This window comes from Mytilus californianus, unplaced genomic scaffold, assembly GCF_021869535.1.
Source record: "Mytilus californianus isolate M0D057914Y unplaced genomic scaffold, xbMytCali1.0.p SCAF_12, whole genome shotgun sequence".
Lineage (NCBI taxonomy): Eukaryota > Metazoa > Mollusca > Bivalvia > Mytilida > Mytilidae > Mytilus > Mytilus californianus.
The window spans coordinates 48,795,524-48,939,702 of NW_026262604.1; the positions used below are offsets into that span (position 1 = coordinate 48,795,524).

Consider the following 144,179-nt stretch of genomic DNA (forward strand, 5'->3'; position numbering starts at 1 on the left):
TTTTATCTAGCTATATTGCAGTGAATTTTCAAAGTCATAGGGTCAGCTTTTATCTAGATTTACTGATTTTATATTTCAAGGTCATAGGGTCAGCTTTTATCTAGTTTAATTTATCTGTATTTCAAGGTCATAGGGTCAGCTTTTATCTGGTTTTACTGATTTGATATTTCAAGGTCATAGGGTCCGATCCTATTTAGTTCCACTGAAATGACATTATAAGTTCATAAGGGTGGCATATATATTTAGTTTTGATGATCCGATATTTCAAGGTCAAAGGGTCAACTTATTTAGTTTTATGATGTGATATTACCATGTCAAAGGTCAGGTTATGTTACTTTTAAGTGACCAAATGCTTTATTTCATGATTAAGAGAATCTTAAACAGGCAATGCATATACAATGCAGATTACAGAGGATAATATAAATCAGCTGTGAAAAAGGTCAAGTTAAGTTTTAAAATCTATTTGTTAGTTGAACCCTTAATGGTATTATTCAGTCTTACCAATATATAGATTGATGGCAGTTTACTGCCATGCTAGCACACATGTGCTACTGTTATATTGCAGAGGGTGAGAAAACTTTTGATCAAAATGTTGTATTATGGATGTTCGCTTCTCTTGTTTTAGAATTTTTGCCAGATATTCGAAATCCTCTGGTTTTATCCATGTAGTGTCATTAAAAAATTTTGCCCGCTAACTCCTTCTTTTCTTTTCATAATATCATTACATAGAGTTTAAAAAGCCAATTATTTTAAATTTTATAAAATGTTGGTTATTTTTTCATAGTTTTGAAAGTAAAAAGGTGTCAATAAATGTATGAAAAATCTAGAGAGAATCATTTCCCGCCATTTTTTCCATGGCTTATATCTCGATAACACCCTTAATTTTTTAGTTCCTTTATTTATATATTATCAATTTATAAGTCTTTTAAAAAGCTTGTTATTTTGAAACAGAGTAGCGAACATCCTTAAGAAGGAGAAAATGTATTAAAAAACTTATTTATCCATAAAATGACTATTTTTATGAAACCAGGGCTAAAAAATGTACAATGATAGTAAAATGAAAAATGCAAATTGAATTCAACAAACATTTACAGCTGTTGTAAACATGAAATAAATTATACCTAATGAAATCAATGACAAAAAATCTGTGCAACCAAATCAAGTTGATTTTTGTTAAAACAAGGCCAAATATTTTATTTGAGATATCGGAAACATGTACTTGGTGATTAATACTTTAATTTGAGGTTTTCAGCCACACCAAATAAGTTCCATGTTAAATTTACAACCTGTCCATTTAAAAATAATCAATTTACAAAAACTAAAAACTAAGTTGATAAAAATTTCATAAACAATACAAAAAAAGAACAAAAATAAACAAGTCTACTAAAACTAACAAAAAATCCCCCCATAAATATGCAAGTGTGAGAAAAAGATTAAAAAAATTGAATGGCCTCATCATCAGAAGATATACTTTATATCTATCATAAAATACATACATAGCTGAAATACTTTAATATCTTCCTGAAATACATATTAAGTTTGATTTACATTAAATTTCTGATAAAAAGTATGAAATGGGGAGACTGTAAGCTGAATCAATGTATTATCAAGTTTTATGTGTTTGCCTGAAATTTGGTTTTTGTTAAGCTGCCATCTCATATCTACCTCATACAAATGTGGAATATCAACACAATGTATTCAATGAAGGAAGTAAAGGGTTTTTTTTAGTGCTAAATGGGCTATTCCATTTATTTAAAATGAATGTTGGAGGTGAGGAAGGGATATTTTTTTTAGACATGGGTTGTAGGTCATTTTTAGCAAAATTGCTCCAAGAATGTATATTGATTGTAGGGGAATTTTTCAATTCCCTCCTACACTCCCTCGTCCATTTTAATGGAATAGCCCACACATGTTTTTGTGCTATAAGACATTTATTAACCATGTTTTGTGCGAAAATAGAAATGTCAAGTCAAAAATGAATTTTCAGTTAATAGCAGCATCTCAATTCTTATCTTAATTTCTTTTCTGCACATACCTCCCCTTTACGACCCTCTTCAATATACAACATAGGTTAGGCTGATTGTTTCCAAACTCACATCATAAAGGGAGATAACTCACATTAAAAAGGGAGATAACAGAGATATATTTCTAACTATTTAAGATTTCATTGGGTTGAAATATGAAGCATATTTCTGGACAAAAGTAAATACTTGTGATCTCATAAAAGAATGAAAACTTTTATCATCAAAATTATAACCAAATAGATATACACCTGAAATAAGTTGTCTGCTTCTAGTGGTAAGAAGTTGTTTAAAATCAGAGAACAAATGACCCGACCATAAATCTAATTTAAAATGTGGTTTTATGTAAAAATATAATAGAAAATTGCAAATGACTACATCTGAGGGATATTTATTCCAATCTAAATACCTGAGAGAAAATATTTTTGACAAGTGTGATTATGGGCCCGTGATTATAGCAGAATAAAAATAAAATATTTAGGGTGCCAGATTCAAGTTGTCATTGAACAAGGAATTAAATTCTAAATGAAATACAATATTTCTTTTAAGTTTGTCATATGAAGATTGAACTGAAATTTGACCCTTAGAACCAAATAATCATAATAAATAATTATCTTTCTTAAAATATATCAACAACATTTAATTATGATGTTCTAGGAACCAACCAACCTTAACCTTACACTCAGCAAATAGAAAAAGGCAAAATTTACATAGCTCACAAAAATCAACAAAAACACAAAACATATATATTATCTAGTCTAGTCAAAATAAAGACATAAATATTAACAATTCTTCCCTGTGTAATAACAGTAGTTGCTTAGCAACTATTTATAACAGATCTATGTCTTTATGCAATCAAAAACAGTTGTCAGGCATCCACTGATAACAGATCTGATAGTTCCATGGTTACACTTGACCCTGACCTTTGAGGTAGCGTAGAACATACGTCAGAGCAGTCTGTAACTGAGGTTGTAGCTTGTAACATTTTAGAGATTAAATCTCCACTGTCTTCAATGTCATGGTTACCATGACTACCCGCGATTTGTCCATGAGGAGCACCATTAGCCTGAGAATTCTCACATGATGGTAGCACTTTAGAGGTAGCGTTATCAATATCATTTGAATTTCCTGATGATTTTCGGTCCTCGTACTTATAGCCTCTTTCAGAGTTTTTATGAGGTAACGTTGGGACATTCCCGTCCGACTGGCTATGAGTAATGTAAGAATCTTGATGAGAATTATCAGACACCTGCTGTGAACTTTTTGATGCTATCAGTGCTGTGTGTTCGCCTACCTTCAAAATACAAAAATTTATGGACCTTGTGATTTACCTATTGTAAAGACACCTGACTATTGTTAAGATTGTGAGTTGGTTTGCCTATAGCTGTAAATTATTTTTCTTTTGTGTTGTTAGGTTGCTGTTAAATTAATGTATACCCCATGTCTCCTTTCATTCATATACATGTATTAAATCGTTTAGGTGACCTATAGTAATAATATATGCTTCTAAATCTAATGTAAAAGTAATTGGTTTCAAATTTTAACTTTAATGATTTTTCTTTTATCTAACATTTTATAGGTCAAGAACTCTTTGATTAATTTGCATAGTGTACAGTTACAGATAAATGGGTATTTGCCAAGAAAAAAATCTGCTATAGATATTTTTAAATATTTTTTATATATATCCTGTGGCAGTGCAATTCAGTGGTTGTCTTTGGTTGCTGTTTGACATATTGTTTCCTCAATTGAATTGTTTCATATTTGTCATGTCAGGAACTTTCATAGCTGACAATACAGTACAGGTTTTGCTCATGGTTGAAGGCTGTACCTTGAAGCACAAACTTTAACATGTCAGCGATCAAAATTACTGGTTGGGTAGGACGGGAAACCCCTAAACACATACCTTTTGATGTAGATATGTGTTTATATATCTACCACTCACCTGTCCATTAATAGGACTAGCAACATAAGCTCTGATTTTACCATTAGGCTGTTTCCCATTACAAAGGTAGATCACTCGACCATTACCTGGGAATCTCACTGTATCATCAGGACCCTAAAAATACATTTATTCACTCATTTACAAACCTATATTAGGGCCTTCTATATGTTTACTCATTTACAAACCTATATCAGGGCCTTATATATGTTTACTCATTTACAAACCTATATTAGGGCCTTATATATATTTACTCATTTACAAACCTATATCAGGGCCTTATATATGTTTACTCATTTACAAACCTATATTAGGGCCTTCTATATGTTTACTCATTTACAAACCTATATTAGGTCCTTTGTTTACTCATTTACAAACCTATATCAGGGCCTTCTATATGTTTACTCATTTACAAACCTATATCAGGGCCTTCTATATGTTTACTCATTTACAAACCTATATTAGGGCCTTCTATATGTTTACTCATTTACAAATCTATATTAGGTCCTTTGTTTACTCATTTACAAACCTATATCAGGGCCTTCTATATGTTTACTCATTTACAAACCTATATCAGGGCCTTATATATATTTACTCATTTACAAACCTATATCATGGCCTTATATATATTTACTCATTTACAAACCTATATCAGGGCCTTATATATATTTACTCATTTACAAACCTATATTAGGGCCTTATATATATATATGTTTACTCAAATACAAACCTATATCAGGGCCTTATATATGTTTACTCATTTACAAACCTATATCAGGGCCTTCTATATGTTTACTCATTTACAAACCTATATCAGGGCCTTCTATATGTTTACTCATTTACAAACCTATATCAGGGCCTTCTATACTCATTTACAAACCTATATCAGGGCCTTCTATATGTTTACTCATTTACGATCCTATACTAGGACCTTCTATATGTTTACTCATTTACAAACCTATATCAGGGCCTTCTATATGTTTACTCATTTACAAACCTATACTAGGGCCTTCTATATGTTTACTCATTTACAAACCTATATTAGGGCCTTCTATATGTTTACTCATTTACAAACCTATATCTACAAACCTATATCAGGGCCTTCTATATGTTTACTCATTTACAAACCTATATCAGGGCCTTCTATATGTTTACTCATTTACAAACCTATATTAGGGCCTTCTATATGTTTACTCATTTACAAACCTATATTAGGGCCTTCTATATGTTTACTCATTTACAAACCTATATCAGGGCCTTCTATATGTTTACTCATTTACAAACCTATATTAGGGCCTTCTATATATTTACTCATTTACAAACCTATATCAGGGCCTTCTATATGTTTACTCATTTACAAACCTATACTAGGGCCTTCTATATGTTTACTCATTTACAAACCTATACTAGGGCCTTCTATATATTTACTCATTTACAAACCTATATCAGGGCCTTCTTTATATTTACTCATTTACAAACCTATATTAGGGCCTTATACATGTTTACTCATTTACAAAGATGTATTGACCCTAACTAGAGGCTCTTGAGTCTCTCACCCAGATCCACTGTCAATTCATTTATTTTTGTGGGTACAAATTTTTGTGGATTGAGGGAACTTTGTATTTTCTGGGATTTTTAATTTCATGGTTTTGCCGAAGTCTGCATACAAGCCTATAAAACATGTATACTTCGTTGAACATTTAAATTCATGGTTCACATTTACTCATAAAATTAGTGTCCCATGAATAATAATAAATCCAGAGTATGTTAATTTTCAACATTAAAGACTAAAATATAATTCATGACTAAGATATCTTTTTTGTTGATCTTGTATTGCTGAGAACTTTTTCTGTTTTCACTTTCTCTCTATCTGTTATAATGTTATTCTTTAAAGAGCCTTTTGATCATATGACTCTTCAAGTGTTTTTGGTAGTAACTGTAAATTCAGAAATTATTAAGTACATTTATTATTGTGATTTTTGAGTAATGGACAAAAATACAAAATTTATTATTGCCATTTCAGAAAAACTTGCATAAAGATATATGTATCAGTTATCAAAATGTGACTTCTTATTATTTGGATCCTAACCCGGTCGCATTTTTTGCATTGATAAAATCCTCAGGATATAGTTACGATACTGTTGTCAAGTCATTAAAGATTGCATATTTTGGCGTTAATATTGATTCACTTATAGGGTCTTTGCATCGGCACTAAACACATTTATTTAAAAACCAGTTGTTGGCATGACACGGGTTATGTTCTTCTCATGTATGTTATGATGGTATGATACTAAACCCCTAACGGGAAGGATTGTGCCTGATATTCATATGATGAAGACATAATCTTTCAATCAGTTTAATTGAAGTCTGGAGCTGGCATGTCAGTTAACTGCTAGTAATCTGTTGCTATTTATGTATTATTGTCATTTTGTTTATTTTCTTTGGTTATATCTTCTGACATCAGACTCGGACTTCTCTTGAACTGAATTTTAATGTGCGTATTGTTATGCGTTTACTTTTCTACATTGGCTAGAGGTATAGGGGGAGGGTTGAGATCTCATAAACATGTTTAACCCCGCCGCATTTTTGCGCCTGTCCCAAGTCAGGAGCCTCTAGCCTTTGTCAGTCTTTTATTATTTTTAATTTTAGTTTCTTGTGTACAATTTGGAGTTTAGTATGGCGTTCATTATCACTGAACTAGTATATATATTTGTTTAGGGGCCAGCTGAAGGACGCCTCCGGGTGCGGGAATTTCTCGCTGCATTGAAGACCTGTTGGTGACCTTCTGCTGTTGTCTGTTCTATGGTCGGGTTGTTGTCTCTTTGACACATTCCCCATTTCCATTCTCAATTTTATCACAATAATTTCTGAATTTACAGTATACACCCTAATTAGCTTTCATTTTGTGGGGTATGAGCATTCCTGATGTAGATAAATCTTGAATAGCGCTTCTCATAACAAATTATACTGTTTGCTATGGATTTTGCTCATTGTTAACCTCGTCATTTGGTCTCTGGTGGAAAGTTGTCTCATTGGCAATCATACCACATCTTCTTATTTTAATATCATTTTCATTTTTTTAAGAGTTTTCCATATAATAACCAATAAAATGCTTCGCTGGGCGCAGCTTGATACGACCGCAGAGGTCGAACCCTGAACAGTTGGGGCAAGTATGGACACAACATTCAAGCTTGATACAGCTCAGAATTTGGATTGTGATTAAATATTTGACACAGCATAGGTTTCTGACACAGAAAGAATGTGGTCTAAGAACTTCAATTTTTTTAATTTACCTATTATGGTCCAATGTCCAAAATCAAAATACATGGTTAGATTCAGCATATCAAAGAACCCCATATATTCAATTTTTGTTGAAATCAAACAAAGTTTAATTTTGGACCCCAACTTGGACCAACTTGAAAACTGGGCCCATAATCAAAAATCTAAACACATGTTTAGATTCAGCATATCAAAGAACCCCAAGAATTCAATTTTTGTTAAAATCAAACTAAGTTTAATTTTGGACCCTTTGGACCTCAATGTAGACCAATTTAAAAAACGGGACCCAAAATTAAAAATCTAAATACACGGTTAGATTTGGCATATCAAAGAACCCCAATAATTCAATTTTTGATGAAATCAAACAAAGTTTAATTTTGGACCCTTTTGACCTCAATATGAACCAATTTGATAGCGGGCCCACAAATCAAAAATCTAAATACATGGTAAGATTCAGCATATCAAAGAACCCCATATATTCAATTTTTGTTGAAATCAAACAAAGTTTAATTTTGGACCCCAATTTGGACCAACTTGAAAACTGGGCCAAAAATCTAAAATCTAAATACATGTTTAGATTTAGCATATCAAAGAACCCCATATATTCAATTTTTGTTAAAATCAAACAAAGTTTAATTTTGGACCCTTTGGACCTTAATGTAGACCAATTTGAAAACTGGACCCAAAATTAAAAATCTAAATACACGGTTAGATTCGTCATAACAAATAAATAAATGTGGTCAAAGATTTTACAAATCTAATGCGCCATACTGGTCTTCCTTTATAAATATGCATTTCTTTAATCATAATTTAAAAGCAGTGTAAGGGAAGTAACCAAAACGTTGTATTTGGATTACCTCCCTTACACTGTTTTAAATTATCTTAATTGTTCATTAACCATTTCTTTATACATAATTTAAAAGCAGTGTAAGGGAGATAATTTCAATGATGTATTTGATTTATCTCCCTTACACTGCTTTAAATTATGTTTTGTACTAAAGTATTTGTCCATTAATGAGGACAACCTTGTTTTTCCCCCTTTTTTGCCCCTAATTCTTAAACGGTTTGAGCAATAACCCCCCAAAGCAAATCCTAACCATCCCTTTGTGGTATGGAAACTTGTTGTATAATTTCAGAGAGATCCATACACCGTTCCACAGTTATTGTCTGGAAACTAGAAAATGCTTATTTTTGGCCCCTTTTTGGCCCCTAATTCCTTAACTGTTGGTACCATAACCCCCAAAATCAATCCCCACCTTCCTTTTGTGGTATTGAACCTTATGGTAAAATTTCATAGAGATCCATTCACTTAAACTAAAGTTAGAGTGCGAAAACTAATGCGTCTTCGGACGACCATGCCGGACGACGACTACGACGACGACGCCAACTTCATACCAATATACGACCACAAAAATTTTTTTGCGGTCGTATAAAAAGTTCCCTAGCTTCCTTCATAGTGAATGTAATAATAGGCACTTACCTTAGTATCTGACAGTGCATTTTCTTGTATCATTGGCAGTCGTGAATCTTCATCAACCATTTGATAAGAGGATCTCCCATTATGGTTGCTGAGGTAATGCCCAACATTTCTATCACCAAGGTTACCATTGACTCCTTGTTGGGCCATATACATTCTAGCATAATGCCTGTAATAAAAGCATGCAATGGGTCAGAAAGAAAAATATGATAATACCTTAGACACATTAAAAAGCAATAAGTTGAGAGGAACAACAACATTGTGCTTCCCCTCCCAAAAAAACAAAAAAGACAAGAAAACCAATAATAGTAAATAAAAGCATTTTACACAAAAAATGAGATAAAATGACCCAAAAGAAAACCATGAGTGAAGTCAGAATTTCTGACAGGTAAAATGGACCTGAAGGCAGATAATTGGTATTAACCGTCTTGGCTGAATTCATTCACCTACTTGATCTAGAGTTTCAAAGATGTACAGTTTTTTGGTTAGAAATAAATTGAAAATACAACAGTATAGTCTTCACCCTCACTTTAAAAAAGACATTCATTCATTAATCAAAATTTGAGACTGAAATTGTTTCCCTCCGTATAATATAATGTTGCCTTCACCAATATCAACTCATCTGATGATGTGAGTTTTATGATTATGGAGTACTAATATTTAGAAAAATTCAAGGTTTCAGTATAAAACAAGCATTCTGAGAGTATTGCATGGCAATACATAGTCCTCTACCAGTTAAGAATTCATTGTACTGGAACAAAATGCTAACTTGATCGATAACTTGTCATGGTGTAAACTATATAACAAATATCAAGTCAATATCTTCAAGCATGATGAAAAAAAGTGTGGAAGACTGAGTATTTGAGTGAATTTTCTAAGTCCAAGGACCATAACTCTGCACAAAATCATCAGACCGGAACAAAATTCGTACTTGATCTGTGACTTGTCATGATAAAACTATATACCAAATTTCAAATCAATATCTTCAAGCACTAAGAAAACTAGAGGCTATCAAGAGCCTGTGTCGCTCACCTGTATTTACTGATGCTTTGGAAATCATGTAAAATAAGGTTAAAATCATAATTAATAGTATTAGATATTATCTTAAATATCATTATAATATCTAATAACAAAAAACTGCAAAATTTCTGTAAAATTACTAACTCAGGGCAGCAAACTAACAACGGGTTGTCGGATTCGTCTGAAAATTTCAAGGCAGATAAATCTCAAATTGATGCACATTTTTGTCACCTGTAAGATTTGCTCTAAATGCTTTAGTTTCAGAGATATAAACCAAAAACTGCATTTTACCCCTATGTTCTATTTTTAACCAAGTCAGCCATGATGGTTGGAAGGCGGGGTCGTCGGACAAATTTTTTAAACTAGATACCCTAATGATGATTATGGCCAAGTATGGTTAAATTTGTCTCAGTAGTTTCAGAGAAGAAGATTTTTGTAGAAGATAACAAAAATTTACGAAAAATTGTTAAAAATTGACTATAAAGGGCAATAACTCCTAAAGGGGTCGACTGATAATTTTGGTGATGACAACTTATTTGTAGATCTTACTTTGCTGAACGTTATTGCTGTTTACAGTTTATCTCTATCTATAATAATATTCAAGATAATAACCAAAAACTGCAAAATTTCCTTAAAATTACCGATTCAGGGGCAGCAACCCAACAACAGGTTGTCAGATTTGTCTGAAAATTTCAAGGGCAGATAAATCTTGACCTGATAATCAGTTTTACCCTATGTCAGATTTACTCTAAATGCTTTGGTTTCAGAGATATAAGCCAAAATCTACATTTTACCCCTATGTTCTATTTTTAGCCATTGCGGCCATCTTGGTAGGTTGGCGGGGTCATCGGACACATTTTTAAAACTAGATACCCTAATGATGATTGTGGCCAAGTTTGGTTAAATTTGGCCCAGTGGTTTCAGAGGAGAAGATTTTTGTAAAAAGCTAACGACGACGACTACGACGGACGACGGACGCCAAGTGATGAGAAAAGCTCACTTGGCCCTTTGGGCCAGGTGAGCTAAAAAGTGTTGAAAACTGATTTGCTGGACTGATGGATGGACAGACAGACAGACAGAGTGCAAACCTAAAGTCCCCTTCGACTTCGTCAGTAGGGGACTAATTACAATTATAATCCTCAAAAAATTCCATGAAAAATTACAATCATCATGTATTCAAGCACAAAATCATAAACATTAGAGAGCATTTAAAGCATAGATTGTATACAATTCACGCAGTTGGCCTACCCCAAGCTATTTTGAGTGTCTTAAATTCTCCTAAGGTATGGACACTTGTCTGTCATATTATAAGACCGTTGACCTTTAAGGGGTTTCTTCATTTTAATTCGTTCTCAAGTTGCTGTCATATTGTTATTTACATAAAAGTTCATTCGCCACATTTCATATATACTGCACAATAATCAAAGCACCCATGATTTTTACAGTGTCAATATTTTTGCAGAAAAGTAGACACATAGTTACCCATCTTTGTCTAACATAAATACAGTTACCTAAATTGTCTAACAATTACAACACAGAGTTACCTACCTTTGTCTAACAATTACAACACAGAGTTACCTACCTTTGTCTAACAATTACAACACAGAGTTACCTACCTTTGTCTAACAATTACAACACAGAGTTACCTACCTTTGTCTTACAATTACAACAACAATACAGATGACGATACTACTGAGTCCTATGGAACAGCCTATAATTATACCAAGTCTCTGGTCCTTCAAAATACCACCATCATCTGTAAATTATAAATAATAACATCTCTGAAATTATTCCATCATTTTTCCTGCCCACTGTGGACGCAGCCCTGAATCCAATTTAATTTTGGAATTTGTCAAAATGTTGAAAACAGAAACTTAACTTGTTTATTACAAGGTATTTAACGAATGTTCAAATCTTATGATGAAAGAAAAGTAAGGAATGTCCAGTCCATCAGGTGGGCAAAAGTGACCACTCTGTAGTCTCTCCTTACATGGACATGGGGAAATGACAAAATTAACCAGATCTGCTCTGTGAATATCAAGGTCAAATATCATGGTTCAATACCAAGGTTAAATATCAAGGTTAATACCAAGGTTTAATACCAAGGTTTAATACCAAGGTTAAATATCAAGGTTAAATATCAAGGTTAATACCAAGGTTTAATACCAAGATAATAATATCAAGGTTAAATACCAAGGTTAATTATCAAGGTTTAATATCAAGGTAAAATATCAAGGCTTAATACCCAGGTTAAATATTTCTGTGTACACACTGTGTTAATAGTAAAGAGCAGTACAAACTTTCAGTATCCTAATCCAGACTGTCAAGACCCCATATGTTAATACTGTATTACAAATTAAAGAGTTTTGTGGTAACCAAAATAAAATAAATGTGGATAGTGTCCACATGTGGACACAGATGATGCCCCCGCTTGCATATCATATAGTTATTAAGGGACATAACTGAAGAACGGTTAAAGTGACGCTACCCAAATTTGAACTTGATCTGAGTTTTGTGGTAATAAGCATTGTATGTAAGTCTCATAACATTTGGTTTAGGCTAACTTAAGTAGAGAACAGAAACTAAAAATTCAGCAATTTTTCTATTTGTAAACACGCAAATCTCTACAACGGTTGTGTATAAGTTTTATAACATTTGGTTGAAACAAACTAAAAAACTCAGCAATTTTTGTTTATAAAGGGACATAACTCAAGAATGGTAAAAGTGTCGCCACCTTATTTCGTACTTAATCTGTATTATGTAGTAATAAGCATTGTGTATAAGTTTCATAACATTTGGTTGAGGCAAACTAAAGTTAGAAAACGGAAACAAAAAATTTGTACTTGATCTTAGTTTTGTGGTAATGAATATTGTGTATAGGTTTCATAATGTTTGGTTGGGGCAAACTTAAGTTACAGAATGGAAACTAAAAATTTTGCAATCTTTCGAATTATAAAGGGGCATAACTCAATAATGGTTAAAGTGACACTATCCAAATTCAACTTGATCTGTGTTTTATCAGTGGAAGTCAAAATTAAACATTGCATTGTATAAAGCATTGATTGTAGTTGATTCAACTATAATCATGGACAAAGGAAGATAACTCCAATTTTAATATAAATTACTTGATATTTACAAGAAAATAAAAATTTTGCAATTTTTCCATTTATAAAGGGGCATAACACAAGAACGGTTAAAGTGACGCCACCAAAATTCAAACTTGATCTGTGTTTTGTAGTAATAAGCATTGTGTATAAGTTTCATAACATTTGGTTGAGGCAAACTTAAGTTAGAGAACGGAAACTAAAAATTTTGCAATTTTTCCATTTATAAAGGAGCATAACTCTAGAACGGTTAAAGTGACTCCACCAAAATTCAAACTTGATATGTGTTTTGTGGTAATAAGCATTGTGTATAAGTTTCATAACATTTGATTGAGGCAAACTCAAGTTAGAGAATGGAAACCAATTTCGGGACGTATGGACGTACGTATGAAGGAACAGACGGACAAGGGTAAAACTTAATGCCCCCACCGCTACAGCGGGGCATAAAAACAAACCTTCATTTTCTCCTGGGCTGGGGTGCCCGGCTTGGTCACACTTTAAAGTACAAATCCAGGCTTTGAGCTCCACTGTCCTTGATGGGTGACTTTCACCTTTGTTGGTACAAGCTCTGACTTTGAAGTAGTAATTAACCTTGTTACTTATACCATTAATGGTCGCTTTAGTCATTGTACCTGTTCAAAATGATTCAAATTTTAGTTGGTTGTAATTTGCATGGGTAATCAAAGTTTGACATAAAGAGGCAAGTGACTTTTACTCAAGATAAGTCATGGTTTGACAAAGTTATTGATGTCTAAATAGACTTTAACCACTGGCTGCATCTAAATATTGATGATGCCAAGGGCTGAATGTTGTATCACTATGAAATTAACAGATAATGAGATGTATATATGTGGTCATGGAATTTTTTATTACTGTGAACCATCTTATTTTCGAGAGTGATTTATTGGCCTTTGTGTACTTTAGGAAATGCAATCCTTACAAGGCTATGTTAAATTCTAACCCTAAATCTTACCCATACCTAGCCCTAGCCCTTTAACCTAACCTCACTGTGAAAGGGCTAATCTGCAAATTTACAGTACTGTAAATTCAGAAATTATTGCGAGGTTTTTATTAATGCGAATAATGCGACTGGGCGAGTGTCGCAATAATAAGGACTCGCATTATGATATCTGATACATATATCTGTATGCGGTTTTTCATGGAATCTCAATAATTAATCTCGCATTTTTATCCATTTTTCAAAAATCACATTAATAAATATATGCAATAATTTCTGAATTTACAGTATCTAGTGAATCTACTTAATGAAAAAGAAAATGCCTTTTCTTTTGTAGATTTATTTCAATTAATACTTTTTCCTACCATTTTTCTCAAGAGAATGCCACAAGTCTTCAGGGTCCTCTCTCTGTTTGTTGTACTGTATGACGTAGGAGGTTATAACACCATTCTGTTTAGATGGAGGATCCCATTGTAGATTAACCTTGTCTTCACCTACACGCTCTATGTACAATTTCTCTGGCGGAGAGGGCACTAGGAGAAAAAAAAATTAAGTTCATAAGGCTTTCACACACAGAAGTATAGCATAACATAACATGATATGCCAAAATTAATTGAACCCAACATAAATATTTGACCCATAGATTTGAAGTTCAAGTCATCCAAGATCAAGAGTTACCTTATGTTGCTGTATTTTGTGCATTCAACCTAGTACGTATTGCTGATTTCTTTCTTTGTATTCAAATCCTTGTGCATTGATAATATTGAAAAATAAAGCCATTTCAAACTTTTTTTCAAATTTTCATGTATCATTTTTGTATTATATCTGTACTTTAATTTGAATCATTTTCACAAAATTGATCTGAAAATCAAATGAGCATGAAAGTAAACCAGTATTTACATTTTTACCAGTTTCATGTTTTGTCAATGTCTTTGAAGGTTTTCTATCTTCCTTTCTATAGGACTTTCACATTAGGTAAATGGAAACTTCAAACAAATTTTTTTTAGCCAAGCTGACCCTGCTTTTGACAGAAGAAAAATTAATAAATTAGAAAATCCTATTTTTGTTTACTATATATACCGTCTTCCAGAGTTCTAACAACAACAGGATCACTGAAGATTCCATGGTCATGTGATGTGTGGGATCTCACTCTGATACTGTAGTAAGTATAAGGTTCAAGATTCTTCAGCTCATACTCCAATGCATCACTGTAATAAAAAATATTATAATTATGAGGTTCAAGATTTTTCAAATACTCTAATGCATCACTGTTATAGAAAAAAAATACTCTAATGTATCACTTTAATAAACTAGACAAAGTGATGCCCCCGCACTCCACTCTGAAGTAACTGTATTATGACAAAGCCAATGTAGGACTTTCTTTGAGATATTATTGTGTCTGGGAGACACAAGTTATGCCCCTGCAGATGCAAAGTGTTATTTTAAAATACACAAAGCTGAGCATGAAAGCACATACTGTGGATTCAATATTATTCGTTGGATACTAATTTTCGTGGATTTCGTGGGTACAGGTGAACCACGAAATTAAATGTTCAACGAATAACAAATTTTCTATAGGATTGTATGCACACCTTGGCAAAACCACGAAATTAAACATCAACAAACATGCAAGTTTTCCTTAATCCACGAAAATTGGTACCCACGGAAATAAATGAATCCACAGTAGGTCTTTGGTTCACAGTAGGAGGATTATCCGGAAACACTATGCACCTCTTATGCAAGTATATACTCCAAAAATGACAAAGTTCAACTATCTCCCAAAAGAGCAAATATCAATACAAATCAAAACCCTGACCACATGCACACCTTCAATATATGTACAAACAGCTAGCAAAGTGAAAACTTCCTAGCATTCAAACTGTAGGAGGAGTTATCTGGAATAACTATATACCAATAATGGGAGGGACGGACAGATGGAAAGACAGACAGAAAGATGGACGGACAGGGGTAAAACAATATAAAAATCATATATATAAATATAAGATTTAAGATTCTTCAACTCGTACATAAATGTATCACTGGAAAAAAAAATTGAGATATAAATGTGAGAGTCTTTTATAGAAGATGTGCGTCACCTGCCATCTGAAAATTATATGAGCAAAAATTGGATAACTCTACGTTTTGGTATTGGAATTCCCAAATATACCACTGATAAAAAATTCAAATAGCATGAGCACATCCTTCTCCACATGTGTCACGTGTTGCTCATGTTAGTAGAAACCTGTGCAAGTTTGGTTGAATTCTATCAACCCATTTGTAAGAAGCTGAGGATTAACCAAAAGTGTGACAGGATGACAGAAGTGATCACTAGATATGGCTACACTTTTTCTGTTAGGCGAGACAATAAAGAGAATAAATTCAAATTGATTTTGTAGTAAGTTGTTTAACATATCCGAGCTGATCTTATAGTTTGTTTGCTTAAGGATCTTCCAATCTGTTTGTTTCTATATGTAAATTAGCTAATTAAGAATTCATAGTTAACCTAATGAACAGAGACTTCTTTCATGCATGAAATAAAAACACTTAAATAGTTATGCCCAAGTTTGTCCTGAACATGCATGAAATATTTGTCACTGGACATAAGGCAAACAACAATCAATCTAGTATCCTAAGATCTTCTTCAGAAATATATCTAAACAGACAACTCAATATAAGGTTTCAATGCTGCAAAAAAAGGGGGTCTAATCAAGCTCTGCTGATTGATAAATCAATTGTGATAACAGTACCATACTTTATGGAGTAGGCCTGAATAAAGGGAAATAACTCTTAATAAATGGGGAATGTGTCCCATGGACACTGATGATGCCCTACTTGGATATAAAATTATAAAGGAACATAACTCAAGAACAATGAAAAAGATGCTGCCCAAATTCGTACTTCATCAGAGTTTTGTGGTAATAAGCATTGTGTATAAGTTTCATAACATTTGTAAAGGGGCATAACTCTAGACAGGTAAAAGTGACACCACCCAAATTCAAACTTAATCTGTGTTTTGCGGTAAAAAATTTGTAAGAGTTCCGCGGAACCCAGTGTCTCGCCTACTTTTTCTGTTAATCGCAGGCTCAACAAAAATGAGGAAGTAAATCAATAAAAATATTCCTCTTGATACTATCTTTTGATTGTAAGAAGCTTCTGTCCAAGTTTGGTAAAAATCCAGGATAGTTTATGAATCTAATAAATGTTTAAAAACTTTAACTACAGACTGAATGTAATGTTAACTGGAAGAAAACAAAATTTCCTTCTAGATACTAGCATTTGATCATAAACAAGCTTCTGTCTAAGTTTGGTACAAATCCAAAATAGTATAAGAAAGTTATTAAAATTTTAAAAACTTTAACCACAGAGTGAATATGTTGTTTCCCGGCAGAAAATCTAAGTCCATTTTAAAGAAAAATACAGAAAAAATAGATTTATTTTTTTACAAAATTTCCTTCTAGATACTAGCTTTTGATCATAAACAAGCTTCTGTCCAAGTTTTGTACAAATCCAAAATAGTATAAGAAAGTTATTAAAATTTTAAAAACTTTAACCACAGAGTGAATGTGTTGTTTCCTGGCAGAAAATCTAAGTCCATTTAAAAGTAAAATAAGGAAAAAATGGATTTATTTTTTTACAAAATTTACTTCTAGATACTATCTTATGATCATAAACAAGCTTCTGTCCAAGTTTGGTACAAACCCAGGACAGTTTTAGAAAGTTATTAAAATTTTAAAAACTTTAACCACAGAGTGAATGTAATATTTCCCGGCAGAAAAACTAAGTCCATTTGTAAGTAAAATATGGAAAAAATGGAATTTTATTTTTACAAAATTAACTTCTGGATACTATCTTATGATCATAAACAAGCTTCTGTCCAAGTTTGGTAGAAATCCAGGATAGTTTAAGAAAGTTATTAAAATTTCAAAAACTTTAACCACAGAGTGAATATTTGTGGACGCCGCCGACGACGTCGACGGAATGTAGGATCGCTATGTCTCGCTTTTTCGACTAAAGTCGAAGGCTCGACAAAAACACTGTGTATAAGTTTCAGAACATTTTGTCATAAAACTTAGTAATGAGCTTGTAATTGACGATTTCATCAATTCTTTTCAAGCATACATGAAGGGGGTAGGAGGGGGTCTCGTCCCAAATAAATGCCTAATCCTGTATTCCAGTAAAAAATAATAGGTCCCAACTCAGGATATAATTAATCCTGTACTCCAGAAATTCACCATGATTTAACTGGCTATTACTGAATTCCTGTGAATAATGGTTAAATCCTGAATAACGTCCTTCAAACCCTCAAACATGTGAAATATAATTAAAATAATCTATTACATAGGAGCATGGAAGTATGGTTAAAATAAACGTTCCAGTGATTTTTTTTAGAAAAATGTCCCATAAACATGTTAACCTAGATCCAGGATTCAAATTTGCTTTAAATTATTATGATCAATTGAATTTTCAACTGAAAGGTCCTCCTAAAAAAATTCAAAGTTCTTATATAAAGCATCAGTATATTAACTGGGAAGTCTTTGACTTTTGTAATTCAAATATCAAAAAGTCCCCTATTACAAGACAGGTATGCAACCTTTGACCCACACTTATTTGAACCCCTAGTGTCAACCTCCTTGCAGATATTACCTTCTAGCATACATAATCTTCTGTGAATTATCCTTCCGGTGGAACTGAACCGTGTAAAATCGAATGTCATACTGACGTCCAGGTCTCTTCCACCTAACCAATATCTCATTGGAAGACATCGTTCTAGCCATAATCTGCAGCGGAGGTGGTGGAAGTGGAGTTTCATTGGGTGGAACTGTCTGGAAAATCTCCTCCACTGTAGCCAGCGCATTACTAGAACCATCCACCACAAACATAAGCTCGTAGAACTCCTCACTTTCTGGAAAAAGGAAAATTTATACGAGATTAAATTTCTGATCAATAATTATTTTAGGCACTGACCATCCATCTTTTTGTGGCGGGGCATGGATTTTTTTTTCTCTAAACAGACAATTTTCTCAACTTAATACATAAACAATCTAGGACAGACAATTTTTTTAAAACTTTATAAAAAACCAAAATATTTTTTTCAATACCATACAAATTTATATCTTCAGCATGTACATTATTGTGAGAGAGATTATCTATGACGGTGATATTGAGATCAAGTTAATGGTTTGGCAAAAAATATAAAAACAAGATTTGTATATATGGCAATATCAACAGATATACTTTTCAAAATTAAAGAACCTTAGTGAGCACGCTCACATACCCCACGTCCCCACATTGTCATTGGAGAAATTAAATAAGTGTAACAAAAAAAAATTGTATAAGAAAAAATATTGAATAATAATTTCCTGTCAATATGCACATCTACAGCTTATCTACAAAATTTCATGAAATTCTGTTGTGTGGTTTCAGAAGAGTGGAGATAACAAACTGTTGCAGAAGTACATTGAAGCAAATAAGTTCAAAGGGGCGTAACTCCTAGAAAAAAAAATGAATTTTAATTTCCTGTCGATATGCACATCTAAGTAGTATGTTCTTATTATCTACAAAGTTTCATGAATTTCTGTTGTGTGGTTTCAGAGAAGTGGAGATGACAAACTGTTGAAGTTGTACCTTAAAGCAAATAAGTTCAAAGGGGTGTAACCCCTAAAAAAAATATTGAATCGTAATTTCCTGTCGACATGCACATCTACATAGTATGACCTTATTATCTTAAAAGGTTTCATGAAATTCTGTTGTGTGGTTTCAGAGGAGTTACGATGACAAACTGTTGCAGTAGTACATTGAAGCAAATAAGTTCAAAGGGGCGTAACTCCTAGAAAAAAAATTGAATCGTAATTTCCTGTCGATATGCACAACTACATAATATGTCCTTTTTATCTAAAAAGGTTTCGTGAAATTCTGTTGTGTGGTTTGAGAGGAGTTGCGATGACAAGAAACAGGACTGACGGACGGACGGACGGACAAACAGGACTGACGGACGGACGGACTGACTGACGGACGGACGGACGGACGGAAGGACGGACTGACGGACAGACGGATGGACGGACTGACGGACGGACGGACTGACAGACGGACTGACGGGTCAAAAACATTATACCCTCCGCAACTCGTTGCATGGGGTATAATAACATTTATTTGTAATTTGGAGTTATTTCCCTGGTTGCCATGGGTTTTTTTTGGGGGGGGGTGGGGGGGGGGGATAACTATAACTAGTTTGGTTTCTTAGTTGACTTACAAAATTAAAACATGGTATCAGCAAGTCAGCTAAAAATCCTAACTAGATTGAAGTGATGAATTATACAACCAGGCTTTCACAAATTAAAATTGTTCAGAAAATAACTTTTAATTAAATCTTGTGGTCAGTTTAACAAATAAAATTTGGTTTTCTATGGCAAAATCCAGACATTATCATAATGAACAAATCTGAACTGCCTAATGGAAATAGATACTATAGATCGTCTAGAAGATTCAATTCAAAGAGGAGTTCTTACACAGAGTGCAGATGACAGAAATAACAAGCACATCAAAATCACTATAAAGTCTCTGTTTCATCAAGTGGGGGTATAATATACATATATATAAAAGTCAATTTAAGGAGAAATAAACAATTCTGAAACTAAATCTTTTAAACTAACAGAATTTTGAAGTAGAACTATGACTAAAAACACGTTATAAACATAGACCATTATTTCAAAGCTGACAACATGTTCTGTTTCCGCTCTGGATACCAGGGCTGCCAAGTCTCACGCATTTTCATGCTTATTTGGCGGCATTTTCCTTTGATCTATTGTTTTTTCTCTTTGATCTTTACGATTTTTTCCAAATCTCACGCATTTGCATTATTAAAAGTTAGCAGAACTGGGATACATTTGTAAAAATTGTGGAATCCACTCTCAGTTCTAATAAAATTTTGAAATTTGTCAGTTGAAGTATTGTCTGTTAATAAAAAAAAAAAACACAAAATTCTAACTTTTCCAAATTTTGGATAACTTTGAATATAAAATCTGCACTAAAAAATAGGGTCAGGGGCTGAAATGTTAATTTGTAAGGAAATTTGATAATGCAGAATTATCAAGAGCACTTTCGAGAAATAAATCATTGTAATATTGCAGTACTTCACATACAATTTTTACATTAATCCAATTGAATTGCTACCCATGATCATGAAATTAATCCACAGTTGAAAATTAGACATAAGAAGATGTGGTATGAGTGCCAATGAGACAACTCTCCATCCAAGTCAAAATTTATAAAGGTAAACCATTATAGGTCAAAGTACGGTCTTCAACACGGAGCCTTGGCTCACACCGAACAGCAAGCTATAAAGGGCCCCAAAAATTACTATAAGTAAGATAAGTTTTTTTCTGTAGAAAAAGGCAAAGAAGCAAATTAAAGCTTATTCAGTGATAAACTGTCTATTACATTTCTTATATGGTAATTGAACAAGCTGTAGGAAAAAAAAAAATTCATGCGGAGTATTTAAACACCCAAGTTTCCATTTTCATGATTTTTATCAAATGCTATATAAATCAAATCACTACTACAGACAATTTGTTCAATTCTCATAATCATGGAAAGTATTATGTAATCTTTTCATAATAAAATCATTTAAAACACAAATGTGTCAACTTTATGGTCATGAAAGTTAATACATGTAGTCATATTTACATCATTTCGTATTTAAGTAGTTAAAACCTAATACTCCCAATTGGACTAACATTTGAAAGTAAACTAATCACCAAAATGTTATGTAATTGTGCCTAGGAATAGAATGAATTTATATCAACTATGGAAACAACTATTTCTTTCTTCTACTTTAATACTTGATACTTAAGATGATTGTAAAAATTGATTTTATACTCTTTTATTAAACCTGTAAATGCCAACTATCCAAGTAATAGTGTGAACATCTCTATACTTAAAAAAAAAAGAAAATCTATTGACACAGAGATATGTCGCCTGTCGGCAGAAAATTTAGAAAAAGACAATCTGATGGACAGCAACATTGCTTATTGATTCAAAATTATTGGACAATAAACTAGAGGGGGGGGGAGGGGGGGCAAGGCCTCGAAATGGTCAACAAATTGAGATGTACTGATAGTAATGCAACTTCATAGAAAATATCATTGATCTATTACAAGCAGTTCCTATCAAACTGATTTAAGCAGAAAACTTAACAATTTTTGATGCCGATGTCGATGCCAGAATAGAAACAGCAGTGTGTCTCGCCTTTTGTCGCAGTCCAGACAAAAAATAGAAATCTCTCAAAAGACAAATATTTTGACAGGTAGGTAGGATTTGGCTAATTTTTTTTTTAGGTCCTTTTTGGTCATATAGCTCGTCAACTGTATTGGTTCTTTTATATACATCCTTGGATTTCAAATATTTGGCTCCGACACTTGAAATTTATTAAGTGTCATTTTCATTCTTTAAATCTCCCACTTAATATTCTCATCTAACTCATTTCACTATTACTTCTATAAACATTCGAAAAAAAAATAAAAAAATAAAACAAATTGATTCAAACATCCCCATCTTTTGGTATCTGGTGGATAGATATCTCATTGGGAATCATCACCACATCTCTTCATTTTTATATCGTTTACCATAGGTACCTGGCAATCGGATTTAGCTTATTCCTTTCTAAAACCAATTCTGTAGAATGTTAATTGTCAGAATATTTCAAACATTAAAAACTGTAAAATCTTAGAAAATATCATAGATTATAAAGTAAAACATAACCCACAAAAAATCACCAGCTTAAAAACTGAGATCTAGATCCACTTTAAGATTTGTAAATATGACACTTGTGACCTATAATAATGTGGAAATCCGAAGAAATAAAATTTCAGGCCACCACATCAATCCTCCTATTTCAATGCTGTTTGAAAAAGTTTTATTTTCTGTAATTAGAAGAAACAATTCCAGTCCATTTCCAATCTTGTAGGAACGTTTCTGTTTTAAGCGGTTCAAGCTAAGGAATAAAATGTCCAAACTTTGATAAGAAATTGTTGAAACCATTGAACCAAGAATCCAGAAGAAAAACCTATTTTTTCCTCAATCCATGAAGATTGGTTTCTCAATACATTGATAGTTTTCAATATGATGGCATTTGAGTTAAAGATTTATTTCCCTTGGTCACCATGTTAGAGGTCAAACTGGCTGATTTTTCTAACTTGACTAGCCAAATTAAAATATGTGGTGCAAGCATGTCTATTAAGATTATAGTGATGAATTAAACAAGACTAAAACAATGGTGGATTTTTCAGAAAACAACATTTCTAAAGTCTAGGGGTCAGTAAAACAAATCGAATTTGGATGGTGGTGATAAAGGGAAATAACTCTTACTCAATTACATCAATAGACCATTTTTATATAACAGACTTTTGACTTCGGTTTATGTAATTTTTTGACATGTTACCTAATTTGTGGTAGGACATCCTGGTACTCGGTCAACTAAGAGCAACCAAAAGAAGTAAAATCAAATATACAATTGGTGCAATTGGGGGGGTGGGGGGTGGGGAGTTTACTGTTTTCTGATGATTTTGATTTCGTCATGTATAGAAAACGTAAGACAGTTAATTTTGTCCTAAAAATTGTACCGATTGAAACTTTATTTTCCTGCTTTACGTTGCTCTTACTTGACCAAGTACCAGGATGTCCTACCACAGAGAAGATAACCTGTAGAAAAATTATAAAATCCTGAGTCAAAACTCGGCCTATTGAAAATGATGCCAGAGAAGTCTGAAGTGATTCTATGATGTACAGTAATTACCTCGTGTCAATCACCATGCAAAGCACACACACACAAAGCTTATAAAGCAGCATCTGAAAGCAGACTATTTTGTTATAGGATTGACTCAAGCTAAAAAATAAGCAACATATAAATTAAATATGCCAAGTATTGAACCTACAGAATATGGGTGTAACCCCTTAAGGTATTGGATATTTTCAAAGAATGCTATACCGTATAGCTGGTTATTTTTCGCAAAGTGTAAATTTCCGCTTATTTTCGCGGATAGAACAAAATCGCCAAAATAAATTCCACCATTTTAATAGTGTGCATGCAATGGTATGGTATAAAAGTTTTGAATACGCCAAAATATTTGGTATACCTTATTCAATGAAATAGCGTAATTTTACACCCGCGAAAATAACCTGCTATACGGTATATATATTAAGCTACGGGCTATTCCATAAAAACATACATGGGAACCATTGAAGGGAACACAGCTGAGTGAAATCTAAAATTGCCTCTACAAGTGGTTGTCTCACGTTGAAAGTGCCTTCCCTGGGTACAATGTATGTTTAACTGGAACATTCCTGGATATGAAAAAGCTTGGCTTCATAAATAGATATATTAGTTTTAATCTGAACAGTAAAAGTTTTTCAGAATGATTTTCTGCAAGAGTTAAGTGGTTGCACCCATTGAAAATCCTCATCTGAATGTGTCACTAATATGAAAGCTTAGCACATAGCAGCAAAACATATTGCTGAAGGAATAGGAAGAGGCTCCAGAAAGGTCACAGACTGGCTATGACAAACAGAAGTATATATTCTTTTAGTTTGATTTTTGACTTGCACTTTAAAAAATGCTTTCAAAATTATTTTGAAATTGGTTTGAGCCTCAGTTAATTAACTGAAATTTCTGACACTTAATTAATTAGTCATAAAATTGTGACACGGAATATGGTGTACCCTTATGAAGCCTCAAAATGATGTGATGTCATCCAAAATATATAGAATTATTTACTAAATGTCTTATATAAAAAGAGTTAAAATATTTCAAGCAGACAAAAAAAAAAAAAAAAAGCATGCATATAAACATATTTAAAAACATATTTTCAAGTGTTGCACCATGAACATGATAAAGTTAAAAGGCTGTGATGTGTATGAGCATAAATGCCAACCCTTTTCTGGTCAGTGACAAAAAAATGAGATATCCTTAATAGGCCATTTTTTTCATTTATCATAATTTTTCAAAAAAATTTGCATAATCATACACTATTATGTACTAACAACAAGATGCAATTTGACGAACCAATGATTTCCTTTATTTATTTCAACTAGAAACTAAATTGATGTCAGAGCAAGTGAGGCCTATCTCATTAAAGACAGGACCTCAATACAATATTTGGGACTAAATCCTTGTCTCTTTTTCTTTGCTGTACTAGCTTCCTTCGTTCCATGACTGATTGATTGGTGTTTAACGCCACTTTCAACACTATTGTGCTATTTCGTGGAGGCCAGATTTTATTGGTGGAGGACCCTAAGAGAACCACGGACCTTCTGCAGGAAAACTGACAATCCATAGATTGGAGTCGAGCTGCCACGTGCAGGATTTGAACTCACAATCTTAGTGATACAGTGGTTCAACTACTTAGACTACTCAGCCACCGAGGCCAAATCGTGAAATCAAAACGCCGTGAAATAGGCTAATAAGGGCTAAACACGAAATAAAGTATCCGCGAAAAATAAGTAGGTTTACAGTATCTGTTTTGAATTTGAACAATAAAATAAATAGATTTTTTTCTACTGTAACGAATCCTGATAATCCTAAAAGTAGTTTGTAATTCAAACAAATCAAGCGTCAAAATTATCGCAACGGTATCTCAAAATAGGAACTTTTTCAGACTGGTTATGAAAAGGAATCTGATACAAGTTAATTATTGACTCTAAAACCTTTATTTCAGCCCAAAATAGGAACTGTTCCAGACTGGTTATGAAAGGAAATCTGTTACGAGTTAATTATTGACCAGTTTATTTCAGCCCAAAATTTGTCACAATTAATGAGTAACCATACTGGTTGGCATCTATACACAAGTGAATACCAACTAAGAATAAGAGAAATTTTTAAAAAGAATGAATGGTTCCAATTATCTCAATTAGTTGCTATATCCATAATAACTAAATCAATAATATCCTGGCTAAAATGCCATCAATTTAAAATAAAATCTTACCGTACCATTTTTTTCTTAACCTTAATGGTAAGAGAAAATTCTTACCAAGACCACATATGATATGATTCGTCTTTTTAATGTTTGGAATTTCTAAAATTCTTGCATCTTCGCTTTGGATCTTCTTGCTGATGTATATCTTATAACCAATGGCAGCTTGATTGTCTGTTATGTTCCATTTAACATCAACACACGTCAGGTTCAGCTGAGAAACCTGAATTTGAACTTTCACTGAAAGAAAACAAACATAACTATATCATCAGAAAATGACAGCTCTTCAAAACAAAAGTATAACCAAATAAAAAATTCTGCTTCCATTGATATACAGTTGATTTAAATCCAACCAGAAATGACCTCGTAATAATTATTGGAAATACGGTAGTTTTTTACGAAATATAGAGCAGAAAATTGTAAGTTACAAATACTTATTGCATCACTCCGTAGCATACTGTGGATTCATCATGATTCATGGATTTTGTGGGTATGTGTGTGTGTGAACCTCAAATTTAAATGTTCGACGATTCATTATTATTATTCATTGTATACCAATTTTTGTGCATTTCGTGGTCAAAGGGGAACCACTAATTTAAATTTTCAACGAATTACAAATTTCCCATAAGGTTGTATGCAGACTTTGGCAAGACGAAATTGAATATCCATGAAAATACAATTCTTATTGGAATCATAACTGCCATTACTCAACATGGTCTTTAAAGACTCTTAAAACATAAAACATCTATTTAAGGATGTTCACTACTCTTGATTTTGACTTTTTGTCAGATATTCGGAATCCTCTAGTTTTATCCATGAAGTGCCAATAAAAAATTCTGATGGCTAACTCCTTCTTTTTCTTTCCACAATTCTATTGCATTTTGTTTAAAAAGTCAATTTGAAAATCTTATTAAATCCTTGTTATTCTTTTTAAGTTTTCGAAAGAAAAAAAGGTGCCAATGTTAAACCTATAAAAAATCTAGAGAGAATATGATTTCCTGCCAAATTTTCAATCTACTATAACTCGAAAAACAAAGACCACGGACTTGTCACTTTATGCTACTGTTTAAGGTCTGTTATTTATATACTATCAATTTACAACAGTCTTTTAAAAAGCTTGTTATTCTTAAACAGAGGAGCGAACATCCTTAAAATAATGGTTATTGTTATTTTACAACACAAAAGTTCCTACAGATGATCTTGAAATTGATCTTTTTTCTACAAATTTGTCTACTGCAGTTCATTATAATTTATTGGATACCAATTTTCTTGGATTTTGCTGGTAAAGGTACGTATACTCCATGTATTAAAATATTTTACTGAGTATAAATTTTCTACTGACATAAATGCAGTTTTTGGCAAAACCATGAAATTAGATATCCATGAAAAATAAATAGATCTACATTATTTTTCATAAATAGAATTTATTGGCCTACCTTGTGGTTTTTCATTATGTTTTGGTGTTCTGTGTATCAGCCAGGGCCACTGAGCATCTAAGAGCTTCGGATATCCCACTGCTGTTCCTGCTAAGACTCTTACTTTGTACTCAGTGTCTGGTTGGAGTTCTGTAAGGGAAAATATTCTTTACGAGTGATTCCGTTTTCAGTTCCTATATAATTGTTTATCCTTACCTTTCCTAGGAAATGTTTGGAAAACCAACAAACTTTTCAAAGGAATTTATTCAAATAAAATGCATTTATCTTTGTGCAGAAATTCCAATAGGGAACATTTTACACATTATTGTAGTAATTAAACCAGTTTTTTATTACCCTTCTAACCCTCATGGTAAACAAGTCAATTTTCCCAATTATTTAATTTCATGAAACTTTTTTGGTTTTAAGTATGCTTGAAATTTATACTCTTAAAGTCCAAACCATTTTTACTATGTTCCTTACAAACTGGAGATGGAGTCAAAGTTCATGTACACGTGTTGTTTACCTTTAACCTTAACACAGATCTATGGATGCACAAAGCAGCAATTGCCTGCAATAATTTCTCCAGAATTATTTTTGTTTTATTAAATATAAAGTAGAAACAGAGTGATTTTGGAAGGAAAGTTACTTTTTTTTTTTTTAAACTTTGTATTAAAATGCATGTTTATGTAAACTGCCAAGTACAACTTGGTGTAGCTAATTGGAAGGATCTCCAAAAATACGTGAAAATTGGACAATCTTTCAATTTTTAAAGTTTAAATTTATTTGAATATATTGTATATTGCTATATTCTTATATGGCGTTCTTGAAACACTATGAGTACACAACCGTGGTAAAATACAAATATAAATTATTGTATGTCTGCTGATAAGCAAGGTCATGCCTTGTTTGGGATGTTCCAATCATACTCCCATGTCATATGCTTTTTATGAAAAAGTTACACGACAAAAGGTGTAAATGACATCGTTGAGTGATGACGTACATGTATGAATGTAAGCAAAACATGGAATGGCTCATGATCAAATATGCAGCATAAAGGGCCAACCTGTGGTAAAATAAATTCAAGCCCTCATGAAGTATCTCTAAAATTAGAACAATTGATATGATATTTATACCTCTGATAGTGTAACTCTGGTTAGCAGCAGACACATTCTCCATGATTTCATGTCCACCATTTGACACATAAATCCGGTACCCTGTGATAACACCATTACATTTCTCAGGAGGAACTGGATCCCATTCTACATCTATACTGGATGGTGATGAACTAGAAAGTCTCAGATTTGGTGCTGCTTCGGGAACTGAATAAGATGTATAATTAATTGTAAACTGTCAACAGAGATATGTTATGCCTTATGCTACAGAATTGGTAAAAAGCAATCAACTGAACCAGCCATTTGACAGGTACATTTGTGGAGTTAATACTACTTAATGAATACTCTAAATCATGAGCACTTCCTTCATAAAACAAAAGGCAAAAAATGGAATAACTACCAACACCCCAATAGATTATGTTAGTTTGTTTGTTGGTGTTAAACCCCACTTTCAGTGACTTTGTTTATATCATGGTGATAAGTTTTTATTGGTGGTGAAGTTTGAGTACTCATAAGAACCATTGAATTTCAGCAGGAAAATGGATGATCATTGTCAACTAAGATTGGAGTCAAAACCTTACCACAAGCTGGATTCAAACTCACAACCTCAAAATTGAAAAACTGTATATGAACAGTTCAGAAAAATAACTCATACTGCATTCAATGCCATCCATACCTGATTCTCTAGATTTAACAGTCACTGTATCTGACTGGGCTCCAGCGCCATTTCTACTGTAGGCTCGTACCACAACCTGGATTCAAACTCACAACCTCAAAGTTGACAAGATGTATATGAACAGTTCAGAAAAGTGGAATAACTCATACTGCATTCAATGCCGTCCATACCTGATTCTATAGTTTAACAGTCACTGTATCTGACTGGGCTCCAGCACCATTTCTAATGTAAGCTCGTATATAAAACCTTACCACAAGTTGGATTCAAACTCACAACCTCAAAGTTGACAAGCTGTATATGAACCTTTAAGTGCAAAAAAGGGGAATAACTCATACTTCATTCAATGCCATCCATACCTGATTCTCTAGTTTTAACAGTCACTGTATCTGACTGGGCTCCAGCGCCATTTCTACTGTAGGCTCGTATATAAAATTTGTAATCTGTATGTGGCTTAAGATCATGTATGCATTCATTTTTCTTCAATGTAACTGCCTTCTGTGTTACTGGAATAATATGAAAACATTAGTTATAGAAGTAATAACATACATATATAGCATATACATTTATGAGGAATTGATACTGTAAACCAACTTATTTTCATTGATAGTATTTTGGCTTTTAGTCTTCACTGCAATACATTTTTTGGGTATTTTCTTAATTTGTATGTGTATTCATATACGAGAAAATCCAAGAGGTTCAAATTCAGAATAATTTAATTTTGTGTTATTTCTTGTTCAGGAAAGTCGCCAATATAAAAGGCTCAGTACTTATTTATGTTTAGCTCTTTTAGCTGACATTGCAGTGATAATATTTGTAATCTTATGATTTTGTTGGCATATTCAAGAAAAGATATATGTTTAACATATATAAGGATGTAGTTAGGTGAAATTAAAAAAATCTAGAATTTAAAATTGATACTATAAGTCAGAAGAGCATTAGTTAAGGAACAAAATAAGCTAAAAATATTGATAGGTTATGGAACTCCTTTTTGAGATATCTGATTTTTTAAAAATGGCAGGAAAAGGCTGACTCGGATTATTACCTTATATCTAGCATTGTTTGGGTCTCAAATCGTGAGAAAAAATCTAGAATCTGCTTAAATTTTGGTAATGACCTTTTTATAAGCTACTGAAGTCTTCTATGAAAAGAAAAGTGGGTGATATGGGGCAAAATATTTTACCCTGTATAGTTGGAAAAAACCCAAGGAGTCCGAACATCTGACAAAAATTTCTAACCCTGACATGACTACACCCTCAAAGCTATTTATATTCAAATTATTTTTCTACACATCAAAGTCACATAACTATATCACTTGCTATAATCAATTGGTTTTACAGTAACTTTAGATATTATTTCCAAAATGTGAAACAGAGTTAAAAGACTGTGTAACTAAGAAGCTAAGAACATATGTATGAAAACAATGGACTAAAACATAGCAGTGATCATTTAAGATTTATCTCCCTTAACAAAGGTACCCCCATATCATTTAACTCACCATCCTTCAGCTCCCCATAGTGAACAGTATAAGCTAGAACAGGGCAGCAGTCTGGGTATTCTGATGGTGACCATTGAATACAAACTTCTGTACTGGTAACACTTGTAATAGTCACATTTCCAGGTGGTTTGGGTGCATTTTCTGGAAAACAAAAATTATAAATGCTTCAGGTTTTGTTTCTTAAAATATAAAGGTTATACAATTTTTAGTAAACAATGGTAATTTTGGTTTCATGGTTCACTAACAAATAAGCAAATTTGGCTTTATTGTTTTTAGTACACATGCACTCAAATAAACCTTATCTCTACTTGGGAATCTGTGACACTTGACCCAAGAATTTGCGACACTTGAACTACTGACGTCATACAACAATCACTTTTTCTTTGTGGTGTCAGACATTTTCTTTTATGAAGTCAAAATATTAGGGGAACCTTTGTGATGTTCAGTAATTTCACAGAAACAGCCATAAGCTGTATAGATGATTGTATCAATATTTTATTTTAAAATATAATATAACCAAATGTTTTAATAAGAGGGTTATCTCCCTTTACTAAATGTTTAAGATATATTATTACATCTTAAATATCTTCTCTCTGACTATATCCCATTGTTCAGATCTTCCTAAAATTGCACATCACGGTTTTGTGACATCAAATATGCTTAAATCAATCTTTATTATATACTAAGTAGTAAATACATGTAAATTGTATGTGTAATACGATCAATGGCAATCGTACTGTATCAGCCATCCATGATGATATCGTTATCAGCACGGTTGCAAAGGCTTTATCACACCCTTAATCTATATGACGTCACGTCATTGACTGAAGACTTTATCAAACCCCTAATCTGTATGACATCACGTTACATAAACAAACATCTGCTTGAGATTTATAATAAAGTGTATATGATATGGCTTTTTTTCAATATCACACACTGTATCAACCCTCAACCAATATAATCCCTCGAGCAGAGCTCTTAGGATTATATTGGTGTCTTGGGTTGATACAGATGTGATATTGAAAAAGCCATATAATATTCGCTATTTATAACACAGACTTGTCATCAACATTTCAATGTTTGACCTGATGTTGATAAGTTTAACCTGAACTTATCAAGTCCTCTTGCAGTTTGTTGTCAAAACAAAGAAAAACTAATGTTTATATCACGAAAAACACACAAACACAATCTAATAATTCAAATATCAGATAGATTTTCATCATATTGATATTTGAAAAATATCAGCTGCTTGACACAACATGAAGCTTTTTTGATTCTAACATTAACTGTCTCAACAAAAAACTTCCTAATGTGACTTGCTAATAATATTAAACATAATGATATATATGCAGAGAAATTGAGAATCAGAAGATATGAGTTTACAATACCTTTCAGGATAATTTGTAGTCTGGCAATTGCCATGTCAACACCGACATCATTTTTGGCAATGCACTGGTAGTATCCAGAATCACTGGTACTGCTATCTATCAACAGCTCATTGTCTGGGTTTATCTAAATACAGCAAAAAATTTACAAAAACATCATATAACATTCTTACCAGTAAGAGTGGACAACTGGTACAATATGTAAGAGATAATTCATGCACCCATAGTTTTATGTAACTTAGTTTAATATCTCCAGATGGAGATTTTAACATCATTGCTACCACAAATTATATAAGTTTTAATTAGAAAACAAATGAGAGCGCTAATGATGCAATTTTCCAAATAATTAATGTTTCCAAGGGGCATAACTCTTTAAAAAATAATTGATCAGCACTGATTTTCGAACTCGTCCAAGACATTACTGATATAAACCTATGATATAAGTTTCATAAAAATCTGGCAAGAATTGTTCACGTGAGAGCGCTAACAAGACTGGACGGACGGACAGACGCCCAGTATTTCTGTCACCTACAATGCTTTGCACAGGGGACAAAAATTCAGAATTTTTTGCCTTCCAAGTCAATCTATCAGAGAATTTGGAAAGTCAGTCATTTTGATATGATAACAAATAATGTGTTATTGTGTGAAACATTGTTTCAAACCCAACTAATCCCTTTTTATTAATATTAGGTGCCTTCCAGCTATCACACAATTTATTCTAGAATTACCCTTACTAAAGAAACATAAAATTAGATCAATATGATAGAGTAAATACAATATCAAACCTGCATATTTTCCAGAGATTCAATCTTTCGTCCATTTTTGTACCAAGTAACTTCTGGTGTAGGAGTTCCTCCAACAGTACACTTCAAACGAAACCTCCTGGCTACAGGGTACCCTTCGCTGAGTGGAGCTTCAATTATGAATGGAGGCACTGAAAATATAACATTATTTATTGAACAGATTACATACAATAGATTATGTCAATTTTAGGGAATAACTTATCCTCTAGTTTCAAATGTATAAATCCAGGCTCTCTTTCGCAAATATTATTGCAGTGAGTTTTTATGTTATCATGTATAAATGGCAATTATGCCCATGCATGGTATGAAATTATCATAAAATGCCTTGGTTTAAGGCAGATCTCTATTAAAGAAGTAAGTACTATATGGGCCTTAAAACCATTTTTGTCCGGCTTATCTTCTACTACCGCTTTAACATTTACACCCTGAATAGGCAAAAATAGAGATTTTGGTGAAGTTGACAAAATCTTTTGTATTACCCCAGTACAATAATATTATGCCACTGGAAACATAGAGCACAGGGTCAACAAGGTAAATGTTCAAGTCAGATAGATTATTCATTATAATAGCAAGCATAAAATCTTAAAAACCAATGCAACAGGGGTTCCAAAATCAATTTTGGAGGTGAAAATTAGAGGTCTGCTTTTAAGAAATTATTCAAAGTTTAAAGGTCCAGGACCCTGCAATTTTACAAAAGTTGAAGGTCATGTACATTACATCTGCATTATTTTGAGTTCCTGTGGAAATTAGCATAATAGTCTAATTTCACAGCGTTTGATTAACTAAATTGTATGCTAATTTTGACATTGTAAAATAAATGCCGCTACAAAAAAATAATAAAAAATATACCTATTTCCTATCTACTCATTGTTTTAACTATTATAAACTGTGATTATGGCAATTAAATACTAATTTGAAAATTAAGCTAGAAAAAGGGGCAATATTGGGACCTTAATCACCTTCTCCATTAATTCACAACTTTTCTGTATGGACACCAATATCTAGTTGACAACCATATGTTGACCTTTCGATGCCTTTAAGTATTTGTATTTGTTGTTGTGTTGCTGTTGATTTACACTGGACATGTTATTTCATTCATATCACATTCGGTATGTGCCTGTCCCAAGTCAGGAGTCTGTCATTCAGCAGTCGGTCATTGCTATTTATCATATTTTTTTTACACTGATTGCTTTGTACATAAATAAGGCCATTATAGTTTTCTAGTTCGATTGTTTTACATTTGTCATTTGGAGACCTTTTATAACTTGCTATGCAGTATTTGTTTTGCTCATTGTTCAAGGCTGTAAAGTGACCTATAGCTTTAACTTCTATGTCATTTGGTCTCTGGTGCAGAGTTGTCTCATTGGCAATCATACCATTTCTATAGATACTGGCTAATTCACTCACTCAGAGTTATCAATAAATGCTAGATATTATTTTTAAATTGCAATTTTTTGTGCAATATCAGCAAAACAAACCATATTGACATCTCATGGGAGATTTATAAAACTAAAGATATCATCTCCCGTCATGATTAATTTACATGAATTAGGAAACTAAGGTTAAAATCTGATATTCAAGTGCAGTCCATTAATATCAAAAGAAAAAAAATTCCAATTCTAAAACTTAGTAGATTTCTATCCTGTCAAACAGGTTTTGACAGCTATGTTTAGGATGTCTGTTTCGAAATGACTTAACTGACCTAAGCTTGAAGTGCACTGAACTATGTTTGGACATTTTTATTGATTTCTCAATTTGTCCATACCTAAACAATGTTTTACATCAGTTTAAATTAATTTGAATCAATATATCAAGTTTAAGTTATAAATTGAGCTGCATCGGATAGAAATCGACCTTAAGCAAGTGCATGTATACATGTACATGTATAAGACTTTGATTGATTTTTGAACATACAAATGCGAAATAAAAGAAGAATTTTAGTCTGTTTTGTAGGTATCAAATAAATTTTCAAACAGTTACAGATTTTGGATAGAGATTTATTTAAACCCGAAATAAGTTAACAGATGTATTGATATTTATTTGCATAAGGTCGATTTCTATCAGATACAGCTCAATTCATAAAGTATCCCAAATTCTCAAATATTTGGATTTTTTGGTATTCTATTTGCCTGATTCTGTAAACATGGTAAAGTGTTCATTTATTTTTGGCTCAATCATTTTGAGATCATGAACCTTCAGATTATTTATATGATTTATCCTAGCCATAAACCAGGAGTCAGTTTCACAAAAAAAACTTACGAGTAAGATTGATCATGAAGTATACTGAATTGTTCATGACTTAAGATCAATCTTAGTCGCAAGTTTTTTAGTGAAACCGCCTCCTTGGAATTAATTGATCCTGAGACAAGACCAACCATTTCATCAAATGAAATTTTTGCAGTCTTATTTTAAAAAATAAATGGGGAATGTGCCCATGGGACACAGATGATGCCCCGCTTGCATATAATGTTATAAAGGGCGTATATAATAGAGTTTGGTGGTAATAAGCATTGTTTATAAGTTTCATAACATTTAGTTGACGTAAACTTAAATTAGAGAACAGAAACGAAAAATTCAGCAATTTTTCCATTTTAAGAGGGGCATAACTCTAGAACAGTAAAAGTGACACCACCAAAAATCAAACTTGATCTGTATTATGGGGTAATAAGTATTGTGTATAAGCTTCATAACATTTGGTTGAGGCAAACTTAGGTTAGAGAATGGAAACAAAAAAATTCTAAAGGGGCATAACTCTAGAACGGTTAAAGTGACACCACCAAAATTCTATCTTGATCTGTATTTTGTGGTAATTAGAATTGTGTATAAGTTTCATATTATTTGGTTGAGGCAAACTTAGGTTAGAGAATGGAAACGAAAAATTCAGCAATTTTTCCTTTTCTAAAGGGACATAACTCTAGACCAGTTTAAGTGACACCACCAAAATTCAAACTTTTTTTGTGGTAATAAGCATTGTGTATAAGTTTCATAACATTTGGTTGAGGCTAACTAAAGTAAGAGAACGGAAATGAAAAATTCAGCAATTTTTTTCCTTTTCAAAAGGGGCATAACTCTAGAACAGTTAAAGTGACACCACCAAAATTCTATCTTGATCTGTATTTTGTGGTAATAAGCATTGTGTATAAGTTTCATATTACTTGGTTGAGGCTAACTTAAGTTAGAGAATGGATACCAAAAATTCAGCAATTTTTCCATTTGTAAAGTGGCATAACTCTAGAACAGTTTAAGTGACACCACCAAAATTCAAACCTGGTCTGTATTTTATGGTAATTAGCATTGTGTATAAGTTTCATAACATTTGGTTGAGGCAACCTAATGTTAGAGAATGGAAACGAAAAATTCAGCAATTTTTCCATTTGTAAAGTGGCATAACTCTAGAACAGTTTAAGTGACACCACCAAAATTCAAACTGGGTGTGTATTTTGTGGTAATAAGCATTGTGTATAAGTTTCATAACATTTGGTTGAGGCAAACTAAAGTTAGAGAACGGAAACGAAAAATTCAGCTATTTTTCATTTGTAAAGGGGCATAACTCTAGAACGGTTAAAGCAACACCACCAAAATTCAAACTTGATCTGTATTTTGTGGTAATAAGCATTGTGTATAAGTTTCATTACATTTGGTTGAGGCAAACTAAAGTTAGAAAATGGAAACGAAACATTCAGTAATTTTTCCATTTGAAGTGGGGCATAACTCTAGATCGGTTAACGTGACGCCACCAAAATTCATATTTAATCTGTGTTTTGTGGTAATAAGCATTGTCTATAAGTTTCAAAAAATTCAAAGTTAGAGAACAGAACCAACTTTGGGACGTACAGACGGACAAGGGTAAAACTTAATGCCCCTGCGCTACGGCAGGGGCATAAAAAAATTGTGGAGTAGTGTGGATTCATCATTATTCATGGGGTAACAATTTCGTTGATTTCATGAGAATAGGGAAATAAATAATATATAAGTTCAACAAAGTATAAATTTTCTATATAGGCTTGTATTCATACTTGGACAAAACCACGTAATCAAATATCCATCAAAAAACATTTTTTGCTGAATCCACGAAAAATTGGTACCAGCAAAAATAAATGACTCTACAGTATTCAAAAATGTGAAATAAATTTGGCGTTGATGGCTTATCTCTGAGAGTTTCTGTTGAAAGTTTTTACAGATTATAAAAAGCTGTGATCCTGGAATTATTTTGTGCAGTATAAATCAATTGATTTTAAGTTCAAGACATTATTCATGTCACGAACCAAAATAGAAATCAATTAGTAAATCCAATTATACCTCAGTGCACTTAAGCACAAGTCAATAAGGTCACTGTGAAATAGACATCCACAACATAATTGACAAAATTTCTCTATTAACTGAATGAAGTATACAATGTTATAAAATAGTAATTTTTCAGTTGACTGCAATGGGCTGCATAATTCATCCCAAATTTCAAAACTATATTGGTTTTTTTTAAAGTACGGTGGTAAGAAGTTCATCATGAATTTTCAACATAATGTTTTTTCATTAAAATTCACACCTTTGACTGTTGTTTGCTAATTCACTCAACGGTTCATTCACAAATATTTCATGGATGTTTCGGCTGAGAACAAAACAATTAATACAATAGGTAAGTTCTACAAGGTAGTTTATTAATTGTCCAGTTGCAAATATTTCATGTAGTTCAGGACGAGAACAAATTAACAATTAATACAATAGGTAAAGGTTTTGCAATGTGAGGTTGACCAGAATGAAGGGTCAGAAATTTGGACAGCCACTGAAATACATACCTTTGACATTTAGTTTGGTCTCAGCCACTGCATCAGGAAATCCTGGTGACGAAGCGACACATTTGTATGTCCCAGCGTCAATCTTACCGACTTCTATAAACTTTAAGTTACTCCTGCCATAAATTTCCTTAAAGTTATCATCTAATGTTGGATTTCCATCTATAAATAAATCATCAAACCTATTGTTAATACTAAGTACTGTAAATTCAGAAATTAATGCATGCATTTATTTTTGCTAATCCTTGACCTGCAATTTCAAAAATTATCTGAAAGAAAATCACTACTAAAATTATGAATGGGAGTTTTTATCATTGCATACCTGATGCTGTTCCATTTTAGCATTAATAAAATTTTTTAAGGGTTTCACGGAACCCTGTTTCTTGACTGTGATTACTGCTGTCAGTGTAAAAGCGTTATGTTGACTTAAAAAGTGAGTCCATTTATCAGTAAAATACAGAATGTTAAAAACAAACTGTCTTTAGATGCTACTTCTTGGTCTTGAAGATTTAGCTTCCGTACAAGTTTCATAACAATCCATGAAGGTTTACAAATTTATCATGTCAAAAAATTTTACTCCCAGTCAGTCAGTAAAACTCAGTCCAATCTATCAGAAAAATACTGAAAATGAAAAAAATATATTTTCAAAAGTTTGCTTCAGACATTATCTCTTAATCATAAGAAAGCTTCTGCCAAAGTTTCAAAAAACTCTATGAAGGTTTGACAAAGTAACTGATGTGTAACAAACCCCTGACTGTATCTACTTAAGTGTAAACTGTAAAAACAAACAAGTCCATTTATCATTTATATTAATACGGAAAAATGAAAAAAAAATATTTTCAAAATGTTGCTTCGGATATTCTATTTTGGTCTTTAATAAGCTTCTGTCCAAATTTCATCAAATTCCTTGAAGGTTTAACAAGGTTATTGATGACTGAAAAATTTTAACCTCAGACTGAGTCTGAGTGTTAAGTGTTTTGTTAACTGTATACAAACTAAGTCCATTTATCAGTAAAATATGGAAAAATGCAGGAATTTTTATTATTGAGAACTTTATACTGTTGTTTTTTAAATAAAAACATTGAAATAAATTTGCATGTATTTTTGGGGGTAATGGGAAACAACAGTCTTAAATACTTGGCTAACTTCATTAATTTGAGCAAATGATGATACCACAAAATTAGGTATTCTTGAAATAACAATTAAATTTGATACCTGTGAACTAAAAGTAAATGAATCATCAGAACTATTATTTGTAGGATATTAATTTTCGTGGATTTCCTGGGTACAGCTAAACCATGATTTTAAATGTTCCACAAAGTAAAATTTTTATATATTCTTGTATGCATGCAGACTTTGGCAAAACCATGAAATCAAATATCCACGTAAATACAATTGTTCCTCAATCAACGAAAATTTGTATCCATGAAAATAAATGAAATTTACAGTATATAACTGTGGATTCATTATTTGTAGGGTACTGATTCTCGATGATGTCATGGGATGTAGGGAAACCATCAATCTTTAATCTTCATTGATGTATAAATTGACTATATAATTGTATATACACATAATGTTTGTTAACCATTAAATTAAATATCTGCCAAAATACCATTTTTCTGAAATCCCATCAAAATTGATACCCACAAATATAAATGATTTCACAGTAATATGTTATACCATATGGCTTTACATCATCAGGGCACTATATTGTATTTTCAATTCATGAACAAAAGCAACGTAGATTTAGAAAAAGCATTTAAGTTTTGTTTTGAAGTACAAACTAAAAAGTAGTAAGGGCAATAAGGCCCATATTTGGCAAATATTTGTGCAAATTGAAATGTTTTCATACATATTCTTAAATTTGTCCTACCTACACTAAGATACAAGGTGTTCAGAAAATAAAAACAAATTTCACATTTAATAAGTAACCATGCTTTACATCAACTTTTAAGTGAATATTAGATTGGAAAACTATGTGGGCACGCAATAAACAATATACAACTTTATATTTGGTGAGAATATGTCAATAGTTATACTTAAGTTCCTCTTAAATTTTTTTGTTGTTTGTTGCCTGTGCACGATGTTTCCACAAAGGAAATAATGATGGAAAACTGCATAAACTCTGCAGTTTTATTTGTTTTCAAGAAAATGGTGCATATTGTGACGTAATTGTAATGTCATAACATCTAAAATCTTAAGAAATTCATTTATATTTCTTGATTTTACGCATTTCCAAACATTATGAGCAACTTTGAAATAGTTCTCGAAAACTTCATTTTCATAGGCAAACACCGAGCCTTAATGCCCCTGACTGTTTTGGCACCACACCAAGTTCATCAAGAGATTTCACAAACCTTTCATCCATGTGACCACTGGTGATGGATTTCCGTCAGCCAGGCATTCTAATGTAACTGAGTGTTTAATTGTGGCATTGACTTCTTTAGAAATAGCCACAATCTTAGGAGGTCGTCTTTCTGTATCTGAAAAATAAAGTTACCTTGTTACTTTTAAATTGTCAGTTTAATGCTCTGGCTTTTCAAAACTTGCACTAAACATAAACATGTACGTGGCATTTGTTTAAATGGATTTATCAAATGATTAAACACATTTTCTAATAAAGTTATTGATGTGTAAACTGGGACAATATTAACTCAAAGACTAATTAAAGTCCAAAGAACTTTTATGTAAATTTTGTGAGTCAGCAGCCCAGTTTATACATCAATAACCTCTAGAAAAAATATGTTTAATCCTTATCAACCTCAAATAGCCACAAATGTTCTTAAGTATTGAGATTATAGAACCGAAATTGAAACAGAACTAACCTCAGACTCCATTTAATAAGATATTAACTGAATTTGAAGTTTACAAATAAAGGAATAAATTTTAATTGAGTTTTCATTCTCATGACGTTAAAGGGCTATGATCATACACAACATTTTTTGTAATATAATTTTATTTTAATAACATACATTTTTCCAAGCTCCATTGCAAAATTTGTTTCTTTTTGTTGTGCATTAGAAAAGCAATAACAGTTCTGTAATTTTTTTTTTTCAAATTAAAATTTTCTTGGAATCCATTGATCCCATGCACATGTGTTATATCACTAATTTAAAATTGTTTTCAATAAATGAGTTACATCATATGACCAGAGGTCAATTGGCATAAATGACGTCATTAAATAATCTGTTATAATTATGACGTAGGAACATGTTAGCATTGAGACAAAGAATGTACGAATTTGAAAGTAATTGTCTATAAAAAGATCACAGTGAAATCAACATCGTCACATGACATAATTTACCAAAAGTAGTTCCTCCAACATGGTCCATCAAAATGTAAACCAAGGGCAAAAATTCTAACAGACCAATTAAACCTCATTCATGTATTTGTAGGTATACAAATCTATGAGAATTATGAACAACTAGCCCGAAATGATAAGCGGGATACAGGAAACTGATAAAACAATAAGCGAGATCCGGGATCAGACCCCCCCCCCCTCCCCCCCTCAATGAGACCCCATTATACTACATGTTCCTTTTTCAAAATATCTGTACAGATTTGACCTTTTTATTTTTCAATTTTTTCATTATGACATCAAAAAATTTTTTAGATATTTTTTCTCTCTTTCATTCGGATAAAAAAAAAAGAAGAGACAATTATGGGTCATTTAGGGTGTGGGAAGGGGTGAGAATCTATCAAATTTATTTTTGTAGTATACTGAATCTTCCAAAATTAATAATTAGTACAGGCAATAAAGAAAAATGTGTCCATAGAACACTGTGCCATTCCTGCACTATAACAAAGTACATTCAGGTTGTTTTTACTTTTAATGAACAATATGTATGTACAACTTGTTCAATTGATTTTGAGTTTCCGGCTTGATAAATATGCATGCTTTAAATATATATAGGGGGAGGGTTGAGATCTTACAAAACATGTTTAACCCTGCCACAATTTTGCACCTGTCCCAAGTCAGGAACATCTGGCCATTGTTAGTCTTGTATGTTTTTTTAATTTTGGTTCATTTGTATGTTTCAGAGTTTAGTGTGATGTCCATTTTCATTGAATAAGTACACATTTTTGTGGAGGGGCCAACTGAAGCCCGCCTCCGGGTGCTTGATTTTCTTGCTGTGCTGAAGACCCATTGGTGGCCAGTGGGTGTTTTATGCTCTTTGGTCAGGTTGTTGTATCTTTAACACATTCATCCTTTCCATTCTCAATTTTATTTACTGAGTTGGGGACCTCCAAGGGTTGACTGGGGCATAGAAATATGGTCATCCCTGGACTCCCTTCTGCCAGTCAACCCCTTGTGTAAGTGGGGCAGCCATTTGGTTGTTGGAGAAATACTTGTGTGTGGTTTATTTTCGCTAATACATTGTATATGCAATTAACATAAAGATGACAAAAATATTCTATCATGTAAATTTGACCTTGATGGAAGATATGAGCCACTGGGAAAAGAAAATTGCGAAGAAAAAAATATTGCAAACAGGTTTTGTGTTTGAAATTACAAGATGTAATCTCTGCAAAAATAAAGCAATGTTTGTCTATATGCGACTCTTAAACATGATCTTGAGTCCAAATTTGCTATAAAATGAAGAAACTGATTAAGTTTCGAAAAAGATCTGATCAATTTTTTAAAATGCTAAAGTGCAGATTTGGTTTTACCCTTTAAGAGTACACAATACCATTATTTTTAAGGTCAAAGATCAAACAAGTCAGAACATATCTATTTGTTAAGGACCATAAAACTATAAAGGTCAATGCTTGATGCTTCTCCATATTTTTGTCAAATGAGGTATTTTGTCATATAATTTTGATGAATATGAGACATTTAAAACAAAAGTATCTATTGGCTTTTATAAAATAATGCTTTACTTAAAAGATAATCTGTCAGCTTGTATTGATTAGGTGTATAATGAAACTTATCTACTTGAGACATTATATAAGCTATAAAAATTCCCAGGAATCTGTACTTTGGAGTTTTACAAATAACCATGATAACAATCCCTGTCTCTTATATTCCAATACTGTGTATTTATTTATTTTCATCTCATACAAATTTTTATGGTTGGAGAAAGTTTGCTATTTTGAGTTTACTTGATTTCGTGGTTCAATCATTTTCTGTAATCAAAGTTACTAAAAATACTATATATACGCGTTTAGTTTAACTTTTTTATTTCATGGTCCTGCCTTCCATTGAAATCCAAAAATAAATAAGATTATCAGGATAGTCTGCACCATTAGCCACTAGTCTGATGTCTCCGACTAGTAAAATTTTATTGGGACTAATTAAGTGAGTATTTGCAAAACTTTGTTTAGACACATAAGAAAAAGGTCTGAATATTGGTCTAATGGACTAGTAGTTTGATAAGATTTTGGTGCAGACTGCCAGGATAAGGTTAATGAACTTTAAAAGTTAAAAAAACATCGCCATTTCAATAAATTCATATCAATGTACTTTTAAAAGCAGAATTGCTCAATATTTTTAATTGTTCTTTGAACAAGAAATATTAAATTACAATGATACCAAGAGGCAAATGCAGACAGACAAAAACACAGTCGCCAAAAGTCTATTTTGCTTGAAAGAAGCGCATTTCTGATAAGCTTGCTGGACATTTGTCCAACTGACGCAAAATAAATATTAAATAAGTAGTAGCTTGACTCTGTACTTTACCTGTCCTTGATAAGGTATTATTAATTCAGATTCAAGTTTCTTAAATCCCTTAATTGAACTCAAATTGGTCAACTCATAATGATGTTCTTATTTTTATCATGTACAAAGTTAATAACAAAACATGACATAGATAAGGAGATTTAATAGTATGATTGCCATTGAGATAACTACTGTAAATTCAGAAATTATTGCGTGCATTTATTATTGCGAATTTTGAAGAATGGACTAAAATGCGAGATTAATTAATGCTATTTCAGGAAAATCTCCATACAGTTATATGTATCAGATATCAGAATGCGAGTTTTTATTATTGCGATACTCATTCCGTCGCATTATTCGCATTAATAAAAACCTCGCAATAATTTCTGAATTTACAGTATCCATCTGAGTCCAAAGGATGTGGAAGTAACCAACTATATAAGTCACTGTACCGCCTTCAACAATGATACTGAATAAAACTTTTGACACAGAGACAACTCTAGCTTATCGACAGAAAATTCTGAAAAAGGCAATCTGATGGACAGCAACATTGCTAATTACTGTAAATTCAGAAATTATTGTGATTTTTGAAGACAGGACAAAACTATGAGATTTCTCATTGCGATTTCAGGTAGACAGATAAATGTATCTGATATTAGAAATGTGAATTCTTATTATTGCGATACTCACCTATTCGCATTATTCTCAATGATAAAAATCTCGCAATAATTTCTGCATTTACAGTCATTCAAAGTTGCTGGACCATGACCTTGAATAGGTCGACAAAGTGAGATGTTCAGATAGTGAATACAACTTTATAGAAAATAATCATTGATCTATCAAAAGTAGTTCCTATCAAACTGACTTAAGCAGAGAACTTAACAGTTGTTGACACCTCAGACAAAGCAATAACACCTATGACCAGACAAATCCCATACTGGATGTTTTTTTTCTTATAACATTTTTCTATAGTTTATTGACAGTTCACATCTATTCTTGTAAAGATGACCATTTGAAATTTTAGCAAAGGTCCTGGTTTTGGCCTTTTTTGATTTTCTTATCTGCACCAAAAAAACAAAACTTATCAAATATTCTAATATGACATTCATCTTTTGCTTTGGAAACAAAGCCATGTTCTAATTCCAATAAAACATGGGCTGCACGTGAATGATGTCACAATTGAAATTGCAATGTCCATGATGTCAGTTGAATTTTGAACAATGCTGGACAATCAAAATGGACATTTGTGTGGGTGTTGCTCGTTAGGAAATTAAATGAAATCATTTTAAATGTATGTTTAAATGTATCTGTTCATTTTTTATCGATAAACTAGATTTTCTATAACGTTTTTGGTTCATAATCAAAATGGCTGCCTTTCAAACATGTATTATAGGTCAGCATCTAAGTACAAAAGTTCAAAATGTTCTTATTAGAATCGAAATAATTCTATCATGCCTTGCTCTATGCTAATTTTAACATGGGTAGGCATTATATTGGTCAATATTTTACACCTCGCTAATGCTCGGTATAAAGATATTGACAAATTTAATGCCTACCAGCATAATTGAGAGCATTGCATGAAAGAATTATTTCTTAAATGTAATTTCATAACAATTTGGGTTAAATGTAATCGAAGAGAAGACCACAAGAAAATCTAACAAAAAATAAATGTATACTATTCCATAGGTTTTGCTATTTTTGAATTCCTATCTGCACCAAGGAGACAACACTTATTTTGGCCCAATAAAAGTGATAGACCTCAGCAGGGTTTCCATTTGTGGTAGCCTATTTAGCATTTTGCGAAAAAAAAGAAAAATTGTGGCATTTAAAAGTCAAGGTAGGCGAAAGAAATTTAGTTTTTTCAGGTTTCTCAGATTTTTTCCCTGATCAGACATTATACTTGGATTTCACATTAAACATGTCACATGTATTGATTTGACAGAAAATAAATAATCAGCTGATTGCATTTGATAGCAATCTACAACAATGGACTAATTAATAAAGGTGTTAAATTATAATGTGTGGTAAAAAACTCAAAGGATTGTTTTTACAACTTTGATAAAAACAAGTAAAACTGTGAGCTCCTGCTCACTGATGATACCCCTGCCGAAATATTTCGATAAACAGGAAGTTGTTGAGTGATGAATCTGAAAACGCATCACACGGTATAGCTGACTTATATAAACCCTGAAACCAAATTTCAGAAATCCTTGTCAAGTAGTTCCTGAGAAAAATGTGATGAAAATTTTCAACTTGGCTATAATGTGTAAAATAATACAAGTGTTCGGTAAACAGGAAGTTGTTGAGTGATGAATCTGAAAACGCATTACACAGTGTAACTTACTTATATAAACCCTGAAACCAAGTTTCAGAAATCCTTGTCAAGTAGTTCCTGAGAAAAATGTGACGAAAATATTCATGGGACGGACGGACTGACGGAAGGACAGACAGAGGTAAAACAGTATACCCCCACTTTTTTAAAGCGGAGGTATAATAATTGTTTTGATTCATTAAGTGTGTACTTCAGAATCATTTTAGCGGCCCAGCAGTTTTACACATAGTTTTACTTTTCAACTCTTACTTTTAACGATGGTTCAGAAAAGAAAACTGTTGTTTGAAGACAGGGCTCAAAAGTAAGAAAAATCTCTTGACTTTATTATTTATCCTCAAACTACAGACAGGAAGTATCCAATAAACTGATCGAAGATGAATCCCATGTTTCCCGTGAGAAGTAAATTTTTACAGTATCTTTTAAAAAATACAACAGTATACGAAATTTTGTTCTAAATGAGTGTTCTTTTATTACAATGTAGATTATAAAATAGATATGAAGAATAATAATAAATGAGACAACAATGCTGCAAACTTGTAAGCAAGAAGGAAAACAAGTTATAAACAAAAATATATTTATGTTAGGTGGTGAAAAAAAATTAGAGTTGGAAAAAAGATATGGTTTTGGCTAAAAAGGTGGTGAAAAAAAAAATGTATCCAGGAGAAACCCTGGACCTCAGTGACTTGTTAATCACTTGCTGTTTGGTCCAGTTAAACAGATGGTTACCATTACATCTGAAATATATTGTTTCTGAGAAAGACAGACAAAATTAGATAAACAGACTGACAATAGGACATGCATAATATTCCAGAGACCTAGCTGAAGAGTACCACTGAGATTGCTAAACAACATTTCCACTTTATTTGATGTGGCCATGGGGCATAATAATTTCCCACTCACATGCAAAAAACAGTGGAGGATTCCTCCATATACTTGTATCAGTCTGACAGCTGGAATCTAACACCAAAAGAAATTCCCAGTATGGCTAGTGTATATTGAATTTCAACATTATACAAATGGTGGAAAATGTCCTACATTTGTTGTAAAATAACCATCCCTTTGTTATTTGTTTATTTCAGCGTACTTTTGAAAGCAAAAATAAGATTGCAGTATACATGTACTTCAAAATTACACCATGATGTCATCCAATGTATTAGGACATTCTTCATGTATCAATGCTAATTACAATGAAATAGGTTAAATTGATAAAAAAGACCCCCTCCAAAATTATTTAAAGCTATCGTTTTGCAAAAACCAAAATTAGATGCACCAAATCCAGCTAACCCCTTTATCATATGCTTATGAGGGTCTTGATGGGGTTTACAGAATAGAGAAAAATATGCAAAAAGCACAAAATACACTAAAAACAAGAATGTGTCCATAGTACACAGATGCCCCACTCGCACTATCATTTTCTATGTTCAGTGGACCGTGAAATTGGGGTCAAAACTCTAATCAGGCATTGAAATTAAAAAGATCATATCAAAGGGAACATGTGTACTAAGTTTAAAGTTGATTGGACTTCAACTTCATCAAAAACTACCTTGACCAAAAACTTTAACCTGAAGCGGGACAGACGGAAGGGTGGAAGAACGAATGGACACACAGACTGAAAAACAATTAATGCCCCTAGGTGGGGCATAAAATAAATCGAGAATGTGTCCATGGGACACAGATAATGACCCTGCTTGCATATAACATTATAAAGGGGCATAACTAGAGAACTGTAAAAGTGATGCCCCCCAAAATTGAAATTGATCTGTGTTTTGTGGTAATAAGCATTGTGTATAAGTTTCATAACGTTAATGGTTGAGGCAAACTAAAGTCAGACAACAGAAACCAATTTCGGGACTACAGACGTACAGAAAGACAAGGGTAAAACTTAATGCTACGGTGGGGGCATAAAAACCATTAATAAGTCTGACATAAGTATCAGTTTTATATTTTCTACAATCAATTTATTATAATCACCTTAAGTCCATTGTTATCATTGAATTTTAATGAATTATATATATGTGTTACACAAGTGTTACATTTCAAACTGATTGAAATACAAGATAGCTAATTATTAAGCTTAATAAGAGATTCTGTTGACATGGACAGATCTTAACAAACATAAATTGCTCAAAACCAGACTTTAATTTGAAATTTGATGTCTTTTATGTAAGCTTCTGTATAACTGATAATGATACTGTCACTTATTTGTATCTTTGTTCCCCAGAAGAGACTTATGCTTTAGTTTTATAACACTAGGGACTCTTATCAACTAATTCTACGCATTTTCTATCTGAACTTGTCCTACATTTCAGAGTCCTCTACATAGATAGAAAAGGTTGAAATGGAGGTGTCAATTCAACCTTTTCTGATGCAGAGAGAGAACAAGTTTCTTTTTAAACAAAATTCTTCCCCGTTTAACATTTAAAATGAAAAAACATTTTCTGAATAAAAGAATAGAGTTCCAATGTAACCCTCATTGCACATTTTTTATCTGTTCAAAGTTCTTAAAAACTTTTAATAAATTTCTTAAATGTAGGCTTGCGAGTACTTACAATGAAATTTTCCATATAATTGATATTTCCAAGGAACATAACTTTGTCAAAAATAGTTGATCAAGACTGATTTTCGTACATAATGTTCGATCAAAAACCAAAATTTGAGGTGCAGAATACCCTGTACTGTTAATTTACAAATTAGTGTGTACATTTATTATTATAATTGTTGAAGAATTCATACAAAAGCTGGTTTAACAATTGTGATCTCAGGAAAGGGTACATACAAATAATGCTATCAACAACAACACCTATCTCGTTGCAAATTTCAATATAATAAGATTAGAACATTTCAAAAATTTCTGAGTTTCAGGATTCTTCTGTACAAAAAGATCATAACACATATCTTTTTCAATTAATTAGATGCAAATGTTAAACATATAAAAACATTAATAAATCTAACATATGTATCAGTTTTATAGTTTCTATAATCAATTTATCATACACTTGGTCCATTGTTATCATTGAATTTTAATGAATTATATATATGTGTTATACAAGTGTTACATTTCAAACTGATTGAAATACAAGATAACTAATTATTAAGCTTAATAAGAGATTATGTTGACATGGACAGATCTTAACAAACATAAATTGCTCAAAACAAGACTTTAATTTGAAATGTGATGTCTTTTATGTAAGCTTCTGTATAACTGATAATGATACTGTCACTTATTTTTAATCTTTGTTCCAATTTTACACCAGAAGAGACTTGTTCTCTAGTTTTACGACACTACAGACTCAATCAACTATTTCTATGCATTTTCTAATGCACCAATCTCATGGCAAATTACAATACAATAAAAACATTTCAAAAATTTCAGAATTAGCAGTATTATATGGCGAAGATTTTGACGAAATTTCTTTAAATTCTGATAAAGAGTTTAGGTGGCAAATTGGATGCAAATGTTTACCCACCTGTGGATATATAACAAAGTACATGTCATATATATTGCCATATTAAACTCTTCAAAATTATTCAGATGAAGAAATGAAAATAGCAGGTGCAAAAGATCATATGACAGTCTTGCATCTAAGCCCTTCAAAGTGAAAATTTCATATCTTGATTGATTTGATTTGATTTTTGGTGTTTTAACGCCACTTTTAAGCACTGCTTTTGGGCTATTTCGTGGCGGCCAGTTTTTATTGGTGGAGGAAGCCGGAGTGCCCGGAGAAGACCACCAACCTTCGATAGGAAAACTGACAATCCTAGTCAATTAAGATTGGAGTCAAGTGCACCCGCACGAGCAGGGTTAATTTCATATCTTCTCTCAATTATAAAATGGTTAACTAGAGCTATAAATCTGTCGTCTCATGCTGATAAAGGGACAGATAATATAACTTAACAAACAGATGTTTAAAACAAAACAAAACAAAAAAACGGAGTTTCTTTTCAGCAGAGATGATAATACACTATGTGTCTAGTTTCTGATATTACCATTCTAGGACAGAACAATGAAATTAATTGAAATTTTGTTTTATTTTAACATTTTTATAACTACTCATTGAAATTAAATATTAAAAAAGGCTGAAGGAAAGTTTGTGATGTTATATTTCCCCTACACATTGAAAAAAAAATTAATTTTAATTTGTCTTCCTATAATTTTTAATTTGTATTACATGTTTATGTTTGTAATTGACTAAATATTCACATTTATAAATATTGATAAGTGTTGTGTATCCTTCATGCAACAATTACCACCTATTATCAAGAAAATGAAACATGTGGTATTCATTAACAATCAAACTTATAATTGAAGTGACAAATTTATTTGAAAATTTTGTGTTTTCTAAGTGGTGTATCTGATAAGATGATTTTCAATCCAACATCATTTTAATGTGATTTCTTGGGCTTAGTTGTAGGACTGTGTGAGTAAGATTTAGAAAAAATTTCGCAAAATTCAGCTAAGCAGTTCAGGAACAATCGCAGATACAATAGTGGGATGGAAAGACAAAAGGACAGATTGACAAGTTGGAGACCCCATCACTTTATTCCACCTACCTCGAAGAGAGTTGGGTTTAGAGGGGGGGGGGGGGGGGGGTGTTAATAAGTCAATTTGTATATGCTGTCAATGAATCCCATTTCCATCATTGATTAGAGACATTGGTGTACATGATAGATTCTGTTATTTCTCTTTAGTTTAAGAAAACATTTTCTTTTCCAGTTGGGCTAGGGTATTTAAGTTTTTGGTTGTCTACTTAAGCTTGTTACTTAAACTTGTCACAGGCAATCAGACAGCCATTAATGTCAAAAACCTGTGTTTATTTTGTATCTATCTTTGTATCCTTATGATATTGCTGTATAATTTTAAAAGAAACAGTCTAATATGGTAAAAGAGAATACTGTAAATTCAGAAATTATTGCGTGCATTTATTATTGCGATTTTGTCATTTAAGTCTAAAATGCGATTTTAATTTTTGCGATATTGAGAAAAATCATGTTTAATTCATATAAAAATTTCAAAATACGAGTTTAAATTATTGCGATTATAAACCTGTCGCATTTTTCACAATAATAAAAACATCGCAATAATTTCTGAATTTACAGTAGGTCACAATGGTATTATAAGGTGAACATTCTGAGATAGTTTCATTAAATTCTACAGAGGAGTTTAGGATGAGAGGTTGATAAAAAATTGTGATTTGTACTTTGCAGATATGACATATAAAGTACATGTCATTATGTTAGTAAGATTTTGAAAAAGTAAAATTCACAAAATCAAGTCAATTAAGTGGTTCAGAAATGATATCAGATATAAAAGTGGGTTGGAAGGACAAAGGGAAAATTGATAAATGCACAGACATGCCGTACATGGACAGCCATTAATGTCAAACCCTTTACTTATTTTTTTTTTCTATGTATCCTATCTTGCTGTATAATTTAAAGAAAACAGTCTAATTGTTTACCATGGACACACCCATTATATCTAAATTTATTCACATGTCTGAAAAACGTGTTTTGTAATTTTTAAAGCCTTTTAATCCTTTAAAAGTACAAGAGACTAATTTTCCCCACCTCCGTTTTTAATTTGAGGGCAGGAGATACAAGCCTCTATGAATAGGAGTGTCAACTCATGACCTCTCACATTCTAGACAGAAATTATCCTTATAAGTTCTGAGGAATTACAGATATATTAAGATCTTCATAATGGCTATTGATTTTGTCTGTCTGAGAAAACACAGCCTTGACTTAGATCGTTGACATAGATTCATGCACCCTACTGTTAAATGAAGAACTAAATGATTCCTTTATAATGATTCCTTGTGAAAGCAAAATATTATGATGAAATTAAATAAAACCAGGATTAATGAATAAAAACAAGATTATTTTAGAATTATAGATTAAACAAGAATATTTGTCCACATGATACCATGCACTGCTCACACTATCACATTTCCATTCTTGGTGAAACACAAAATCTTGGTTAAATCCTTAATTTGGCATATATATTTTTAAAGGTTCAAATCATAATGAAGTTTCAAGTTGATTTGACCACAATTTCATGGTAAACTGCATCAACCAAAAACTTTAACCTGATATTGATTTGACCACAATTTCATGGTAAACTACCTCAACCAAAAACTTTAACCTGATATTGATTTGACCACAATTTCATGGTAAACTGCATCAACCAAAAACTTTAACCTGATATTGATTTGACCACAATTTCATGGTAAACTACCTCAACCAAAAACTTTAACCTGATATTGATTTGACCACAATTTCATGGTAAACTGCATCAACCAAAAACTTTAACCTGATATTGATTTGACCACAATTTCATGGTAAACTACCTCAACCAAAAACTTTAACCTGATATTGGATGAATTTATGCATGGATAGATTAAAACAGAGACTGACAGACACACAGACACAGGCACAGACCAGAAAACATTCTTAATGCCCCTCTTCTATTGGTTGATTGATTGATTGGTGTTTAACACCACTTTCTGCTCTATTGTGCTATCTTGTGGCGGTAAATTTTTATTGGTGGAGGAAGACAGAGTGCCAGAGAGAACCAATGATCTTAGGTAGGAAAACTGACAATCCCAGTCAATTAAGATTGGAGTCAATCGCATCTGCCATGTGCCAGATTCTAACTCACAACCTCAATGTTGACAAGCTAGTGAAATAGTAGTTCAATAACTTGGCCACCCAGGCTCAATCCTCTTCTATTGTAAATGGGGCATTAAAAAAAAAATTAACATACCAAACTCAAACAAGTGCCTGTTATAACTTTGAGTCCTGACTGGACACGACTGTGCTGCCATTACCTGTTATATCTTTGAGTCCCGCCTGGACACGACTATGCTGCCATTACCTGTTATTACTTTGAGTCCTGACTGGACACGACTGTGCTGCCATTACCTGTTATATCTTTGAGTCCCGCCTGGACACGACTATGCTGCCATTACCTGTTATTACTTTGAGTCCTGACTGGACACGACTATGCTGCCATTACCTGTTATTACTTTGAGTCCCGCCTGGACACTACTATGCTGCCATTACCTGTTATTACTTTGAGTCCCGCCTGGACACGACTATGCTGCCATTACCTGTTATAACTTTGAGTCCCGCCTGGACACGACTGTGCTGCCATTACCTGTTATAACTGAGGACACGACTGTGCTGCCTACCTGCTATAACTTTGAGTCCTGCCTGGACACGACTGTGCTGCCATATCAGATCAATTGTTACAGGTACATTGTTGACTTTGTTAAAACTTTGGTATACTGAGCAGTGGAAGGAACCCGCATCAGACTCTGATATATTGTGTATCTGTAATATTCCTGAGTAGAGGGTTATATACCTGAAAAACATGAACGAAATAAAATATGTACAAATGCAGTTTATCAAATTGTTTGGTGTCTACAGTGGATTCATTTATTTTTATGGGTATCAATCTTCATGGATTGAGGAAAAACAGTGTATTTTCTTTTTTCGCCAAAGTCTGCTTTTATACTTTGTTGAACCACTTAATTTGTGATTTACCTATGCCCTCAAAATGAACGCCATTTGTATCCCAACAGCCATGAATAATAATGAATCCCAAGTATAGTGGTCTTACCATTGCTATTGAACCTATTACTCTTTTTTTTATATTCTATGACAAAAGTTTATGTTAAAATAAGAAATTAGAGCTTTGGAGAAGATAATACTCCTTTGAGGCTCAGTTTGTCTTGTTTTCGGCAATAATATCCCTTCCCATTAGGAACCTGTGCTAGGTGCTGTCTAGTACTAGCAGAAAGGTAAAGCTTTTAGTCTCATTATGCCTCTGAGATGAAAAAACAGCAAAAAAGTAAGTTCCTTAGTTTTGATATATATTGTCAAGTGTATGTAGGGATCTTAATTGTGTCATGATATAATAAGCCTTATACATATTGCTTCTTTTTCCATTTCTACATGTACTGTAGTTTGAAGTTTGAACTGACACACATTTTCTATTTAAGATCTTTTGATAAGTATGGGTGTTACTATACTATAATTACCAGTTTCAGTCATTATCTAGAGACCTTTTTAGCCCTGTAGAACTAAAAATACACTGATTCGCAGGCAAAGTATCAGTTTACTTTGAAGTCTGTTTCCACTAGTGAGAATTTAATGAATAAACAAATCACACCCAGTTTTTTATGTTATTTTTTTTATGGTAAAATTATTTATATAGCAAACATGTTTTATTTATAAATGTCAGAATTATGCTATTATTGTTGAGTTTGTGTGTTGCAATGTAATTATTTAGAACAATATTTATATTCTATTATAACAAAAATTATTCTTAAAATTTTCTGATTGGTATAGAACATTTAAGCTAAAATTTACTACAGTCAAATCTCTATTAAGACTATGACCATGGACCACTCAAGAGATTTAAGGCAAAAGTGGTCTATTAATACACTGGTGGTCTATGAATACAGATTCACACATATGACCAAAAGGTCTCAAATTTTTAAGGATGTATAAATTTTATTGAATTACATCATATTTGACTCATTTGCAATTACACCAAACGGTATATTGTGTTTGGTATGTTATAAAAAAAATTTACATAATTGGATATGACGTACGAAACTGTTTTTTTCCTTATTTGTTTATATATTTTCTGACATTTTTTCTCAATACAGCTAAAATTAAGTGACACATGGTTTAAAGATAAAATTATAAATGTTATACATTTGAATATGATTTTAACATTTTAAGTGTTCATTTATTAAGTTTCTGCAGCGTTCATTTATTAAGTTTCTGCAGCAAATCTACAAACAGTGGTAACAGATAGTGTTTAATGATTTCTACATTAAACAGATTAATTTGCTTAAATGATGTTGGTTACACATCAATGAGACAACAAAACAGCCGATAACATCTAGAATAACAATGTTCTCCACAATGCCTTTTAGCAGAATTGTAATGCAATATTGGTTGAATTGATGCTATTGTTATATAAATTCAGAATTTTTTGCAATGTTTCTATCATTACGAAAATTGTGATGAGTTGGGTGTTGCAAAAATAAAGTGTGAATTCAGCACCAATCAATCAATCAACCAAAAATAAAAATGTGCATTTTAAATTTTAATAGCATTATTTGTATGCCACATATCCTTAAATTGCAATAATTAATCTCGCATTTGTGTCTTTTGTTCTGAGCTACCCCTTTAATAACTACAGGCAATAATTTCAGAAATAACAGTTTCTTATAGATTGTGTTATGGATGCGATACTATAATTTCCAGATACAAGAAGGTATTGCAAAATTCCCTGTTTATCAGGATACTTTAAGAGTTTTCAAGGGGGAACACCGCTAGCAGGAAACATACAGTCTTTATTTATAGATGGAGTGTGTATAGGATAGTGTCATTAATCTTTCTTATGTAGTCTATAAAAGTTGTGGATAAATTTAACAGAATTAATGAAAGATCTGCCGTCAACACCCAGTTCTCTCCCAGACAAAACAAGAGTGCACCCGCTGAAATGTCTCGCCTGTTTTACTGATCATTGATTTTATGTTGAAAGTCTTAAAGATAAAGGTTTTAATAAAAGCATTGCAGAAACTTAACATTTAAAAAAAATCTATGACAATGAGGTCAAGGTTAGATAAATTGTGTCAGACAGACATATACACCTTACAAATTTTTTTTATACACCAAATATAGTTGACCTATTGCGTATGCTAATTGAAAAACAGACCAAAACACAAAAAACTTAACACTGAAATGAACCATAAATATGAGGTCAAGGTCAAATGATACCTGCCAGACAGACATGTGCACCTTACAATTATTCCATACACCAAAGCTGACCTATTGCTATTAGTATTTGAAAAACAGACCAAAACACAAAAACTTAACATTGACCATTGAACCATAAAAATGAGGTCAAGGTCAGATGATACCTTCCAGACAGACATGTACACCTTACAATCTTTCCATACACCAAGTAAGGTTGACCTTTTGCTTATAGTACTTGAAAAAAAGACAAAAACACAAAAACTTAACATTGAACGATGAACCATGAAAATGAGGTCAAGGTCAGATGATACCTGCAAGAAAGACTTGTACCTCTTATAATCATTCCATTCACCAAATTTAGTTGACCTATTGCTTATACTACTTGAAAAACAGACTAAAACACAAAGAACTTAACATTGAAAATGAGGTCTAGGTCGGATGAAACCTGCCAGACTGACATGTACCCATTACATCGTTCCCTACACCAAATATAGTTGACCTACTGCTTATAGAATTTGAGAAACAGACCTAATCACGTAACTTTAACCTTGATCACTGATCCATTAAATGAGGTCAAGGTCAGGTGAACGCTGTCTGACAAACATTTAGACGTTGCAAGGATCCCATATACCAAATATAGTTATCCTATTACATGTATTAATCATAATAAGTGAGAAATTCACATGACAAAAAAAATCTTTTTTTTTTTTCAAGCAGTCGCTGAACCATGAAAATGAGGTCAAAGCCAATGGACATATGATTGACAGAAACTTTGTAACATAAGGTATCTGCATACAATATCTGAAGCATCCAGGTCTTCTACCATCTGAAATATAAAACTTTATACAAATAGTTTACGCTGCTGCCACCGCCGGATAGTAATACCTATGTCTCGCATACCGTGACTTTGTTGCAAGCGAGAAAAAAACAATAAGAGGTGACATACAACTACTGGCATTGTTTATGAGCATGCTGAGATTTATTTCAGAGGGTCGTAAATTCTTGGAATGACCTTTTTTTTGTACATCGGGATGAGGCGTTTGACTCCAATCTTATTGGATTAGGATTACCAGTTTTCCTGCCAAAGATCGTGGTTCTTTCCATGACTCTAGCTTTTTCCATCAACGGTATACCAAGAAATAGCCAAGAGTGCTTAAAGTGGCATTAAACATCAATCAATCAATCAACCAACCAAAGATAATCTGAATATTGTACCAGTATAAAGTGAGCACTCCTCTAAAATGGCGGTGTCTTCTAAAATATTTTTAGATGTCAATTGCTAATGTTTTGGTCATTTAAAAGATTTTAAGAATAGTAATTCAAGTGATTACATTATAACAAATGCAAAAAGTTTAATGTAATGATGTTTTGAGTAAAAGACTGGACCATAATTTACTTGAGATGACAGATTAATTTTATTTAATCTTGAAGCAATTACAGTGCAAATAAGTAGTCTGATGTAATTTTGTCCATCCAATAAATGAAGGTCTTGATGGGGGTATTAATTTCTGTAATTCTATAATGTCTTAGGCAATTTTTCTCAATTTGTTCTTGGTCCATTATTCTCTCTTCTTTATACATGTATTAGAGCATCCTTGTTCTCTATTCTTTAATTTTGTCGTCCATTATTCTCTATATTTGGTTTTTTTTTCATCCATCAATCTCTATTTTTGTTTTTTTGGTCCATAATTCTCTATTTTTGTTTTTTTTCGTCCATTATTCTCATTTCTTTGAATTTTCGTCCATTATTCTCTATTTTTGTTTTTTTCATCCATTAAATTCTCCTTTTTTGGTTTTTTTCATCCATTCCTCTTTTTTTTTTTAGTTTTTTTCGTCCATTGTTCTCTATTTTTTGTTTTTTTTTCGTCCATTATTTTCTATTTATGTTTTTTTCGTCCATTTCCTCTTTTTTTTTTTACTTTTTTTTGTCCATTGTTCTGTATTTTTTGGGTTTTTTTTGTCCGTTATTCTCTATTCTTTGTTTTTTTCGTCCATTATTCTCTATTCTTTGTTTTTTCGTCCATTATTCTCTATTTTTTGCCCAGTATTCTCTATTCTGTAAACCCCATCCAGACCCTCAAAAGTCAGTGCATTTCTTTGACTTCATATTAAATGGATCCATGACTTATAGGATGGGGTAAATAACAGATCTGTATTGTATTGTAATTAGGTCTTCAGTATCAAGACATTTCAGAATTTGTAAATTACTGTAAAATTGACAAATCAAATATGACAGACAATTTCATTTAGATGCATGTGTCAAGTTGTTATTTACTGTGATCAAGAATAAAAAGGGGGAAGATTGAGATCTCAAGTGCACACAGTAATATTATAATGTAAAATTGAGAATGGAAATGGGGAATGTGTCAAGAGACAATAACCCGTCCAAAGAGCAGAAAACAGCTCAAGGCCACCAATGGGTCTTCAACACAGCGAGAAAATCCCGCAAACGGAGGCAGGCTTGAGCTGGCCCTTAAGCAAAAATGTGTACTAGTTCACTGAAAATGGAAGTCACACTAAAGTCCAAAACATATAAACGAACTAAAATTTAAAAAAAACCACACAAGACAAACAAAGGCCAGAGGCTCCTGTCACTTGATACAGGTGAAAAAATGTGGCGGTGTTAAACATGTTTTGTGAGATCTCAACCCTCCCCCTATACCTCTAGCCAATTATGTGCCTGTCCCATGAGAGGAGGCTTGTAGGCAGTTGTTGTAATTCGTATCTTAAAGTTTTCTGTTATTTGGAGAATTGAGTGTTGATGGCAGGTCTTTGATTGTATACATGTATCAAATCATTCACAAATTTTATGGATGATGATGATGATGGATGGCTGATTAACGTCCAGCGGCATATTAAATGCAAATTCAGGATGAGAACATGTCACTGTAATATGAATATTAAACCTGCTTTGTACTAGACCGAAACACTGAGCCTGACTTTTAACGTGGTAGTTCACAAGGTAACAGTTGCAGGAAGACATGTCACCCTATACGGACACATTATTCTGACTCTGAGCCAACAAGTCTTTGCTCTTTTTAACTCCACAATGCATCATGCTTGACTGAGAATTCGAAGCAGCAAAAACCAATTTTAAAGTCTTTGTTTTGACCCTGTTGGGGTTTCGAACTCAGGACCTCAACTTTTTTGGACTTGAAACGTATTTAAAGAGCTTCTTGCATTTTTTTTTTTTAATTGAACCCTAATTTTGTTGTTGAAAACTGAATGTTGCCCTCTGAATGTCTTTGCTAGCTTTCGTCATTTGATGGCTATCCCATTGATGTATACCCCACATCTCTTTTTATTCATATTTACTCAAACACATTTTTGATATGCATTCATATTTGTATTATAAACCTGTCATGGGAAATTGTGGTTTTGTTAAATTTTATAATGATACAATCAACTTCCGTTTTTTAACACTTTATGTTAAAAAAATAAAATTAAATTAAAATCATTGTTTTAATGTCTTAAATACATCATTGTACATCACAATGGAAATAACTTTAAAGATTTAAATGAAAAAAAAAGAAGTTAAAATGAAGCTTGGCTGTGCTTTTCTATTTTGTTTGTATATTTTTTAAATACCATCTTTAATTCTGGTTCTCAAAAGGCTGCCAAGATTTTAGGAAAGCACTTTCTTGTATAATCTCATGGCAGTATCCAAATCAATAAATCAAAGACTATATATTATGAAAGTAAACACTATACTCATTGCAACTTTCCTTTTAATGCAGTGACAGACAGAAACTTGTATCTATACAACATCTCAAATACAATTATTTCCTTATGGTATTTTATCGATTTGTTAAGATAAGATGTTCTTAAATTCTCCTGCAGAAATAGTTTGTTGGTGGGAATATATTTTATCACCATCTTAGAATATATTCCTAATTCTGGCTGTATGTGGGTGTCACAATGGCCATTTTAGGTCAATAAATGGACATCGTAGTGTTTCACTCCTTGAAAATTATTGTCTATAATCCATGTCATACAAGGCTTTTTTTAAACATACATGTAAATCATTTTGATAGCAAATATAAAATCACTTGAAGATCTGAATTTTATGAAATAGAAATTATAAAGCCATACATTGAGATCTTTAAAACACTCCAAGAAAAAGTACCTTAAGCTAAGTATATGAAACTGCTTTAAGGCCAATTAAAATTAATAGATAGATTTTCATCCCGCCTGCCCATCTAAAATTACAACTTCATTTCATTCAAAACTTCCTATCGCAAAATTCAGTTTTCCTGGTTCATCGAGCAATTTAACCAAAATAATTCAGTCAATATATTTTGATGCTCTATGATGACTACATTATATTCTGAGAACAGGTGATTAATTACAGGAAAGGCCCGACATATTCAGGTACAAGTAGTACGTGTTGTCAAAGAATGCAAATCGCGGCGAGTCACAAATTTCAGTGATTACAAAACTGGGATTTTTTTATTTATTCAAAGAGTTTTTGTCAGTAAATTTGGACTGGGAATGATATCCAAAGCATAAAAATCGTGACACACGATATGTAGGAAAACATGCTTGGGATAAAAAAATTGACACAAACACGATCTTGTTCCATACAATTTACACTTTAGAATGGTATATTGACTTGAATACAATAAAATGCTCCGCTGGGCGCAGCTTGATATGACTGCAGAGGTCGAACCCATAACAGTTGGGGCAAGTATGGACACAACATTCAAGCTTGATACACACTGAATTTGGATTGTGATTAAATATTTGACACAGCATATGTTTCTGACACAGAATGAATGTGGTCTAAGAACTTATAAATTATTAATTTACCTATTCAAACCATATCATTATTATTTGCACATATAAATCAGAAATAACCAATTTAAAATGGAAAATTTTAAAGAAAATAAAAGGGAAAAAAAAAATCCCTATAAAGATCCATACACTTACACACAAGTTATTGTCATGAAACTAGATAAATGCTTGTTTTTTGCCCCTTTTTTGGCCCCTTATTCCTTAAATTTTGAGGCATAACCCCCAAAAACAATCCCAGCATTCCCTGTGTGATATGGAACCTTGTAGTACAATTTCAGAAAGATCCATACACTTGAACATAAGTTATTGTCTTGAAACTAGAAAAATGCTTATTTTTGGCCCATTTTTGGCCCCTTATTCCTAAATGTTTCGGGCAATTACCCCCAAACTCAATTCCAGCTTTCTCTTTGTGATATGGAACCTTGTAGTACAGTTTCAGAAAGATCCATACACTTACACAGAAGTTATTGTCATGAAACTAGAAAAATGCTTGTTTTTTGCCCCTTTTTTGGCCCCTAATTCCTAAAATCTTGAGGCAATTACCCCCAAAATCAATCCCAGCGTTCCCTTTGTGATATGGAACTTTGTAGTACAATTTCATAAAGATCTATACACTTACACACAAGTTATTGTCATGAAACTAGAAAAATGCTTGTTTTTTCCCCTTGTTTGGCCCCTAATTCCCAAAAGTTTGAGGCAATTACCCCCAAAATCAATCCCAGCATTCCCTTTGTGATATGGAACCCTGTGGTACAATGTCAGAGAGATCCATAAACTAACACACAAGTTATGCTGGAAGTTACAATAAACAGCTGCGCCATGAGTGCATGATACGCCCTTCGTCTTGTGTGTGAATTTTTATGCAATAAGCATAAATAGTTTCTGACATATGGCATGACATGCGAAAACCCTCTTTTTTTTTTTACAAAAAACTCAATATCTCTAAAATAAAATTTTGAATCAAAACCAAAAAGTATACAGATCTTTAGATTAATATAACTAAGAAGTGTGTAAAATTTTAAGCAATAATCATAAATCGTTTTTGAGATCTGGCTCAACATGTGAAAACCCCCCTTTTAAAAAAAAAAAAATCAATATCTCAAAAATAAAATTTTGAATCAAAACCAAAAAGTATACAGATCTTTAGATTAATATAACTAAGAAGTGTGTAAAATTTTAAGCAATAATCATAAATCATTTTTGAGATACGGCGCGACATGTGAAAACCCCCCTTTTAAAAAAAAAAAAATCAATATCTTAAAAATAAAATTTTAAATCAAAACCAAAAAGTATACAGATCTTTAGATTAATATAACTAAGAAGTGTGTAAAATTTTAAGCAATAATCATAAATTGTTTTTGAGATACGGCACGACATCTGAAAAACCCCTCCCCCTTTTTTTACAAAATACTCAATAACTCAAAAATAAAATTTTGAATCATCACCAAAAAGTATACAGATCTTAAGGTTAATATAACAAAGAAGTGTGTAAAGTTTTAAGCAATAATCATAAACTGTTTTTGAGATACAGGGCGACATGTGAAAAACCCCTCCCCCTTTTTTAACAAAATACTCAATATCTCTAAAATAAAATTTTGAATCATCACCAAAAAGTATACAGATCTTAAAATTAATATAACTAAGAAGTATGTAAAGTTTTAAGCAATAATCATAAATTGTTTTTGAGATACGGCGCGACATGTGAAAAAAAACACACACCTGTTTTAGTTACTAAGTCCCGTAACTCAAAAAGTTTTAATCTTATTTTCACCAAAAAATATACAGATCGTTTGACCATCATAAGAAACAACTATATTAAGTTTCATGAAATTTGGATAAGTCATTCTCAAGTTACCGTGCGACATGTTTACGCCGGACAGACGGACAGACGGACGGACGCCGGACATTTGTATACCATAATACGTCCCGTCAAAAATTTGACGGGCATATAAAAATTGATAAAAACCTACATTAAAATATAAAAATGTAAATGTTACTCTCAAAAAGTCAGTAACCCTTTATGAGCCCTTAAGATTAGAACTTCTGATTAGTAGAGACATCAGATAAAAATATATGTTAAAGTATTTTGAATTAATTCGGATATTTACGATGACAGTCATATGAGATAAAAATAGATAGACTGACAGAAATAGTATCATAGCACTACTTTACGTGACCTGAAATTCTTACCTGCTATTATGAGGGAGAGGTGCAACATCTCAAAGATAACTTTAACCCCTTTACTTTCAGATATGTTTTAACAACACATATGAATATAACCCAAATACCCATGTAAGTTGACTAAAACTATAGCAGTACTGAAAACGTTCCTTAATAATGTAATATTTTTCAGTACTTTAAAATTGTTGTACTATTTCAGTGCAATAATTTCACAGTACTTGTACTGGATTTGGACTTCTAGTTACAGTTTTGTACTTTAAATGTGTAGTCTACATTCTAGGTGAAAATCTTTTCTGTACTAGTTAAATAGTTTCATTAATATTTCCCATCAAATAACAGCATAAAAAGAAGTACTACATATTAATTGTACCTTCATAGTACAAAGCTAAGATTTGGTTCAAAGCCTGTACTTCAAGTTTGTAATACAAATCCAATATTGTAAAATTATGGTACTAACAAGCAGGCTGTCAGATTAATAGTTGAGGCAAACTTAAGTTTGAGAACGGAAACGAAAAATTCAGCAATTTTTCCATTTGTAAAGGGCCATAAAAGGGACGATAAAAGTGACGCTACCAAAATTCGAACTTGATCTGTGTTTTGTGGTAATTAGCATTGTGCATAAGTTTCATAATATTTGGTTGAGGCAAACTAAAGTTGGAGAGTTCAGAAACGAATATTTCAGCAATTTTTCCATTTGTAAAGGGGCATAACTCTAAAACGCAGGGGTTCAAATTAGTGGTAGTCTGAGGTCCGTGACCTTCCATTTACAGGTTCGGACCTTCCCACCAGTAGTTATAATTAGTTACACCCGACGGACTTTCATACTTTTGTAGGTTAAAAAATTGCAAAAGCATTTCCAACAAAAAATATAAAAAACTAGTATAAAAATAATCTAATGCAACTTTACTGAAAGGAAACTTCTGTGTATGCTTAAATTCTTCACAATTGATTTGATACTTGACAGGTCGTCGTAGATGATAGTGGGAAACTTGAGAATATATTATTAAAACATAACTAGTAAACGGTATGAGTCTGTTTGGTTTTCAAAAGAAAACCAGTTGAGATGGGTGATACAGCGTGGGTGATTGATGAAACGGCTTAACGCAGCCTGAAAGACAGGATCTGACTAAAGACCAAAAATATGACAGGGAAAAACAAGAACGTTAATTTTTCCCACACACAGTGAAAGGGAAAGTGCACTGGATTGTTAGACAAAAAAACTTAAAACTTGAACCCATAAAAAATCATGATGAAAAATTAGCACGCAGTATCTACACATGTATATATCTTGCCAAAAAAAGTGGTTAAAAGAAACTGACCCCAATGTTGAAAACGAAGTTGAGCTGTTATCTGACACAAAGTTAGGCCAGTGTGTTCTTAAGCAGCAATTGAAACCAAAACAATTAAAAAGGTACAAAGTGTTATATGTAAAACAGGGTATAGTGTTGGGGAAAAGGGGAAGCCTTAATCTGACTGAATTTATCTAAGAAATTCAGAAAAAATGAGGTTAATGTAGTAAGATATGATGAGTGCTTTGGAGTGGTAAGCATTTTCTGTTTTGATTAGGGATGTCAACGAGTACTCGAGTATCGCTCGGAAGTGCCAAGTATCGAATACCAAAATGATACTCGACTAAACGGTTTTCTGTTTGAATGTTGTTGCTTTCTTAAGCTTAAAAAAAAAAAAATTTCATTGAGAGCGCCTCCTGGGATTTTAAATATTAGTCAAAATTAATAAAAAATTAAAATACGATTCAAATGTTTGCGTTTTACTGTCATTCAAAACTCCTCCAACAGAGGTAGTCTATACAAGAGCACTTTTCCAAAGCTTACACTTTTACAGCTAATCTTAGTCATTCCCCTACCTCTGTACCGTCAGAGCATATATTTTCAATCAGCAGGACTTTTAGTTACCTCACAAAGTTGAGAAATCGCGTCGTCCCAGAAAAAATTTGACAAGATTATATTTTAAAATGAAAATAAAGTTGTTGCACCGTGAGTCGACCCTCAGAAAATGATTAAAGGCTTGAGTAAGTTGTAATCTTCACCCCTTTGTTGATCATTAAATGTGTTTTTTATGGTTCCCAAATTCTGTTGTTTAAGTAAACATTTTTCTATGGATATTAATTAATTTCTTGATTAGATTATTGCCAGTTTACCCAGGGGTTAAAAAATCCACTAGCCCGACGCCCGGGACTAGACTTTTACACTTCGGGCAATTAAAACTTGTAACTCAATATGCCCGACGGACTAGTAACAAACAATTCTTGGCATTTCCAAAATAGTAAGTGGAAAATCCCCTTATCACTATTCTATCTTAGCCAATCAGATTCAATTACGTACGTCATCCGGGATTCCAAAAATTTGAACCGATTTTGTACATGTTTTAAAAATAGAACAACTAACTCTGGGTGGACCGGTATCATGTATTGATCGCAATTCACGTACTTTCAATATCAATTTCTCAGTACAGGGAGTATTGTACATTGCTTATGCCGAGATTTTCAATTAATGGTACTTGGGTGTATGATGTAATGATCGATATTGACCTGTCTTGTCGGACAGCTGTTAATTTGAGCTTGAAACCATGCACAAATTATTTCTAAACATTTTAGTACGGCCACCACAGGAACTTTGTCAGTTTTAAAACGAAAAACGGTAGATGAAGGGGGTAATGAGGCTGAAAATTTATCCCAAAAAATGCCAAGTACGACCAGGAAAAGCGGAAAAAAACATTTATAGTGTCATGGACAGAAAGATTCCCCATGGGCAAGGTCGACTGTTACTGATGATAAACAAGAGATGAAGTTTTGTGAATATTGCCGTTATTTTCCCGATCTCGCTGATAAAAAGTCTGTTTTGTATGTGGGAACAACAAATATACGAATTGAACCACTGGTTTAACATGACAATATCAATGAACATGTTTTCTGTGCCCGAAAATATTTAACAACCCATAGTACAAGGGATATCCAAAAAGATGTCTAGAGATCATTGTTATAATTAATAAAACAAAAATTTATTTGATTTATTTTATCAAATACCGTGTATAATGCCGCATTCAAAACAAGGGACACCCACTCTAAATTTGAAAGGTATACTCGGGCTAGCAGGTCAGTTTTGATGGGCTAGCAGCTCTTTCAACAGGGCTAGTAAAATCCTGCTACCAATAAGTCCTGGGCTAGTGAGCTGTAACAAATTTTTTTAACCCCTGTTACCTAATTAGTACATGTAATAAATGAGCTAGTAATTCTGATATAACATTCCTTGGACTATTATCTAGTCCTACGTAATAATGTTGAGGGTTTTACGTTCATAAGACAATGGTCCACAATAAATAACTTGGGTATGATTTTATGTTTTCATTTTGTAAATGTTTTACCGAGCGAGTACTCGAGTATCGCTCGGTAAGTCCAATGATTACTCGATTAGTAAATTTTCACCGAGTTGACATCCCTAGTTTTTATAAATTGAATTTTCAATGAAAGAACCTAAAGTGAGCGCGCTCACATACCCCACGTCCCCACATTGTCATTGGAGAAATAAAATAAGTGTAAGAAAAAAAAATTGTATCAGAAAAAAAAATTGAATCATAATTTCCTGTCAATATGCAGATCTACATAGTATGTCCTTATTATCTACACAGTTTCATGAAATTCTGTTGTGTGGTTTGAGAGGAGTTGCGATGACAAAAGGTTGCAGTAGTATATTGGGCAAATAAGTTCAAAGGGGCGTAACTCCTAGAAAAAAAATTGAATCGTAATTTCCTGTCGATATGCACATCTACGTAGTATGTCCTTATTATCTGAAAAGGTTTCATGAAATTCTGTTGTGTGGTTTGAGAGGAGTAACGATGACAAAAGGTTGCAGTAGTATATTGGGCAAATAAGTTCAAAGGGGCGTAACTCCTGGAAAAAATTGAATCGTAATTTCCTGTCGATATGCACATCTACGTAGTATGTCCTCATTATCTGAAAAGGTTTCATGAAATTCTGTTGTGTGGTTTGAGAGGAGTTGTGATGACAAAAGGTTGCAGTAGTATATTGGGCAAATAAGTTCAAAGGGGCATAACTCCTGGAAAAAAAAATTAAATCGTAATTTCCTGTAGATATGCACAACTACATAGTATGTCATTATTATCTGAAAAGGTTTCATGATATTCTGTTGTGTGGTTTGAAAGGAGTTGTGATGACAAACTGTTGCAGTAGTACATTAAAGTAAATAAGTTCAAAGGGGTGTAACTCCTAGAAAAAGAATTGAATCGTAATTTCCTGTCGATATGCACAACTACATAGTATGTCCTTATTATCTAAAAAGGTTTCATGAAATTCTGTTGTGTGGTTTGAGAGGAGTTGCAATGACAAGAAACAGGACTGACGGACTGACGGACGGACGGACGGGTCAAAAACATTATACCCTCCGCAACTCGTTACGTGGGGTATAATAAAAATTGGAACTTCTTAGAACAAGAGGCTTTCAAGAGCCTGAATCGCTCACCTGCATTTCAGAGAAGAAGATTTTTTAATGTTAGCAAACTTGAACAAATTGTGTAAAATTGTCTTTAAAGGGCAATAACTCTTTAAGGGGTCAATTGACAATTTTGGTCATATTAACTTTTTTGTAGACCTTACTCTGCTGAACATTATTGCTGCTTACAGTTTATATATTTACCTAGAATAATATTCAAAATAATAACAAAAAACTGCAAAATTTTGTTAAAACTACCAATTCAGTGGCAGCAACCCAACAATGGGTTGTTCGATTCGTCTGATAATTTCAGGGCCGATAGATCTTGACCAACTTAACAATTTTACCCCATGTCACATTTGCTCTAAAAGATTTAGTTTTTGAGATATAAGCCAAAATCTGCATTTGACCCTTAGGTTCTATTTTTAGCCATGGCGGCCATGTTTGTTGATGGATACAAACTTCGGATACAATTTATAAACAAGATACCCTAAGGAACATTTGGTTAAAGTTTGAAGGTAATTGGCCCAGTAGTTTCATAGGAGAAGATTTTTAAATGTTAGCAAACTTGATGAACAAATTGTGTAAAATTGTCTATAAAGGGCAATAACTCCTTAAGGGGTCAATTGACAATTATGGTCATATTAACTTTTTTGTAGATCTTACTTTGCTGAACATTATTGCTGCTTACAGTTTATATATCTATAATTATATTCAAAATAATAACAGCCTAGAGGCTCTCAAGAGCCTGTGTCGCTCACCTGTATTTACTGATGCTTTGGAAATCATGTATAAATAAGGTTAAAATCATAATTTATAGTATTAGATATTAGATATTATAATGATATCCAAGATAATAACAAAAAACTGCAAAATTTTTGTAAAATTACTAACTCAGGGACAGCAACCCAACAACAGGTTGTCAGATTCGTCTGAAAATTTCAGGGCAGATAAATCTAAATCTGATGAACATTTTTGCCACCTGTCAGATTTGCTCTAAATGCTTTAGTTTCAGAGATATAAACCAAAAAATGCTTTTTACCCCTATGTTCTATTTTTAACCAAGTTGCCATGATGGTTGGAAGGCGGGGTCATCGGACAAATTTTTTAAACTAGATACCCTAATAATGATTATGGCCAAGTATGGTTAAATTTGTCTCAGTAGTTTCAGAGAAGAAGATTTTTGTAAAAGATTACAAAAATTTATGAAAAATTGTTAAAAATTGACTATTAAGGGCAATAACTCCTAAAGGGGTCGACTGACAATTTTGGTCATGCCAACTTATTTGTAGATCTTACTTTGCTGAACATTATTGCTGTTTACAGTTTATCTCTATCTATAATAATATTCAAGATAATAACCAAAAACTGCAAAATTTCCTTAAAATTACCAATTCAGGGGCAGCAACCCAACAACAGATTGTCAGATTTGTCTGAAAATTTCAGGGCAGATAGATCTTGACCTGATAATCAGTTTTATCCATGTCTGATTTACTCTAAATGCTTTGGTTTCAGAGATATAAGCCAAAATCTACATTTTACCCCTATGTTCTATTTTTAGCCATGGAGGCCATCTTGGTTGGTTGGCGAGGTCATCAGACACATTTTTTAAACTAGATACCCTAAGGATGATTGTGGCCAAGTTTGGTTAAATTTGGCCCAGTTGTTTCAGAGGAGAAGATTTTTGTAAAAAGCTAACGACGACGACGAGGGACGACAAGTGATGAGAAAAGCTCACCTGGCCCTTCGGGCCAGATGAGCTAAAAACTGCAAAATTTTGTTAAAACTACCAATTCGGTTGTAGCAACCCAACAATGGGTTGTTTGATTCGTCTGAAAATTTCAGGGCCGATAGATCTTGACCAATTAAACAATTTTATCCCATGTCATATTTGCTCTAAAAGATTTAGTTTTTGAGATATAAGCCAAAATCTGCATTTGACCCTTAGGTTCTATTTTTAGCCATTACGGCCATGTTTGTCGATGGATACAAACTTCGGATACAATTTATAAACAAGATACCCTAAGGAACATTTGGTTAAAGTTTGAAGGTAATTGGCCCAGTAGTTTCAGAGGAGAAGATTTTTAAATGTTAGCAAACATGATGAACAAATTGTGTAAAATTGTCTTTTAAGGGCAATAACTCCTTAAGGGGTCAATTGACAATTATGGTCATATTAACTTTTTTGTAGATCTTACTTTGCTGAACATTATTGCTGCTTACAGTTTAAAAATATCTATAATAATATTCAAAATAATAACAAATAAATGTGGATAGTGTCCACATGTGGACACAGATGATGCCCCCGCTTGCATATCATATAGTTATAAAGGGACATAACTGAAGAACAGTAAAAGTGACGCTACCCAAATTTGAACTTGATCTGAGTTTTGATTGTAAGTCTCATAACATTTGGTTGAGGCTAACTTTAGTAGAGAACAGAAACTAAAAATTCAGCAATTTTTCTATTTATAAAGGGGCATAACTCAATAATGGTTAAAGTGACACTACCCAAATTCAACTTGATCTGTGTTTTATCAGTGGAAGTCAAAATTAAACATTGCATTGTATAAAGCATTGATTGTAGTTGATTCAACTATAATCATGGACAAAGGAAGATAACTCCAATTTTAAAAATAACTTGATATTTAGAAGAAAATAAAAATTTTGCAATTTTTTCCATTTATAAAGGGGCATAACTCTAGAACAGTTAAAGTGACGCCACCAAAATTCAAACTTGATCTGTGTTTTGTGGTAATAAGCATTGTGTATAAGTTTCATAACATTTGGTTGAGGCAAACTTAAGTTAGAACAGAAACTAAAAATTTTGCAATTTTTCCATTTATAAAGGGGCATAACTCTAGAACGGTTAAAGTGACGCCACCAAAATTCAAACTTGATCTGTGTTTTGTGGTAATAAGCCTTGTGTATAAGTTTCATAACATTTGGTTGAGGCAAACTTAAGTTAGAGAACGGAAACTAAAAATTTTGCAATTTTTCCATTTATAAAGGAGCATAACTCTAGAATGGTTCAAGTGACGCCACCAAAATTCAAACTTGATCTGTGTTTTATGGTAATAAGCATTGTGTATAAGTTTCATAACATTTGGTTGAGGCAAACTCAAGTTAGAGAACGGAAACCAATTTTGGGACGTACGTACAGACGGACAAGGGTAAAACTTAATGCCCCCACCGCTACGGCGGGGGCATAAAAACTGCAAAATTTCAGAGCTGATAGATCTTGACCAATTGAACAAATTTACCCCATGTCAGATTTGCTCTAAAAGCTTTAGTTTTTGAGATATAAGCCAAAAACTGCATTTGACCCCTTTGTTCTATTTTTAGCCATGGAGGACATGTTTGTCGATGGATCAAAACTTCGGATACAATTTATAAACTAGATACCCTAAGGAACATTTAGTTAAAGTTTGAAGGTATTTGGCCCAGTAGTTTCAGAGGAGAAGATTTTTTAAATAGTTTACAACGACAGACGACGACGACGACAGACGACGACGGACGCCAAGTGATGGCATAAGCTCATATAGGGCCCTTCGGGCCCCGGTGAGCTAATAAAGGAGGACCTTTAAGAATGTTTGATCAAAGGTCCTTGACCTTCCATTGCCTAAAGTAAATTTGAACCCCTGGAACGGTAAAAGTGATGCCACTAAAATTCAAACTTGATCTGTGTTTTGTGGTAATAGTTTCATAACATTTGGTTGAGGCAAACTAAAGTTAGAGAACAGAAATGAAAAATTCAGCCATTTTTCCATTTGTAAAGTGGCATAACTCTAAAACGGTAAAAGTGATGCCACCAAAATTCAAACTTGATCTGTGTTTGTGGTAATAAGCATTGTGTATAAGTTTCATAACATTTGGTTGAGGCAAACTAAAGGTAGAGAACGGAAACCAATTTTGGGACGTACGGATGGATGTACAGACGGACGGACGGATGTACAGACGGACAAGGGTAAAACTTAATGCCCCCTCCACTACAACGGGGGCATAAAAAATAAATGAATTTTTGTAGGGTTCAGGGATGGAAAGGCCAAAATAAATCAAAGTATCACTTTTTGCTACTTAAGGTCTACAACTCAACAACAACAATAAAAGCTAAAATCGTGAAAGTCGAACTTGACCTTAACTTAGTTACAGGATACAACATATCTAAATTTGAAAAGTCTTTGTCAAAGCGTTTTCAAGTTATTGCACGGATAATGCTCTTTAAGTATCACTTACTACTTAAAGGTCTACAACTCAACAATGATAAAAGCTAAATCATGAAAATCAAACTTGACCTTCATCTAGTCAAAGGAAACAACATATCTAAATTTGAAAAGATTTTGTCAAAGCGTTTTCAAGTTATTGCATGAAAACTATTTGGCAGCCACCTGCCTTACATCACCAAATTGATAAAAGATATTTTCCTTCAGAAATCTGGTAAAAAATAGTACAATAGTTTGAAAGTACTACACCACTACTAAATTATTTAGGTACATTCGTTTTCACAATACATTGTACAATATTATAGTACTAAATAACTACACATGCAAAAGGCTCTAAAGAGCTTATGGTAATGTTCACCTAGGTATACATGGTATATATGCATCTTCAATAATGGACACTTTCAAACATTGTAGATTAGAATATAATTCATGACTAAAATTTCTTTTTAATTGATCTTGTTTTGCTGAAAATTTTTTGGTACCCAGTTTCTATTGCCAAAACCTCAAACTGGCAAAATGGGCCAAATGAGCTAAAAATACAGGACTAGAAAAAAAAAATTTGATAAAAACCTACATTAAAATATTATCGTAAATGTTACTCTCAAAAAGTCAGTTACCCTTCATGAGCCCTTAAGATTAGAACTTCTGATTAGTCAAAACATCAGATAGAAATAATATGTTAACTTATTTTGAGTTAATTCTGATTTTTAGCAATAAAAGCAGCCTACTATGACAATCATATGAGATAAAAATAGATACAGACTCAGATAGAAGTAGTATCATAGCACTACTTTACATTAACTGAAATTCTTACCTGCTATTATGAGGTAGAGGTGAACTGTTTTTTTCCCAGACATAAAGTGGAGGAGGTATTCCATCAATCTGACATTTAAATCGTGCCACGCCCCCTAATTTTACTTCCTGGTCAGCTGGCTCTATACTGAAGGACTTTGAAATCCCTAAAAATAAAGAAATAATTACTGACAATCAATTTTTATTTCATTCAGTTATTAATAACAGCTCACAAGGATTTTACCATTTCAACCTGTCCATAGTGGCATTGGTCAATATACTTTTAGATGTCTCCTGTGTCCACCCTTTAGAGTGGACATACCATTTCTTTTCTTTTTTAATAATCATAAGAATTGTTCATATTTTACCTTTGAAAAAAGACAAGCTATTGTATTCAATATTTGTACTGAATCTTATGTTAAATTTGGGTGGACATGATGGGGTGGGCTGCCCACAGTAAGGACAGGTGGACAATGTAAAATCCACCTGTACTATAGTGTAAATGGGCTGAAAATAGTTAAGATGCCAAAATTTCTGTCAAATTCAGATAGAGCCAAGAGAAATTCCAACAAGGCCATAAGAAATTCCGATAGGCCAAGAGAAATTAAGATAGGGCCAAGAGAAATTCGGATAGGATCTAGAGAAATTCCGATAGGATCTAGAGAAATTCAGATAGGGCCAATAGAAATTCAGAAAGGGTCTAGAGAAATTAAGATAGGGCCAAGATAAATTCCTATAAGTCCAAGAGAAATTCAGATAGGGTCTAGTGAAATTCAGCAAAATTCAATATCTGTTGCCTCAAATCTAACAGAGGCTGTCGAGTGACAGCAAACCAGATTTTCCTGCAGAGGCCAAACCCAGAACTGTTGAACAAGTATGGACACAACTTTTAATTTAAACAGCTTGTATATGGATTGTGATTGAATATTTGACACATCATAGGTTTGTGACACAAAAAGACTGTAGTCAAATAACTGAAAAATTTATACATTGGACATTTACCTATTACGGCGCTGGCATAAATATACCAAAGAAAAGAAGAAAAAAAGTCTTAAATGTTATTCATTAATACAATATCTTTTAAAAATCTATAAAACTTATCTGTAATTATCTTCAAAATGTCTAATAATGAACAGTAAATTTCAAACTTTATTTATACAGTCCTACAGATCTTATCAGGAAACAGAAAATTTTTAAATAAATCTGTCACTCCAGTCATCATCATATGATAAGATATTTCCCAGATCTAATTAATAATGAAAATGATATTTGCAAATCTGAAGGGTTATTTCCCTTTGAACAGAAATATGGTTTAACATAGTACTCTAACATTACATATGATTAATAGTTCTCTAAAATTAGATATGATGTAACACAATGTATATCTATTTTAAAATTAAATTCAAATATAATTAATAGTTCCAAATATTTTGTCTTTCATTTGTAACAAACTAATACAGATCTGCAACTTATCTATCAGTGTAACAACTTTAAATGTAATGAAATATACCCTATAATAAAAATAGATTATTATCTAATTAAAGGAGTTCACTGCATAAACAAAAAAATTATATATATAGCATTCAGAAAATTAGTTTATACAGAATAATAAACAAACCTTAACCACAAAATTCTTCAAACAATTTACTGAAGAAAAGAAAAAAATCCAAAATGTCATTTATCATTAATACAATGTCTTTTAAAACTCTTTTAAATAAAAAATGAGCTATTTCCCTTTGTACAGAAATGAATTGATTCATCAAAAATTGAATTCTTGGGAAAGGGCTATAACTGAAAAAAGTAAAAAGCTAAAATCATGAAAATTGAACTTGACCTTCATTTAGTCACAGGAAACAACATAACTAAATTTGAAAAATTTCTTTATGGCGTATTCATGTAATTGAACGGACACTGTTTGGCAGCTGCCCGCCCACCCTCCTGCCTGCCTGCCTGCCGTACATCCCCAAATCAATAACAATTATACACATATATCAAAGTTTAGGGTGAAGATAAATATTTTTAAGAGGGATTTAGATTTTTTTGTTTTATTAGCTTAATAATCTCAAGTACATATTACCCACATCTTCCTTTTATTCATAAACATTTTGCGGCATTGAATAATCATTCCATTGTGCAACAGATCAATATACCAATAAGAATTAACAATAAAGATGATCATTAACAACAAACTTATTAATTTTTTCAGAATCAAATTCATTTTTGTGTACAAGCAATGAAATTACCCATAGTATTTTCTATTGTAAAGTGTTGAATTAATCAACATCTTTTACAATATACCAATAAGAATCAACAATAAAGATGATTATTAACAACAAACTTATTTTTTTCAGAATCAAATTCATTTTTGTGTACAAGCAATGAAATTACCCATAGTACTTTCTATTGTAAAGTGGTGAATTAATCATGATCTTTGGCAACACCACTTTAGACATTGATCTCAAGTCTGAAACGTAACCATTGGTGTGAAGGCATAATTAGATTGAAAAAAAATTTTTGCTTGAGTAGGTTTTAGTCAATAGATCAATGTTTTCTGAAGTGGTTTATGATAAATTTCTATAAAACAAAATTAAAGCTGGAATTTTGTGTCTTCCAATGTTAAAATGCTTGCATAAGTCGTGTTCCATCTTATCAGTCCCAGATTTCACATACTTCACAGCCTGTTTTGGGGACTTAGTTAGGGCTGTTCCAAGACACCAACCAGTCCCCAAAAGAGGCTATCAGATGTCAGAGAAATCTCAGATCTTCATATAAATAGTTCCAGATCGTTTATATTTTCCACAGATCTATTCAAGCTCCAAATGTGTATCATAGATCTGGTCAATGAAACAGCAACCCAATGATACTATGAAACAGCAACCCAATGACACAATGAAACAGCAACCCAATGACACAATGAAACAGCAACCCAATGACACAATGAAACAGCAACCCAATGACACAATGAAACAGCAACCCAATGACACAATGACAGCAACCCAATGACACAATGAAACAGCAACCCAATGACACAATGAAACAGCAACCCAACGACACAGTGAAACAGCAACCCAACAACACAATGAAACAGCAACCCAATGACACAATGAAACATCACCCCAACAACACAATGACACAATGAAACAGCAACCCAATGACACAATGAAACAGCAACCCAACGACACAATGAAACAGTAATCCAACGACACAATGAAACAGCAACCCAATGACAAAATGAAACAGCAACCCAATGACACAATGAAATTGATATCTTGAGGTCAACATATGGGAACGTATCTATACAATATGTTTTGCTCTAAATAACCCAAAGTTAAGTATTGGAATAGTTGTTAAATAAATCTCACAGAGACTATCAGAAATCTGCAGATCGATCTTTGGCATCAACACATTGTACCCTAAGCTAAATGTTTAGAGATTAAATTAAGTTGGTTTTTTTTTTAAAGAAAAAAAGATGTAAACCTGGTCAAATGGGGGATTACTCTTCAAATTTGTTTACATGAAAATGGCTTAAGTTAACCATGCCACATACTCACATGCTTGTCCCAAGTCAGGAACCTCATCAGTAGTTGTCTTCTATAGTATTATAATGGTCTTTTCATTAAGGGAATATTGTTCAAATGGGAGATAACTGATGAATTTTTTTTACATTTAACCCTTCAACATGTTCATATGCTTGTTCCACTCAGACAAGAACCTTGTCAGTGGTCGTTTTTTGTTATATAAAATGAAAACAAAACGTTATAAATTTTATGCATTATAATCGTTTTTCTGGATCTACCTTCATAAGGAACATTCAATTTCAAATTATATCTTAATGATATGTCTATAAGGGAACAAGCCAATAGAAAATGTGCACTTGCTGAACAGATAAACGTGTGGCTAATCTATAGCCACGAAATCCATGTCAGGAGTAGGTTTGGTAAGTGCTCTTTTTTAGGGCTCAAATATTAAGTCTATTATTTCAAGATAAAACGTCTTTCAAACTGATGCATATTAAGTGACTTTTGTAATGTTTTCTTACAAACATTTGAAAGTTACATCCAATTAGATCAAAAGTAGAGACTTTTGTGAAAGATCTTGATTTGAACCACGATTAGGTCTAGGAAACATGTTAGAGCCCAGGCTTCGACAAACTAAATAATTAAGTCTGAGATATTTCATTTGTTAATAATTACATTACATGTATGCTTTATTAGAATCTGTAATTTTGATTTGCAGACAATAATTGTGAGGCACTCCAATGTTATATTTTATTTCCATATAAAATACAACACCTATGACTGCACATGACAATGTTAAAATAAAAATGTTAAAAAGATAGACAGAACTCTTAATTTCATGGTTGTAGCATCATAAAAATGTAATTATAAGAATTGAATGCTTCTTTTTATAATGTTATTGGGGTGTAAAAGCATTGTTCGTGTGCATATTTTTAAAATGTGCTTCAGTCAACGCTTTTACACCCTGATAAAATTATAAAAAAATTAAGCATTAAATTTTTAATAACAATATGATGTGAAAATTTTTTTTTTCTGTTGACACAAGAACTCATTTTGCTAGATCCAAAAACTTATTGAAATTTGCATGTTTTTCATTGAATTTGATGGAAAATATACGTAGATGCTAATTATGATGTCATAAAAAGAACGTTGATACATAAGTTTAAAAAAATACCACCTATTTTCTATCTAGTTATTGTTAAAGCTATCAAACATTGTGATATTATGTCCGTTAAATCCTAATATGAAAATTAAGCTAGAAATAGGGGCAATTTTGGGGCCTTATCGATCATACCTCTTGGTTCCCCAAGAATAATAATGAATCAACAGTAATCTATGTTGCTTTTTAGTTTATCTATTTATATTTAGGACACGCCTGCCATCACTAACCATCTGTCCCAACTTCAAATAAATTACCATTTTATTTTTTAAATTGCCCCAAAATTATCATATGATTAACATTTTCACATGATAAAATACATCTTACCATAGAAAAAGCGTAGTACTGCATCATGCACCCAGAACCAAAAGGAACAAACACTTTACTAAATTAATGTTTTGCCTTCCTTTTCCAGCACTGTTTTTCCTAGTCAAAGATGGATAAAGGAGTAGGCCAGGTAAGACCCCTTTTTGGCCCCAAAATATAGCATTTTTACAAATTTGTTGAAATGTAAACTTTTAGCTCTTCATTGGAAAGTATGATACTTGTGTTCCATAAATATGGGCTGTTTTTGACAATACAATGCACATGCATCAGGTAATGGCATCATAAATTTATGCAAAATTACTAACATCTTCACAACTGTAGCGTTTGTGTTAATTTTAAGACGGTTTTTGTCTTAAATGCAAGTGGCCGCATTTGTGTTCATACTTAATATTTAAATATATGTTGTATTTTAGGATAATAAATTACATATATATAAAGGTTGAGACTGAACACGAATGCGGCCAATTCCAATTTTGACAAAAACCATCTGAAAAGTGATGTTTTATGGCATATTTGATAGATTTTTTCATTTTAAGCTAGAATTTGAGCGTCTCTGATGACCAAATCAGTTCAAATATTTTACAAAAACGAATTGAATCAACTGAAGAAGACTCTTAAGTGTTAAAAAAAATCTAAAATCTTTCATCAGATGTTCTTCGAATATTAGGCCAAAACTAGCCCTTACCGGACTTACTCCTTTACCAGTTATTTTTCATTTAATTAATAGTTAACCATTAGATTTCTATAAAACATAATTAAATGCTAGTAGGTCAGTTGGCTGACCACTGCTTTTATAATTCAATCATTTAAATATTTCAAATTAAGGATTGTTCAATCAAATTAACTAATTAAAATATCAATTTTGAATAAAAGCCCCCAAAATTCATACTTTAGACTTTATCTTGAAATAAGAATGAAATAGCAATGATAAAACAAACTTGTTCTTTTGGATTTTCTTTTAAACAAGGACCTAAATCAAGGTAATCAATTGGTCAGCAAGAATTAAACTGGTAACCTAGCTTACAAATCATGTGCAAAGCATTGAAGACTGACCAGGAATCCTAGCTACTCCAAATGTGCTCAAAATGTCGTCAGGGGATGGCAATGATAGAAGGCTCTGTCTTTTAAAAATTTATCTTTCAAAAATTTCAAAATGATGGCCGACGTGCACAAACACCTACCAAAAATGAAATAAACAATTGTCAAAATTATTCATATCAAATCTTGTAACTGAACAAGACCACTTAAAGTTGACACTGGAATAATATGGGGAACTTTCTTCATAAATCAACACAATAAAATTTAATATTATTTAAGCAAGTTTTATGTTCAAGTATAACATCAAAGAGAAGGGTGTTTCATAAATTTTATGCAACACTTTAAAATAAATATGATTGTGCAACTTTCTCACACGCTTCAACAATCTGAAATCTTCACTGACGAATTCAAACGATACTCAATCAAGATAAAGCTCACAATTACAATCTGTAGCAACTTTCCTTTAAAATGTATCCTACATTTGAAGTGAACTTGTGCAAACCCATAGAATTTCTAAACAAATTAAAGCATTAATTTAATTCCAACATTTAAATTCTGTGACTGATTTACTGTTGACATAATTAATATTTGATTTCTATATATAGCAAATTGAACATAATCAGATCATAAGAAAGTTACACAGAGTTACATAATGCTGTACTTTTATTAGGTACATTTATATGTTTTGAAAAAACACTTTCATAAAGTAATGTCACAACATCCATTAGAAAATTTCCTCAAGGCCTTTTGTCCTTTAAACATAACAAGTATTAAAATCTATTACAAATGTACATGTAACCGTTATGTCCCATTATATACCAAATAAATGGAGAATGTGTCCATTGGACACAGATGATGCCCTTGACTACATATAACATTTTAAAGGGGCATAACTCAAGAACGGTAAAAGTGACGCAACCCAAATTCGAAATTGATCTGTTTTTTCAGGTAATTAGTATTGTGTATAAGTTTCATAACATTTGATTGAGGCAAACTAAAGTAAGGGAACGGAAACTAATTTTAGGATGTACAGACGGACAAGGGTAACACTTAATGCCCCCTCTGCCATGGCGGGTGCATAAAATTTTTTATAGTGGATTGAAATTATTGTTAATGTGAAACTTTAAAACCCTCACTGCACTACAACTTTCTTAAATTCTGAAAATTATACAAATCGAAAGGCAGCTCATGTCAACAGATGTAAACAATTCACCAAAGTTTCATGAAAACCGCTTAAAGCATTTTTGAGTTATTGTCTGAAAACTAGAAAATCCCCCCTTTTTTAATGAATTAAAACCCACAACTCGGAAACATAAAATCTAAAATTTATAAAAAACGAAAGGGAGCGCACGTCAATAGATATAAACAATTCACCAAAGTTTCATGCAAATTGGTTAAAGCGTTTTTGAGTTATTGTACGACATGTGGATGACGGACGGACAGACAGATGGACAGACAGATGGACGGACAGACAGAAGTATACCATAATACCCCGTAAACGGCCATATAAAAAGGCAAGCTTGGCTATTAATATGCAGTTTCCACCTCTAATCAACAATTTATCATATTGTGCTTAAGATTTCAGTATTACTACATAAAAGTTCTGTATACCATGGATTCATTATTTTTCGTGTGATACCAATTTTTGTGGATTTCCGGGGTAAAGACATGAACCATGAATTTGAATGTTCAATGAAGTATAAATATTTTTAGACTTGTATGCTGATATTGGCAAACCATGAAATCAAATATCCAGGAAAATAAAAATCTCCCTCAATCCACAGAAAATTGGTACCAACGTAAATAAATGAACCAACAGTATGAGAAAAATTTACACTTACTTGCAACTTGAAGATGGACCTGTCTTGCAATAACAGTACCATACTTGTTTTTCATAAAACACTCGTAGAATCCATTATGGTTTCTGTTTTTGTTCTTAGAATTACGATTTTTCTTCACTTGTGTGAAATATAACGAGCCATTGTCTCTGACCTGTACCCGCCTGTCAATGACGACAGGCTGGCCATCCTTATACCATGTGATGGTGACCGGACCTGAGTCTGGTGAAGATGAGGCAGAACAGTTCAGCAGTAGTGGACTATTCTTTTGAGCAATAACAACTGATGGTGCTGAATGTATGTAGATGCCAGGATCAAGCTCTACATTTCCTGCAAAAGACAGAACAACATATAAAGTTCTTATGTACTATAGAAGGGTGTGGATGGGGGTTTACAGAATAGAGAATAATGGGCAAAAAATATAAAGAATAGAGAAAAATGGCCCCAAAAAAATAAAGAATAGATAATTGAGGTGCTAATATATAAAGAATAGAGAATAATGGGCAAAAATGGCCTAAAAATTAAAGAATACAGAAATGAAGGTCCCCAATCCAGACCCTCCTGTAGAGATAGAACAACATTCAAAACTGTGGATTCATTGGGTACCAATTTTACGTGGACTGAAGAAATCTTGCATTTTCATGAATATTTAATTTCGTGGTCTTATCAAATTCTGCATACAACCCAAAAAGCTAATTTGTAATTCCTTAAACATTCAAATTTGTGGTTCACCTGTACCAACAAAATCCATAAAAAGGAGTATCACACGAATAACAATGAATCCACAGTATTAAATTCTTTTGTGGAATCTAATTGGTTGTTGGCGTTTAATGCCAGTTTTAGTACTCTTGGCTTTATGATACTGGACCGTTTTTATAGGTGGAAGTAGCCTGGGTTCCCTGAGAGAACCACCTACCCTTAGCAGGACTGAGCTGGCAATCCTAGTCCATTAAGATCGCAGTCTAACGCACCTGGCAGAGTGCAGGGTTGGAATTCACAACCTCAGTGTTTACTGGCTAGTGATCACTGTAAACAAACTACATTTTTGTACTTAGACCACTTGACCAACAACACCCCTTTTAGTATCTGAACCATAGAGACTGCGGGGTTGGAACTCACAACCTGAGTGTTAACAGGCTAGTGATTACTGTAAACAAACTCCTTAGACCACTTGACCAACAACACCCCTTTTAGTATCTGAACCATAGAGTGCGGGGTTGGAACTCACAACCTCAGTGTTAACAGGCTAGTGATTACTGTAAATGAACTACTTAGACCACTTGACCAAGAACAACACTACTTTAAGTATCTGAACCATACTGCTTCTGATGGCTTAAAGACTAGGGTTACTAAGAAATTAGAGGTCTAACACTGTCTAGCAGCAAGCAGACTTTACAAAGGACAAACTTGATGGAGCTACCTTTTGATTTTTATGGGGGGGCTAGGATGAAAAATATTTTCCTGCATTTTTTTTCTAGTTGTAATCTCTGTCCTGTCTTTTTATTTTTCACTCTATTCAGTTCTGCCTTTTTTTTATTTAGTTTATCCTGACTTTTTTTTACATAAATCTACATTCTGCCTTTTTTTTTTTGCCAAGTTGCTCATATCCTGCCTTTTTTTTAACTCAAAACTCCTCTCCTGCCTGTAATTCAAATTTCATCCCCCCCCCCTAAAAATCAAATGGTAGCTCCCTTACCTAAGTTCTCTTTTAATTCTAGCAAGGTTTCGTTAGAAAAATTAATTTCCAAAAAATGCAGAGCTTTTAACCCCTTGGCAAGTTGGACAGAACATCTTATTTCTACCCTTTTTGGACGATCCTACATTATAGATTAGGTTGACTTTGCTTGTGTTTTTTTTGTTGTATGCTTACGTTGTGATTTGAGTCCTTGGTATTGATTAATATTTAAATTATATTATGGAATGGCTTTCAGGCAATTTGCTTTATAGCTAATTGTGCTATAAATCCATGAATCTATTGTGAGATTGCATTCCATTTTTTAGTGTATATTATTGTATTGTTTAACTTGTTTTAATCAGAAAATGATACTTGCTAATCAAATATAAGTATTTTCTTTATTATCAATATTTTTCTAAATGAATATGTTATTTTGAATAATGCATAAAAAGATAATAACTGGAATATAAACCTTATATTTGACAATACATGTATGATAGACCACACGAATCCACCAACACCCAACTCCTCCGAAACAGATCTATAAGGCTAAAAACAAAATTTAGATTGTTGATGTTGCCTACCTATCCACCTAAAAAGCAGCCTACCCGAAAATTTTATGACAAAAATTGGTTCAAAACTTTTTTAAAAGATTTATTCCTGCTCAAAATTCGTTTTCCTGTCTAAAACATATAACTTATGTTGTTGGCCATGTTGGCCAAAAAAAAAATCCCTACCTACCTACCCAACTCTACAAGGCATGGGTAGGCAACATCAGACAAAGAATTCTTAAGGGTCAGGCCTAATGTACAATCAAAGACAATCAACAACAAACAACACATGGTCCAGGAAATACCCAATGTACTCGATCGAGATCTAGATAAAACTGCATGGCCTCTTAAATCTACAACAATAGTAACTGCACTTAATCAATGTATTTTTAGGGGGTCTGAAGGAGTGATCACATGTTAAAAATGTAGGAAAATAAAAGAAGAATGTGTCTGAGGACACGAACGCCCCCGCTCAAGCTTTGCAATTTTCCAAGTTAAAAAGAGGTATAACTCTAGAAAGGTAAATGACTCACTGCCCAAATTCCAACTCTGTCTGTGTGTTGTGGTTCTTTGTATTTTGTATGAGTTTCATAAAATGTGGATGAGACAAACTTTAGAAAGAGTGTGAAAAAAAACAAATTGCAATTTTCCAAGTTATCAAGAGGCATAAATCTAGAATGGTAACTGACTCACTGCAAAGTTCAAACTCTGTCTGTTTTAGTTCTTAGCATTGTGTAAGAGTTTCATAAAATTTGCATGAGGCAAACTTAAGAGTGTGGAAACGAAAATGGGATGGACGGAAGGATGGACGGAAAGATGGATGGTCAAGGGTAACACTTAATACCCCTGTTGCCTATATATGGCGGGGGCATAAAAAATTACTAGATTAATAAGTTTTAAATTCATGTTAAACATAATTTTTTACCCTGTTTTTTCTCTAATCTTTATATTTTTATAAATAAGAAGATGTGGTATGAGTGCCAATGAGACAACTATCCATCAAAGTCACAATGTGTAAAAAGAAAACAATTATAGGTCAAAGTACAGCCTTCAACACAGAGCTTGGCTCACACCACCGAACAGCAAGCTATAAAGGGACCCAAAAAGACTAGTGTAAAACAATTCAAACATGAACACTAACGGTCTAATCTTTATAACAAGAGTGCACACGCTGAAATGTCTCGCCTTCTTTACTAATCATTGATATTATGTTGATAGTCCTAAATATAAAGCTTTATTACAACTGTCACATAAACTCAACATTAACCAAGTAAACTAAACATTGACCAATGAACCATGAAAATGAGGTCAAGGTCAGATGAACCATGCTAGGCAGGCATGTACAGCTAACAATTCTTCCATACAACAAATATAGTTGACCTATTGCTTATAGTTTAAGAAAAACAGATGAAAACACAAAAACTTAACACTGAGCAATGAACCTTGAAAATGAGGTCAAGGTCAAATAAAACCTGCGTAACTGACATATAGATCATAAAATATTTCCATACACCAAATATAGTTGAACTATTGCATATAGTATTAGAAAAAAAGACCAAAACTCAAAAACTTAACTTTGACCACTGAACCATGAAAATGAGGTCAAGGTGAGATGACACCTGCCAGCTAGACATGTACACCTTACAATCATTCCATACACCAAATATAGCTGACCTATTGCATGCAGTATTAGAAAGAAAGACTAAAACTCAAAAACTTAACTTTGACCACTGAACCATGAAAATGAGGTCAAGGTCAGATGACACCTGCCAGCTAGACATGTACACCTTACAATCATTCCATACACCAAATATAGTAGACCTATTGCATACAGTATAAGAAAAACAGACCAAAACACAAAAACTTAACTATAACCACTGAACCATGAAAATGAGGTCAAGGTCAGATGACACCTGCCAGTTGGACATGTACACCTTACAGTCCTTCCATACACCGGATATACTAGACCTATTGCTTATAGTATCTGAGATATGGACTTGACCACGAAAACTTAACCTTGTTCACTGATCCATGAAATGAGGTCGAGGTCAAGTGAAAACTGTCTGACGGGCATGAGGACCTTGCAAGGTACGCACATACCAAATATAATTATCCTATTACTTATAATAAGAGAGAATTTAACATTACAAAAAATCTGAACTTTTTTTTCAAGTAGTCACTGAACCATGAAAATGAGGTCAAGGACATTTGACATGTGACTGACGGAAACTTCGTAACATGAGGCATCTATATACAAAGTATGAAGCATCCAGGTCTTCCATCTTCTAAAATATAAAGCTTTTAAGAAGTTAGCTAACGCCGCCGCCGCCGCCGCCGCCGGATCGCTATCCCTATGTCGAGCTTTCTGCGACAAAAGTCGCAGGCTCGACAAAAAACAGATACGAGAAACACTTATGAACCATACCAACAAACTACAACCACTGAACAACAGGCTCCTTAGGACAGGTGTGCATAAAAATGCAGCGGGTTTCAACCTTTAGTCCATTATTGTCTATTCTCTATATTTTAGCACCTCATTATTCTGTATTGGTCCAATTTTTTTCTTCTAACATTTAATTGTTTAATGCTCATGCAAATATTGGATCATAAAGATATGATTGATTATACTGTCAAGGTATTAAGGTACATGTTTGAGTTTCAAGTGTTTTTTTTCGTTAAAGCTTTAATTAATTTAAATCTTTAATTGCATGGTTGTCATGAATATGTATATATATATGACATATCTTCTATTTATTTATTTTTTTGGGCCCTTTATTCTGCATGTTTTGTCCTTATTCTCTATTCCGTAAACCCAATCTAGACCCTCTATTAGAGGGCTCCAAAATGGCCTTCACCAAAATTTCATAAAGTTTCATATTCAAATATAAACAAAGGATATGGGGTATGTATCCATGACAAAAAAATCAGATCATGCACAGCACAAAACACACAACAGGCACTTTTATTGCTGTTCATGAATGTTACAAAAATTTCCAAAAATACACTTCATTCCCCACCAAGACCCTCTTTTAAAGTCTCCAAGTGCAGGTCTTTCTATGATTATTGTCATTATTTATAAATATTTACAAAATGTACACATCTCATTCATTTCCAAATTCTGTATGTCCCTCATTCATGACAACCATCCAATTAAAGATTTAAATTAAAGCTTTAACAAAAAAATTAAAAAAAACTTCAATCTCAAACATGCACATTTATACCTTTGACAGTATAATCAATCATATCTTTATGATCGAATATTCAAGCAATAAACAATTAAATGCCAATTTAACAATTCAAAAAACTATTTTCATGTATGTTATAGGGGAGATTAAATGGCTTTTGAGCATACATGACATATATCTTATGACAACATTTTATTTCTTCAAATTCAGTGTATCTGTTCTCAGTTGATTTTAAAGAACAGTACACCGGCTTTTATGTAGATGATTTTAATTTTCAATAAAGTCTAAAATATAAAGCCATCAGAGCAATATTATGATTGGGCTTCTAGTTTCAGCTGTGATTTGAGTCCTTTGCATCGATTAATATTTGAATAATGTTACAGAATAGCTTTCAGGCTAGTTGCTTTGATGGCTAGTAATTGGCTATAAATCCATGAAATCTGTTGTGGCTGTCCATTTTTCAGTGTAAATATCATTTTCTGATTAGGCCAACTAAAATTAATTAGTAGATTTTCATCAAGCTTGTTGAAAAAAACGCAGCAGGTGGGAGGATTTTATTTTTTAATTTTCATTTCCACTGAAACCTTTTCTGATTGTGGGCTTCATATGCAAGGACAGTAATAAGCTTATATAATGTATAAAGAATTCTGCATACTTTTTCAAATTTTAAAATAGATATTTCTGATCTGCATGCACTGCTTTAATATTGCTTTAGAAAACTATTTTCAGTAAATAGCAAAAAATGTGGAGAAATGCTCTCTTTTAGAATACCGACATATAATTTCGTCTGCTTTCTAAGCTATGGTTGGTAGTGCTTATAAAATGAAGCATATTCATTGGTATGAAATACAAGTATTATGAGTACAGAGTAAAAATAAAAACCCAAACTGTGTTGAAAATACTAGGGTTGATGCTTTCAAGATTCTTATGCAAGGTGCAAATATAATTTTATTGACTAGTTATAAACATACAATGTAAAATATGAACTTAATCAAAAGAAGTAGGTTAAATACTCTATTGAGTGGCTTGGGGCAGCAGGTGTTTCATGTTTGTCAACAAAAAAGGACAGTTATTGGGTAAATCTTCCTATACGTTGGCCGACTTTTTGTACTAAATATACGGTCCTAAACAGTGTAAATTAAATCACAAAAGTTTGTGCTTTGGTCAATTTCTTCATTCCCTTTGTTTTTTTATACTAATGTGTGCCACAATTCTTGCGCTTTGGATATCATTCACAGTCCAAATTTCCTGACACAAAGTCATTGTATAAATAAAAAAATAAACGGTTTTCTTAAATACTGAAATTTGTGACATACTGCGATTTGCGTTCTTTGACACCACTTATGACGTAACCCGAATATTTTAGACCTTCATTTAATCAATCTCTCTTCTCGGAAGACAATGTAGTTATCATACAGCAGTAGCATATATAGACTATTATTTGTTTAAATTACTCGAAGATATAAACAAGAACCGAATTTTGCAAATACGAAAAACTACTTTTGCAACGGGAAGTTGTGTAAGAAACAAAATTATCAGCATGGTTACTGGTAACAGAAATGAACAAAATCTGGAAATCGTAAATTTTTTTGAATAAGGCGGGAAGATTTCCAAGGGGTGGGTGGGGATGAAAATCTACAAATTAATTTTAATTGGCCTTAAAAACAAGTTTGACAATAGTTTTCTATTCAAATAAAAATCTTTTTTTTCATTCTATATTTTTCTTTAAATGAATATGTTATATCAAATAATGCATAGATAGGATAACTAAGGAAGGACCTTTTTATTGGACAGTTCTTTACTATACAGCTAGTTGCTTGGTCAGGAGCTCTTTTCATAAATACTCTATTTAGGACAAAAAATCTATACTGAAATGTTCACGATATAAGATTAGTTTTTCTTGTAAGAATTTTTTGGTGAAATTGATTGCAGGTCTGTCAAATATCATAACTTGTCCAATATCAAGATTAAATTGTTTAATGTACACTAAGACAAACCTTAATTCACAGATACTTTTATTCAATGTTATATACATATATGTAGAGAGTCCTGTTTTCAATATAATGTCTATCTTTGCTCTAACAAAGGAAATCAATGAATGGTTTTTCATATTTAACACCAAAAAAATGACAAATTGATCATCATTTCTTTCTAATTTTGTCATATTTGAAGATAAAGTCATGGGAAAAACATGGAAGATCTGACATCATATAGGATTGTCAAATAGACTGATCAAGGCTAAAATAGCAAGTCTGTATGAACCAACAGAATATTTATGTATGAAAGATATTAGCATTGTGCTTCAATGTCAGAGGCACCATTCAACAAGTACAGAATCTCAGAAAAAAATGTCATTTGAAACACAGTTTATTTGAGAAAAATGTAGGTTAAAATAAACTGCTTCGCTGAGCACAGCTGGATACGACCGCAGAGGTCCAACCCTGAATAGTTGGGGCAAAAATGGACACAATATTCAAGCTTGATACAGATCTGAATTTGGATTGTAATTAAATATTTGACACATTATAGGTTTCTGACACAGAATAAATGTAGTCAATGAACTTGAAATTGGTTGTTTGATTTGAATTTATATTCAATTGCAGACTTCTTGCTGTTGTGCAATACACTGTGCTGTTGCGCAATACATAGTAAATCTGTTTTCAGACTATATATACAAAGAATTAGCAAAACCAATTTTTATCTTAGGAAAATTGACAATTTCTTAAATCTTGAGGGAAAAAAAATTGACCCCCCACCCCCTCGAAATTTTTTTTTTTTTTCTTTTTGTAAAATGTGGTACAAATTAAGAGACATCCATACAGTTAAACACAAGTTATTGTTTGAAAACTAGAAAAATGCTTGTTTTAGACCCTTTTTGACCCCTAATTCCTGAACGTTTTGGGCAATTACCCCCAAAATGAGTCCCAATCTTCTACTTGTGGTATTGAGCCTTGTGGTACAATTTCAGAGCAAATCGAAATACTTAATACACAAGTTATTGTCCTGAAATTAGAAAATTACTTGTTTTGGCCCCTTGTTCCTAAACGGTTGGGACCATCACCCTTAAAAACAATCCCAACCTTCCTTTTGTGGTATATTGAACCTTTTGATTAAATTTCATAGAGATCCATACACTTAAACTAAAGTTATTGTCTGGAAACCAAATGTCTTCGGACGAGGCTGACGATGATGTGATACCATTATATACGACCATAAAAATTTTTTCCGGTGGTATAAAAAACCACTTACAGTAGCATTAGGTATGCAATCATTTTTTTTACGATAAACAATATAAATATTATCTTAAAATAAATTTGAAGCCATAATTGTCACTAAAATTGTCATTATCACTAAATATCTATTGGACTTTTAATAATAAAAAATAAATATTCATCTGATCCTGTAGGAACTATGAAGTGTTTTTCTAAATTGTTTATCTAAACCGCACTTGCAAGGGAGGTAACTGAAAATTTCCCAAAGAAAAAAAAACTAGACCTGTTATCATGATTATCTTTAATTTTGGATACTTTGTTTCTTTTTTTTTCATCAGATCAGATTTCAAGCAGATTTAAAAAAAATAAATCTGTCTCTGATAGTAAAATCTTTCAAAAATGTGTTTTTTTTTGGCCTTGCACAAACAATAGTTTTTTTCATTCTAAAGGTAAAGAAATATATTTGGGACTAGATGAAAGATAAACAGACTTTCTGCTAAAAATTTTGATCTCTTCAATATGACATTAGAGGTGGCCTGTTCCCCCTCCTTTATGGAGCTACATATATGGTAAATGCATAGACTTTTAACAGGTCAAACTCCTAACAATGCCTAGTTTCACCCCCCATCCCCCCCCCCCCTTTTTTTCATTTATTCCTACATGTGTATTGTATAGGATATTTGGCACATGGACAATAAAATGAGATAAGGTATGATTGATAATGAGACAACTTAAATTTTACCAAAGACCAAAGGACACTGATGCAAACAACGTTAGGTCATCTTATCATCTTAAACTCGTTTCTAGTGTTTTATACAGATTAGACTGTTAGTTTTCCTGTTTGAATTGTTTTATACAAGTCATTTTGGGGCCCTTTATAGCTTGCTGTTCCATGTGAGCAAAGGCTCCGTGTCGAAGGCCGTACTTTGACCTATAATTGTTAACTTTTTATACATTGTGACTTGGATGGAGAGTTGTCTCATTGGCACTCATACCACATCTTCCTATTTATATTAAACAATAAGCAAAACTTAGACCAAATATAATAAGTAAATAGATATAAGAAGATGTGGTATAAGTGCCAATTAGACAACTCTCCATCGCCAGGATAATAAAATTCAAGAGAAAACCAATGACGCAATTAGATAAAAGAAATGGAAAAAAAACAATATGACAGGCAGCTTGTCTTCTTTTTCTGGTCTAAGGTTAATATAAATTATAGTAAAAAAAGCATATAAAGGATTTAATTAGAAATTTAAATTAGAAAACTTTCGTTACCAGGATTTTGGTGACCTATAAATTTTTTTTTTTAAAAAGTTAAATAACATTTGAGAATAAATTAAGTATATAAATTGTGATTCTGACACCTGTTACATTGACTTAATAACCTGTTGATTACAGGTAAAAACTTGAATGTCAGGAGTAGAAGAAATTCTTATCTCTAGTCAGTGTAAGTTGATCTACATGTTATAAATATCAAATCTTAGCCCATTAACAAACTACGCATACACATTGAATCTCAACATAGATTTAAAAAGATCTTTTATGCATGCCCTTCAAGGTATAATGTGACATACATTTGTGAGAGTCATTCATCATTTTTGTTTAGCGTTCCTAATTCAGGACATTTTAAAAAACCTAATTGATCCAATTTAAGCCAATTTTGAAACTTTAAGATACAAATACCATTACTCAAATATAATAAAGCATTTTTATGGGAGGAAGAAGGCAAATTCAAATAAAAATATATGAGGTTTTGAATGAGATCCTTCGTTTCTGTAGTCTATAACTTTTTAGTCCATTTTTCGCTATTCTTTATATTTTTGGCACATTTATTCTCTATTCTTTATATTTAAGCACCCCATTATTCTCTATTCCTAATTTTTTTTGCCCTATTTTTTCTCTATTCTCTTATTCATTTTTTTTGCCCTTTAATCTGCACATTTTGGCCATTATTCTCTATTCTGTAAACCCCATCCAGACCCTCGTACATGCCCTTGAACGTCTAACATGACATATATTTATATGGTAAAGTTTACATGTATATATACATGTATTATTTGTACATTTTGCATTATTTTCTGTTCAAATTTCTTAATTCAAGATAAATTTGTTTACATGATGTATATTGTGAGGGTACCCAAATTGCACCTGCTTTGACAGTTTTTCACATGCTATGTTTATTTTAGAAACAGACACAGTTAAGTTTCCATTCTGTATTTTGTAGATCATTATCCATATTTATAGTTCCACAGTTTTGAATCCATACTGAATTATGGAAAAAATCAGTTTGAACTGATCACCAAAAGACCCAAGATTCTGTATTGAGGAGTACCTAAATTGCAATCTTGCATAACTTCACATCCGTAATCATTAACAGATTTTTAGAACAATTTGACAAGTCATGAGCGTTCATGTTTACTATGTGCATTTTGTAAGAAATGGATGTCTGTGACATATTTTAATTGCTCATTTTTAAAAGCTGACTTTTGTGCATTTCCATAGATTTTACTATTTTCAGTCAATACTAAATCAACTGTTGATATATAATGTAACTGTTTTTTGTAAATTTAAATTTATTTAGCTACGTTGAAGGATGTGCATAGTGGCAAAATATAAAAATAAAATATATTGTATAGTCTCCAAGAAAACCTGCATGAGATTGCTGCAGCTTTTTCACAAATTTGGTGCAAATTGGGTGCTCTGTGCAATTTGGGTTACAGTGAGTGTGATGTTAGTAAATCAAAACAAAATTGTAAAGAAGGAAGGCAACTTTAAATAAGATATATATATGTATACCCCTTAAAGGTGTAAAATGACACATATTTACATGGTTATTTGTGACACATTTTCAAATGATAAACATTATTTCTAACCTGAGTTCCTGATTTAAGACAACATCTAATCAAAATTTTAATTTAGAACGTAGTAAAATATTTCTAGATTATCATCAAATATTTCGAAAAGAGTGCCAAGTAGGCAAATTTCTTTAAAATTATTTTTTTTCTCTCACTATATGTAACAAATGTATTTCTGGTTAAAAATGAAATGATAAGGCCTAATGCAGAAAAAAATAAAATGTGCAATATAAAAAAGTTAATTAGGTATTGTAAACTATACAGTTAACTGGTCCACTTTCCGCAGTGGTGACTTTTAAGAACTAGAGCAACAAAAAACTGCAAAAGTTCAGTCAAAGATATTATAACTGAACATTTTGTTTTTAAACCAATGTAAAAGATACAGATGATTGATGTGGTTAAATGTTGGGTTAAACAAGGATGAAGTCACTACCCAGACAACAGAGGCATTGAAATTATACTTACCTGCTTGTCAAAAAGGTAATCTTCGATAAAAAGGCACCAACAATTCATTTTTTTAGGGGTGGGTGGAAATATTTTGTCCCGACTATAATCAAATAAACTTAATTTTTTTCAATAATTTTTTTAAACAATGTTTCCTTTTTTTACAAATTTTTAATAGAAACAACCTTTTTTCACTTCCCTTTTAATTCTTTATCAAGAAATTTAGGATCAAACAATTTATCAAAAATAAAGCATGCCCCACCCCATAATAAATCAAAGGTTGGTGGTGCCTCATAGTTTCTTCATTTAAAAAAAGGCAAGAAAACTTAATTTAGGAGTATTCACTTGTCACTTGTGACCATGAAACTTGCCTTATTACCATCATTATAAGAATAAGGAGATGTGGTATGATTGCCAATGAGACAACTATCCACCAAAGTTCAAATGAAGTGGATGTAAGCAATTATAGGCAACCATACTGCCTTTAACAATGAGAAAACCCCATATTAGTTGCAATGGATCAAGATTATCTTTCCATGTCTGATCAGGAATTTATTATCATTTTCCTATACCCATTGTGTAACCAAGATGCACATCATTCCAAAGGAACCTCTTCACTACCCTCAATACAGATAATCTCCTAGGCTATCTCTAAGCTTTTAATTTTAGTATGTCAAGAAGTCCACAGTTTTAAAAGGTCAAAATATTGACATTATGTTTTACCAGCAATAGTTAAGTTCAAAAGAGTTCCCATGCAGTTTTGATAAACAATAATTCAAACTGATCTCATGACATGACCTTTTCGACCTTCAAACCTTTTATCATGATATAAAGTTTCACAAGATGCAAAGAATATATTGATCTCTCATGGTGGTTGCAGATAAGAAATTGCTCTGTTTTACCTGAGAACAGGTAAGATCTAGGGGAGGTTATCCAAGGTCGCAATCACCTGGTTTTTATGATGCACATTAAAAGACTACACAGTCATTTTAAAATTAAGTTGTCAGTTAAAATTACCTTCAAAGTTCATTGTGTTTGTTAAAGGTGCAGAGAAAAACCTGGTACCATGCCCAAGTTTATTACTCTCTGATGTGGTTTGATCCAAATTACATATGACAGAGCCTGAATTATGATGGGGAAACAAAGGAAAAAGAAACTTTTATCTACAGAGTCTCAAAGTCAACACCCATATGACATTACTACAGAAAATTTAGATTTAACCAGCTGCATGCTCTTTTTTCTGCATTTATAGTCATAGAGAAGAAAAATCTTTCTCTGCAAAGGAGAATTTCCCTACCAGTTAAGATAAAAAAATATTTATATATACTTGCTTCCTGCCAACTGGTAGAAAAATAAGTAAATTCAGAAATTATTGTGAGGTTTTTATTATTGCAAATAATGAGTATCGCAATAATCAGAACTCGCATTCAGATATCTGATACAATTACAATCAGTATGCAGATTTTCTTGAAATCGCAATAAATAGTTTTGCATTTTTGCCCATTCTTCAAAAATCTCAATAATAAATGCACGCAATAATTTCTAAATTTACAGTAGTGTAGATAAAATAATTCTTAACAGTGCTAAACCAAAAATATCTAGCCTTTCAGTTTAAGGGTGTTTGACCAAAAATGTCTATACTTTAAGGGTGCTTAACCAAACATTTCTAGACTATAAGGGTACTTAATCAAAAATACCTAGAATTTAAAGTTGTTTAACAACATATACCTAGAATTAAAAGGTGTTTAACCACATATACCTAGAATTTAAAGGTGTTAAACCACATATACCTAGAATTTAAAGGTGTTTAACCACATATACCTAGAATTTAAAGGTGTTTAACCACAAATACCTATTTTAAGGGTGTTTAACCACTAATACCTATAATTTTAGGGTGTTTAACCACAAATACCTAGGCTCTGATGGTACTAAATCAACAGAAATACTTCTTGAAGGGTACTGTAATGTTTATTGCACATTATGCTACAGATCAGAAGAATAGGGGTGTTCACAAGAGAACATCTCTATCTAAAAAATAATGTATTAGACCAAGGGTATATAAGAGGATAAGAAACACCATTGGAGTACAAGTGGGTCAATGTGCTATAACTGCAGCCCGGTTCTCACTAAGGATTTTTGAAGGCGAGTCCACGGACTCATCATTTTTGGTCATGATGAGTCCAACAGTAAGAAGAAGATATTTTATTGCAATATAATTTATTATATTAGTCTCCATGACCTAATAGATCAAATTCAGATTACTTTTAAAATTTTTGCTATAAAATGATATGTGTGTTCAGTTTATACAAAATATTTCAATCTTGATGCATTTTTGGACTCACCAGTTTTAAACATGGTGAGTCCAGACAGATTTTCATGAGTCAAGGACTCATGGACTTGTCTTAGTGAGAACCCTGTAATTGTACAACCAATGATCATATAAAGAAGAAGACTTAAAGACTTAGTAAACCAACAGAGTTTTGTTGATCAGATATTAGTAGGGAAAGAGCAATATTGAAATGACACTTTGTACTGAGTACAAATTAAATGTAGAGGTTGGATTGGTATTCAACTTGATAGTTTGATAGTGACAGACTGTCCCTATTGGAGAACAGACTGCAACAGCCCGCACTGTCTGATAGTGACAGACTGTCCCACTTGTGAGGACAGACAGTACCAGCCCGCAGTATCTTGTAGTGACCAACGGACCCATCCTGAGGATAGGCTGGTAATTTTTTTATATCTGTAATTGTTTGTTATTACTTTATATCTGCATAGAGCCAGTGTAAATATTTAAGTTAGTTCGTTGTGCATAGCATAAATAGATAGTTATAGATTTTTGGTAACACCGTATTGTTTATGGACAGCTTGATTCCAAGGATTTACTGGAATGAATGGTTTGAGATATAAACTCCTTACTCACGGATATAAGTTACAGTATGATTAACCAAAAATACCTAGATTTTAAGGTTTAGCAAAAAATACGTCAACTTAAAGGGTGTTCAACCAAAAATTATTGAATTAATGGGAGTCAACTTTCAGTGGTTGAGTAGATCTAGGGGGACGTTGAGGGAATACCACCACCCCCATGCCTTATCACCAAAAAATTTTAAATGTCATTTTTTTCACGATATAGATATCAGGTATATATACATTTTTAATTTACAGGAATAACACCCCCTCCACACTTCCTCCTGGAACCCCCTTCCTTTTTTTGATCAGGAACACATACTGGAGTGTTATATCATCAAAATGTAACTTGCAAAATTTAGAAAATGCACCAATTGACATTTGTTTATCTTATTTTGTCTAATTTTTCACTCAATTATTTATTTATTTGGTTTACATTTATACATTGATCAGTAATACAAAACTTAAACAATAAATTAATAGTGTCACAATAAATGCAGATTTAACATAATGAAACATGCATAGATTTTCGTGATTGCAATGGAACCATCACATGTCACACAATAAATGCATATTTGACGTCATAAAAAAGCCATTTCTACCATGTCTTACAATTGTTTGATGAGACATGCTAGGATTTGCATGGTCAATTTGGTAATGTTTGTTGGACTGGCAGATAAAGAGATTATCTTAATTTTTATGTCCTTTCTGAAGTTTGCTGTCTATGGCAGATCTTCCAAGCTTCTGTTACATTTTTACTAAGAAATAATAAGTGGAACTATGGCAAAGCAGTTCTTAAGTATTTCAAAGGCATCTAAAGGTATTTCTAGATAATATACGTTTATAACTAATTGCTTCTTAGTAGATGCTTTCTGCCTTAACAAAAAACTGTTTGTGTCTAGTGGCTTCCTCCTTAAGAAAATAGGGTAGGTTGGCAGTTTTTTTTTAAATAGGGGGGGGGGGTCTCAAATGTTTTACCTTGAGAATATTTGGGTCCATCTGCAATTTTGTTCTGATTCACTCCCAAAAGTGTCTATACAAACTTTAAACGGGCATTTTGAGGAATAAAAAAAGGACAGGTAGCTATAGATTACTCCTACAACAATTAGGCTTTAACAATTTTCTATCAATACATTGATATTTTACTTAGAAATAAGCTAATTCTGGAGAATTACAAACCTCTGAATCAGGAAGTTCTGGAGGCTCAGGGTGAAATCATTAGGGTTAGCAGAGGGTGTGGATGGGGATTTACAGAATAGAGAAATAATAGGCAAAATATATAAAGAATAGAGAAAAATGGAGGAAAAAAAATAAAGAATAGAGAATAATGAGGTGCTAAAATATAAAGAATAGAAAATAATGGGCAAAAAGATTAAAGATTCTATTATGACGTTCTTCTTTTGCTTTCCAAACAAAGCCATGTTCTAATTGCAATAGAACATGCCTGCACGTGATTGAAGTCACAATTGAAATTGCAATGTCAGTTGTATTTTGAACAATGGCGGAGAACAAAACGGACATTTGTGTTGGGGTTGCTCACTAGGAAATTAAATAAAATCATTCTAAAAGTAAGTTTACATGTATCTGTTCATTCTTTATCGTTAAACGGTTGATTTTCTATAACGTTTTGGCTTCATAAAATCAAAATGGCTGAGTTTCGAACGTGTCTTATAGGTCCGCTTCGAAGTACAAAAGATCTAAATTTTCCTATTAGAATCGAAATAATTCTATCATACCATGCTCTATGCTCATTTTAACATGGGTAGGCATTATATTTGTCAACATTTTACACCTCGATAAAGCTCGGTATACAGATATTGACAAATATAATGCCTACCCATGTTAAAATGAGCATAGAGCATCATGGACAGGCATGAAAGAATTATTTCTTACATAGAGAAAAATTGCCTAAAAGATTAAAGAATCCAGAATTGACGGATCCCCCATCCAGACCCTCTTAGCATGCAGGTATTTATTGCAGCTTGACATATATAACAACTGTATTATATAGATCAACAGTTCTGTCTATTGTTGAAGACCAAAAAAAAAAGACCTCTAAATGTTGTTTTTTTTTTGTAGCCGCTAAGCTGTCTTTAAGCCTTCTCGACTTGACTTAAGAATTTCCATATCTCCTTATATTCACATTAAGCTATCATGCAAAATTTTGAGGCTTTTTCACAACAACATTGGAACATTCAAAAACAAAATCAATGTGTCAAAAAAGGTAAAACAATGATAAAATAATACACATGATACAGACAGGCAGATGAGACAAGATGTCTCTGATGGGGGTTATTTGGGTCATGAAGGTCTGACTTTAACATTTAAACTTGAATCAAAATCTTGACTTTTAAAAGTCAGTACTATTTTTTCTTTAAGAAGGGAATTCCTCTGAACCCCTCCTGACTGTATATATTAAAATACATGAACATATTATTTTTGTCTTGTTAAATAATCATTTATGTTGTTTTACTGAAAGAAAAAAGTTCACTCCTCCTAAGAGATTATTACGTTATGGTTCATGCCATTTTGTTTGAATTTTTGTAATTTTTCAGCAAGCTGTTAAATATCAATACATCACAATGATTAGAGAAATTAATTTGGTTCAAATAATAATGAGTTGCTGACTGATGGAGAAATACTGGATGAATAAAATATGGCACAACATTTTTGAAGTTTCCTCATGCATAAAACATCTGACTGAGTCTTGTGATAAACTTATGTAGCCATCAAGCCACTGATGCTCATTTTTTGGAGAATTTTGTATAAAATCTATTATAGGAATTCTTACAGGCCCTGGTATTTGACAAGCATGGGTTGTTTGGTCTGCTGGCTAGAACTTTACATAAAAATAAGTTTTTCATGGTTGGATCAGGTGCAACAATTAATGACAATTGTACAACAAGAATTATCCCCTACTTTAGAGAAAATGTTCCCCATTATTTCTTTTCAAAAGAGTTTTATTAAATCAATAGTTTTATTATCATATTTTATAGTACCTCCAACTAATCTATTCAAATAGTTATATGGTGAATTTCACACTTGAAGTATTACATTATAGTCATAAACATTCATATTATGATTTTTATATCCATCATAAAAATAATAAATTTGTCTCCAATATGTTAAAATCTTAATGAATTAAAACAATAGATTTTGATTCTATGCGTTCAATTCATCATCCATTTATCAACATGCATTTTTAATTTGGTAATCGGTTTAGGCTAAAAAATATATATATACTTGTTTTTCAGCCTCCTGGAAGAAAAAAATAGGGTACATTTGTAGGCGGCTACAAGTAACCAACTTTTACCAAATAAAATAATTTTATTTTTCCAAATACTTTACATGGACTACATAGGAAAACATATTGAACTTTAACAGAGCCTAACTAAAATTTCAATATTAAAAAACGTCAAGGAAGGCAAGAAAAGTAAGGGTATGCAGGGACTCAGAGCAACAGAACTTATATTTATTTGGCCTCATGCGTTTACGTCACTGATTTCCCTAGCTTCCAATATTCTATTTTTTTTAAATTTGCTAGCTGACACAAAACCATCAGTGATCACCAAATTACATTACAATTCTCCAACACAAATAAAGGGATTAATAATTAACATACTTTAAGAAACATTTACGTAACAGGAAACCCATTTAAGTAACCCATTCCTGGAATTAAATTTTTAAACTGTTATGAAAATGGAATTGTGACAGCCCATTAGAATACCCATGAGTATAAGGTTTAAAGAGGGCATGGCGATATATATAAGTTCCAGCTTTCTAGCAAGAAGGAACCAAGAAAACACTGTAAAGTGCTTGTATTGTGAAGTTACAATTAATGTTACTCTTCGTTGAAATTATTTCATTGTTTACTTTTGATTCAAATACCCAAGGATACAGGAAAATCTTGGACCGAAAGTACAAATTTCAGTTAAATTTAAGGTCAAAGACTCGGGATACAGGGAAATCTTATACCAAAATTACAAATTTCCGTGAAATTTAAGGTCAAATACTGGTCTACATGAAATCAAAATAATCCTTTTCATAATTCCATGAAATGTATAAATATTGATTTTGTTAACAGCTGCTTATTGTTAAACTTATTTTTGAGAAAAAAATAGCTTTGATGTAGCATGTGTTTTTACTTCCTGGTAAACAATACCAATAAAAGGTACAAAACGATCAATCTCCTCTCACCATTTACGGAGGCCAATTTAAGGGCCAATGAGGCCCAGTCCCCCTTTTTTGAGATTTATAGTTAATGCATAGATATTTTACAAGTCTTACATGAACGTTGTCTTGCTCAGGGCCCCCTCCCCCCCTTTTTTTTAAATCCTGGGATTTGCTGCTGAGTTTGATATAAAATTAGAAATATAATTTAAATCATGCCAGAATCTAGCAATGGCCACTGGGTGCATAATACCTTTGAGGACTCTCAAGTTCAAGGATGCACTTGAGTCCTCAAAGGTATTATGCACCCAGTGGCCATTGCTAGATTCTGGCATGATTTAAATTATATTTCTAATTTTATATATTTCCTTTTATAATGATATGTCATTGTATTAAACAAAGGTCACATCTCCATCATGCCCTTTTCTGATTTGATATCTATTAGACTTTTGGTATTGAGCAATACCAAATGAACTTTTTCCTAGGAAACAATGTATCACCCATAATCATGATATTGAAATCTTTATCATAAATTTATACATGTGTTTATTATTACATATTTCATTCCATTTAACCAACCCCTTTTCTTTAAAGAGTTGTCTCCCCTTAGACTGTTATATCATAACTCATTCCAATATTCAATTAAAGTTATTGACTCATTCAGTAAAAGTTGTCCTCTGAGGATTATCACACTCAATTTTGACCCAACTGATCCAGTGACTCCATATTTGAGGATAAATACGTCAATTCCAGGATACGGTAGTTAGTTGAATCTGTCATGTGACTTCCATCAACGCTTGACAAAAATGTAGGCATTGTCACTTCCAACACATATTGAGCGAACAGGTGAAAAAGTTTGATCTTATACTGCACAAAATATTTGGGAAATTAAAATCTACTAAGTTGGTCACCCTTCTTTCAGTTGTATGGGAATTATGATTATGTACTTACGGAATATAAATTACCTGGTAAATGACATCATAAAGGCGTGCGAAATTGACGATATTTTCCAGTGAAAGACATGATTCGAGAAATGGCCTATTTTTGTGCATAATGACTTTCAGATTCTTCAAATTAGATTTTCAAGGTACATAGATAACTAAAGACTTTCAGGTTGCCCATTTTACGGCTTTTGACTACCCTTTTAAAATTTGAGACTACAGGGAACCTGTATGAGACTTTCACGCTACCCAAATAAGACTTTTAGAATTAATAACTTGGACTTTTAGACATCCAAAATATTAGACATACATGTAGGTAGAAGCTAACCATTTAACTTCTTTCAAGACTACCCAAAAATGACTTTCATACAACCAGGTACCAAAATATGTCTTTCAGACTACCAAATTAAGACTTTGAGGCTACCAAGACTTCACAAATTAGACTTCAAGACTTCAAGACATGGGACTTTCAGACTACAAATAAGATGTTCATATAATCCTAATACAAGACTTGCAGATTATATTACCCACATAAGACTTTGAGGCTGCCAACATACAACTTCTAGGTTACCCACATAAGACTTGAAGACTTAACAAAGAATACTTTGAAGAGTATTCCCAACATTAAAACTTTCAGATTACCCACATAAGGCTTGAAGATTTAACAAACAAAACTTGGAAGCTACCATCATTAAAACTTTCAGATTACCCACATATTGAGGCTTGAAGATTTAACAAACAAAACTTGGAAGCTACCATCATTAAAACTTTCAGATTACCCACATAAGGCTTGAAGATTTAACAAAGAAAACTTGGAAGCTACCATCATTAAAACTTTCAGATTACCCACATAAGGCTTGAAGATTTAACAAAGAATACTTTGAAGAGTATTCCCAACATTAAAACTTTCAGATTACCCACATAAGGCTTGAAGATTTAACAAAGAAAACTTGGAAGCTACCATCATTAAAACTTTCAGATTACCCACATAAGGCTTGAAGATTTAACAAAGAAAACTTGGAAGCTACCATCATTAAAACTTTCAGATTACCCACATAAGGCTTGAAGATTTAACAAAGAAAATTTGGAAGCAACCATCTTTAAAACTTTCAGATTACCCACATAAGGCTTGAAGATTTAACAAAGTAAACTTGGAAGCTACCATCATTAAAACTTTCAGATTACCCACATAAGGCTTGAAGATTTAATAAAGAAAACTTGGAAGCTACCATCATTTAAACTTTCAGATAACCCACATAAGGCTTGAAGATTTAACAAAGAAAACTTGGAAGCTACCATCATTAAAACTTTCAGATTACCCACATAAGGCTTGAAGATTTAACAAAGAAAACTTGGAAGCTACCATCATTAAAACTTTCATATTACCCACATAAGGCTTGAAGATTTAACAAAGAAAACTTGGAAGCTCCCAACATTAAAACTTTCAGACTACCCAAAAGACTTTGAGGCTACCTAAATAAGACTTGAAACCTTCCGGCTACCCAAACATCCTCAGATAATAACCAATCAAGAGTTAATTAGACATCCCTCACAACACTCCCAGACTTCCTGCACAGGTATATCATTCAATATAAGTCTAAAGAACACCACAACAGCCACACAAGCTTATCTTTTAATTTCTACTTCAACCATGGGCACTTTAAAAGACAACATGTTTTACATACATGGTGCTAATCAAAACAACAGTTGAAAAAACTGGTTAACCAATTTTTCAATACAAGAGGGGCAGTAGGAGGGGGTGTCTTCACCAATTCCCCAAAAAATAAAGCATTCTTTCCCCCGATTCCGAAAAATTAATCAAGTCCTGATAAGTGTAAATCCCAAATTCCCACAAAAATAAAGGCCTAATCCTAACATCCCAAAAAAGGTCCTTCCAGCTGTCATACAAGTTAAACCTTACTCATTAATGTAAAATGTCAGTATAAAAATCATTGATAGGTTCCAGTGACTCTTTTCACTAAAAGTCTTACGATTAAAATTGATAAATTGATTGAAGTTATACCTAAATGTTCATAACTTACAAGTATTTTTACTAGTAAGATTTTATTGTGAAAAGAGTTGCAGGTTTTATGTTCAAAAACATACATACATTTGAATTATATGCATGACAGATGAACAATCTACTAGGCAATTATCACAAGGACTTAAGAAGAGAAAAGGACTATTTATTTGGATTTGACAAGATAATTTAGGCTAATGTATTGATTGCGTCAGGTTACACACAATCTTGTAAACACTATACTTTTATCTTTTAATTTAAAAGGACAGGATATAAAAAAGAGAAAGGCACACGAAGGTTGAGTCATTGGAAACATCAGCTCAATTAATGTAGAAAAAGGTGACCTGAGGAATCAAGTAACAGTGGTATTGAGGCTATTATTACAGGGGTACTTAAAAGTTTCAAAACAAGATACAATAATGATTTACAGGTTATCTTTACAGAATTTTAAGACATTTAAAACCTGTCTATAAACCGGGTACACCACAACCCCTGAAACAATCGGTGGGTTGGGTGGGGGGTTGGGGAGGTACTTAAATGTTTCAAAACAAGATACAATAATGATTTATAGGTTATCTTTTCAGAATTTTAAGACATTTAAAACCTTTTCTATAAACAGGTTATTCCACAACCCCTGAAATAATGGAAGGTGGGGGGGAAAATTAAAAGTTTCCAAAACAAGATACAATATTGATTTACAGGTTATCTTTTCAGAATTTTAAGACATTTAAAAACATGTCTTAGTATAAACAGATTGTCACAACCCCTAAAATAATGGATAGGTGCTTTACAGTAACAGTTTTACTGTGTTAAAAATCTCAATTTCTAAGTTTAAGACTAATACCATATTTCAATTGAATTGCACACATACATGTACATGGTATATAAAAGACAATATCCATTTTTTCTGTTTCTTATAAAAGAAGGTCATGAATATTTATATCCTTGAAATCATTAACTATCTTAGACATTAACACTTTGTTTAGAACATCAGAAGTATGAAGATTAAGATACTAAAATTAAGTTTAAGAATAGATCCATGGTGTGGTGGTTTTATAGCAATGCATGTGCAGCACGACCCAACACTTTATGAACCTTTTTTTTTCTCTAAGTAAAGTGAATATTTTTATGATATTAACTGCTTCCTCAGTACCCTTAGCTCCATTTCAAGCAAACATTTCTGATACCCTCCCCAACCTTATGTATACAACACTGAAATTCTTCGATAAAAAGCTGGCCCTTATTTTAGGAGTAGCCTATAATTTCAGGGATACACCAAACTTCAAAAGTGATGCCTAATGAACCTATTCTAACTGCAGTTCTCAACTACATTTTATATCAGACTCTATCAAGTATTGCCTCTAGAGATGAATTTTTCTTTGTTTAATGTTCAGTGGCAAATAGTTCATGCATTTTTAGGATTGACGAGTCCCTTTAGACAATAGAATACAGTGGCAGATCCAGGATTTTAGAAAGTAGGAGCATAATTCACAATAATTGAATATATTCTGCCAAGCAGTGCGGTGAAAATTGTTTTGGACGATTTTATACTATGTATATATATATCGTGAAAAACACGACATTTTTTATTTGTTTGGTGAAAGGGGGCAATTTATGCCCTCTACACCCCTGGATCCGCCACTGGAAATTGAGAGTAATTTAATGTTAGGCCGGAGCAGGAAGGGTTTGTTGATTTGCAAGGCATTATATTGTTATCTGATTATACAGTCAATTTCTACTGGAGTTAATCAAAGTGCAAACTTTCAACACATTTACATACATACATGTTGACTTCATACATGTAAATCAAACATAACCTACATACGAATAAAGAGTTCAAAACATCCCATATATATTGCGTTATGATGTTAAAACAGTGACTCAATCCTTATATGAAAATGTATAAATTGCAATTGTATGTACATGTATCCATAGACAACAGTAAGCCCCCGCTGAGACATTCATTAATAAGAATTTCCAAGGACAATGAATGTGAATACATGTAAAAATAAATTATTATCATAGTTGTTTAAAATCTGACTTTTGTAACGGAAAAAAACATATGGAAAATGTCAGTGATTTTGATTGTTTTCATTGTAAATAATGGTTTGTATTTCTCCAAGAGGAATCAACATGCATGTACATCATGTATATAATAGTAGCTTATATATCGAAATTAAAGATATTTACATGACATAATGAATAAAGATAATTGACTATCTTTGAAGTGATTTTCCAGAACTACTTCTACAAAAAGCTTAGATAGCAGTTCTAAGCTGTATGCTGCCATCATGGCCATGACATTGAATGTACCTGCATGTGCTCATTCTAGTGATTCTGACAAATAGTATCTTGATTGAATACATGGATTTAAATTTTTCAACTTTTACAATTTTGTATCAGTAAATATAAACTTGTACACACAAAAAATACTCTAAATTCAGAAATTGCTGGTTAGAAAACAGATTTACCAAAAATGAAAACTTGCAATATAAATTTTGATAGCGTTATTTGTATGAAGCAATTACTGAGTTTGTAATACTATTGTTCAACAATTCCAATAATAAATAAAATACACACACAAATTTCTGAATTTACAGTATACATAAATGTATGTATATATTGTACAAAGTAGTTTGGAAATTTTCGCACGGGATTGAATATTTTAAATAGTTTTGCAATTGAAATGAAATTGCATAAATTAAAAATTAATTAGGAAGATCGAAGACATTGAATAAGAAAACATGAAAATAAAGTGTCACAACAGGTTTGGCCATGGAAATCTCAAAATTTAAACTACATGTACGCAAAAAATAAAGCACCACTTTACATTAAGACCTAATAAACGAAAAAGGTGAAAGTGACATCACCCAAATTAAATCTTGATATGTGTTAGGTGGTAATAAGCATTGTGTATAAGATTATAACATTTGGTTGAGGCAAAGTAGGAGAAGGGAAACTAATTTTGAGACCTACGGTCAGAGGTAAAAATTACTGACCCCTCAGCTGCACTGGGCATAAAAATATTTGCGTTTGTGCTATTAACCCTGACCTACATGACCTATCTTGATTTTTAATGGCGTACAGTCTGAGATTTTGTCATTTTTAAACAAGTTATATCAATGTAAGACGGTTTTCCCTATTCAAACCAGTCAAAACTTTTTGAAAAATAAAACTATTTCTGTACAGTAACAGATCCTAATCCTTTTTCAGGATGTTAGAAGTGTTAGGGGAAATACAGGTATTTGAGTTATTTTCTACAGTTTCTACATGTGCATGTAGTATAATTCCAGTCAATCATCATAAACATTTGAATCTACACTCCCCAAGCTTAATTTTACAAAAATTTTAGTTAGATCCTATAGTCCGGAGTAAATGATTTTTATAGGCCTTATCAGAAAGCAATTTTAAAAGCCTAGGCTGATGGGCCAGTGTGAAGACTGTTTAATTCAGATTTGTTTTCAAATATTGAAGAAAACTGACATATATTTTAGATGCAGGTTATATAACAGTGACAAAAATACCTTTTTGACTTAAGTTTCAGAAGGCTGATATAGAAACTAATGTAAACAGAACTGACTCGAGGCAATCCTTTAGATGACATGTTATCTAACAAATTTTCACCTTATATTTTTCATAAACATTATATAAAAATTTGAATGCTCTATTAATTTACCCACTGACTAAAATATCATATTCTATGCTAAAAAATCTGAATATACATTACCATACTTTAAAAGGATAGGATATACAATTTTCACACACAAAATATGACGATTTTTTTTTTTAAAACATATCTCACATTTTCACAAGTAAGTTCAAATTTATTTTGACTATAAAAACTGTATATCAGTACACTGTCATAGAAGGATAATATCTATGTAACAACTGTAATGACCCAGAATTCTCTAAATCTTTTTTAGTGACCACAAGTACTACAAATCTGGTGGTCCCAGTGAAAACTTAGTGGTCCTTAATTTATATATTTATCAAGATTCCTTTAAACCCTTTCACCAACAGATATTGATTGATTGGTGTTTAAAGCCACTTTCGGCACTATTGTGCTATTTTGTGGCAGTCAGTTTTTATTGGTGGAGGAAGCAGGAGTTAAGCCAGAGAGAATCACTGACCTTAAGTAGGAAAACTGACAATGTGCGCGATTCAAAATCACAACCATGAATTTGATAATTGACAATTAAATGCAAATATGGTAGTAGTTCCAGTAAAGTGTATCATACTGGAACTGGACTTGTTGAAAACACAAGATTTTCCAGATTGCATGCAACACTATGACAAAAAATTCTGATCTACCAGCCCTTTAATTTTCAGGAGGTTAAACTATATAAACGTCCATATTTTTTCATTGTCTTATTGATATTTGGTTGAAGTATTAGATAGCATGGACAGGGCAAGGACCCTGAATTTCTTTTACAAATGACAGGGCTTCTTCATAAAAAGGGAAGAGGGCCCATTTATGAGATACAAAAAAATCCAAAGAAGGATTACTCCAACCCTAATTCTTCTGAATCTGCCAATTTATTTTTTATAGATCAATTTGAGATAATTTTTGTTACCTTAAATATCAAAATATCTACAGGATATCCAAATTGATTTTTAAAGGAAAATACAATATCTTTCCCCATAAAATTGATAAACAATTTGCAAGGCTTATAACTATTTGGTAATAAATAGCAGATTTTAAACAAATACTAATTATCACATCAAGATTATCAGTAACTAAGTAAATATTTTATGACAATTTGCAACTTAAATGGACTATGTCATGTATGTCAGTGTATGTTAGATCAGGGCATTAGTTTGAAGGTTTGAAGATATGAAAATATTTGAGATAATTGTTGGTTCGATTACTGCATGGTTTAGATTAAGTTCTTTGAAAAAAACATTTCCTGTTTGTTGCAAGTTAATAGATATGAATATTTTACTTCTTGGCTAAATCTATTGCATGGTTACAAATGTTGGTGCTTTCCAAAAGAAAAACAACCAATTAAAGATCAACATTACTTGTGAGCCTCCTCATGGGTTCTTTGATTATGTGATTACTTGGCTGTTTTTATAGTGATTATTTGATTATCAGACCAAATAATTCAAAGGCTAACATACCCTATGCATTATATGAAGTCTTGGGGCTGTGTTACCCAAACATGCCAAAGGGAAACCACAAAGATATTTCAGATGGAAGTCCACAATGGGCATCATATACCATGATAGACATACATGTACATGTAACATGTGTAAGAAAGATTCTGTAGAAATGTCAATTAAAAATCAGTGCTTAGCATTTTGAGTGGAGCAGTTACAAATCTATGAAATTCCTACCCTATAATGAATTTGTAGATGTGGCAAAGATTTGCTAAGGAAGTCCCCAGTAAATAAAACAGGAGGTGCAGGATGTCATTGAGCATGTTAGATACGAAAGATTCTCATCATTCAGTACAATGAATTGTGGGTTCAGTCGATATATTTTCATTTTAAAAAATAACAGATATTTACTGATAATACTGAATGTATCAACAAATGTATGTACCTACAAATGTATTTTTACATAAAAAGTTTTAATTTTCTAACTTGAGTCTGAAGAAAAATACAAACAAACAAATGGAATAAACATGAAACAGGAATAATACAGATATTTTATTCTAGAATTTGAATTATTTTTCAAGTCCTCTCCAATTCAAATTACAGGTGTGTAACCCTGCTGGTATGCAGTATGTTAAATTGAATGCCAGATGGACCATTTACATTGTACATTTACCAGGTTTTGTCTTTAATCCTTGCCACTGCTTATTTCAAAGTGTGCATAAACACTGAACCTAAAATTGTGCAACTTCTATGCAAAAATCAGACAAACTTATCGTGTGTGTAGTCAAATAAATCAAGTTTTGATAGTTTTACATGGTATAAGGATCATGGATGATCAAACCAGCAGGTACCAACGGAAATGCACAAGTCGTTAAATCTTCATTTTTATAGTTAATAAACTTTAATAATCATAATAAATTTACCTTCTATGCCTAAAATAGATAAGTGTTTTGAAAAATTACCCAAAAGTCAAAGAAACTTGTATGAAAATGTCCAAGGATCTATATAAGTCCTTGAAATATCCAACTTTATCTGCAGATGTAAATAATGATTTATTGAAAATAAAATACATATATAATCATATTACATGCTTTTTTTTTATTTGTTACAAAGTTATTGAACAGACTATCAATCTCTAACAACAATAACTCCATCAGAGAAACAATGTCCATTATTTATTGAAAAAAAATATTTTGGCCAATTAATCCAAGAAATTTAAGAATAAATAATTACATGAATTATGCACTTACATGTATAATACAAAATTTTTTTTTTTTCTAAAAGAGTATAATATCAAAAATGCAAATTTATATAATAGATCTATTTATTCATTTAAAGAAAAAAATTTAAAAAATGAGTTTAAAATAACAGATGTATGTAATAAGCATGATAAGCCCAATTCAAATATAATTGTATTATAAGAAGTATTTGAAAAAAATAAAATAAAGAAAAAATGATGATTTATTTGGTTTGTAAAATACAGTATTAAATCTTTAGTTGAGACCCCATAAAGACATTTGTTATTCAAAAAAATGACATGCTATGTTGCACATTGTTTACTTCATAAAATAACAAAGAAACAATATGTTACACATTGTGCACTTATGCAATTAAAATTTACTCAATGTGTTGATTTTGTCTGAATGTACAAATGTAAAAGCAATACATTGAAATCCATCATCTTCAAAAACTTGGGTCAATTTGAGGTCAAATATATCTGACAACAAGGTGCTCCAATACACAATTTCTTGTTTATTTCATTAAAAGATTGAATATCGCTGAAAAATCTTGTGTTCTATTTGATCTGTTTTCATTGATAATTCAAATGCACTACAATTTTACAACTGTCAACAATATCTGACCCTTTTATCTTGTGATAATCCACAAAAAACAAATGTTATGTAAGAAGTGGGTCACGATTGTGCATACAAACTTATTGAAAAGCACGCCGCCATTTTGTGCAGCAATTCTAAAAGGTCACTCCTCTTGAACACAAGATTATTAACATTATTCAAGCGTTAGATAAAAAATAACAATGTACTTACCTTGTACAAATATAAATAAATATACTACCGCAAATAATCCAGCGGCAAATGAGAAAAACATGGCAAAACTGTCCAAATCATGAGGACCAGCATAAAAAATACGGTTTAGGTGTTCGCCCCGGGTGAAACCTTTCAACTCTAGCGAGCAGTGATACGGTGCAAAACTTTACATAATCAAGTTCCTGAATGGAAAATAGGTTAAGTATCGATGCACGGTGCAGATTTTATCAGTAATTGTCGCAAAATGACTATTTCTTGGTGATACTGACAGTTTTTTATTAGTGACATAGGTTTTAAGCGAAAAGTTATTGTAATAACGTATAATGTTATGTGTTGTATTACATAATTTATGCACTACAAAGTATAAGTTTTGCAGAAGATAATTTTTAACTATTTATAGTAAAATGAGGGTCTAGAAAAATATCGGGTTTTTTTCCAAATAGGTGTAAATTTTAAATGGAAATTCAATACATTTTTAAAAAGTCGATATTTTATCATTTTATACTTCTTAAATAAATCTATGAATATTATGTAACAAACTTTACATGGCGAATTTATGAATGAATTGAAAATTCTATTCCAGAGCGTGTAGTACGTATAATTTATCCAAGTATCGAGCAGAAACTTAGTTGAAAATTTCTTTTATCCGACTAAATCTATCATATACATGCATGCTACGTACTAAATGAAGTTCAGAAATTTCGCACTATCGAAGTCATCTATTTTAAACATTTATAAAAAAAAATTTTTAAATGTTTTTTTTCCAAAGCACTGAGTAAATGGATGATTGCATTACAACCGAAGTTTAGCATGACGAACCGCCTTAATTTATAGAAAAACGAAAAAAATCCGTTTAACTTTTTTATCATTTTTTGTTTGAATGACGTGATGGACATACACATTTATAAAGTCGGTGAAAGCGTCATCAAAATAATCTTATATGATAAATTCATGAGGAATTCTGAAAATCCAATACATTATACAGATATAAAACTTATTTTTCAATGCAAACACAACAAATATTTTTATTCATATATCAAAACGAATTCGATGACCCCTCATCAATTATTTGATTTAACTGAAAGCAAAGATGGCCATGATTCTAGCTTACTATGGAATTCAATTTTTTGTTCAGTGTTGAAATAGAAATATCTAGCAAAAACCTTTAATTTTTTTGTCTTGCCTGTCACAATTTTTTTCTGGAGGCGAGACAAACATTATTGTTACATTGTCTTTTTCGGAGGCGTTGCCTGCAACTCCTGATGTGAACTAAATGATATCGCAGCATCGACAATGCATCTCAATTTATAAAGTATACATATATAAGGCAGGGATGGCAAATGTGGCTCGCTCCCCTTATGTCCTAAAAATTGTTAATTGATGTGCACTTTTCAGATTTTAGACTGCAAAACCCTTCCTTTTTTTGGCGATATTTTTTGGTATGCTCCAAAGATTCCTCTTTGAAATCCCCGACCCGCTACTGTTAGGCCCATGCGTCCAATATTGATAATAACTTCTTGTTCACCCGTCTCAAAATGAACTCTTTGTCTTAGAGTTACTTTTTGTATTAGTTTTCTGACTGACCGCTTTTTTCATACGGTCTCAAAATTAACTCTATATAAAAATAAGAAGATGTGGTATGAATGCCAATTAGACAACAACTGTCTACCAGAGACCAAATGAGATAGAAGTTAATAGTTACAGGTAACCGTACGGCCTTCAACAACGAATAAAACACATACCGCATAGTCAGCTATAAAGACCCGAAATGACAAATGTAAAACAATTCAAACAAGAAAACTAACGGCTTGATTTATGTACAAAACAATGAATGAAAAACAAATATGATATACAGCAACAAACGACAACCACTGAATTACAGGCTCCTGACTTGGAACAGGTACATACAGGATGTGGCGGGGTTAAAAATGAAGTCTATACAAAGCAGAAAAAACAAGTAAAAAAACACAGGCCGGACATGACAGGGTATTTACAGGGGTCTTTATACATCCCCACAATAAAAAAGACACCAAGTACAGTCCTGAGAGTACTTATATGCACAGTTACTGACAGCTAGTTCACAGCTAATTACAACTTATAAAAAATTTTAAAAATCATGTATCTAAGACTAAAATATCAATCAGTACACCTCCAACCTCCAATGGATTTAGTATAAAGATGTCAATAGCAGTCAGAGAAAAACATGACCTTGTGTAATACCAAAATATAAGTATCGACAGTTGTAGAACCGTGAATGTGCATATGTATATGTATATAACAATTACATTAGTGAGGTTTCAATTTAATGATAAAACAAGAATGGGTCCGTAGTACACGGATGCCCCACTCGCACTATCATTTTCTATGTTCAGTGGACCGTGAAATTGGGGTCAAAATTCTAATTTGGCAATAAAATTAGAAAGATCATATCATAAGGAACATGTGTACTAAGTTTCAAGTTGATTGGACTTCAACTTCATCAAAAACTACCTTGACAAAAAACTTAAACCTGAAGCAGGACAGACGGACGGACGACCGGACGGACGAACGAACGAACGGACGCACAGACCAGAAAACATAATGCCCCTACTACAATCGTAAGTGGGGCATCAAAATCAAGAGTAATACCAATAAAAACAATATTCAAAGATCTTATTACGGTGTTAAATTGGTAAACTTTTAGAATCAGTTTATTTAAAGGATCGATAAGTTTATCCGGTCTCTGTAAACAAAATCTCCGTAAAAATTTGGATGTGATATTCCGTTCGAAATAAGTTTTCTACAGGTTCAGTCAAACGTTCAAACCAAATCTTTGCATCTATGGAAGAATTTAGTAAAAGGTTTTTTGAGTAATTTGTGGTAACGAAATCCCTGACTAACAATTACAAGTAATACATAGATTATGTTCATTGAAATAAGAAACGTCACTACAGAAACGGACATAGCAAACTAGTTGTGATATGTAAACACCGTAAGATGGTGCCAAAGGAACATCACCATCCAAAAAAAAGGAAAATTAACAATATGGAAAGGAAAATTGTCCCTTTTGTCGTAAATTTTTGTTTAGAGTGTTTCCGTGTAAAACCGAAATATCTAAATCTAGAAAAGGACAGTTATTATCGTTTATATTTGATTTATTTAAAGTAAGTTCCTTTTGGGTAAATTTCGGCTGTATATTTAGAAAAATCTTGATTATTTAACGAAAAAATATCACCAAGATAGCGATAAATGTTGTTGAATTTATCAATTAAATGAAATTTAGACGGGTCTTTACTGAGTTTGGCCAAAAACTGTGATTCGTAACAGAACAAGAACAAGTCTTCTATTAAAGGGGCACAATTAGTGCCCATAGGAATACGGACAACCTGTCGATGCACTCTATTGCCGAAATGTACATAAATGTTGTCAGAAAATTAACAGCTTCAATATCATCTCACCATACTTCGAGTAAGTATATCTAGAATATTTACCTTTCTCATTAGAGAAGAAGGCTGTAAATAAGTTGCAGCAAATATATTTGCAATCAGATTTGTCAAACGACCATTTAATTAAATAGGAAAACCTTCTTTTGATAAGATTGTGTGGAAGTGTAGAGTAAAGAGCTGAAAAGTCAAAATCGTCAGTAGAATCAAAAGGACCTCCAAAAGCACATAACTTATCTAAGACATCCGAAAAATTGTTTACACTCCAAGAATTGTTTACACTCCAAAAATAGTTAATTCCACTATTTTCACATGTTTTATTACAAAAGTTATTGAAGTTCTTTGATAGTAGTCAAGGAACTAGTAAAAGCACTGAAAGATTAGTTGTAGAACACTTAATAGAGGCCGAGATGAAACGATATTTTACAGGTTTTTTGTATAGTCTAGGTAACCAATACATAGTAGGGACATTCAAATGTTCAGATAAGAGGCCTGAAGCTGTGATATAGTTATGATATGAATGTTTTCTATATGACTCTCTGTGGACTGCACTGACCTAAATGTAGAAGAATATAATTTCATTCTTAAGAATTTCCGTGTAGTATTTATGTCATACCACCACCACATTGTTGGCTGCTTTGTCGGCTGGCGCACTGAACTAAATGTAGAAGAATATAATTTCATTCTTAAGAACTTCCGCGAAGTATTTATGTCATACCACCACATTGTTGGCTGCTTTGTCGGCTGGTACAAACATTTATGTCTAGCGTTTGATACTAAGTATATATTCAAGAAATATTTAATTCAAAGAAAAAATAACTTTTTTAATTATTCCTATGAATAAAAGAAAATGTGAGTCACTCATCCCAGCGACAAGACATGATTGGAATAATATAAACACACACATAGGACCTTCAACAATAGATGAATATTTCTATAAACTTGAATAAACAGCTAAAACAACGTAAGCTTTGAACATTGTAAAACTTTCAAAATCATTGAAGCATGACTAGGGGCTGCTCGAAAGGTTGCCAAAGAGATTATAGTGCACACATAATAATACGAAGGGCTTGGTATAGGGTCTTCTTTATATGACCACCAATCAAGAAAAATAAACTACCGAGTCGCTATCATGAGATGTGAATCGTCCACTCGGCCATAAACACAATTCCCGAAAGAACATAAACAATTTACTTATGATATCTACTGAGAACTTTCCTGGTATGGGATAGGCACATGAGGTTGTGGTGGGGATACACTTTTTAGGTGTCAACCCTCACTTATTATTTGCGATCAGACATATATGAGGGTCTGGATGGGGGTACTTCATTTCTGAATCCTTTATTTTTTAGGACATTATTCTCTATTCTTTATACTTTTTGCCCATTATTCTCTATTCTGTATATTTTAGCAGCTCATTTGTCTCTATCCTTTATTGTTTTGTCCATTTTTCTCTATTCTTTATATTTTTTGCTCTTTTGCTCATTGTTCTCTATTCTGTAAACCCATCCACACCTTCATATATACATTCAGATTGGAGGAGAGGCAGTAATGTTCGAGTGCAATATCAACTTTTGACTTTCGAAGTTGAAACATTAAAAGTTTTGAACAAATACCGAATTGTAATGGTAATGGTAATATGTTGAACTACGTAATTACTTGTATGGTGATCTGTTGATCTAGTTAATTATCGGTATGATGTTCATTTGATCTAGTTAATTATTTGTATGGTAAACTGTTGATCTAGTTGATTATTTGTATGGTATTGTGTTGGTCTAGTTAATTATTTGTATGGCTTCCTGTTAATCTAGTTAATTCTTGGTATGGTGTCTTCCTCCTATTCCCATTTTTTAAACATCACTATTCCTTCTATTCCCACATGCAAAAAACAATAGATGTTTTGATAAATAATTTGTTTTTATAAAAATCAAGGTTAATTAAAAATTCACCTAAGATTTACCTGTATTTTTTAAAAGAAAACATATTTCTTACACTGTTTAAGTATAATATTATCTTAAAAAAAATAAAAACTTAATACACTGTTTATTTGTAAAATGTTTTTTCTTCTTCAAAGAATTACTTAAAAATAAAGAATATGTCAGATAAATAGAAGTAAGATTAAAAAATCATTGAATTTGTAAACTTAAAAAATTGTCATTCGAACAAATAAATTGATGATAGATAATATTATAACAAACTTTCCCATCTTGCAAGATTTCCATGTACAACAAACGCAAGAAGAACCTACCAGTTTTACCAAAAACTGTTGATGAAATCAACATAGATGGTATTTGGGCACGTACTACCAAAGGTGACCTATTCCTGCTAAAAGACGACAACACAGGCTATTTTTTCCACTACACACAATGCATCTGGAGAAAAGCACAAGAAACAGGGATTCAGGTTCCATACAAGGACTATGTAGCAACATACTGGGTCGAACAGAACAGTCACCTTTGAGACCATTACACAACACAGGGACCGAGGACTACATATCATCTAGAGGGATGGCACAGCAAGCTGAAGAAAAATGTCCAGCACCCACATCCAAACATTTTTAAACTCATAAAACTACTGAAACACGAGGAAGCTTTCAACGCCCTGACCATGGTCCAGTATGCAGCCGGTGGGAAGAGAGTGGCACAAAAACGAAAGTATGTCGAAATCAACAACAGATTATTTATAAGAGCTTAAGGTTAGATACCGCAACCAGGAAATCACAACAGTACAGTTTGGTGATGCAGCCTCCCACCTTCTTCACGTTGAATAGACTTATAAACTTTAATAGACTTATACATAGTGAATTTCGAATGTGTGTACTACAATGTGTAATTTGTTTTAGTGCTGTTAACTTGTATTGTTTGTTTCATATTATAATGCTTGCATGAATTTATTGTTGAATTTGTGTTATAAAAGAAATGAAATAATTTACTTGTATTTTGTTTCCATTTCTTTCATATTTATTTTAATTAAAACACAGAATTCATACAAATACAAAAATAACCTATTACCTATCCAAAAACACTTGTCAATTAAAAGTTGATTAAACCATGTTTATACAGTATAATCCTTTGTTTGCACAAGTTTTCCCCCTATTCCCACATGAAATGTTAACTTTTCTTACCAGATTTATAAAAAGTGGGAATAGGAGGAATGAACCCTTGGTATGATGTTCAATTGATCTACTTAAATATTTGTATGGTAAAATGTTGATCTAGTTGTTTATTTGTATGGTATTGTTTTGATTTAGTTAATTGTTTGTATGGTAAATTTATTTGGTTAAGTATGCAAAACTAGTAGAAGTTTATATTGAATTATACGTCAGTTACATCAAACGTCAGGAATAAAAAATATCCTTTAATAACAGACTGTGAAACAACAAGATTAAATTTGATAATTTTATTACAGAGAACCTCAACATCGTGCACGACAAAAAGGTTATAAACCTCCTGAGAAAGGGCCAACTTATTCTCCTCCGTCGAAAATATATATGAAAGAGCTAATAATACGCCAATTTCTAGAATTAGGAATACACACCAAGCACTCGCAAAGAGATTTGTGTTCTGACTGGCCTACAATAATGATACTTTATTTCCGTAAGCAAATACAGCTTACTGGATTTACACAATATAAATATCGAATAGACAATATACAGCATAATATAACATTTATACACAAATTATAAAAATTAATGAACGAATGAAGCGGAGTATGACATATAGACATAGTCAACTAACAAAAACATTTGAATAATTAACCATTACGTGCTTTTTGTGCAGAATATAAATATTTTCCCAGGTTGTTTAGCTCTTTGACATTTATCACAGATAACAGTTGCACTAATTTAAAAGTCGATGGTCTATCATAGTAATAACTCTTGATATATCTACTTCTGATATCGTTATATTTATCACATTCTAAAATAAAATGATACTCATCTGCAATAGCTTTTTTATTACACATACTACAAAAACGTTCATTTCTGGCAATACCAAAATATCTGCTTGTTTCTATATACAGTGCATGAGCATTAATTCTATATTTAGTAATAAAAGATCTATACAGACTGTTTAATGGACGAGTAAGGTAAACTTGCAAATTGTGACCATCGTGTAAATACTGATACAAGTACATTTCGGCGAATTTTCTAAAAATGATAAACTTTCAGAGATATAATTATCTATTACTCTTTGTTTAAATACACTCAAAAATAATTGGCTGTTTCTGACACTCTGTGAAAACCAAACATCGCTAAAACCATATTTACATAATATATCTCGTCCTTTACATATCATTTCGCTTCACATAACTAGATTCGTATATATCTTTATAAACATTCTTTAAAATACAGTTTTCTGTTTCTAATAGTCTCAACCAATTGCTAACCTTTTTCATATATTTAGTTAAACTGCCCTTATCAATATCATAGATAAATACAGAATATGAATGACGGTTATATCAACTTAGCAGTCCTGTTGGATTTTAAGAAAGCTTTTGATGTAGTAGATCATGATATTCTCTGTAAAAAACTTGAAATTTATGGATTTAATAATGCTGCTGTTTCTTTTTTAAAATCTTATTTGAATGAAAGAACTCAACAAGTACAAATTGGTAATGCTCATTCCGAAAAACTTTATATCAAGTATGGTGTCCCCCAAGGCTCCATATTAGGGCCCCTTCTGTTTATATTATACATAAACGACCTTCCTATCTATATGAAAAATTGTTGCACTGATTTATATGCTGATGGTTCAACTTTACATCTTTCTGGTAGTTGTTATCAAACTATGCAGTCAAAGGTACAAGACGATTTACATGGTGTTGAGGAATGGTGTAATGATAACAATATGTTCATCAATGAAAATAAAATAAAATATATGATTATTGGAACAAAACTAAAAGCAATGCCACATTACAGTGAGAGTTGTTTAACTATTAACAATCAAGTGATAAATCTTCGACATGCGAATGTCTCTTAGGCATTAAAATTGACCCTTCCCTCACATGGACAAACCAAATTGATTTGATCTGCTCAAACATTTCATCAAGGCTATATCTACTATTAAAGATTAAGAAATTTCTAAATCTAGACAGCAGAAAATTATTCTATAATGGTTATATCTTGCCACTAATTGATTATTGTTGTATAGTGTGGAGTAGTTGTAGCAGTGAGGGTTTAAATAGAATATTAAAATTTCAAAAGAGAGCTGTTAGATTAATACTAGAAACAGACCCTTTCGCTCCTTCCGAGCCCTTATTCAAACACTTAAACTGGATGACAGTTGAACAGAGAATAAAATATCACAAGTATGTAATGACATTTAAGTGCATCAAAAATGATGCCCCATCATATCTTACTTACAAGTTTCATTATGTTTCAGACAGAAATCCATACCACTTGAAAAATGCTGTTCAAGGAAACCTTATACTCCCTAAACCAAAAATATTCTGGACCATTCTTGTGGAATAATTTGCCAATACCGTTAAGAAATATTACAAATGTTAATTCTTTCAAATACAAAATAACAGATCATTTATTGAAATCAACCTGTTGAAAAAATATTGAAAACTGATTATGTCATCACGTTTAATTTTTCATAACATTTTATCAAGTTGTATTGAACATTATTATCATACTTGACTTTTTATACTAATGTATGCAATGTTTATGTTGATTTTTATGATGAGGCCTCAGGAAAGATTAGTTATATAGCTAACTGTGTAACCCTCTTAAAACAAAGTATTGTTGTTGTTATTGTTGTTACATACAACGGCTATCTGCCCAGCTCAAAATATACCATGTGATTACCAGTTGCTTTTCTAACTTTTAATATCTTTTCATATAATATAAATGAATTTTTTCTATATCTTCGGCTTCAGTGGCATAATTCATAATACTTGTAACATAAGTATCAAATAAAGATACTAAAGTTTCCACATTAAAACAATCAACATAAGTTTTGGTAAGTAAACTTAAAGTAGCTTTTCTACCCTGTCCAGTTAATGTCTTTTGTTTTACAGTAAATATACCGTTATAATTAAACAATAACCCCACGTTAACAAATTCATTACATACCTCTATTGTTTTACCATTTTAATATCATTTTTCGTTATGTTTTATTCTACTTTTATTACGAAAAATTACATTTTGTGTTTTACTTGGATTTGTATGCAGCCCATACTGTGTTGCACACTCATTCACAGTGTCCATCATTTTTTGTAACTCTATGACACGTTCACTAAAATGAACTGTATCGTCTGCGTACATATTGGTTCTTCTCATTGAACTCATAAGATTTCCCCCTTTGTTTTTTATTCCCTTATAAAGTATTTTCCATTCGCTTGAACCTTTGTTTCGAAATATTTAAGTTAAGTCAATTTTTCTCACTTCTACATATATTAAACCGTGATAATGCTCGTTTGTACGTCTGGTATAGCTCTTTACATTCGTCATTTATCCACGGCTTGTCATGGTTAAAACCAGTAACTCCTAAATTCCGCTTTTACCGTTACAATAATCACACTTTATAGTTTTCATCATTTCTCTTTTTGTGTATTTTTCGGAAAAGTTTAATAAACTATAATTCGTGTCATCCACAGTATCGTCAATATTGTCAGTTTCATTCATACTGTTCACAAGATCACTTATTTTATCTGCATTATCAAAAAAGTTCTCTCTTTACACCATCTTTAAACTGTTCATTCCAGTTATAAACATAATATTTTATAATTTTACAAGAGCAAAAATCATTTAAAGATAATCCTTTCATTTTGAAATCAATAATTACAGGAGCATGACTTGGAGATACGAAGTTAACCACTTTTTATGAAAAACAATGACACTGCCTCCATTATATTTTTCTCTACGCACATACTTTTTGTCGTAACCTGCTATCTCAAATCCCTTTGTAATTTAACACAACATTCGTTAAAACATAATATGTTATGTCGAAATTCGGCGTCGGTTAATTTTCTTATCAAACCTTTAGAAATGTTCCAAGAACATACTTTTAATGAATATTTAACGGTTTCTTCTCTATTAATAAATGAACCAGCCCCGCTAATTCCTATTCAAACTTATCTCCATCCAAGTACGCAGTCTTCTTTTCTTTTCCCTTTTCCAACATCACCGGCAATAACTTTTTTCGTTTGGCTAATACTTCTTGCGGATATTGTTGACTAACTCCAAAAAATGTTTCCTATAGTTGTCTCGTACCGTCTCGTGGTCACTGTACTTTGAAAATTTTACCACTATTGGCCTATGTCTATTTTCCCCGTCTCTTTTTTTTTACCAGGTCTGTACGCCTTTTAATTTAAAGTTCGCTTTGGCATTTTCAATTTTCAATATTTGTTCACAAAAGTCTAAAATTATGTCTAAACAGTTTTCATTTATGTTTTTCTTTTCTTTCTCTAATGTGCCTGAGCCCCGCCCGTCTCTATTCAATATTTACGTTTTTTTCTTCAATTGCAAAAAAAACCCCAAAAGATTGTTACTTAGTTTTTTTCGCCTCAACATCTGCTAATCTCTCCTTTACTGACAGTTTTGATACTTCAAAATTTTTGGTCAAAGTTTGAATTTTAGCTTTAATTACTTTTTGGTCATCTTCAATATCTGACATAAATTCAGCGCTATGTTCCAAAACATTTATTCTTTCTTTACATGCAATTATGTCAGTATCGACAGTGCTAAATTTCTGTTCAAATTTATTCAGTCCGTGTTCAATAAAATTCAAAATATTGAGTTTAATTTCAATACTGTCAACTTTACCACTTAAAGTTTTAAGCATTAAATCAATGTCACATGTAGTTTGAAGCAGTTGTGGTGGTGGTGGGAGAGGCGGGATTGTGAAAGAATTAGGGTACTGCTGGAACTGTTACATAGGGGTAAAAGGATAGGAAGCATTTGGCGTACTCGACTAAACTGGAGTATATTGCTTGTAACCTTGCTTCATGATAATAGTTGTTTGGTCGTAATTATTCGTTGGTGAACTGTTATTAAATTCACTCAACGTATTTTAAGTAAACACTACCTTTTTTGGCCACTCTTTCTATTATATATGCTGTTTGTAAACAAAGAACTGTCTGAAGTAGAATTTACTGATGAATCTGTTCCTTGATCTGACGTCGATATCTTATGTTTCTTATATTTTCGTTTTGGCATAACTTGTGTCAAAATAGAAAATCCAACAAAATCATAATAAATGCTGTATAAATCTAATAAAGACGATTTCTTTTCAAGAAAATTTGCAACAAGAAAAATAAACTGCCACCATACTGGCACAAGGAGTTGCTTTCATCATGAACAAAAAGGCTAAAGGTGCACTCTTTGAATGGTCACCAGTAGATGAGAGAATTATTGTTGCAAGGTTCCATTCCAAATATGCCAAGTTGACAATGGAAAATGGAGAACTACTTGTTGATTTTTGTGGAGATAACAACCTTGTTATAGGAGGTACACTTTTTCCATACAAAAACATCCATAAAATCACTTGGAACTCCCCAAATGGTCGTGATAAAAACCAGATACATCATTTGATGATAAACGGAAGATGAAAAAACTCACTCTGTGATGTGAGAGCTATGAGGGGAGCAGACTGTGGTAGTGACCATCACTTGATTTGTGGTAAAATTAGGCTGAAGCTAAGAAAAGTAGTAAAGAATAGAACTAACAAGAGGGAAATATTCGACACAGTCAAACTAAAACAACCTGAAATTCTGAAGAAATTTATGATCGAGCTCAGAAACAGATTTCAAGTGTTAGAAAACCTACAAGACAATGAGCCAAGCACTGTAGAAAGCTTAGAACAGGGATGGAGTAGGATTGAAACTGTGTTTAAAGAAACATCAAGAAACACTCAAGAACTCCGAAAACGTGAAAAGATGAAATGGATAAGTGATGACACCTGGGTTAGCATTCAGCAGAGAAAAGACATAAAGACAAAACTGAATAGCACAAAATCAGAACGAATCCAAACTACTCTAAGGAAAGAATACTCAGTCAAAGACAAAGAAGTAAAACGTAAAGCAAAAGCAGATAAGACAATATACCTAGAGACACTTGCCAAAGAAGCAGAGACAGCAGCTTCTAAAGGAGAATTAAGCATAGTTTATAAAGTCGCGAAAGAACTAAGTGGTAAACACACAAGCTCTAGTGTACCATGTAAGTCCAAGGATGGTAAATAAAGTCAACAGTAGTATACCGCTGTTCGAAACTCATAAATCGATAGAGATAAAAACAAATCCGGGTTACAAACTAAAACTTAGGGAAACGCATCAAATATAAGAGGAGAACAACGACACAACAAAAACACAACATTAAAAATGTAACACACACAGAAACGAACTATAATATATCAATGGCCATTTTCCTGACTTGGTACAGGACATTTTAAGAAAAAAATGGTGGGTTGAACCTGGTTTTGTGGCATGCCAAACCTCCCGCTTTAATGGCAACGTCAAACACAACACCAAAACGACAACATCACATGACAGGACCACAATACAAATAAATGGGAGAACATATAGGACAAAGAAACACACGAATAATAGCTAACAAAAGGTACTAGGCTTAAAATTCAATACGCCAGACGTGCGTCTCGTCCACACAAGACTAGTTAAGTACTAGCCTCAGAAGGCCAACAACCGGAAAGGTGGACTGAACACTTTTAGAGAAACATTGAACACAGAACACCAGGGAGATGTTCCAATTATAGAACAGTTTGGAATGGAACTAGACATAGATATTGGGGAGGTATCAAGGGATGAGATCAGGAAGGCAATAATCAGACTGAAGAATGGGAAATCACCTGGCTTAGATGCAATAACAGCTGAAATGCTTAAAGCAGACATAGAAACTAGCACAACTATGTTTCATGAACTGTTTAGACATATCTGGAGGCATGACACTATTCCCAATGATTGGACAAAGGGTCTCATAATAAAACTACTGAAGAAAGGAGACCGTAGTGACTGCAACAACTGGCGTGGTATAACTTTGCTGTCAGTACCAAGCAAGATACTACTGAGAGTAATTTTAAACGGAATAGATGATGCTATAGATGAAATTCTGAGAAAAGAGCAGGCAGGGTTTAGATCAGGAAGAGGATGTATCGACCATATTTTTACCATCAGAAATATAATAGAGCAAAGTATAGACTGGCAAAACAAACTAGTCCTTAATTTCATCGACTTTCGTAGAGCCTTTGACAGTATTAAAAGAAGTTGCTTATGGGCCATCCTTAGAGCATATGGTGTACCATTTAAAATGATCACCTTAATACAAGCTTTCTATAACAACTATGAATGCTGTGTATTACATAATGGTCAACAGTCAGAATGGTTCCAAGTAACATTTGGAGTACGACAAGGGTGTTAATATCTCCGATCTTATTCATCACAGCAATAGATTGGTGTATGAAGTCAACATTGGGAAATGAAATCACAGGCATCAGATGGACAATGAATTCCTTTCTTGAGGATTTAGATTTTGCTGATGATATCTGTCTACTTTCCAGCAACAGGAACAACTTGCAGAACAAAACCACCAGACTGAATGAAACAGCTCAAAGTATAGGCCTGACTATAAATGAGAAGAAGACCAAGCTCATGAACACCAACAGTAACACAATACAACCAGTGTACTTGGGAAATAACATCATAGAAGAGGTTGAGGACTTTACATATCTCGGAAGCATGGTAAGTAACACCAATGGAACAGCAAAAGACATAAGAGCCAGAATTAGCAAAGCCAGATATGCATTCTGCCAATTAAAGCCCATATGGAAGAGAAGGTCAATCAGTCTGAAAACAAAGATCAGAATATACACCAGCAATGTGAAGTCAGTCCTTCTATATGGGGCAGAATGCTAGAGAATTATCCAATTAGACATGAAAAAGCTTTCCTCATTCCATAACACTTGCTTGAGGAAAATCTGTAAGATATTCTGGCCCAATACTATAACCAACAAAGACCTGTACCACAAAACCAATCAGTGTTGTATTGAGACGGATATTAAAAAGAAGAGATGGCGATGGATTGGCCATGTATTGAGGAAAGGAAATGAGGATATCACCAAGATTGCTTTGCGATGGACACCTGATGGTAGACGAAAAAGAAGGAGGCCAACAGAGACCTGGAGCAGAATGGTAGAACCTGAGATGAAAGACCTTGGGAAAACCTGGAAGGAGATTGAGAAGAAGGCAAAAGACAGGCAAATGTGGCGAGTACTGATTGAGGCCTTATGTGCTGACAGGCACGAAGAGGATGAGTGAGTGATACTGGCGCAAGCGTATATGGTTTCAAAGCAGCCAATACTGTTGTGGTGGTATGACATAAACACAGGAGTTTACAGAAAGAACGATTCAACATGCAAATAAAAAATTAAAATATAACAACGATCGCAAAATTGAAAAGATAGAAAATGAATATATTAAGAGTACATTTCACATTTTAATCCTTATACTAGAATATAAAACTATGCAATGTAATTCTTGAAAATACCATTGTGTTCATAGCCCGTTTATTGTGAATACTTCTTCGGCTGGAAACCAAAACTTAATGGCTCGAAGACAACTGTTGTCATATTCTCGAAAAGGAAATGCATGTACGAAAAGCAAGTGAATTTCAATTTGATGTATGTCTAGGAATTCCTATCCTTGATATTTTAACCATAATGGCTGACTTGTCCAAAGCAAAAAATAAAAAATAACGAAATAAAGCAACCACAAAAGTCTTTGTACTCCCTGTATCATATAAAATAAGGAACATAAGTTTACCTGCAATTGAATGAAGAAATGAAGTTTTTTGTTATACTTTTTTTTACCTGAAGCGAAATATGGTGTTTTGCAAGTTTTTTAGAAGCTTGAAAAGCTGAATCTACAATTCTGGAAGAGGATCTTTGGTGTACATTCAAGTACGTACATCTACATGGTTTATGGAGAACTTGTTTATTTCCCCTGGAAATACATATCAACATAAAACAATATGTTTTTAGAATACATTGAAATTATCTAGCGACAATAAGTTGTCCTCAATTCTGTATAGGCTGGCGTTTAAATTACCAAAAAAATTATAGGGATTTTAAATGGATCACTTATGTGCGTTTCTGTGATTAATGGTCTTTTGTGTGTTTGTGCTGTATTTCTGTCACGTAGTATTGTCATTTAAGAGATATGTTTTAACATTGTCATAAAGCGGGAGGTTTGGCTAGCCATTAAACCAGGTTCAACCCACCATTTTGTCTTAAAATGTCCTGTACAAAGTCAGGAATATGACAGTTGTTATCAAATAGTTCGTTTCTATGTATGTTGGCGTTTCTTTTTGTTGCACTTCAGTGTTCCTGCTCCTTTGTTTTCCACTTAGTTGATGTGTTTCCCTCGGTTTTAGTTTGTAACCCGGATTTGTTTTCTCTCAATCGATTTATTCCTTTTGAACACAGGTATACTACTGTTGCCTTTATCTATGTATTTTATGTGTTTTTAAAACTATCTGGTTCAGTAACATTTGATTGATTGATTGATTGATTGTTGATTGCTTAACGTCCAGTGGCAAATATTTCATGCATATTCAGGACGAGAACAAGTTAACAATAAATACAATAGGTAGGTTCTGTAATAGGGGCTTCCGGGATTAAGGTCGGAGAAATTTAGACTGCCACGGGAAAAGAGGGTATATTGGATAGGGACAGAAATTTAGCCTTGCAACAGGTCACCTACGGACCCCTCAAAGAGTTGTTGTTAGGGTTCTTAACGTACAAAGAGCATGGCACTCTCTTTACACGAGGCATCGGATTTAACGTCCCCATTCTGACCGGACGTGGCTGCAAATCTGTACATCCCGCACAGACAAACGGACGCCCCACTTTAGCAAGGGTTTTACTGCCGGTCGGAGGAAGACCAATGGTGACCATACTTCTATTCCCCAGTCACCCTTGGGGGCAGTAACATTTGAAACGGTCAAGACTGTGTCTATTTTGAATTTCGAAAGATTTAAATTAATAATCTACAAGATTAGTTTATCCAAAAATGGTTTCCGAGGTTAAAGGTTATTTACCACTTTGTTGTTTCGATGCTAAACATATGTACATTTTATAGAAAATCCACAGCCTTTCCCCTTGTTCTCTTATATTTGACAATTATTTGGTACTTGATAGATAGAGGATTACTGCATGTAGTGCTAGAAAGGATTTCTCAATACACGTTTTTAAATAACGAAATTAATTAAAACAAGTACAAATATGGGCCTATTTTAAAATCATCTTCTGGGATTCGCTCAACTTTAGTAACTCAACACGATGTTTTTTGGATTATCAAGGTTGTTTCGGTCTTTTTGTAAACAATAAAAGGTAACTTTGCATATACAAACAAGTAAGTAACATGTTTAACCCCGCCACAGTCTGAATGTGCTTGTCCCAAGTCAGGAGCCTGTAATTCAGTGGTTGTCGTTTGTTTCTGTGTATCATATTTGTTTTTCGTTCATTATTTTGTACATAAATTAGGCCGTTAGTTTTCTCGTTTGAATTGTTTTACATTTGTCATTTCGGGGCCTTTTATAGCTGACTATGCGGTATAGGTTTTGCTCATTGTGGAAGGCCATATGGTGACCTATAGTTGTTAATTTCTGTGTCATTTGGTCTCTTGTGGATTTTTGTCTCATTTGCAAATTATACCACATCTTCTTATTTTTATAAGTAATCTACGTTTGATATCTTATAACGAAAAATTATGTTTGTGTTTATCTCCTGTTGCGTATTCCAAATGCTACTGTGAGCTTTAAGAGAGAAAAAATAGCCTTTTTGAATTATGACAAAAGAACTCAAGCAAGAAATTATAAATTCTTCTTCATTCAAGGCTGTGTGCTCCACAGAGAGTCATATGTCATATAGTAAACAATCATATCTTTACCACATCTCAGCTAAAGGTATCTTTTAGTTTTCTTTTGTTGTAGAGTAAACAACTCTGTGAATGTTTTATATAAGTGACGTGCTTTTGATGGCCCTTTCGATTCGGTTGACATTTATGACTTTTCGACACTCTACACTACACGTCCGCATAATCCGATCAAAAACAAGTTTTCTTGTTTAATTAAACGGTGGTTTAAAAAATCTGGATGCCAATTTATTTGCTGCAATTCATTACTTTCTGTAATGAAAAAGGTAAATATGCTAGACACACTTTCTTCAACTGCGATGAGATGATGATACCATGTGTATATTTCTCAACTCGTTCACAATGCCCATGTCTGTTGTGACGTTTTAAATCTAATGAATGTAAATTATATAAATGTCAATGAATGTAATATGTATCTATGCTTTTCAACTATTGACTTTATTTAGGCTTTTTAACTTTTTTGATTCGAGCGTCACTGGTGAGTCTTTTGTACACGAAACGCGCGTCTGTCGTACAAAATTGTAATCCTGGTATCTATGTTAAGTTTATTCAATGGTATACTATCAAGTCAGGGATTTTGTTACCACACTTAACCTTACTATATTCTTTCATAGATACACAGCTGGTTTGGAAGTTAGGGTGTACCTGTGGAAACCTTACTACAAATGGTTTATAGCGTCCCTAAATTCAAATACAACCCATGTAATTTCATTGATCCTTTCAAAAAATTTATTTTGAAAGTATGTTAATTTAATTCTTTGAATATTGTCTGCATCGATTTTTACATTTATTTTGTTTTTAATAAATTGATACACATTACTAAATATGTATTGCTTTACAATAATGGACACGCATGACCCTTAACCTTTCATCTTGTAAATACTTACTGGCATATATTTTCATTGTTCATGGTCATGTTTCACTGAGACTGTTTATGTCGTATGTATACGTAGTCCGTTTGGTATATACTGATTGTTATTTAAGTCTGGGAACACATGGTTGATTCGTTAGATGAAATTGGTATTGATTTCAGTTCCTGCGAGTACTTTAAGATCGGTATCCTGTGGTTTTCTGTTTTTTGTGCTTCGTGCCAATTATATGAGTCAAGCCCTTTCCAAAAAAGATGGCGGGGGATACCAAGTGGACATTGAAAACTCATATGTTGAAGAGAAACTAGCAACGACATTGCAAAAACAAAGAAAATAATCCCCGGAAAAGACAATCAAGTCGTCAGAACACTTCATTGAGTACTAAATATTGAGCAATACGAACCTTACAAAAACAATAGAGATATAAAGTGCCCTGCAAGGGTTAGCAGATCATATTTCACATATGGCACCCAAGAATGTTGCTCATGGTAACTACAAAGTCGGTGATGAATCTCATTCGGTGATCTCCACAAACTGAGAAACGGCCAACCAACGACAACTGAGTTTTACAGATTGTTCTTATGTTATTCTGTTATACCACTGTCTCAGTTTTGGTTGAATGAGCACACATAAACCAAACCTGTCTTTTGTTTAAATCCGCCACATTCTCTATATGCATGTTCACAGACAGGAGCCTGTAATTTATTGGTTGACTTTGATTGCTGTCTTTGATATATGTTTTCAGTTATTCTTTTAGCATGAATCTGTTTTCTATTTGTATTGTTTCTATTTTATCATAATTATTGCTTACTAAATCGTATTGGATTTGCTCATTTTTTGAGTCCTTACAGTGACCTATAGTTGTTTACATTCACACTGCATCTCCTTATTTCATATTGATTAATTGTTATTCACTTTTATGTGTGTTTTTTTTTACGTTTTTGTTACACTTTTAAAGTTCACATCCTTGTTACAAGGTTTTTGATAGATATTTGTCTCATTAACAACCACGTCTCCCAATTTTTATATTCTAGTGTGAACTTCGTGCACTGAAGATAATAAGAGTTTTGTTATATGTTTGTTTAATCATGTAACAATTCTTCACCAAAAAACTTGATATCTACTTATATTGAATCCATTTATTTTAATTAACAAGATATTTGTTACTTTTAGAAAAAAAAACTAAAATAACAAAACTACCAAACTCCAAGGGAAATTCAAAACGGAAAGTCCTTCATAAAATGGCAAAATCAAAAGCTCAAACACATCAAACGAATGGAAAACAACTGTCATATTTCTACAGGCATTTCCTTACGTAGAAAATGGTGGATTAAACCTGGTTTTATAGCTAGCTAAACCTCTCACTTGTATGACAATCGCATAGAATTCCATTATATTGACAACAATGTGTGAGGTAGTGCTTTTCAACAGATTATCAACATTCCTATGGATGCAGCTGTGTCCTCTTTTTGTCGACTTGTTCTTTTATTCTTATGTGGATGACTTTAAACAGGAACTTCTAAAGAAAAAGACGTTGAAATAAACCTTCAATTTATACGATCCATTAAATTGAAAAGGTCCTTTCGTTTAGAAATCGAATGTTTAGTGACTACATGTATGTTAATAACATATATCCCTTGAACTTTTAATCGAAAATAACACTTTGTATTTTTGAAACGTCCAAAAAAGCTTTTCAGGATTTACGTTAAAACCCCAAAACTCTAAAGCCAATGATCTATAAGTACTTGAATACTTGAAAAGATATATTACTAAAAGGGACATAAAAATAATAGTCAAACTCCATCAAATTTCAACTTTGCCTGAAGGAGTTGGAACCTTAGTGTCATAATAATTAATTAATTTATCATGTGAATCTGATTCAGACTGGTTAAGCTTTTAAAAAAATATTCGTCCTGGTAAAATATTTGAATATCTGTTGTATCTTAATATATGATTGTAGAAAAATGTGTGGAATATGTACCCAGATGATTAAATACGATGAGTCGGGTGCAAATCAACAACAACTAGTAGTTATACAAAGCCTAGTAAAAAAACAAATAGATGAAAGAAGGTTAAAAGATTTACACTTTACTAGCAAACTTAAAAAACTAAACTTTGGATAATGAGAACTACTTTCAAAACCGAGAAATTTAGCCATCAAATTGCCCAATTTTTTAAGCAAGTAATTAGTCATATTCGGTAAAAGGTCATTAATAACGTATGGAAATAACAGTAATAATTGTAATACAATTGATTGATTGATCAACGACAGAAATTTGTGACAAAGACAAAACAAATTCTTGTGAAATGTATTTACGTTGAATTTAACCCTAACTTGTCATCAGGTCATGTGACAATGATTATATTTCTCAAGAAAGTTTATATGGTATTCCAAACACACTAGAATCTCACCAAATGTATACCAACTGTGATATGTGTACACCATCGGCTGCTAATGAAGGTATATTACTTTGAGGAAAAGGACATCCATTGCTGGAAAGCCTCAAATAGAGTAGTGCCCATTTGAATGACAAGCATTTCATTCTTTGGAAAACCAGTTCATTGAATTCAACAAATTAAGATGTTATAAAAAAAAATCTAGGATTCTAATAATATTTTCTTCTAATCCCTTTTTGATTGAATCAGTTTAGTCCGAGACAAAATTAGATTCCCTTTGTCTCCTCAAAATCAGAACACCTGCCATCTTTCCTCCTGAAGTGTAAATTGTTGTATGAGGTAACAGTATATACCGATGTTTAAAACTCTTTTTTTAATATACAAGATAAAAGAAAAAGGGAACTGTATGGGCCAAACTAGCGAGAATAGGTGCGACAAGGTCCGTCGACAGGTCGAGCGTTTCCTGCTATTCATGCTTCATCCGTTATGCAAATCTAATTCAGTCAAAACTCACTATAGGAAAATCAAGGCAACAGTAGTTAACCGATGTTTCGGATCTCACTTATCGATTTAGAAGACGATTGGATGGAAAAAGACGCGATCAGTAAGCGGAAAGAGATCTTTTCTAGTATTTTTATTTAATCTAGAACCAGGAAACATGTCTATCGTGAGTTGACACATATAGAAACGTCATATCGGTCAACCAATTGATGATGATGATGACGTTAAGATAATGCAGTGTCGATTGCAGTTGTTCATCCTCATAACCCTGTTGGAGGAGTATTTGTGTTAATGTGATGGTGTTGATGCCATTGGACGTGTATTGATTGATAATCTAAACTGGGAAACGGTTTATGTATACGTTAAAATAAGCTTTGAACTAGCGTTCAGTAACTGCGATACAACTGAGATCGAAACTTTGTGGGTTTTTTTATTTATAGTTTTTTTGTAAAATTGTTTGCTTGGCTTCATGCTGATCTGATGGGTTAAGCTTTCGCCAACTGATTTGCATAGTTAGTTCTTATGTTGAGCTGTTTTACTGCTGTCCTGGGTTAGGGAGAATATTAAGCACTCACAAATATATTAAAACCCACATTATTTATATTCCTGTCCAAAGTAAAGAGCCTGTAATTGAGTTGTTGTCGTTGATTGCTGTCTTCAAATCTTTTTTCGTATATTGATTTTACTATACATCAAACTATTGCAGGTTTTCTCTTTTGAATAGTTTCTCACTTTGTCTTGCCAGAGCTATGTATAGCTTACACTATAAAGGTATTGGTTTTTCTTAATGTTGAAGACTTACGTTCACTTAAAGTTGATTGGTCGTCCATGGTCTCTGATGAATAGTTTCTATATTAAAAGATAACAGACTTGATTTAAGTGTGATGGAAAATATTAGATATCTGAATCATGACAATAATATGAAACGAGGCAGGTCTATTGCAAGAAAAAATAGTAATGTCCAACAACATAAATAGATGTATGCCTGTAGTCAACAGAAATAAAAAATAAAATAAAACTTAGGACTATACGGAGTACTTCCGAAACTGGTTAGACCAAGAAACACCCGTCATATTGCTCAGTGATAGAACCGAGTACTTAGTCAAAATCAGTAGTTGTCAGAATTGGAAAAATGCTTTAAGAACGTACGGAAAAGACGTAAGCTATCGTGACGACAATATGAAAACGAGGCAGGTTTATAGCAAATGACAGTGGAAAGGTCAAACAACTAACAGACACACAAATATATAACCGAAAGCTTTAGACTATACGGAGTGCTTTCAAAACTGGCAGAGACACTAAGAAGCACCCGCCATATTGCTCAGTGTTTAAAGCGAGTACTTAGTTAAAATCAATAGGGGTAAACATTGGCAAAGTTCGTGATGAATGACGAAAATACGTCATCTATCAACTGTGCTACAATTCATTGTGAATTATCGAGACTGCTTCTTGATAACGATCATAACAGCATAATGGGGATGATATTATGTGAAATATTTTCTTAAAAGTTAACATACATACATGTAATATTATTACAATTATTGAGAAGCAGATATGCCAGTAATTATGCTTCCCTGAAAGAAAGTGACCACAAAACAATTAGAAGCAAGTGTATTATGTGTGCATCGTGTGCTACTATGTAGAGGAAATAGATTGCTGTACACGTGATTATTTTCCCGATTTTAATGCATCAATGAGGCGAAAGATACCAAAGGGACATTCAAACTTATCACTAGAAAATAAAGTGACAACGCCATGATTAAAAAAAAAGAAAAAGACCAATAGACAAACAACAGTACACAAAACACAACATAGGAAACTAAACACTGACCAACACGAAACCCACCAAATACAGGGAGTGATCTTAGATGCTTTGGAAGGGTAAGCATAATCTTCTCCACATGTGACACACGTCGTGTTGCTCATGTTAGTACAAACCCGGTAATAAGTCTTCATCGGTAAGTCACATTCGGGCAAAAGGGGATGGGATTGTAATTACGAAAATTGGAACATATCCGCTATCATCATTGAAACGAATATTCCATAACAGTCAACAAACTCGTGATGGCGTCCGTAAAATTTTCAAAGGGATGATTTCAACTTTACTACTTGGAACTCTTGGTTTAATAGCTACCTTGTAATCAGCAATCCTCTATCAAGGAAATCATTATAGGAAATACAAGCCCTGGAATATTGTATCAACTTGGAGTAATATACACTACCTGAATGTTGCTACATAAAAATGGAAAGTTCACAATCGGGAAGCATAAATCATCTTTTAGTCGCAATGTTTTGTTTTCAAACGACCCTCAGTGTCATTTTCTAGATGTAAAACAAGATATGAGGCAGACTTAAATGTATCATGGTGTATCCATTATCTCAAGTACGATAGAATAGATGCGTTCAACAAAGTCACCAAAGTTTGAAATATTTAGTTAGAGAACATCATCTATATAGCGGAAAGTAAAGTGAAAAAATATTGCTAACTTTTTTTTCTTCCTTTGAAGTTACCTATATGAAGTCAACCTCATATGACTACAGGAACAAATCGGCAATAAGAGGAGCACAGTTGGTTCCCAAGGGAGTACCGATTGTTTATTTTGAAAAACACGTCCTTCCAAAACGTAACAAATATGTTGTCAATCAAGAAATCAAGCATCTTAATAATTTTTGGTTTGAATCAGATCTTTGGATTTTGTTAATATCAACATCTAATTCACTCCACCTCTAGAAAATGTAGTTTCACAATAACTTTGAAGCCCGGCTTTGATTGTTGATAAAATTGATGTTAATAGTTTAGAAAGAAGTATCGTGGAACACTTGGAAAACCAGCAATATAACGTTGTTATGCAGTTTAGGTATCGAATGCAGTGATGAAAGATCCATATCTTCATCTTTGGTTGAAATTCCAAAAGGAACATCGAACAGACCTATGATTATCCAGGACTTCCTCCTTGGTAAGTGTCGTGGATATAAGTTGAGTTTCCAGGTTAATTGTCAATACCCAATTAATTTATCAAGCAGTTAATGTAATTTTCTTTACACACAAACACAATGTTGTTTGGGTCTTTATCTGCGAGCACAACACCATATTTATCATTGAGGTAGGACAGGTGTTTTGCAACATTTTTGTATATAAAGATTGATGTAGCATGGGTATTCATAGACCCATTCATTTTTTTAAATTCTGATTTATATCAACGACCTCACATCCTTATTCCCTTCGGAAAGAGTATCTACGTGTTTTTTTCTCTTTCTGTAAACTTTCGCGTGGGGGTTAAATTCACGCATCAAGTGCATACTTCACATCAATATTTATATACTCGTAATTGCTTTATACAAACAATTCGCGCGTTTTACACGAGAACGAAATAGGCGAACATATCTCTGCGCCAAGAAATTTCACGTTTACAGTATTTGGAAAACCGAAAAACAATTCAATAAATTCTACATCATACGAACAAAGAAAGAAATATGCGACTCCCCTTTCAAAAAATTAAAGAAATAGAAAAAAAAAATAGAAAAACGTTATCGATAATCGATGCTCCACACCATAACAATATTTTCTTTTTAACACCATTTTTAATTTCAATTAATGTTGTTGGTGGCAAAAAAACGTTTTTGTCTTCTTTAATTAAATGCGTATACCTGCTGAAAAGTAAAACGTAAAAATGCATACATTTTTGAACAAAGGTCTATAGTTCTAATTCTATCACAAATTTTAAAGCCTAAAGACATTATTATCCTTACAAAATCATGTAAATTTTGCATGGAAATAATTTGTAGGTATATGCAAAGTCTTTCCTGTAAGAAAATCGAACTGAATTTTGACCGATATTTTAAGGGTCAAATATTATTTATAAACTAAAACTTAAAAAAAAATGTTCTGTATATTATTATATTGGATTAAATTCTATCATTTATGGAAATACCCAACGATGAACAAACACCAAAACGAATTTAGGAGACAAAGATCTACAGCATTGGTTATGATGACATTTGTTCGGTGAGGTATTAAATACAGGAATACAGGGATAAAGCGTCCTCACTTTCAATAAGTGATATTTCCTCCTAAAATTTTTAGGGGATATATAGTGCTTCCACGAGAACTAATATCAGTAGAATGCGTGGATCATTTTACATATTGTATATTAATATGATAAGAAAGACAACTCTTAATTGACATCAAAAGTAATACAATTTCAAGTGCATGGCCATTGAATGCAGATCGGTCTTTTGGCTGCACGGATAATCGTTTCGTGGCTTTTCTCATAGATGAAATATTTTTTTCTGTAATATCATTTATTTGTTTGATATGTATAACTAGACTGATACCGTATGTCTACCAAATGATAATCATTGATCTTTTTTTTTTATATCGGAATAACCCAGACTAACATTGAAAAACTTCAAATAGGTTTATAACAAAATGGAATATGAATGTAGGCAATCTTAAACGGGGAAAAACTTTATGATTGATTTAGATCAAATTTTATAGATGGTAATGCAAGTAAATATTCAACATCATTCATGTAAGTTGCTATGCAAAATTTCAGCCACAAATAGGTATTCAATTTCCTTAGAAAATATATTAGAAATCAAATAAAAAGTTGTGTTTCAAATGAAACAATAGGCAGCAAAAAAATATCTCCCGGATATAATCTTCAAGTGCCGAAAGTGAGATGATCATTTTTCTGATCTTGACAACAACATTATAACAAGTCTGTGGTTCTAGTGTTCAATTATTTCATGTGATTTTATTCAGTGCTTCTTAAAAAAAAGGAGGGATGAAATTAATAACGTCTTGTTTTCATTTTTACATCAGACTTCAGTAAAGACATTAATGCTCCTTTGACAGGAAGGGGCCTCGATGGCCGAGTGGTCTAAGTAGTTACTACTGTAATCACTAGCCAGTCAACACTGAGGTTGTGAGTTCGAACCCCGCTCGTGCGGGTGCACTCGACTCCAATCTTAATTGACTAGGATTGTCAGTTTACCTATCGAAGGTCTGTGGTTTTCTCCGTGCACTCCGGCTTCCTCCACCAATAAAAACTGGCCGCCTAGAAATAGCCCAAAAGCGGTGCTTAAAAGTGGCGTTAAAACACCAAAAATCAAAAATTAAATCCTTTGACAGGAGACTGTTAACAGTTACAATGTGATATGCCCATGTTTTTACAAAGGACCACGTTAAGAACCGGTAGGTAATAAACGTTAAAAAAAAGGTCCAAAATATCGTCTTTAGCGAAAATATATAGGGAAGAGTTTCATCAGGTTTATTCATAAATGGAGATTATCCACATTATTGCTACTTTATTGCTATCGTTAATATCTCTGCAAACTGTGGATAAATATAAAGGTCGAGCTTAATATTTATGACTTTTGAATAGCGGTATATTACTGTTGCCTTTATTTACTAGTTTCTCAAATTTTTAGCAAAACCCAGAATGGCGAAAATAACGTATATTGGAAAACTTGTTGCGTTGTTAATTTTTTGCTGAGTAAATTTTACGTTTTATTTGATTTAAAAATTTCCAAACCCGGAATATGGCACATCAATTTTATGTTATAGTCTTGAATGATGTTTTCGACCTAAATCCCCCTCGGTGGGAGCAACAAAAAAAAATGTATCACCGTTCGTGCTATAAATTATACACCAGAAGACACAACTGCAGTAATTTCAAAGATGAATTGGCAATTGGTTTGTCAGAGCAAACCACTGAAGCCAATGACCTACATGTGTCAACCATACATGTTCAATCTATCTACCATGTTTCAAATTGGAATGTTTGTGTTATTTCTATGATAAAAAAAGATCGGTAGTTTTAAATTATAGGATCAGCAATAAAAGGCCCTGACAAGACAAATTGTGAAACAATCCAAACAAAAAATCTTACGGTTTCATTTATGACAACAACAAAAAAATCAACAGACAGCGACCAACGACAACCACTGAATTGTAGGCTCCTAATTATGAACAGACACATACAGAATTTGGCGGATATTTGTGACAGTAAAACCAAGTTTTAAGGTAGGCCAAGCTTTAAATACAATACGGTTATCTCTATTCTATTGCAAAATACACAAATCAGTCCATTTCAGTCATTATTGCGGTGTAAAATTTCATAAAACAAAAATTCCGCAAAATGGTGTTGTCGTTTTTGGCAACTTAACAAGGTGACGTCCTCTGTATGCTTCCAGCTTCAAATGTAAACATCGGACGTTTTCAGGCTTCTTTTATGCCCTAGAAAGTAATAATAATAGATAAAAAGAATATTTAAGGTGAAAAAGTTTTTTTTATTTATTATCGAAGACTTAACATGTCATTATATTTCAGAATTAAAAATGTCGGCTTCCCGTAGCTACAGGCAGGTAGATGGACGATTTTACGCTTGTTGTCATCCACTTGGAACTAATGATACAAAATGAATGCATTATAATTTTCCTGTTCAGAACTAATTGCTCTTTTTAGAACAAGAGAAAGATAAAATATTTATTTATTACTTTATGTTAATAAGATGTAAGCTTCTTCAATCTGAGGGGCGTCATATTTATCCTTACTCGGAACTTAAAATAAAAACCCTTTACTATTTAATGCTTCACAAAAACAAACAAATAATATCTGCGAGGAGTTACAAATAAAATATTGATAATAAAAAGAAAACTGTTCAACGATTCATATTTGTGTATCACATCTCTGTATTTTCGCCTATTGGCAGAGCACTTGGAAATGAACATTTTCACATAACCCTTCCTGATGGTATCTTGTTTTCATATAATATGATGCACTGCTAATTTAGTATTTCATTATCTTAAATACTGAAATTAATGGAAATGCTGAAGTCAATGTTATTGACTGTTTTCCCCATGGAACCACTTTTACACTATTGCTGTTAACATTTTACTTCACTAGTCCATCTTTCTAGTGAAAGGTTACTGTTTGTTATATCCATGATTCCAGGGTTACTCTGTGGTAACTTTAAGCAGCATTATATTCGACATTAGTGAGAGACATCAAAACTACATTATGTTATGTCATTATCAACCATACAATATACACATTCCGGAATCAATTTTTAGCAATGCTTTTGAAAAGATACTAATAAATTCATAACGGAATTTATTAGTATCTTTTTAAAATTGCATCCCCTTCCCTCTAGGTCAGATTGATTTAAAGTTTGGTCATGAGCTATTCACAGGTATGACTTAATTAGAAATGCAATTGCTATTAAATAGTCCGTTTCTATGTATGTTGGCTATTGTTGCAGTTCAGTGTTTCTGTTGTCCCGTTGTTTTCCTCATATAATTGATGTGTTTCCCTCGGTTTAAGTTTGTAACCCGGATTTGGTTTCTATTAATCGATTGATGACTTTTGAACAGCAGTATACTACTGTTGCCTATATTTAGATTCTTTGATAATTTTATTTTGTAATCTACTCTTTTTTTTTTAACTATAAAGACTAAGGATAAAGAGTACCGTTATCAATCTTCACGCTTGTCGGTGATAGATGAAATTATGTCTCTCAATGAGTTCCGGATGTATAATTGAAAAATATTTTTTTTAATTTTTTTTTTTTTTTTTTTAGCTTGACCATACATTTTTAAACATAAAAAAATATTATGATAATTTGGGAACTTTATCAAGTAGACATTTATACTTTGTAGGTTTAATAGTTGCCTGTATTTTGTAACTGTAAATGAATTTTGCTTTAAACCAAAACAACAACAACTGCATCACTGGTTCCTGACATTGAACAGGCATATACTGAATGTGGGTGGGTTAAACATGTTTTAAAGGCTCCAGCCTCCACTTAACAATACAATGCTCTAATACAAAAAAAAGCAAAATAAGGTACGAAGTTGAAGAACATTGAGAACTCCAATATTCCGAAAGGTTTTGCAAATAGAGCATCAATCTATCTTGGGGTAGAAAATCCTTACTATTTAAAAAAAATTTCAACCACTTTTACACTATTGTTGCTAACATTTTACTTCACTAGTCCATCTTTCTAGTGAAAAGTTCCTGTTTGTTATATCCATAATTAAAAGTTGCCTGTATTTTGTAACTGTACATGAATTTTGCTTTAAACCAAAACAACAACAATGCATCACTGGTTCCTGACATTGAACAGGCACATATTGAATGTGGGTGGGTTAAACATGTTTTAAAGGCTCACGCCTCAACTTAACCTGTGACAGTAGTGCAACAGCACAACATAAATAAAATGTAAAAATTTAATTGACAAAAGCTGGACTCAAACCAAATAGACACAAAGCACACAAAACAACTGTCAAAAAAGACTAAAAAGTTACCGAGAGCTTATTGAAAGCCAATAACAACTAATTAATAAACCATGTTTCCAAGGACACACCCAATGGATTTAGTGTAAAGACGTTATAAACAGTCTGAGAAAAACATTATCTTTTGCAATGCTAAAATATATTTACCTGCTTATATGCTTAATCGGTGTCAAGACGGACGAAATCGTGATTGCTTCTATATAATCCTATATTTATGTACCCGCTAACAGTAATACACATGATTAAGCTTGAACGTTAGCGACCTATTTTCTTACACGCGAGGATAAGTGTGCTTTGGCGTATAAAAAGGCGATTCCTCTATTTATTGTGTTGATTTAATGATAATATAATTTCTATTTCCTGAAGATAATTAGGTTATTGTTTTTCAAAAAATACTGGCAAAGATATTTTCATAGATTGAAATAAAGGTTGAGAACAATAGTTGAAATAAAGATTGAGAAACATTTGTACAATAGGGTTCAGTTATAAAATGTGTTTCACATTGACAGCCATCCTATATATAAGACCTATATACCACACACTAAAAATAAGCAGTGTCGTTAATATTCAATATTTGGTTTTAATGTTCAACGCTGTCCTAGAGGGAATACTATTTGTATGGATTATCAAATGATTCTGTTAAAATTTGTCCCACAATATTACTTTCCAAGGTCTGGTTGAAGTTATATAAGAGAACATTTAACCAGCACGAAAATGATATTAATAAAATGGTAAAACATTTAATTTGTTTATAATTCTGAATTTCCAGAAATAAATTATGACTAATAGTGTCGACTATGAACTAAGATTCTTCACTATTCAAAATGAAAAAGGCATTGCAACATTATTTTTGTGTCAGGGCTTTTGTTATTTGGATAAACATATAAGTGAAACCTTTAGAATACAGTTTTGTTGTGGTATACAAATGAACAGTGCTATATTTCACTTTTACACAAACTAAGAAATTAACAAATGAGTTTTTTTTTTTTTACATAAATAAACACATGTATACATGAATGACCATTTGTTCTCACGACTAATCCGTAGGCAGTACAGATAAATAAGTGTTAGAAAACCATTTACAAATGTATCAGCATCTTGCAAGTAGCATTGCTTAGTAAATTTGAATGTGCTAATTTTTCATTTTGCTATCTGGATGAAAAATGTAAAGTTAATTGCTTTAATATCTCTTTAACTATTAATGTTGCATCAATGCATCTTCAATTACTCCTTGTGCTGACAGTTTCAATAATCTTACCTTACAGTTGATATGTACACATAGATGTGAGTTGTCTGTTAACAACTCTTAATTTCACAAAGAATGCATTTGCATAACAATGCATTTAGCTCCAATGCAAAGCACTTTCATAATAAACTAAGCATGCATAGACAGAGAGTGCAATCCAGTGATAAACTTTACTATATCGCCCCTTCATGACCTAAAGCTCTTCATATCCAATTCTAACAATCATACCAAACTACATGGATTGGAAGTCTTGAAACAGAAGGGGGGGGGGGGGAGGGGCATCCGGCGTTTGCCCGAAAACCAAAATAAAGTCTAAAGATTTGCGCAACGGTAATACTATAAGATAGTAATATACGAAGATGATGTTATAAAATCGTGTTGACAAATATTTCGGCTGAACAAATTGCCTTCGTATGTGTCAATGTTTTTCGAACAAATAAATATTTGCACTGGTAACGATTTCCGCCGTTGAGTAATCATTTATGTATGGACTGGAATTTTAAAAGCAAGTTTTGTGAAATTTATTTCTAAAAGTTTTCTGCATTTTTACCTTTTCTGATTACTTTTTGAGTTTTGAATGTCCTTGAAATGGCATCATATGTTTTCAGATGAATTAAACAATGGATCAATAAAACATATGCTGAAAGTAATTTATTATAACATTAACTTAGAAATGAGTGTTTCAAATCATGCTTTTGGTGATTGCACAAATCATGAAAAAAAATTAATACTTTTAGTAATTTAAATAACTTTTAGTTTTTGGTAGATGTTGCATGTATGTGCTGACATTATAACATTGTCTATAATTATATATATTTGCAATTATATACCCAAAGAATGTGTTCCTGATACCAATGTTATGTAAAAACCATTCAAATGTGACGTCACTTTGTGTGTTTTTTTAGAATTTCAAATGTGACGTCACTTTGTGCGTTGATGCTTTGGCTAACTCGGCTGTGTATTTTTATATGTTGGATTAAGTTGTTTTATGTAATGTACCCGTTTTTATTCTGTAGTTAGTCCCAACTTCGGTTTTATCATGTATATCTATTATATAGTCATTTTATAAAATTTACTGTTTGCAAAATTATAAATTATTCTAAATAATAAGGATGTTCTTGTCCCAGGCAGAAAACCCTGGCCGTGTTAGGCGCAACTTTTTGGAAGTTTTGGTCCTCGGTGCTCTTCGGCTTTGTACTTGTTTTGGCTTTCAAGCTTTTTTCATCTGAGCGTCTCTGGATGGTCTTGTGTGGACGAGACGCACGTCTGGCGTATTGAATTTTAAGCCTAGTACCTTTTGTTAGCTATTATTCGTGTGTTTCTTTGTCCTATATGTTCTCCCATTTATTTGTATTGTGGTCCTGTCATGTGATGTTGTCGTTTTGGTGTTGTGTTTGACGTTGCCATTAAAGCGGGAGGTTTGGCATGCCACAAAACCAGGTTCAACCCACCATTTTTTTCTTAAAATGTCCTGTACCAAGTCAGGAAAATGGCCATTGTTATATTATAGTTCGTTTCTGTGTGTGTTACATTTTTAATGTTGTGTTTTTGTTGTGTCGTTGTTCTCCTCTTATATTTGATGCGTTTCCCTCAGTTTTAGTTTGTAACCCGGATATGGTTTTATCTCTATCGATTTATGAGTTTCGAACAGCGGTATACTATTGTTGCCTTTATTTAATTGACAATCGTTGGTTTGTACTTTCAAGTTCCACATGAATTGCATGTGACCTGCAGAAATGGTGTGTGAGAGTTGGATGACATAGCTGTACTCCATGTAATCCTTCAGAATTTTCAACAACTGATCAAGTGACACATATGTTTGGTTAAAAAATAACTTTTTCATTAAAAATGAATGGTATTCATCCATAGTATAAGTATATACTTCACTAGATAACATTTTTACTGTATGAGAGTACGAACACATGTTCCGCAAATAAGAAATATTTAAATTATTCCAACTTCGAATTCGATGAATTTAAATGTGGGTAATCATGTTTATGATGCCTCCTTCGAATCACCTGCACCTTGGCTTGTGTTATTGAACTATTGCAATGTTTAATTAATTTAAACGAATTATACATTAATATTAAAAAAACAAGATTTGATATTTCAGGAAATTATTGTAATATCCTATCCCAGTACCCCAACATAGATCATCAGGTGATTCGAACATGTATTTAGACCAATTAGTTTAAACTAATTGACATGGCCATGTCCCTCGTGAGGATCCTAAGCTAATAGTGACACTTATATACGGAAAATACTCTAAGATGTATTAGGGGCTGTTACTGATTGGCAATTTTCCAACCAAATTTTGTTGTAGACCAGATTGTATGATGAGACCTTGGAGTTGAAAATTATAGAAAGTTTTTTCTTGTAAATGTACAAATGAATGAGTTTCAGTTCCTTATATGTGGGTCTTTAGAGCACAGGCCAATTGGAGCAGTTTGTCGATCTGTGCGTCCGTTCGTCACACAAATATTATTGTCAAACCTTTCTCAGAAACATCTGAACTGAATGACCTCATAATTTGTCAGCAGTTTGACAGTTCCTGCATTGTAAAGTGTGAGTTCTTTCCGGATCTGTTAATACTCACTTCCTGTTTGTCGATAGGTTGAAATTTTCAATATTCAACTATATTTCTCCAAAACCACTTTTGGAGGTCCAGAACACCTACGTATTATTTTCCTGTACTTTCAATTATGATTTTGAGGATTCTTTTTATGCTTTGCATGACAACGCCTGCATTTTTGTATTTACCTGAATATGAATAAAGTTTTTGCCACTGGACGTTTAACATCCATCCATCTTACATTTAATGTGCATTTTACGAAATACAGTAATTTACGTTTTTACGTAAAGTATCTCTGCATTGAAAAGTCTGAATTTTGTGAGAGTATTGATGCACTCACATTATCTAGATTATAAAACTATGAGGAGGTCAAGCTCTATTTACTACCATGCTGTGAGGTATAAGTGTTGAAGCCTTAACAACAACTTCCAAAATAGTAAAAAAAAACAGCAATTAAAGCCTTATTTTCATAACATGGTTACCTTATATTTTAGTAACTTAATTTTTAATTGCCCAATTACATTCCTTCTTATATAATGTATATAACAATTACTTCACATAGTGTTTTACCTATATTAAAATATGGTAAGATTTTATTAGGTTTTTTATAACTTTTGTTACATAATTCGCGATTGTGCACAACCTGCAATAGCTGAATAATCAACATATTTTTTATAAACCCTGTTTTTGTTTGAAAGTTTTTTTCTTTAGGAGTGGTATATATATTTTTTAATCTGAGATTCTGGTAAATAAAAAAAGAACAAATTAACTATTTTAATTTCAATTTCACGTTTATCTGCAGATATGGGCACATGGGAGAAAGAGAATAATGCAATTGCGATATTTTTATACCCCTGCCTCTAAATAATAAGTAATAAAATAAGTGTTGACGTATGTTAATGAAGGTAAATGATCTGAATATACCATTTACAGGTAATGCTAATTATCCTAATTTTCTTTCCCAACTTCTTCAACCTTTTTTGTAATGCTAGAACACAACATCAGAACAACAATTCTAGAACCAAAACGGAAAGAAGTTGAATTCGTAAATCATTATTCTTTATTGATTACACGAAATTACGAGAGGGATGAGTACAAAACGCCTTTTTTTTGTATAAGACATCAATTAAAAATATATTTTGGTAATGTTCAGTGATAACGGCCAATAAAATGGACCTTGCAATATTAAAAGTAATTTATCTTCATGTATTAGGTACTAGTACTGTGAATACAGAATATCATTACCCTTGAGATTGAGGTATGTTTTCGTAGGTGTGTCGATACGTCTGTATATATAGTTGGTAGCTAGATTCCTCTTTGAATCCTATCGCTTTGAACGTAACAAATCGCTTTTGGTAAATATTTGTTTAATCGAAATTGACTGTTTGCTTATCGTGTTTAATTTTTCAATCATTATGATTTAGATAGCCTCAAAGGCTTTATGTATTTAGGAATTTCTGCAATTTCATCAAAACAATTAACGAAATTTTATGAAATCTGCCAGAGATTCCACATTGCGTATTCATTGATGCACTTTGAGACTTTTCCAAATAGAGGCGAGACAAAAGTAAAATTAATTATTAGGGGAGATAACTTGGAAATTTAAAAGATTCTTCAGTAGATGTAAGTTCCTAAACACGCACATTGTGATTTCAAATACTTTTTTTCAAATTTTTGTGAGTGGAAGCCATTTGAAGATTTGTATATAATACAACTGATGTTCGTTTTAATATACAGTCACTATGAACCTATCTGATGGAAGTCGTTGTCAGAATTGCAACAGTAATATATATCAGGGTCAAAGATTTTGTGACAATTGTGGACTCAGAATTAATCATAGACTTGCTATAGGAACATTATGCACAGGAAAAACAGATGGCATTCCTTGTTATAATGTACTTAACTCAAGAATCAAATTTTGCAGCAGTTGAGGTACAGAAAATGATTCATATTTACCAGGTAACATATGAAGTAACAAGTACGACCTTTTTTCCATAGCACTTCAAAAGCTTATTGTATAATTATAAAGGATATTGAGGCAAAATATAATAACTATATTCCACTTTAATTTTTCTACATTCAGATAACTCATTATCTCTATTGAAACTATTTGTAAAATTTTGGAATATTCTACTTGTGAGAATTTAATACCTTAAAACTATTGAATGCTTTGACGATCTAATTATCTTTTAAAAATTTAGTTCCTTCAAATAGAGAGAAAATATCGCGGGCTAATTCACAACTTACATAGCTATATTAAGAATAACAGACTTCATCATTGCCAAGAGAAAACAAATATTATAAGACAAACGACAGTCCTCAAAACACAAAAAGAAAA

At 32.5% G+C, this 144,179-nt stretch overlaps 1 protein-coding gene and 1 long non-coding RNA gene across 4 annotated transcripts in view; one reads left to right on the forward strand and one right to left on the reverse strand.

Annotated features, from left to right (window-relative positions):
- Window positions 1-2,523: 2,523 nt before the first annotated feature.
- Window positions 2,524-108,869, reverse strand: LOC127721944 (protogenin-like). The gene is made up of 21 exons (XM_052228791.1): window positions 108,650-108,869; window positions 79,542-79,868; window positions 71,681-71,825; window positions 52,616-52,788; window positions 39,795-39,920; window positions 37,441-37,599; window positions 32,630-32,778; window positions 31,848-31,971; window positions 30,460-30,600; window positions 29,321-29,467; window positions 28,310-28,495; window positions 27,198-27,326; window positions 25,819-26,001; window positions 18,443-18,701; window positions 14,879-15,006; window positions 14,164-14,331; window positions 13,296-13,472; window positions 11,387-11,492; window positions 8,720-8,885; window positions 3,964-4,077; window positions 2,524-3,315 (listed from the first exon to the last, which is right to left on the reverse strand). Exons 1-21 carry the CDS (start codon window positions 108,708-108,710, stop codon window positions 2,890-2,892), a joined length of 3,594 nt encoding a protein of 1,197 aa, XP_052084751.1. The 5' UTR covers window positions 108,711-108,869; the 3' UTR covers window positions 2,524-2,889.
- Window positions 108,870-136,877: 28,008 nt separating this feature from the next.
- Window positions 136,878-144,179, forward strand: part of LOC127721946 (uncharacterized) — a 20,301-nt gene continuing 12,999 nt past the window's right edge. For all 3 annotated transcript variants that reach the window (XR_007991539.1, XR_007991538.1, XR_007991537.1), the window contains exons 1-2: window positions 136,878-136,921; window positions 143,579-143,800. This is a non-coding gene — a long non-coding RNA (uncharacterized LOC127721946). The remainder of the gene's footprint in view (window positions 136,922-143,578; window positions 143,801-144,179) is intronic.

What these genes read in the sequence shown, in the direction of transcription:
- LOC127721944 (XM_052228791.1), bottom strand. Translation starts at nt 108,710, where the DNA reads ATGTTTTTCTCATTTGCCGCTGGATTATTTGCGGTAGTATATTTATTT. An exon ending in TGTTAAAACTAGAGAATCAG is followed by an intron (nt 28,496 to 29,320) that starts GTATGGATGGCA and finishes CATCTTATTCAG; the next exon opens with TTCCCGAAGCAGCACCAAAT. An exon ending in ACATAATGAAAAACCACAAG is followed by an intron (nt 26,002 to 27,197) that starts GTAGGCCAATAA and finishes GTTTTCTTTCAG; the next exon opens with TGAAAGTTCAAATTCAGGTT.